The sequence below is a fragment of the Nipponia nippon genome, unplaced genomic scaffold (genome assembly GCF_047370975.1).
Source record: "Nipponia nippon isolate SJK-2023a ecotype South Korea unplaced genomic scaffold, ASM4737097v1 scaffold_28, whole genome shotgun sequence".
Classification (NCBI taxonomy): domain Eukaryota; kingdom Metazoa; phylum Chordata; class Aves; order Pelecaniformes; family Threskiornithidae; genus Nipponia; species Nipponia nippon.
The window spans coordinates 3,531,256-3,662,498 of NW_028262345.1; the positions used below are offsets into that span (position 1 = coordinate 3,531,256).

Sequence of the window (131,243 nt, forward strand, 5' to 3'; positions counted from 1 at the left end):
TGATGGTGCTTGCTCGGCCTCGGTCCCAGCTCAGCCTTGGCCCTGCCTTGGCCTCAGCCTCGAGGTTGTCCGATGTTAAACCTCGTATTTTTTGTCGTTAGTGCTCAACTTGCTTTAGGACTGTACAACAAGAAAACAGCCTTTGTGTCACAGCAGTATCTCTTAGAACATCTGTAGGTTTTATATTGGCAACCATTGTTATTTCATGATATTCAGCCACGTGTTTCTCTCCAAGGTGTTAATAGGTCTTTGGGATGCATGCATAGGGGAGCACTGCAGCAGCCCATAAGCCCATAGTGAATTATGTATGTGGTTTATGGGTATCATTAAAAGGGACTTGCATAGTTGTTTTTTATGAGGGGTGTACGTACGTGTATATATATGTATACATGCGTGCATGCAAGAAAGATACCAACCCTGACTTCGCAGCTCTAAAAGTGGAATTCTAACACATTAATCCACAAGCTTCTTAGTAGTGCTATCTGCATAAAAATAATGAAAAAAGGAAGAAAAGAGAGAGGGAAGTGGATGGGAAGAAGCTCCACCCTTAGCTATCAGTGCCATTCCTGCTATTCTACGAGACAAAGCGGTGGCTTTAAGTTTTAAGATGAAATGTACTTGCTGTTTCTGTGTAAGAGCTAAGAGGTTTTTTGATTTAAATTCATAGATCTTTTCTTTTTGCATTGAAATCTCTATAAGCTGTTGGTGTTAATAGAACCTATATCTATACAAATAAGTAACAAAACTATTCCTAATGTGATTTTTAATTTCTGCCTCTCGCCCAGTTTTGAGCTTTCTGTGCCTGCTTTCCCTATTCCCCCAAAAAGACTTGCTGTAGGTGAAATGAGATGTGCAATTTGGGGTATTTGCATATTTTTCATTTAGAAAATGGACATTTTATCAGGTTTGATGACTGAGGAAAATTGCCTATGTGGAAACGGTAATTAATTTCAGGGTGACTGATTGTAGCTTTCTGCAAGGTTGGAGGTCGTTTCCATCCCTCCTGGTGCATTTGCCATAAGAGGGCAATCTTCCTGCCCTGATGTAGGTAGTGCTGCTGCTTACACACCTGGGAATTTATTGCTATTGGTAGTGAGCTGAGCAGAATGCTTTTTTGGTCTTCAAATGAAGAAAAATAGTGCCTTCCTGTTTTGTGAAGGACTACTAATGTTACACGGCTGACTGGTTTCTTTAGGACTGACCAAACAGTTCAAGAAAAATAGGAGCCTTTTCAAGTACAGTCAGGTGTGCTGAAGCAATAGTCAAGTTATTGGTGGAGAGAAGATGAGTGTGTCAGTTCTGGAAGCTGAGCTATTTTGTATCCCAGAGGAATGAATATGCTGATACTTGGTAGGCCTCCGATGCCTGCAACTGAAAAAAAGGACGTGCCTATTCATTTTCCTTGCTGGAGTCATCTTCGCGTTTCTGTGCGTTGCGTCTAACAGCCTAGATTTATAATTCAATCGGCGTCTATTTGTTTCTTGACAGAAGAGAATGAAATAATAGTAAGGCTGTGTTTTCTTTATAGCCAGGAATAGATAGCTATGGCTTACCATCAGGGTAAACTGTACAGGGTTTTGTGATGTTTCAGATGAATGATGCTACTGCTGTATGGAAGTAAATCGCAGTGTCCTGGAGCGAGTCCCGGGTTATTCTGCTGTTCTCACAGCAGTTCGTTTCTGTAGCGGTGCACTTGAAGAGAAGTACGTCAGGCCAGATTCTTCTTTTTGCCAACACCAGGAGTCATTGTGGCAGAGACGGTGGAAGCGAGCGTATTGAAAATTGGTGCAGATCCAGTGGACGTCAGAACCTGTTTTGAGAGGTTTAGCGTTCAGAATTGGGAAGCCTTACTGGCTTCATGCTATTCTAGGAGGGCGCGTGATGTAAAGTAAGTCACTGACCCTCTCAGAGCTCAGGTTCGGCTGATCAGAGGAAGGGCCATCTTTGAGCACAAGGTTAGTACCTCGTTCTTCAAATGAGGCTGCAGTTAAGTACGAGATCCTTTTTTGCCTTGTTCTAGTACGTGCCGTAGGGGTGAATTTGGCTTGCGAGTTATCTCCGCATAAATGTGAAAATTCTGTAGTTAATTAGGGTACTGGAAACAAGACAAAGTAAATCTAACCGGTTTTCTTATCTTTTCTGCTTTCTATTGCATCTTCCCTCTTTTCTGAACTTTCTGAAGTACAAGGGACAAACAGGTCGAAAATAGGAAGAAAATTAGAAGTACTTGGCCTGGTGCCTGCCTTTACACTGTGTTGATTAGGTTTTAATTGGTAATTCTTGTCTGTAATATAAGATAATTGCAGAGATTTCCAGGAATTGTTTGTAGAATAGGAAGAAACAGACATATCTGAGTTCTGCTGGAGGAGTTTAATTAAAGAGTTTATAAAGTGCAACAGATGGTGCTTTGCTAGTTAGGAAGACAGGCGTGAGGCCTTTTTGTAGACATTCAGCCATGATGGTTAGAGCTTTTGTTCCCTGCTGGCTAGAGATGCTCTGGCATAATCTTCCATTAGGGGACTTGAACAATTCAAGGAGAACGTGCACTCTATGTTTTGGTCCAAACTGTGAAGATGGTTTTTCAGAAAGCGAAGTGGCCATAGAGTGAAATTCCTTGTCTGCGTGGCAGGACTACCCTTCCCAACATGAACTTTGCTTTCATTGGCCTCTGCAGTTGTCCTCAGCTGCCTTCTGAAAGGCTTGCAGAAGTGAGAAGGCATGTCAATAGCCGTACAGGTTTCTTCATAGACACTCCAGTGCCGCGGAAGAAGGAGGATCTGTTTCGTTTTTGGACAGCAGTGCTCCCCAATAACGTCATGTGAGCTAACCTTGGACTAGCTTCTGGACTGGAATTATGTTGGTGTGAAACTTGGAAGATAGAAGAACTTCTTTCTTTCTTAGTGCCAGTAATCAAACCATTTCTAAAGCCCTCATTGGTCTCTGGCTTCTAGGAAGTTATAGGGAAATCAGAACGAAGAGAGAGTATTGTAACTTACAGAGGAAAAAAGATCTTCTCTTTGTAACCTTCACTGGAGCGGGTACTGAACCTTGCAGTTTTCATATTATTTCTAAAAGTACAAGAATGCGTTGAAAAAGAAAAAAGTCTGTTCTGAAGCTGCATGTTCATGAAATGGCTTCAGGATATGATCTACTTGTTTACTATTGCAGTAGAATTATGGGGTTTTTTTGTTCCCCTGCACTGCCGTAGTTTTGATGAAATTTAGCCTTGTTACATCATCAAAGAGTTACCTTGGAAAAGGAAAAATTAGCTAGTGGATAGTGGACATTACAAGAGATAATCCTGTTTTAGGAAGAGTTCGTCTGGGTTTTCAAATTCCAGGAAGAACCTAACATTGCAGAACAAACAGCTGACAAACAGGGAATATTCCACCTAGATGTTGAAGAAAAAGAAGAAATTTGTGACCCTGCAGGGTCCTTTTCATGGGGTCATCTTGCTGGACAGCCAGACAGATCTGCAAGATGATGACAAGTATACTTTCAAGCTTCCTGCCTAGTGGATGCTTGGAAGGTATACATTATCTCATGTTTAAATTAGTTTTCTCACTTTTTAGCATCAGTAGTGCTGCGGGGGGAGTTTCTATGGGATTAGCTCTTTGGCCGTCTTTTCTTCCTGCAGCTCGGTGTTCATTTCACTTCAGGCTGTATCGGAAAGCAATTACCTGGAAGAGATTTGGTTACACTAGGCTTCAACAAAGGCAACGCCAGATGCTCAAGAAACGTTTTAAACCTAAGCTCTGAGCTTTTTTTTTTTTGCTTTTTTTTTTTTTTAAGACCTGTTTACTAGTCCCCATGGCTAATGCTTTGAGTTGGCTGATTTTGTTCTGTACCCTTAGGATCTTCCTGAGAGGTGAGTGGGTAACTTTCTCGTACAGACAGGCTTCTTTTTTGCCATGTTTTGGTTTTGTTTTTTTAATTGGTGCTGATACTGTTACCTTCTGAAAGCTATAAGGTATTAGAGATGGCAGTTGTTTAGCTCATTCTGGTCATAAAGTGATGACTGTGGCTGCCATTCTTTCAAAAGCACAATCTTTTTTAGCAATTCATTCAGGGGAGACGACAGGTGGAGAAGGTGGGGGGATGCATTCACCAAGAGGTTTTAATTTTCTGAAGACAGAAAAAAAAAATGAATGTGTCAGTGTTTTTGGGTAACAGTAATAATAATACCAGGGTGATTATTTGAGTATGGAACAGATGAAAAAAAAACCCTGGAACTCTCCTTCTCACCCTGCACACTTTATTTTTTGTTGCTCGGGCACAGGCACACAGAAAAGCCCTTCGTGAGGAATTTCATGTGAAATCCTTGCAGTTACCATAGTGAAGCTCACTTTTCAAAACAAAGGAATTCATTAGGGTAGTGGCGTATCTAAATCTGATAGGCTTGCAAAATGAAAGTAAGAAACGTAAAAAGGGAAATAGTAACTCACTGTTTGTTGCATTATTTAAGTTCAAGTTTTAGGCATCTTACTTTTTGTCAAGTATTTATCACCTTTCTCTCATAGAATATGATGTCAAGAGACTTCCTAAAGAGGGATGGGTAAAATTGCCTTTACTGTGTAGACTGGTTAACTGAAGGAGAGAAAGAAGAAGTATCTTGGTTGAGATTACACAGCAGTACTGTACCTCCTTCATCCCCTGGATCTTTCCATCATACTCTGCTGTTTGCGCTCTCTTGAAAAGCTAGGTTTTCAACTTACTGGCAAACAAAATGTGACCTTTTCAAAAGATGATAGGGACATGGAAAAGGCTCTCTGCTACCTATAGAGTAGGTAGGTTTAGTTTGATAAAGCATCTGAAATTGGGATTTCCCCTAGAACTTAGTGCTCAGAGTATTTACCTGGAAATCTTAAGGGAACACATTTTAATTCCGGAAGAGAAACCTTTCCTTAATTTTAGCCACCAAAACTTAGGATTGAATGTGATAATGGACAGGGAGATAGCGTTGATGAATGGAAAACTCAAGAAGCTAGGTTTATTTCCAGCTTCGGTACACTCTGTGTGGCTTTGAGAAGTCAGCTAATTCACGTAGGTGTAACAGTAATAATGATAACAAGGAGCTTATTTGACTGTGGAACATGAGATTTTCTGATTCAGCTTCCTTCTTAACAAGACAGGCTTAAAATATTTGTTTCTTTTTTAGTTGCTCCCCTGGTGGGATGCTGTGTCCTATTCATAAACACCGCTACTCTATGAAAGCACAGCATTGTTCTTAAAAATTATTTTATTAGTAGTACTAGTACAATTAACACCAGTGATAAAATTGTGCAGACGTTGCGTTATGGTGTAATAATAACCGGCAGTTTAGCTTGGAGTCTTGAATGTTCGTTCACTGTACCTTAGATTTCTTTCTTTTAGGGGCCTCTTCCCTCTCACCAGATTGCCAGATCCACTGTCTCATAGACTGCAGGAAGGGACATTACTACACAGCTGGCAACTGCTTGGAATGTCCGACAGGTTTCTAGTAAGTCTCCTTCCTTCCCTCCCGCTCGGTACTTATACTCCTACAATAAGAAAGTGAAACATTCAGGGCATCGTATTTACATTGAGAATATTCTGAGAGCTATCTTTTAACACTGATCAGGAGGTGGGGCACAAAGCGTAGTGCCAGTCCCTTATAGATGAATAATCAGCTGACCAGGAAAACTACTATCTTTGACTTAAAATGCCATCCAGGGCTTTCTGCAGCAATTGGGACTCACAGCTCTCCTTGAAGTCAATGGGAGTGATTGTTCTTCAGCACAATAGTCTCGGTCAAATGTGTGACAGTCTCTCTGTTTGTGGGGAATGTACAAAATCAGATTTCCTCTGAAATTGCTTAGAACGGATTTTGCGTGTTATATATTTTGTGTAGTGTGTATTTTGTGTAGTGTGTATTTAGGAGGGGCAGGAATGTTGTTTGTATGTATAGCAGTAGCAAAATCTAGGCTGATTTTCAGCTCAAAAGAAGAATATAAGGTGTCTTTGGCCCCCAGCACAGGGGATCTTCCCCTAGAAAATTCATTCTGTGTCCTGGCTACTTACTGATTGCCATGCTAGTCAGATAACGTGATGTAAGCTGGGTACAGAGTGATAACCTGAGAACAGAGGAGTCTGGATACAAGAACAGTGAGTTGCAGGGGGCTGGTAGTTGCTTTCCAGAGGTGCTGAACCCAGCATACAGACTATCAGCCAGCCTGGGCTGTGTTGCAAGCAAGCCGTCAATGAGCCATTTTCAGTTGGAAGGCTGTCCTAAACTCTGGTGTATTATTGCTAGCATGCTCTGTCTTCCTCAGAAGAAAATTGTTAAGACTGCTTTCTCTGCTCCATATGGCTCACTTTAAACAAAACCAGAAATGGTGGCTGTGGCTTTTTCAGACAGAATCTCAAACCAGATTACGAAAGAAAAGTTTTGTACAGACTGTCTTGAACCCTAAGTTCAGGTTGCCGCATCTCCTATCACAAATTCTGTCCTTGTATGTGCAATCCAAGAGATGTACCTTGAGCTCACATACACGTGTTAGAACCCTCTGAGGTTCTGGAGGGATCTGATTTGAATCCACACTTCTGTGGCTAAAAGAGCATTTGTTTGAGCAGTCAGTGAGGGCGATGTTCCTGTATCTATACAACACCCATACTGGCTGGTAGGGGATGGAATTCCAAAGAAGTGGAAGAACTTAATTTTATAACTTCATTATTTTTGATCTAGTTGCCCTGGGGGTCAAGCAGCTCCAAGGAAATGCCCGCTGGGAACAGCCAATGAACTTACTGCTCAAGCAGACATCACAGCCTGCCAGGTAAGCTGAAGGACAGGGGAAGAGAGCAAGCAGGTGAAGTAGTACTTTTTGCCTCTCCTCCCGTGTATTTCGAATCTGATTTCGGGCTTCTTTCCAGATTTTGCAGTCTGCTTTGAAATTTTTCAGGAAATTCCTGCACTGTATTTGACTCTGATTTGTCTCAGAGAAAGCAGGTTGTCCCTCCAGGTAGACAGTGAGCAGCGCTCCCTCCGTTCATTGTTTATACCACGTGTTGGGAGCTCTCAAGAGTATACAGGCCAGACTTGAAAATGATCCAAGATCCTTTCTTTCTGGCACTTGAGCTGAGAATGTCTGGAAATGCTGTTTTACGTTATTCATGCAAAGAATACGTTTCTGTGGATCTGATGTTTTTGTGATCTCACTACAGGTTTGTCCCAATGGCTATCTCAGCCTTGAGAGTGGAGCTGGGTGCCGTGCGTGTCCAGAAGGCTATTCATGTGATCCGCGTAGTGGTGTGCAAAGGAGCTGCGGTCCTGGTCAGCATTCGCCAGAGGGAGAGTTGGAGTGTCAGGAATGTCCAGAGAGATACGTCTGCCCAGATGGACGGAGCAGACAGGTACAGAATGGGCGTGTTATTCTCCAAGGGCAAATTTTCATTGTTCTGGACAGGCAGGGCCTGAACGTGAATGTATTGTCAAGAGAAAAGGGGCTTCCCTGGTTTAATAGTAGGTATGGACCTTTCTTCACCAAAGAAAAGCATTCAAAACACTTCAGTGGTGTAGTAGATCTAAGACCTTCCACAAATGGCCTGTATTAAGAGAAATAAACATTACTCATCTAAATTCTGAGAATGTTAGTGCTCAGATCATCTGCTACCACTAACACCCTCAGCTGAGGACTCAAAGAAGCTTGGAGTTTGAAGTACCATTTTTCCTTCTCGAAGTTGTCCCTGGAGAATAGAGCTGAATCAGTGCTGGGAAGGGAGGAGAGGGCAGAGAAGGAGGAAGCACAAGATAGGATGCGGTACTGGGCTTTTTCCTGACTCAGGTCTCCCTGGGACACAGCTTTGGACAGTAACGGCCATTAGACTGCTGGTGGTATGAATTTGTGTTTCTTCCCCTTAGCATTGTTCAGCCGGTCAGCAGCCAAATCCAAGCCGCACTCATTGTGTAACCTGTACTCCTGGTTCTTTCTCAACTGAGGACACTCTGCTATGCCAGCCCTGCCCAGCAGGTAAGTACATCTCACGAGCATCTTCTGTAGTCATTGAAACATAGAACTTAAGGAGACTGAAATGATACTTCGGTAAAACTTAGCTGGCAGTATTGGAACAGAGATAGGCTCCTTGTGTCACAGTAAAACTGGAGCTGAAAAAATAATTCCTGAGATAAAGCAGATGCTGTCCAGAAGAGTTCATGAAAAGCAGAAAACGAAAATAAGAGAACACCGAGAACCACAGCTGGTTTTGATTGTCAGTGCACTTGCTGGGTCTATGGGAGAGGTCCAGCTGATGTAGCCTTGGGACATAAACTAGTATGTCTGAATGTGCAAGTGTTGCCGAGCAATGAGGGAAGCTTTTGCTTTCTCTTTCCACACAGAAAGCAGCTCTCTCGTTCTATGATTTTAACTGATCGTCTGTAAAATTGATTCACACACAGTTATAGCTTTCTCCGTTTCAGGGCCTTGGTTCACTGGCCGTCACAAATACCTATTTACAGTGGGTGCTGTATTCCCAGGTGACAACTTGTAGGCGTTAGGAATCCCTCACTGAGATGCTGATGCAGAATTAAGCAACAGGGGAACAGACTAGGAGGGACTATGTTTTTGTTGCAAAACAATTGTCTTTTGAAATTATGACAGGCATAGAATGTCATTTCTCATGATTAATTAGCCAAAAACATCCATCAAAGGAAATGATGGAGTAACTTGGGAAGCCACCTTAACTGGTATTTTGTGAGTTTTTGATACTTGGGAATAATCCCAATACAAAAACCCAAAGCTATGTATTTGCCCAGGCTGGTAGCCTGCCACTCTTCAGTGAGAGTGCAAGTTAAGCTGTTCTAGTACTGAGCGGCTGCTTGACGTAGTTTCCCCATGAAGAAATAGAGAGTTTTTTGCAGCACTAAAATCCTGGCACGTCCCTTAGACATTCCGGAGAATGAGTATAAGCCTAGTAAGGATTTTGTAGCCCAAGGTTAGCTTTCTGCTGTGCTTGTTTCCTGTGATAAAGTGTGGTGCTTTGGTATCCCTCTGAGGCCCTCCGTGTAAATTCTGTTCCATTCTTCAATATAGTACTGGGTAATAGGAAAAGTTTGGTGCTGCAGGTAGCAGCAATATCACCGATAATTCCCTCCGCGTACCCTCAGACTTTAATTCACATTTCCTAGCCCACCTGAACTGTAGCAAAAAGGCCTTATAGGGAGAGCGTGGTGTAGCTGTGATTCTGTAAAAGGACACGTAAGGTCACTACAGGGATGCGGTTTGTGATCTGCAGTCCTACCAAGCTTTTCTCTCTCCTGTAAGCCCTGTAGTGCATGTGAAGATGAACTATTTAATGAACGGCTCTGGGTGCCTCCTGCAGAGTCACTAAACCCAGTAACTTGATTCTTATGTCCGTAATTATAATCCCTCTTATTAAATAATGAAGAGTTCCTGTACTCTGGGTACTTTATGCGTTGTCCAGTAGAAGGAGAAACGGAGTAGTTAAAGAGATTGCATTAGACCAAAGTCTCAATAGTTTAGATCCAGTTATAGTATACGTGTAAGATAAAAGAACAGAGACGTTCTCTTATTTCTAGTACCTGGGGTTAGGTATGAATAGCAAATAATTAATCTCTCGCACGGTCGGTCACACGTGGGAAGCGATGGTGGTTTTGTGGATATGTATTAGACTTACTATTTACCGTCCTCTGTACAGGACCAGGGAACTAATCATGGCTCCATAAAAAAAAAAAATAAAAATCAGGAAACGTTGGCTTCTTTGGACTTAAGGAATTATTTATAAATTGTACTTGCTCAACGTTTGAACAAATAAACAGACATGGGTATGTTAGGGCGTGGATTTTAGAGTGACAGATTTGCTACTGTATTATTATTATTGTTAATAGCACAAAATCAGCCAACGGCTTCAGTCAGGTTCTACCTCCAGTGTACTAACCACAAAACCCAGAGAGAGCAAGTGAAAATCTCCGAGTAGACGATCAACAGGTTAAATATATGCAGAGTATCCCATGCTGAAATTCAGTGCTTCAGTGTTAAAATTAGTCCCTCTTGTGTTTTTTAAAACTGAATAAGTCATCGAGCCCCATTGCAAAGCCCTTAGATGCTAAGGAGTTTGAATACCATCACAAGCAAGAGAGGCCTGAGGATTTCCAGCATTCTTTTCCACAGTTAGTCTTTGACTGACTTTAATTGTATATAATCTGCGTACTTAGTATTGCGTGCATGTGAATGAAGTGTCATTGCTATGCTGATACATAGCAATATATTTCAACATAGCAGTGACACTTCTATGCCACAGTGAAACTCTTTTTTTTTTTTTTTTCCACTCTTCAAATATTCATCTGGAGTTTAGTAAAGCATTTGATAACCAAGTTCTACAAAATCTTACTTGGAAAGAGTAATTAGTTCTAGCTGGATATGAGCATTTCATTGCTAAACATCCAACTGGCAGAAGGATTTTAAGTGAAAGATGGTGTATTGAACTGGGGAGAAGAACGTGGTCCTTAGAGCAGCAGTGAGAACACGTCAGCTGATCTTTAATCCCCATGATCTTTGAGAGAGTGGAATTGGAGTAGAAAGAGAGAACAGTTAACTCTAACGATGCTAACTAATAAAACTAACTTTGATATTTAGCTTGAAATTTCCTTGTATGTTTTGAATTAAAAAATGTCATGACGTATTAACTGTTGGAATTTTCTTTGCCAGCTCAGTTCTACAAAAGGAAGAAACATTTTTAGACAGGAAATTTAGACAGTGAGAATTTATTTTTCAAATCTGAATCAAAATTTCCAAAACATGAAAGATTTGGGCTATCTGTAATGTGCTGCTTTTAAATAAAGTAAGTGACCTGCTGTTTCCTTGCACTGATTATGTCCATGTGTCCCTGCTTATATTGCAGAACTGAGCAATTTATAGTCTTTGTAGCAGCTTTGTTTGTATTCCTGAAATGAACATGTTCTTGGATAAAAGAACAATCAATCATTTAAATGGCAGTCTTCAACAAACAAGAGCTGACTGAAATGCTTTTGAAATTCTAGATCTCAAGGAAAATATTCAAAATTAAGCAAACCCAGAAAAAAATGTAGAATTTCATAATCCTTTCTTTCTTTCTTTTTTTTTTTTTACAACTTGCCATAAATGCTTAAAATTATTTGTAAATTTGAATATTTGAAGTTTGAAAATATTACTGAGTTTCAAAGCTTTCTTTTAATTTTTGGTTGGTTAGCTTTAGTAGAAAGCTTTGCTCCTGGATTTCTGCCCTGTGCTTCTTGAGCTTTGTCTTTTCTCAGTGTAAACACAGGAAAATCCTTTGTCTATCTAATGCAGTGACCTTTGGAAAGTTCAAGTGCTTTAAACATCTTAAAATGTCTTTTCTGGAGCAGGTTCCCTTGCTTCCTTCGGATAGTCCTTGCCCCAAATGCAGAACAATTTAGCTGCTGACATATATTGACTTAGTGAGTAAAAGCGTTGGAACAGACAGACAGACATGAATGGGCGAGGCTTATCCGTCTTTGACTTCACCTGTTACTTGATTTTGCTCATTGCTGTGAAAGACTTGTTGGAAACGCAGCCTACTGTAATGGCCTCCTTTCCATTCCTTTAAGTGGATCTGACATCTCATTGCCATTAGGTATAAAACCCTTTAAATGTGTAAGTAAAGAAAGTGCACTTACCAGCCAGCAATCCTGTGCAGGTTCTAGGCTGTTTTCATCAGTAGCGTACCAGCTTACCAGGGACCAGCCTGGACTTTGCTGCTTTTGAGTGCACAAAGCTTAAACAGGGTCTGGGAAACTGTGTAGTGCTATATTGCCTAACACCTGTTTTATTTTAGGACATTACTACCACCTTAGCTTTGCCTTGAGCTTGTGCTAATAAATTCTTTTTAATTGGACAGTGTATTACCTCAGACTGAGTACCATGATGATACAATTGGTTCTCCTGTTTTTACTTTGGGAGGTGGTTTGTGTCCTGCCAGATCAGAGCACATTCATGTCTGCCTTCAGGGTGCGATGTGCATAAACCCTGATATGATTGTGCTTTCCCATTTGTCCCCCACAGCATGCGCACACATGTCAGCATGCGAGAGACCCATCACTACTCTACTCTTGAGTCTGAGTTGTCCAGAATGTCATTTCTGAACCACATGTTGTTTTCTTCTTCTCTATAGGTCACTTCTCTTCTGATGGCCTTGCAGTCCCTCCATGCCCAGCAGGGAGTTTCAAGCCCAAAGAGGGACTTCACACACGCAGCAGCAACTCCTCATGTTTGCCAGGTCTGTGTCATAAAAGATCTTCATTTTGGACAGTGGAGGTAATAATTCTCACTGTAAATCACACTGTGAAGGACATTCTTATGAGGGGCTGGCAGTTACAGTACTTATTTACTAGGCTGTGGCTCAGGCAGTCCTAGAGCTCTGGATGAAAGGAACACCCATGGAATCTCTTACGAGTCACCAGATTTGTGGTGAAGCATTCAGGAATTATAAAGCTGTTACATCCAGAAGTGCTTACTATCCACTTATTTCATTGGAACTGCCTTTATGGATATGGACACTGGTATTTAGATATCTGTCCTATGCAGAGATTTCAAAGAAGTTGCAATGGAGGGAAAAGGTGATTACTGTACTTTCAGTAGAACGAAAGAAAATCAAGGAGCAATCTGAAATGATGTGCTAAAGTCATCCAACAGGTCAGTTGTGAAGCTGAAGTCAGCAACTGGCCTGTTGTTAAAGCTTGCTCAACTGTGTCAGCTTCGCATGCGAGACACTTTTTTTAGCACTATTAGTCAACTTTGAGGAGATGTGCTATGCTGTAACGTGGACTCGTGTTCAAGCTCTTTTGTGAGTGGAACAGAGGAGCAGCATAATTAAAGTAAGTTGACCATACACTTTCCCTTTGGGAAAAGGGCTCTTTATTTGTATGTGTTTGAATCGATCACAGTAGTCCCCGGCCTATTCTTGCAGCAAGGGGAAATTAAGTTACAGATTAGGCAAAACTTTTTTAATTATAACAGTCAAAAAGCACTGGAATTTATACTTTCGGAAGCTGCAGAGGCCCTGCCCTTAAGAGTTCTTAAAGCGCCAAGTCGATGAAGCAGCATGTAATGTTCTGAAATGCGTGCAAGGAGGTAGGTATAAGGCTTTCACAGATTTCCAGCTCTATTTTTGTGATATTTCCTCCTAAATATTTTTGTTTTGGTTTGGTTTTCTAAATCAGTAGAACTTTGTTTTGCATACAGTAGGAGTGAGTCACACTAATGATTGGGAAACCTGTTGAAAGTGACTAGATTTTGCAGTTTAATAATGGATAAATTAATTTGAAAGGATGGAATAATAGAGCTTTGCTAAAGTCTTCTCTGCTACTAAATCTTTGCTTAGACATGGAAAGGGAGACGTGGCTTTCTGCTACAGTAATCATATGTTGCTGAGGCTAGGTCTACCTGTTTTTGAACATTTCAGAGTACATCAGTGTCTCTCACAATGGTATTAAAAACGCCTCTCGCTCCTTAACAGTGCTGTACAAATGGGAAAATAGAGTCAGAGGGAGATGCAGGGAATGAGCTCGATTCACTAAACTAAACTTTGGCCCAAATCCAGAATGTTTTGTCCAGGGTCAGAAACCACCAGGTGCACTGCTAGGAGCAGAAAATCTAGAGTTCAGTTGCTCTATCTCCCTTTACATCTACAGGGCTCTTCCCCTCAGAGAGGTACCCGTGCTAAGAAAATAATTATCTCCTTCAAACCAAGCCATATATTTTTCTATTTGATAATTTCTTTTCTAGCAAATGACTCAGCTGCTAAAGCATCTTGACTGTTGAATGATTTTTTTTTACTCAATAGCTAAGTCTAGGAGATTGCTGCTTTCCGCCCACTTCTGAAATTAAAACTAGAAGTGCATTTACATGGTGTAGCAAGGAACAAACCTCACATCTCATCAAGACAGCAAAATTCAAGACACAGGGCCAGTGGCACCTGAACAAACACTGTAGAAGCTGCAAAGTAAATTAGAGTTCAAAAACTCTTTTGATTTAATAATGTGAGCTGTTACGCTATGCTTGTACTACTTTATATAATGATGTTGTCAAGTCTCCTAAGGAACACTTGGCAAAGGTAGGACAACGCCTGCTGCAAAATAGGCAGGGGACACATGAATAAACTCTGACAAGCCACAGAATACTTCAAGTATACTACCATGATGGCTCGTACGGTATTAGCCTGTGTCCACCATCTGCACTGCAGCGTGTTAAGTGTGACATACTTACCCCTCAGTGAAACCAAGTTTGTCTGCATCACATTTATTGCACAGCAAGTACGTGGGCTAGCCTGGTCCTGCAGAATAGATAATATGCTGTAAATCACTGACCTGATTGATCTCGTATAAAGTGTCCAGGCAGCCATGCTATTAAGTCTGTTCTGAACTCCAAAGGGAAGCATCCTCTCCAGAAAGTCAGGCAAGAAATGGAAATTTTATGTCCCTACAGCCAAGTGACATGAATTCGGGTTATATAAATTGGCAGTCCCACTGGATTTGCTACGGGTGCAGATCCCCACATCATGAAGCTTTTGTCAGCTTAAGGCAATTTTTAAAGGGTCCCATAGCTCCATGAGGTTGCAGCCCCCCTCAGGTGTGTTGATTCAGTTGCTGCGCTCAGAGCTGTGGAATTTTATAGTCTTGAGAAATTAAAATCTTGTTGTACTGAGGTTTTTCAACCTTGTGTTGATCTGTTCCATGTGGAGTAGATGTAAAGAGGAAATAATGAGATTTTTCTGAGGGCTGGAATGAGCAAGTGGGTGGAAGGCAAAGGGAGAGATGACCTTTAAACGTGCTTTGCACCCTGAGGAATCCTAATCTGGACCTGCACCTTCAATCTGTGGAGGACGAAGCCTAGATTTTAATAAATCCTGATCATTTTGGGGGTGCTGTAAGGCTCTATTCCAGCCTGCAGAGGCACGTACACACTAGTGCCTGCTTGAGCCTTGCCTTTGACGAGCATTTGGAAGGCAGCAGGGGTTCAACCTGGAAGTACTCCAGGGAGCCATCATCATCAGCCAGTATTTTCCCTTCCCCCTGAACTGCTCTCTGTTTCCTTTGTGCTGTTGAAAGGCCTGACTCAGGAGGATAGCAGCTACTCCTGTGCTAAATTTGTGTTTCCTTTTCACTAAGTTAAACATTTGGGGACATTTTGTAATGAGATGCACTTTCTGAACATGGTAACACCAGTAAGGGATCATTGGTTTATTATGTATTGATCTTACTAGTGTTCCTTTAAGTTACAATGCAAACATCTTCTGTTTAACACGCAGGATTTTAGAGATGATCACAGCTCGAACTGGTTGTCGTTCAAGCAGGTATCCACGTGTTTGTACTGAATATATCTCCAGTCTGCAAAACCCCTTCATCTCTCTCTGTATTCAGAATGCAAACATGGGAAGAGCTCAGCTTTCGTGGAAACCCCAGGCTCTCTTACAGCTGAGGCCTAAGCATTGTGATTATTAAATATACCTGCATCAGAGTGTGTTTTCAGGCTGATGGTTTTTGTTTATTTTTTAATGTATCTCATTTCTTGTATTATCGGCTCAGAACACAGTCCAGATGGTTTTACTGCTTCCATCAGCCACTCAACCGCAGTAACATTCAGCTAATCCAATACCACCACCTTCTGGCTTTGCAGTAACTTTATTGTTGTTATGAATGAACCATATTTTCTTGCTGTAGGTGAAAGCAAAGGAATCATATTTTGTAGGACCCTCTGTTTTGTCAGCAGGTCGTGCTCCCTTTGGGACCTTAAATGTTTTCTCTTTCTTTAGGAACTGGATCGTGTTTGAAGTGCCCTGCTGGGTATTTCTGTCCTGCTGGAGCAAGTTATCCAGTCCCATGCCAGCCAGGTACATACAATCCTCTCCAAGGCCAGGATGAAGCCACGGATTGCAGAGCCTGCCTAGCAGGGAGAGCTTGTACTCAGGCTGGCTTAGCCCAGCCTGACGCGGAGTGCTTACCAGGGTAAGCCTTGGTTGTTTTCTGTGCTTCTATTTATGTCCGTGCCTATATTTTGCCTCCATTGTTTTTGCTTTGTGCATAGGGAGGTGCAGGTGACATCCTCTGCTATGTCAATATTTTATTGCGGTTTCTGGTAAATCAGCGTGGGATAGACTGTTCTGATGGAAGGCACTGCTGCCTGCTATTGCCACAGAATAGGTGGTAAAAATAGACAAGAATGAAACTGGGCTACACATCCCATGGTTATGAACAAAGCGACCTGGCTGAATAACCCACTTTTGGTGAAAAACGTGCGACACAACGAGTCCATTTACCGTGTTTCTGCATTGTTGGTTGTCAGTTACCTTGCTGTCAGCCACAGCATCAGTGCTTCAGCTTTTTCCCAGCTGCAGCATTCATCCTAATATTCTGATGGGGCTCAGAGTTTGTCTCCCCCTTGCATCAAAACATTTGTCCCAGCTAGCCTGCTGTGTTTTGTTAGGTACGTGTGCCCAGCGGGGTCATCCAGCCCTCATTTTCCCAGCAACGCCTGTCCTCCAGGAACAGTTGGCAACGACTTCAACCTCTTTGATAAGTCCCAGTGTGAAACATGCCCCGCTGGATTTGTCTGTGTGAGAGGTAGGTGGCTTTATGACAAAGTGAACTGTGTTCTTTGGTACCCATTATCACAGAGCCCACCAGTAAGTACTAGAGCAGGTCAGTCAGGTATCGCAATGATGGTAAATGGGAAAAAGTTGCCCTTTAGTGTTATTGCAGGGACTGCTGTGCCCGCTGGACCAGTTGATTTTAATTTTACTCTGAAATTTTCTCTGTATGCCACCCATGGGTACTGTTTTAACTTCATGACCTGAAAGTGGCCAGTTTTTTACAGTCTTCAAAGTTTTTAGCTTATTGGTGACCTCTTCGCTATAATGTCTATGCCAACTTTGGACAGGGGCACCAGGCAGGATACTTGAGTTGAAGAATAATTGCTGTAGTAGCAAGTTCTGTGACAGAGCCTCTCATCAACAGAGGAAGTAATTATTGTTATCCCATTTTAAATAAAGGAAAGGCGCAAAATGAGGAGAAGACTTAACTCAGGGTCATCCAGCAGAGCTGAAAACAGAATGAGGGAACCGGATTGTGTGAAGCCAGTGTGCTACCGATTAGGCTGCATTGCTTCTCTTGAATTTGTGTTTGTGTTTACAGGAACGGGGGGGAAACAGAAGCCTCCGACTCCATGCCCAGTTGGTCACTATTGCCCACCAGGTACAAAGCACCCAATGCAGCACAAGTGTGCCCCAGGCACCTGGAGCAACAGGACAAGCCTGACCTCAGAAGAGGAGTGCTTTCCGTGCCCTGCAGGCTGGTTTTGTATAGGAGGAACTCGTATCCCTACTGGAATATGCAGCTCAGGGCACTACTGCCCTCAAGGTAGGCAGCTTTTTGCAGAAATGAAGGAGATTTAGTTTATTTCTCTCTTTGGAAATTTTGCGTGCTCTGATAAAGTCACGCGCTGACTTTGAGTGTTATTTTTTGCACCAAAGTATTTCAAGGGAGTTGGATAGCAAACTGTTCACTCTATATAGTCAGTACTTTAAATCTGTACTGTTTGAACTGAGCATGTTGGTGTCACTATTTTCTTTCCCTTAATTTGCAAAGTTAAAATGCACAATCAAGTGTCTGGTACAAGCACAATTCTAAATTTGAAACTTCCTGCGAGGATTCTGCAATATTTGCTAAATGCTGATTTTTTTTTGTTGCTGTTGTTCTCAGAACCGTGAGCAGTAATTTTTTTATGTATCTATAAATATGTATTTACATGTAAATCATGGAAATACTTAATAGCAATGAAGAACAGGGGGCCTTATTGCCTTCTGTCTTCAAGGCTGTGTTAAGAATTAGGATGGTTCTCTCCTTCTTTTTTGGAAAGGTACATGGAGGGGCACACAGTACCCCTGCCCTGCAGGAACTTTCAGTACCAGGCTGGGAAATGGCAGAGTGGAAGATTGCGCTGCCTGCCCTGCAGGAGCTTTCTGCCCCAGTGGGACCTCCAAGCCAGTTCTATGCCCAGTGTAAGTACACTACATGTGCTGTGGTAGTTGTGGGTCTCTGACCCATGCAGGTACAAAAGAAAATATTTCTACGTGGCATTTCAGAACACTTCTGATTTTAAGTAATATCTTTCTGCACCAGAAATGTTCGCAAGTTCCTTTTGCCTTGCATGTTACTGAGTGATCTAGGCAAGTTTTTTCTGAATCAGGCAGTTTCTTGGCTCCAGAAGTGGTAGATTTCCTCTATACAAAAGACTAAGAATGCAGACCAGAGGTGCACTGTCCTTTTCTTGGTCACTTTGCTGCCGTTTGTGACTCCCCCTTCTGTTACATTTTCTCCTGCAGAGGAACCTATCGCATGGAACATGGTGCAAAAGTGGCTGCAGACTGCATCCCTTGTCCTGGAGGGTATTACTGCCCTGAGCTTGGCACTGTTACTCCTCGAACATGTGGTGCTGGCAACTTCTCAGTAAGTAGCAATAATTTTATCCTGGCATCTGTTCAGCATAAGGACTGAGTTTTGGCAGAAAGGGGAGCTTCAAGGGAAGCTTGAGGCTTTGAGTGCCTCAAAGGAGGCACTGGAATGAGCTCATCTCCATGTATGATGAGTCTGAGTATTTGCAGTGATTGTATACGGTGCTTTAAACAATATTGGCCACCTGTGCTGACCCTACAAGTAAGGAGTGAAAGTGCTAGTCCAGAGAAGGCACTGGGAATGTTCCTACGCAATCAGGTTTGGATCTGTTGCAGGCACAATGCTAAAAGTATCTATCACGTGTGCAATACCGCTTTTGCTGTTATTCTCGTTCCAGAGGCTTGCACTAGCAATCTAAGTACATCTGTCATGTGTCTGGCAGTGTGTAGTTGGTAGATGCTTTGGGTGTTTATGATATATTTTACCCTTTTCATTATAAGTATCGTGGGGGAGTGGCAGAGAGCAGACACCTGTATTGAGTTCCTGCTCAAAAGGAAGTATTTGATTGCAATGGAGTTAAACTATCAGTTGGATTTGGAAGGTAAAACAACAAGATGGAGCCACAGAAGGGAACAGTGATGGCACAACTATTCTCACAAGCAGGTGCTAAGGCCTGTTTCTTATTTATGTGCCCCAAAACTGTAATGAATAATTCTAGTGATAACTGCCGCACTGGAAGGGTTACCACTGGAACCCTTTATTAGGATTGGAGAGGAGATAAATGATGAATGGAGATTAGACCTAGATTATTTCTTGTTTGCCCTTTGGAGTTCAGTGTAACAGAGAAGGATGAGGGAATGTGCCTGTGGTTTTCTCTGCTCCTCCTGGCAAAGGGTGTTGGATTGACTGTTCTGAGGACCAGAACCTTTTGCATGGATAATCCACAGGCAGACGGGGCCTGCTTCTTGTTTGTGAAGCACAGGCTTTCTTGCCTGCAGGGTGAATACACTGAATTGCATGCTGTTTGTTGTTCATAGGTTAGGTTACGTGGAATTTTTTAAGGAAAGTCTTTGTGTTTTCAGTAGTATTACTGAGCATAACAGGAAATGTTTTATGAGAGCAGGGTCCTGTCATCAGTTCCCAAGGGCAGTGTCTTTGATCAGTAGCCATGTTTTTGTGGACTGTTTACTGATAGGGTCTGCTGTAGAGTTGGTTGCCTTCATTTCCTTTGTTTTGTGCCTCAACGCAGCTTGCCAAATGTGCAAGGATTCTTTTGTGCTCTAGAAGTAGAACCACGTGCCTTTCATGTTGTAGGACCAAGGTTCAGCCTCCTGCTTGCCATGTCTTGTTGGACATTACTGTGCTAGTGAGCACACCAGCCGGGAGGTGATGCTCCTTGCCATGATTTGCCCAGCGGGTCTCCTGTGCCAAGAAGGACAGGCAGTTGTTCCAGATGCCAGTGCAAATGCCTGCCCAAGAGGATACTATTGTCCCCCGGGAGATAGTGTAAGTGAATCTGCTTTGGTCCTTGGGATTCACTGTTCTCTCATCAAGCTGGCTGTACAGTTACAGTCTGCACTGGGATTAGTCTTGCTATGGGAGCCTTTCCTAAGAATTTTTTTTACTGATTTCGGTACTCTTTTGGTGTTCATAGATCTTAGCAGTATTTGCCCTGCATAAAACTGTTCGTAATATTGGGATAACATTTTCTGAAATGCTGTATACAATACAGAGGATTAGATCCCCATTCCATTATACCATCTTTTCAGCATTCACACCAGATTCCTAGTTTCACTTTTCAGTGTTTGTTCCCAGTTACTGGGAAGAATTTTCATAGCTTCAGCTGCTGTATGTTTGCCTTGTGGGATGCAGCAATCATATTAGTATGTTAAAGACCCATTTTTCTATTTCATTTCAAGGGCTTGCATGCTAAGCCTTGCCCCAATGGGACCTATGGCGAGCAGAGGGGTCTGAGCAGTGCTGATGAATGCTTACCGTGCCCCACAGGGAAGTACTGCTACAGGGATGGGATCGAGCCTCCAGGAATTCCCCACCCTGTAAGTATAGCCCAGGTTCTCCTGACTTCTTTTCCCAAAGGCTGCAACTGTTAATGGAGCAAGCTTAATGCACGTTTTCTGTCTTTACTTTGCCTTCTGCCTGTCAATACAGGCTATGAAAGAGAGTTCAAATGTCAGGAATTGGCGCTGCTCTCTCTAATGAGTTTTGGGATCTTTCATTGCAATTGTCTTGTCTCTGAAAAGAGGGAACTCTTCAAATATTAACAGCTGTTAAAAAAAAGAAGCCTCTATTAGGAGTAAAAAATGCAGCTGGATTCGCTTCAACATGGAAGAATCCATGCTTTTATTTAAGGGCGAGGTGATAACTCTTATCCCAGTTACACCTCGTTTTCTTGCAGTAAAAAAATCCCAGGTTATTCAAATTGTAGATGAAGCTTGGATCTTTCTGTGTTGCATCTTAACAGATTCCTCTTCCCTACTCAGAAAAAGACAACAAAGCCGTGCCTGACTGTGTATTTTGCTTTCCAGACTGGGGATTGCCCACCCGGCTATAACTGCCCTCTGGGGACTGGATTCCCTTTCTCCTTCCCCTGTATGCCAGGCTTCTTCTGGGATAATTCCAGCGTAGAGCGTGAAGACACTTGCAAACCGTGTCCACCTGGGTGCTACTGTGACTCTCCTGCCATGCCAGAGCCCAAAACTTGCCCAGCCGTGAGTCATTCTTTCCTGGTTATCTGATAGAAGAAGCTGGTATGTGGGGGTCTATTTAACAGAAGAGCCTTAAATGCTGTATTAAGCTGGCTTTGTATTGCAGGGCTTTTACTGTGTCAAAGGCAGCACTAAACCTGAACCCTGCCCAGAGGGTACATACAGTAACAAGAAGGGGCTATCTGGACCCTTGGAGTGCAGCCCGTGTGGCCATGGTTTCTACTGTGCTGCTCCAGGACAGACTGGGCCAAGTGGTCCCTGTAAGGCTGGATTCTACTGCCAGGGCAGGGCCCTGACTCCAGTAAGTCATGCAACAAGTTTTTCTCCTTATCTAATTTTGCTGCACTGCGGTGTTTTTTATTAACCCAGTGACTTTAAGAGTCACAAGTTTGTACTGCCAAGTTTATGGCATGAGGACCACTCAGGCCGACCTCAAAGGGAGTGTAACTGTATTATATTTTTTCCTTTCAATGCTAACCCCCCTTAACTAAAAATGTAGCCACGTAAAAAGGCTACAGGTGAAAATTTCAGTGGGTGTGAATCACAGTGGGATTGCCAGTGTAAAAAGGCCATCCATATTTATTCTTTTTGTGTTTGCTACATTTCCCTTAAGTAGATATTGTCTGTTCTTTGTGCAACAGAGTATATCTCTGTTTTTCTTTTCTTTACTGCATTGGGCCCAAATTAGTGTGATGCCTTAAATACTTTAGTCCCGTTTACTCCTTTTTTTGAATGATGCCTTTTCCAATTTCAGTTGCCCACAGATGGTGTGACAGGAGACGTGTGTCCTGCTGGGGCATACTGCCCACCCGGCTCTCCCTTACCTATCCCCTGTCCTCCAGGAACTTACAGCAACGTGAGCGGGTTGAGAAGCCGCCATGAGTGCTTGGACTGCCCACCTGGGTGAGTGTCATCTTCGGAGAATATGGCTCAGTTCTGTCCCCTTGCAAAGGGATTGTACAACCCTCACATTTGTTGCCACAGCAGCCCATCCTTAACTGCAACCCTCTTGCAGAGGAGTCCCCTCTGTTCCCAGGGCTCTAGTGCAAATATGCTACCCACATTCTCCATGGCTACACACCTGTATCAGTAGATTTACAATAAGGAATTTCAATTGTCTGAGTTGTCCCCCAGCTTTTACTATTCACTGGCTTCTGTTGAGACTCATGATGTCTGTAGCGCAGGATGGCTTGACCTAGCAGCTCTTGCTTGAATGTTCTCATTAATACTAATTGGGTAGTTCTTTTTATATTATCAGATAGTATAATTCACCACCCTGTTGCATTTCTTTTAATGATGCCAAAATTACACATCAGATTCTGAAGGAAAAGGTATGGATTGTAGTGGCTTTCACCTCTCCATGAGCGTGCATTGAGTATGTGCAACTTGTTAAGGCTGATAAGGGACAGTTTGACTTTCAGGTGGTCATATCTTCATGCTGGTGTGGCAGATGGTGCATGGAAGATCATCTGGGGCTTAGTGGCACGAAACCTGTAATTTTTGTGCTTTATTGTAAAGGCGGAGGCCAATTGGGATGGGGTCGTAGATCTCCATGGGGTGGAATCCAAAGCTCTGAGAGTATCCAAATTCAAAAAACCGTCCCTCTCTTTTTTACTTTTTCATACTCTGTTTTCCCAGGAGAGGAATGCAGGAAAACAGAGCAAGAGCCTGCTCTGGAATTCATATTAGGTCCAGAAGTTGGAGGGAATGCCATCAAAGTTCCTTTCTTGTTACATATTTTTAGCCCAAAGCTGCAGAGAAGATCTGAAGATCTGGGTGTTTGTGTGATCTTTATTCAGAATTATATGCAGATGCCACTCCCTGATTGTAGAGGGGAGAATTCTTGCCAGGATAAAGCTACTGAATCTGAGAGGTTTTGGTCTTTAAAAAGCATGTGTGAGAAGTGATACATATCCTCTGTAACTCCTTTTCAAGGCCTGTAAGCAAACAGGAACCAGGTCTCTTAAGATTCCAGGTAGACTGCAGGGATTTTTTTGTATTGGGACTGCGCTATCCAGTGACAAAAGGAACTATTGCTACCCATGGTTTTTGTTTTTCCCTACACAGCCTGTATTGTGATGGGATAAATAACCAAGCTCCCTCAGGACCCTGTAAGCCTGGCTACTTCTGTACAGGAGGTGCCAACAATGCTCTTCAGCAAGTGGTGATGGAGGGGCATTATTCCTTAACAGGAGCTTTCAAGCCAGAGCCATGTCCTCTTGGCAGCTTCCAGCCTGTAAGTATGTTAGTATACACTGTGTAAGATACTTGTGGGGTCATCAGAGACCTTGGAAACTGTAAAGTGTGTGAATAGAAATTCATGAGGCATTTGTAAGTGGTTGGCTTAAAAAAATGGGAACTTGGGTTTTCTCCTAAGCTGGGTAATCACCACCTCCTTTGCTTTTACCATGCAACAGAAGAACTCTGTGCAGAACTAAAAAGGTTTGGGTCAGCACATCAGATCCATCAGTCCAGCACTGTTGTCCATAGCTCATCTGGCAGTTTTTCTGAAGTTTTCTTGCATAGTGCAAATTTAGAAGTGGCCTGAAGAGGCTTTAGCCTAGCATGGGTGAATTAACATGTGCACGTACCTTACTGCTGTATTAGATTAGGGCTGTGTCTGCCACTGCTTTAGTGGTGCAAGGTGCTATTCAGATACCACAAATCTGTTGTATTTGGACTGCAGTTCATTTGCTTAAGGGTGTTTATTTTGTAGTAGGGAGTTTCTAGGAGTTGGTAGAACATGCAAAGTTTATTCATTCACGTGGTAAACAGTAATACCCCACATCTGCCAAGTTCTTTCTATGTTCCGTCTTTAGGTCCGTGGTCAGTCTCTTTGTAGGGACTGTCCAGAGGGTACGTTCTGCAATGAGACAGGCCTGGCTGCACCCCAGGATTGTCCCAAAGGGCATTTTTGCTTGGCTGGAAGTTTCTTGCCTCTCCCATGTCCAGCAGTAAGAATCAGATGTGGACTTGTTTTTCAAGTAGTAATTTTCAGCAGGCTTCCAGTCCCTTGGCAGGGGGCATTCACTGGTTCTCTCTCTTGGTGCAGGGAACTTACGCAGATGTAGTGAGGGCAGGTTCCTGCAAGCCCTGCCCGGCAGGCATGTACTGCAGCGTGGCTGGTCTGACTGAGCCAGAAGGAGATTGCCAGCCAGGATATTACTGCATTCAAGGTTCCAGCAGCTCCTCGCCTGTGAGTACCTAATATCTTGCGTTGCTTCAGACCTTTTGGCACTACAAAATCTTTCATGAACCATATTAATTTCCTTGCTTCAGGTGGGGCTTCCATTTGGAGATCTTTGCCCACAAGGACATTATTGCCCTGCTGGCACGGCACACCCAAAAGAGATGCCATGCCCTGCTGGCACCTGGAACGGACAGAGAGGAGCCCAAGATGCCAGTTGGTGTCTGCCTTGTGCCCCTGGGTTTTTCTGCAATATGTCTGGCCAGGATGCTCCTGTAGGACTTTGTGCACAAGGTGAGACAAAGCCAGAACTTCTTTAGCTACTTAAAAATTCAGTTGCGTTTGAATGGGAGACAGGACTCAAATGCTTTCTGCTTTAAGGCTATTACTGCACAGGAAGGACAAAGACTGCAAAGCCACAGGATGGTATCACTGGAGATCTCTGTCCTCGAGGACATTTCTGCCCTGCAGGCTCAGCAGCACCTTTTCCCTGCCCCAGTGGAGAATACAGTAATGCAACAGGTCAGGAACTGGATCTTTGCAAGTTCAATGTGACTTGGGGGAGCTGGAAACACAGATGGTATTTTTGTCTGTATCCAGGAATGTCTTGATAGCTGCTGGCCATTATGAGCATTCAGTGGTTTGGGGGAGCAGGGCAGAGAAAGGGGTTTTGGGGGAATTTTTTTGTTCTTTTTTTTTTCCTGGTGTCACATGGGGAATATATTACACCCCTGCAGCAGCTCATGTATTAGGATTGTAGCAGTGACACTCAGTGCACAGAAAGCTAGTAAGCAGTTAACCACATTTCCTTGCTGTTCTGCCTGCCATCTAATGGTGAGATGTGGAGGTTACTGACACTCTGGGGCTGGTAAAGTAGAGTTGAGAAGCTTGCTGAATCAGACGGTCCTGGGAGAAGGTACATGTTTGAAGGCCTGTTATTGCAGGAGGGCTTAGAGAATAACTTTATTTCGATTTCTGCTTCTTTAAGTGCACAACCAGGCAGAGGGAAGTTGTGAACATGGTATTTTTCTTCCCCTTCATTATATGGTTCCTTTTAGCTCCTGTATTTCCTTCACAGGTCAAGACAAATGCTTTCCTTGTCCTGCTGGGTTTCACTGTTCAAAAGGACTAAGACATCACTGTCCTCCTGGCTTCTATTGCCCTCAGAAAACTGGAATCAGTTTTTATCCTTGTCCCCCTGGGACTTACAACCCCTCCTACGGACTCAGCCAGGCTGAGAGGTGTCGGCAGTGCCCTGCAGGTGAGGAAATGACTGAGTACTGTGGTTGTCCATGTAGGGCAGTGTCTAAGAGGGTGATCTCTCTGCATATCTCTTTTCCTCATCCACTGATGTGTGTTTCACCTCTAGGAAATGCAAACATAAAGATACGCAGTCAAAGGAGGTTCCTTGTCCCACTGGTAGTGTTCCCCAATGAGCCACGGGTTCTTTTGGGGCTCTGCAGAAGAGTTTGGGGTTTCCCAGAGGAGCATGATCTGAATTGGAATGCGGTTTTGTTCAAGTTGCGCTGATGCTGAGAGATAGGTGCTCTCAAAGTCTTCCCCTTTGCCTTCCAATCAGCGCATGCAGCACAGCAGCTCTCCTGTTTTTCTTCCCAGTTTACTGATACTCTTTTTTCCAGGAATGTTCTGTGGAGAATGGGGATTATCCTCTCCAAGTGGTCCCTGCTGGCCAGGATTCTTCTGCACAGCAGGTATTGAATTTAGCGTTCAGAGGGCAAAAAGAGAAGTGAAAAAGTAGGAAGCTGTGGCCTTTAGGAATTGCATTCTCTATGCAGTGTCTCCCTGGCTATTATTGCAGAGAGTGCCAGGATAGTCCTGAGGAATGAAGCTATGTGATAAGGTTATACTCAGTCGCATTAGAAGTTTCTCTACTCAAATACCTGCTTTCTGAGGCTAGTAGAAGGACTTAGGAAAAACTACAAGAAGTAGACTCAAGCAAGTTGTTACCATAGGAATTTGACTGTTGTGTGAGCAAGTTTCCTGGCAGCTTTCAGCTCGTTTTTTTTATAAAATAAAGGTTTGTATTTCTAGGGACAAAGGACTACAGACAAATAGGAAGGTAGTGGCACCTTCATTCAGTCCTTCTGCACAGTATTCAGTAGCACAGAATTTTCTCTGTGCTGCATGCTATGTCCGTGCTGCTGAGGAATAGTGTTTGATAAATTTAATAGAACCATGGGGCCTGAGTCTAGGTAATGTAAGAAGGATCCTGGCGTTTACTTTACTTTTAAGTAAGTTACTATGACCTTTTCTATTAAGAAAAGTCTGAAATGAGAGCTAACTGCAGGAGCTGAAAAACACACAAATACATATTTTATAGAGGCCTAGCTCTCTGTTTTTGACTGTTTGGATTTGGCAGTTCATCCCTTCCTCGAGAAGGAATGTATGGACCCTCAGGTCCTTACCAATTTCTGTGCTCTCTGCAGGGCACTTGTCATGAATGTTTTACCAAGACCAAGTCCAAACTTTAGATACCTTTGGATGCAGTCCAGTTTAAAGGAAATGCTTACAGCTAGCCTTGTGTGCTGTTTGCCACACCAGTGAAAGGGGAGTTTACATTAAAAACAGAAAGTCTTTTTTGTTTCTAACTTTCTATTTGCCAACTAGCACATAAGCCCAGAGACTGCTCTGAAACAGCAGTCAACTCTACTGTGATCAGCATTGAGATCCATGCTTTGCAATGTGGATGACAGGCCTTTGAACTTCATAGATGCTCCCAATATTCTCGTATAGATAAAATAGCTTCTGTACGTACTGGCCCTTTAAACAAACAGATGATTCTGGGTTTAGCATGGGAGACGGGCATTTGGGATCACTAACTTTTAGTCCTGGTTGCAGGCAGTGGGAACTCATGTAAGCTGTTCTCTTCTGGGTATCAGTTTTCTGGGCTATACATTAGAGATGGTGATACATGCCAGAGAAGGATTTTGTGAGCTGTAGGTAAATCTCACATTCTCATAAGGGCTTAGAGATAGTTATGTAATGTGTGGTTATCGACTCCTTCCTCCCTAACATCCCAGCTTTTGGAGCAGTATGTCTGTGGTGAAATAAAGTAAAAAGGCAAGCCATCCAAATGGTTCTGTTCCCCTATGGAACTTACTTAGGGTACTTATTCCATTCCACTATAGATTTTTTGCTTTATTGTCACAAGTAACAATCAGCTGTTCTCTTTTTCCAGCTGTGAAAGTGTTTCTTAAGGCGTGGGGGGCAGACTTGCCCATGAATAGCAACCCATATCATTCAGGATACCTTTGGTCTGTCTTCCTCATGTAGGAGCAAGTGTCCCAAACCCTAACGGAGCCACAAACACGAGCACTGGTGGGCCGTGCCCACCTGGACACTTTTGCCCAGCTGGCACAAGTATCCCACAGCAATGCCCCATGGGCACTTACTCAGACAGGTAAGCTTCTTGGTTCTGCTGATGCTAATTTTTATGTTCCTTTTATTTTTGGTTTCTCCCTTAGTCCTTTAAGTAACAAAGTGCAGCTCAGTAAGGCTTATTAGACACATCTTTGCATTGATCATAAAAGCTTCGTGGTTATTTTCACTTGGCCAGAGGTGTAGGCGTCAGTGGTCTACCTGCCGAACTTGCACGCTTGCCAACAGAAAGCCTGCTTATGTCCCTCACCAGGCTCTACAACTGGCAGGACTCCAGCTGCACAGTGTGTCCATCTGGCTATTACTGCAGCTCTGCTGGCCTCACAGCACCCTCGGGACCCTGCTCAGCCGGGTACTACTGCCTGTCCGGAGCTTCCTCACCATCGCCACCTGGTGAGCTGCACTGGGTGAACGTTGGTGTCTTCAACTGCCTGTGTCCAATAATTAGGGGTTTGGGCAACGGGTAGCTTTAAAAAATGCCACCTTTTTCCCCAGTATTCCTGCCCCTGCCTTCTCTCAGTCATCCAGTATTAATTTCATTTGAGGTATTTGTACCAATGCATACATGCCAAGGGTGAAGAAGCAGTTGGTCCACCAATCTGTGTTATCGAATGAGATACTTGCATTGAACACTGGGAAAATTATGGGTGCCTGCCTGTAATGGACATAGCCTGATTCCCCCTTGTCATTTTATTGTGTCTTGGAAATAATAATTTCCAGGAAAGAGTTCCAAGTCCCCAGTGGACAATTCCATATTCTCCAGGATACCTGGTATATTGTGAAGCGGAGTGTTTAGAAAGCTGATCTGTTAAATAGGATTTGTTGTGGCTTTGCCTGTGAAGCAAGGAGGGAAGAGAGATGGTGACACAGCATTGAATAATTCCAAAGCTGGGATACGGTGGTCATTCTTGTTATTGTTGTTGTGCATCCTCTTGATCTGTCTTCTGGGGTGATAATCCTCATCAGTGGGGTGTTAGCTCCCTTTGGTGGTATTGTCCCTCCCCCAGCAGCAACCTTTATTGGCCATGTCTCTTCTGCTTTCTGTGTCCTAGGTATGTGGGAGAAAGGAGGCCCGTGTCCTGTGAGCCACTTCTGCCCAGAAGGAACCAGCTTTCCCTTACCCTGCCTTGCAGGGACTTACAACAACCTCACCAGACAAGCTGCATGCTTCCCTTGTGCAGCAGGCTACTACTGCCCAGAAAATAGCACCACCTTCAGTGTGAATCCTTGCCCAGCTGGCTTTTACTGCCCCAAAGGTGAGATGGGCCCAGGGGACAGGGCAATCCATTGGCCAGGCTGAAAGTTTCTTCTTCTTAAAGGCAAGAAATGATCTCTGTGAACAAAACATTTAAGTGTCACTCTGGTTCTTCACAGAAAAAAAAAAAAAAAAATTTAAACTATAGATATGGCTGTTGCTTAACCCCCTCACAGGCAAGCTAAACAGCGCCCAGAGACTGTCTTGGCCATGAAGGGCAAGCTGTGCACTATGGAGAACAGCAATGAGATAAACTGGCAAAGATGACATGAAGTGATAGGGCAGGATTAAGAGCCAAGATAGTATGTGTAGTCCATGAAAGATTTTTGCTCTCTTTATTCCAAAGGAACCAGGTTTGCTACTGAGTTTCCCTGTCCCCGGGGCTACTATAACCCTGATCCCATGACACAGAGCTTGGATAGCTGCTTGCCCTGTCCACCTGGGCACTACTGTGGGAAGGAGAACTTGACAGCTCCCTCGGGCAAGTGTGATGCAGGTGAGTCTGGATCCGTTTGGCTGTTGTATTGCACAGCACTTGGGGGCAGTATGTGTGGGAGGCTGATGATTGTATCCTGCAGCTTTTACCACAGCCTTTCCAGTCTGAATTGAGCACTGTCCCCATAAAGCAAAACTACTGAACTTAGGGTTGTAAGATCTCTTACCCTCTTTGCTGATGTGGTATTATATAGAAGCATCATTGCATTTACAATTGCATGGAAAATTATGCCATAGTGGTGTTAAACTTTAGTGATATTAGCCTGCCTCATATTCTGTGTGCTTACGGTTGTGCCATGCAGAGATTACATGCAAGGCCATCCCAGCTGGTGTACTCATGATAATTCCTGGGGCTCTGTCGTTGCTAGAACTTCTCAGTCAGGTTTTTCTCTTCTCAGGTTGGTTTTGCATCTCAGCTGCTTGGACCTCACAGCCTTTTGATCTGGATAACTACACCAATGCCAACTGCCTCTGTCCAGCTACTGCCACTGGAGGGAAGTGCATAGCTGGTTTCTATTGCCCCAAAGGAAGCCCAGAGCCTCTTCCCTGTCCTCCAGGGTTTTACTGCAATGCCTCAGGTTAGTGTCTGTCTTTGAAGAACAGGAGTAATCTGTTTTGAGGGGAGTTAAAATAAAGGCACTGTGTGGACAAGGAAGTGTCTGCTATTTAAGAACTTGTTAGAGGACCCTAAAGCTAAGTTCTGCTTCTGGGTGATAAACCTGACTTTGCCTAGAATTTTCTGTGTGACCTTGAGTGAGTCACTTTGCCTCTGTGGCCATGTTCCCATCTTCAGAGGACCAGTATGAACAACACGTCACTATAGGTTCATAGATCTGGAGGATCAGGGTCTCCTGTCAGACTCGCCTGTATTCTCTGCATCTGCAGAGCCTGCAGATGCTGGAATACTGGCTGCTGCTTCATTTCCTCCTACTCCTTTTCTGTCCTTTCAGTATTCTTTCAGTGTGTTAAATTGGAGCTGGTTTTATCCTGATACTAACGTAGAGCTGCAATGGTGCTTGCAAGATGCCTTTGGTGTCTCCCTGGACTAGCGTAGAACAGGGCTCAGGTGTTACCTTGCAATGTTTGCCCAGAGGGAGGCTGTGAGTGGTTGTTTTTCCTGCTTTTCTCCCTTTGTCTTAGCGCTTTGAGTGCTATTATCCTCTCTGTCTTCCAGGTCTGTCTGTCCCCAGTGGGGAGTGTACTGCTGGGTTTTACTGTAATGGTGGAGCAGCTCTCCCCAAACCCACAGATGGTGTGACTGGGAATATCTGCCCTGTGGGGACTTACTGCAGTAAGTATCCAGCATCAATCAGGACTAAAAACTTCATGTCACATAATACATGAAATACTGAAAATTTCATGTCATATAATATCTGAAACACTGATGGGTGATTTTGAGAGCATGGTGGCCAACTGGCTGGGGTCCGACCACAGTGCCTGAAGTCCCAGATTCTTCCCCTAGCTCTTCCTCTGGCCTGTTCTTTGAAAGTGGTGACATATTTGTCTCAGTGCCTAAACTTGTCTGTCTTTAGAATGTAATTAGCTTCACCTCTGTTCCCCTTGGTATAATGAAGCTAATAATGTCTGTCCTCTTCCATGCAGCACTGTTTGATCTATGAGTGAAAAAATAAGACTTCACTGATAACTGTTTCCATGCTGCTGTGTGCTCATCCAACCCCTGAATGCAGCTATCTCACCCATTCTTTCATTGTTCATTTCTCTCTGTCTTGCTTCTGTTCTCACAGCTGCAGCATCAGCAGTACCCAAGCTCTGCCCAGCTGGCACCTTTTCCAGCCTCCTAGGGAGGAGAACGCTTTCCGAGTGCCAGCCTTGCCCCTCTGGCTTCTATTGCGAGGTACCTGGCCTCAGTGCCCCAACTGGAGAGTGCTGGGAAGGTAAGTCGAGAATAAGCTGCACTGCACTGCAGATTGACAAAGTCTCTGGGGGACGTGCTCAAGGGAGCGTGTGTTTGTGTGTATTGGACAAGACCAAAATAGGTGTGTCTCTGTGAGTCACTGTTTTCGAGTGGTAAAGCCTTTCCCCTGCTGGGAGATCTGACAGGGAGTCAGATACGTGCTGTAGACTGTACAGGCATCCAGAAAATAGGAGTTACATTTTTCACAATATCCAAAGGTTATTCAGCGCATCCCTCATACAAGAGATGCCTGCTTATTATTGACTCTTGAGCCATCCTAGAGATGAAAGTTTAGAGTTGCTGCCTACCTCAGTGGTTTCCTTCTCTTGACTGCAGAAGAACAATTTCTGGCTCTGTGTGAAAAGGCCATTAGAGGTTAAAGCAATTCAGATGGGAAAGCAGAAATGGTAACTTCTGTGTATTCTGAACAATTCAAATATTGGCAAGGGAAAACTGATGTTCAGTGGGAAAACTTTATTGGAAGGGTTTCAGTAACTGAAAGGAAACAGAGAGATCAATGCTGTGTCTTAAGTGTTTTCCTGTGCCACCTGTAAGTTTTGTCCTGTGTTCTGGACTATTGGGTGGTAAATTTCCTTCTAAAGAGTGTAGCAAGTGGAAAGCTTTGATGTGTATTTGTCCCAGCAGGAGCGTGAGTCAGATCAATAGTAATTTAAGGTCAGCAATAGAATTACTTTGAGTAGCCAGTGAGGTACTTTGTATGCTTGGGAGAACCTGTTAGGAGTCTTCTCTTTTGAGCAGCACTTCAAGAGTTAGCATCTCTCAGTGACTAATTTGGCTTTCTTTCCTCTGTCTTCACTGCAGGCTATTACTGTGACAACCAGCAAGGGCCAGTTATTGATTTTACCCTTTACCCCTGCCCTCGAGGTTTTTACTGCCCACTGGGGACGAACAGGAGCACTCAGTACAGCTGCCCTGCAGGAACCTTTGGACCAAGGCAAAAACTGAAAACTATCAAGGAATGTCAAAGATGCCCACCAGGAAAATACTGTGAATTCTCTGGACTTGCTGCCCCAACAGGTATATTGCTGTTCTTCTGAGCATATTCGCTACTGCTAGAGTCGTATCCGTGGCCGATGGCTAGGGCCAGGGACTGGAGTTAGGACTCTAGGGTTCTGATCTCAGCTAAGGTGAACTGTCCCATTTTACTTGTCAAGAACTTCCTGAGAATGAAAAAGATTCCTTTTTCTAAGCAAGAAGTGGGAGAGAGGGACTGCAGAAACTAGAATTCTATGTATGATACCTCATCAAAAAATCCAGTGGGGAGTTTTCCAGTGTCAAACCTGTCTGGCATTCTTTTTAGAATTAGTTTGTTTTTTCAGCCTAGTTCCTGAAGAACTAATCCTTTCATGTAATTGATGCACATGTGATTAGGCTTAGCAAAGAGAGGACAAAATACCCAGCAATGACATCTCTCCATTTTTTTTTTTCAAGATTGTTTTTTCACATTGGCACTGATGATTTTTCATTGCTCCTTGCCCTGTATAGATAAAGGCCCTAATTCAGCAAAGCACTTCAATAAAATTATTGACGTTTCAGTCTTCGCTTTAGGATGTGTTGAATATGTGCCTAAAGAGAAATGTGTGCTCAAGTACTTGCCCAAATATGGAGGCAGTGCTTAGTCTGAGCTAAGTGCTTCCCTATCTAGGAAATGTCAGTCTGGCATCTGCTACCAGTTCTGCACTCCTTACAGTTACAGGCAAGTCCTCTGCTTGATGACCGTTATATCGCTAATTTGTACACTGGCTCTGCACTAATTTGTGTACTAATTTGTACACTGGCTCGTTATATCGCTAATTTGTACACATGCTCTGCACGATGGCATAGCAAATGACTGTATTTCAGTCTGTATTCTGAAATTTGCATTTATGTGCCTATTATTTTAATACGTTTCTGTATCTTGTATATGTTTTTCTGTTTTCTAGGAGACTGTGCTGAGGGATTTTGGTGCAAAAGTGGTGCCCGACTAAGAAACCCCCAAGATGGAGAATCAGGACTTCCTTGTCCTCCTGGTCATTATTGTCCTGAAGGTAGGATGCTTTGCCAAACCATAATTTTTCTTAATTCATAGAAAGCATGAAGTGGTATTTCCTCACTCTGGTGCAATTGATTTTGCCAGGTGCCCCAGTTCCATTAAAGTGCCCTCCCGGCACATGGTCTGGCAGTGAAGGCAGTAGGAGTTTGCAGGAATGCCAGCCTTGCCCTGGGGGATATTATTGCAATAGTTCTGGCCAGAGGGCGCCTTCAGGACACTGCAGTGCTGGGTGAGTAAAAGAGTGAACACATTTATGTACTTTGTGTAAGGAGAGGTGTTCTGCAAGGGGTCTTCTTGACCTTCTTGAAATAAAAGAGAGTATGTTTCTGTATTCACGGCTGCAGGTACTACTGCGTCACTAGGGCCCAGACCCCAACACCCACTGATGGCCTTTCAGGAGCTCCATGTCCAGTCAATCACTTTTGTCCTCTTGGATCCAGGAGTCCAATGCCATGTCCTCCTGGCTCCTACATGCCACACATCCGTGGGGAGAAGTGCCAGGCTTGCCCAGAGGGTGACTACTGTGTCCCTGGTGAGAAGCCACAGCCATGTCCCCCAGGTGAGTTAGGGTCCCATTTAAACACCTGGTTTGCCTTTGATTTTCGAAGACTGCTGATTCTGATCTGCTCTTTCTTTTCCAGGGCATTTCTGTCCCAAGGGCACAGCTCTTCCAACTGCTTGTCTGGCAGGGTCCTATAACCCTTCACAAAGGCAAGCCAGCTGCCTCCCCTGTCCTAAAGGGTAAGAGTGAGACAGTGAGCTTAGCGTTGTATGTATGAGTAAGGGACTGTTGGAAATAATTGTTTGTCCAGTCATCATGGAGCAGTGTGCGGTGGGAAAATTACTTACTTCACTAGTGAAAAGCACTTGTGTCTGAGAAGAAGCAGAGCGACTATTGAGCTCTGTGTAGCAACGCTATATAATTGATTATGGGACTAGGCAAAGTCCTAAACCCAGGTACAACTACACCGAAAGGGAATTTAGGTCAGAAGGCTATTCAGAGCAAGGAAACAATTGGCACCATAAACTTTTTTCGTGTCTGAAGTAATAGATGGTTCCCTTGGCAACAGGCTGACAGAGGCCTTTTGAAGGGGAAGAGGATCTTGTATATCACCTGATGCCGAGTCTGGCTTTTCCTTGGGGGATTCATCTCCAATTACTGACTGGATTTGACCTTGATTAACTTTTACAAGTTGATGAATCACAGCCTGGATGTGTTATGACTCAAGTTAAGAAAATTATGTCTCTGTGGCTTTTGCAATTATGCCATCAATTTGGTTTACAAGGAAACAACTAAAAATATGCGTAAGTAGGTCTCTCTTGTGGTCAATACAGCACAGTGCAGCAGCCACATTAGACTACCTAGTCCCGCCATTAAGTCATTATTCAGGTAGTTCTGGGTAGAATATTGCTAGAAAAAAATGTGGTTTTTTCCATCCTCTTTTTTTAATCTCTCTTTGGACCAGTTTCTTCTGCCCCAAAAATTCCTCTTCCTTTCTGGAGAATGAATGTTCAACTGGTCACTACTGTCCTACTGGTACTGCTTCTGCAACTCAGTTCCCATGTCCTAAGGGGACTTACAACCCACAGAATGGAAGTAGCCTGATGTCTCACTGCACCCCCTGTGACCCAGGTAAACAGCAAATAAGCATGTCTCGGGATGGTGAGAGGAGAATGTATGAAAATGTATGTTGAATGTTCTTGAGCTTCAGTGGTTCAGTGGACGAATTGTGTAAGCATGTAGCTTGTTCTCTGAAGTATCTTTCTTGTTTTTCTCTGCCAGTACTAATGGTATTGCTTTGCTTTCTCAGGGCACTACTGTGCACTTCCGGGACAGTCGCATGTTACAGGACCCTGTTTGGCTGGGTTCTACTGCAGCGGAGGCGTTTCTAGTCCAGCACCTACGGATGGTCTCCTGGGGAACACGTGCCCGAAGGGAACTTACTGTCCTATGGGCTCTGCCTTTCCACGGCCATGTCCTCCTGGTTCTTATAGCAACTCAACTGGGAATACTGGGATCGAGGATTGTCTCCTATGTGATGCAGGTACAATATGAAAAGAAAGGATTAATGAGATTCTAGCCAGGCACCAGCATTTCTAGGGCTCTTGAGAAACTTTGTGGTTCTAGAGCAGGCAATCATGAACAACTCTTTTCTTGGCGAGAGATGTTAAATAGAGCATAGAGAGACTAAATCTGCCACTTTTCCACGTAAGAGGATACTCACAGTGAAGTGCAAGCTTCTGCACTGTGAGCTTCCACCCTTTCTCTAGATGCTTTCATACTTAGAGATGATACAAGGAGTGCTCTTTGTTCGGGCATGTAAGCTCTGTACTCGCAGCTATTCTCAGGGAAAGCATCTCCAGGAGAACAGATGTGGGTGACATCAAACATGATGCTTCAGTGATTTATTTCCTTGTTACGTACTTGCTGTTGTCTGTCTTGTGTGACCAATATCATTATGGTCCTTTTGTGGTCCCTCTTAATTTCAGGGTATTTCTGCAATGGGACTGGACTTGCGTCTCCGACTGGATTATGTGAGGCTGGATTCTACTGTAGCGGAGGAACCATTTCTCCTAAACCGCCCAGGGTAAGCTGTGCTTGTGATGTCAATAGCGTCAAATGTCATATCTGTGGAACTGACGACCATAAGGTCACCTTAGTTCTTTTGCCCCGGATTAAACTCTCTCTTACTACGTTATCTTCTGTATCAGGTACATCTGGTTCATTGATAGTGAAACGGGTTAGAGATGGCAAAATACACCTGGCCTTCTTTCAGCTTTTACATCTAAAAGCTGACCAAAAATAGTTCTGTCTTTGCATATTGATGCTGCAAAGCAGAGTGGAATGCCATATTAGATTAAAATTGCAGAGGTTAGGAGTGCGTGTGTTTGATTAGAATACTGCATCTGTCAGCCCTCCTCCTAGGCAAAATACAGTAAGAATTTTTAAAGATGATAAGTCAGCAAGACACTGGTTTTATGCCACAGCTCTCTGTGAATGAAGAAAGGGTGGTGCCATCTTCCAAATGGCCAGCCCAGCAAGATTTGTTACGGGCAGAATTCTGATCCCTTATTTTGGAAAAGGATAGGTGTGCAGCCTTGAAGGCTGGGGGATGCGTGCAGAATTTCATACTAATGTCTAATTCTCTTAACCATTAGAATCTGACATAAATCTTTTTGCAAGGCTACCCTCTGAGTTTGTAGACTGTCACTGTTGTGTTTTTCTTCAAAGACAACAGTCAGTGGAGGACCATGTCCACCTGGACATTACTGTGCGGTGGGGAGCAGCAGAGCCAAGCCCTGCCCTGCAGGGAGTTATAGCCCATCTTGGAGTATGGCACAGTGTTTGGAGTGCCCAGAAGGCTTTTACTGCACGACTGCTTCCACAAACTACACAGATTGCCCTGCAGGTGGGTCTGATTGCACCTACCCACTTATTCTGAGAAATTTTGTTTAAGGGATAAGCAGATGGCCCTGCAGCTATTTGGAGTGGATTTGTCATTGGACTGGGTTGCACGAGGCATGAATCTCTTCTGCTGGACAGATAAATGACCTTGGTCAAAGCACTTAAGCTCTTTGGGATTCATTTCCCGTCTGAATGTGCAAAATGGTAAACGGAGCAAACAGTTTTGACAGTAGACCTTTATCACACACTTTGAGATCTTCTCAATAAAAAAACCTACATGCTATTAAAACTATTGCTAATCCTCAGCCCCAATCAGCTTCATTTTATGCAGCCAATGTGGTGTAGCTATCGCTAAGTAGTGATAAATTGCAGGATGGACCCCCCATCATAGCTTGGGATCAGTCCTTCTCAGAAAGAGACAAAGAGAGTGCTATGTGTGCAGGCTGGGGATTCTTCCCAGGCTATTACCAGCATGTGTTAAGTCTTATGAAACCTGTCTTTTCTTTCCTAGGTCACTATTGCCCCAGGAATACAGAATTTGCCACGCAGTATCCTTGTCCCCCTGGAACCTACAGCGAAGCTTTAAATATCTGGGATGCTTCCAAGTGCCAGCTGTGTCCTCCTGGAAGGGTCTGTTCCAAGCCAGGCCTAGCAAGACCAGATGGACTGTGTATGCCTGGATGGTTTTGTCCACCTGGATCCACATCAAGCAAACCAGTGTTTCCTGGAAATTACTCCGGTACGAAGGGGAATGATAAAGCATGATGATGATTATTATTGAGGAGGTGGTATTACAGAGTCATCTAAAGGACCCAGGCAGGTTCAGGATGGCTTACTTTCACTTTTTACTTTCCTTAATTCAGTGCTCTAGTTCTGTTCTTCCTGAGCTCTTTAGATAAGATTGAGTGCTTGCAATTCTTATGTTTTAACTCAGTCTGTGTCTTTTCCATTAGCAGGCATGGCAGCTCCAGCTTCTGGTTCTGTTGGGCTGTGCCAAGCAGGAACCTTTTGTCCTGCTGGTTCATTTCTTCCTCTTCCCTGCACTCCAGGTAGGAGAACAGTCTTCCTTCCTGCGCAAGTTTTTTGGTTTGGGCTGGGTTTTTTGTACATTTGTACTCTTTTTCCCTTTTGCCAAGATGAGTAGGCAATCACAGTCTTGTGCTGTGACTGGTTCTGGTGTCTCTTAAATGACACTTCTCTTGCTTCTGCCCACTGCATCAGGTTTGTACTGTGCAACTGCAGAGCTCGCAGCTCCATCAGGTCCCTGTGAGGCTGGCTTCTACTGCACAGGGGGCTCTGCGCTCCCAAACCCCATGGATGGAGCAGTGGGGAACATCTGTCCTCGAGGCCACTTTTGTCCTGCAGGGAGTTCTTCTCCATCTCCATGCCCCCCAGGTAGGTTTGATGGCAGCTGCTGCATTCTATCATTTCTCTTCCCAGTGCCCAGTGAGCTGCTGAGCTCGTCTGAGCCCCTTGTTACTTTGTGCTGAGCATGCCTTTATGTTCCCCAAGGGACAGCTGCTATCAGCACAAAAGCTTAGCCTCTAATCCACTGCTGTTGTATTGGAAACGTCAGTCCTAAATGTGCACTCAGACAGTAATTGCAAAACTGCCTCTGGAACCTCAGTCTGTGGCCTACACGCTGCTGTGCAGGTGTGGGGGGAAGCTCTTTGAGCCCTGCTGAAGGAGGGGTCACATAGCTGAGCACATGTAAGAGCCTCTGCTGCCCTCCCTGAACAGTGACAGCTGTCCTATAACACCACCGTTGATGAGACAAAGGATTAAGTTGAATGAGAAAGACTGTACAATGTTTGTTTCTTTCCTGGATTAAATCTATAGTTACATTAAGCAAGTGATTGCACTGCTCAGTCCAGACCAGAAATAAGTAGGAATTCACCTCAGCCAGCACTCAGGACCAACCTCTTACAGGAAGGCTGTCCTCTACTCTCCTAAGGGAGTGCTGGGGACTGTACTCCCTTTGTATTCTTTCCTAGCCAGCATCCTTTTGGCATGTTCTGCAAGAGGTAGCTGGGGCTAGTGTAGCTAGAAAGTTACTGTGTAAGCAGCTTGTGCTTCTCTCCACAGCCACTTCCAGCAGGGTCTAGGATGATGTGAGAATGTGCTTTTGGTGGCTTTTTATTTTCAGGCTCCTTTTTGGCTCATCGTGGCGGCCAGTCAGCACAGGATTGCCAGGCCTGCTTCCCAGGGTGGTTCTGTTCTCAGCATGGTCAGAGCTCCCCAGAGGGCTTGTGTAAAGAAGGATGGTTTTGCCCGGAGGGCTCTGTGTCAGGTCAGCATTCAGGTAGGAAATCTTTGGGGTCGTTCTTTACCTACAGGAGTTGCAGTGGCAAGATCTTAAAATCTGCCTTTAGTTGCAGTTTCAAGTTACATTTAGAAATGGCTAGCTATTTAGATTAAAAATGTTTTCAAAAAATTTTTCCAAGTAACACAGGTTAAGTAGTGAGTAATTTTGTATAAATATAGTAGGAAAAATAGGGGATCTTGCCAAGGCAAAAAACAAGCTGAAAAAATATCCCAAGAGTTTATTCTGTGTGATATTTTCGCCTTTGTTAGAAAGAGCTAGTGAGAGGGAAGTTACATGCAATTGTCTATTCTCCCTTTCATAAGGGTGATGTAGGGATAAGTGTAACTCATATCCTGACTTTTTAGAAACATACAGGTGGCTCTGTGAAAAGGAAGTTAGTGAGCCATGTGACAGTGCAGAGAGGCTGCAGCCCCTTCAGCTTCCTGAAAGCTGTTTTAAGGGCAACGCGTCTGCATGGCTGTTCAGTTAAAAGCCTAGTTCAGTGATACGTGAAGTTGGTGTTCAGAGTGCAGTGCATGGGCCTCCACCGCTCAAATCTCTCTTTAGCACTGCTTTTAATAAAACCAGGGTTTTTTTTGTTCATTATAAAGCTTTTATCTTATTAAATCTTCTAGTTCTGGGTTTCTGGTGATGCTTCCTCTAATGGCACTATACAGCTGTTGAGGATGTAAGCAGAGCAGTGATGTTAGAAGGATATTTCTTTTTTTGCTCCTAGACTATTTGTGTCCTGTGGGTCACTATTGCCCCACTGGCAGCCCAGAGCCCATACCCTGTCCCTCTGGAAAATATCAGGACCAGGCTGGGAAAAGCCAGTGTGAAACATGCCCAGCAGGAATGTAAGTGAAATGGATTCTCTTCTTCCTCTTGATGTTTTCCTTAGGAATTAGCATATGTATTTCTCTCTGCCTTAGGCTGCTCTGTGTGTTGTATCCTTTGATATACAAGGCTGGTTTTCTTGCTTCTGTTTTCCTATCACCTTTCCCTTTATTTTTTCATTTTCTGTACTGCAACCTGTGTATCGTAGAAGATCCATCCTGGTGGGTCTGTCTGCTGGGATGGAGAAGATGGTCCTGATAGGTTGCATCTCAGCTCTCCATTTGTTTCCTTTCAAGTAATTTGCTTTTCTTTTATTGTGTAGTCTTAGACTGTCACTGTTGTGCAGAAAGTGTTTCTTAGTGCCTGGAAGAACAGAGCATCGGCTGAGGCACTTACGGGGTGTTTTGGTAGGTTCTGTGCCCTAGAAGACCACCCAGGTGATCTCCAAGAGAACTTGCATGGCGTGGTCAAACCAATAGAATGTCCAGCAGGATATTACTGCCTGTCAGGAACAAAAGCTGCCAATCAGTACCCGTGCCCAGAGGGCACCTACAGTAACCAAACTGGACTGGGAAATCCCAGGGAATGCAAGCCTTGTCCTGGAGGCACATTTTGTGCCAGCGCAGGTAGGAATCATGTATGGATTAAATACAATCCTAGGCTGTTTTGTATCTAAGAGAGTCAAAAAGTTCCACCAATGGGTGAAGTGTTCTTCTGTATGCAGTTCATATGACTTGTAAATAGCATTTGTAGTGATCTCTGAGACCCCTTGAGTAGAGATCCTTTGTGATCATTTTAAAGATTTTTACAACCTACCTTTTGTGAGTTTAATTAAAGAGGTAGATTAAGGTGGTTTTGTTTCAGCAAAGATTATGAAACCAAAAGCCAAGCAGCTTGGGTTCTAGGACTCATTTATTCTTGGTTGTCTCTTAGTGGAAAGACAGGTACTGATCAGCTCCTTCTGTAAAGGTGATCTAGAAATCTGTTTAGGCCTTTAGCTCTCTGGTAATCAGTTGTGTAATTAAATATGGAGACTGTAGATCGAGCTTTTAAATAACGGAGCTAGTCACAGGCCAGTAGACTCTGAAGTCATTGTGATGACAAGGCTTGTCTGGTTTGTTTAGTCCAGGAGCTGTGATTTATGTAATGCCACTGGTTTATCTGACTTTATGTTCTTTTTCTTTAGGACTCTCATCCCCAAGCGGTCCTTGTTTGCCTGGGTATTACTGCACTTCAAAGGCACATATACCAAATCCTGTTAATGATGAGGCAGGCAATCTTTGCCCAGCAGGCCATTACTGCCCGCCAGGTAGCAGCAAGCCAGAGCCATGTCCCACTGGCACATTTTTACCTCAGTCTGGGATGGTTTACCTGAATGCCTGTCTGCCCTGCCCTGGGGGGAAGTTCTGCCAAGGAGAAGGCCTGGCCAGTGTTTCTGGTGCGTATTGCATGCATCTAACATCTTTTTTGTCTCCCAGTTTGGATTTTTTTCATGTTTTCTGGTTGCTTGAACCTAATGGCAAAGCTTTTCTTTCTTGCAGGAACATGTTACGCTGGGTATTTCTGTGATCTTGGATCCACACAGCCAGATCATAAGCACTGTCCCCCTGGCTTCTACTGTCCTGAAGGCTCTGAATCCCCAATCCCATGCAGCCCTGGAAGCTTCAACTCTGAGAGTGGAAAACGGCAGTCAGCAGACTGTCAGCTCTGCCCAGCTGGGCACTTCTGCAGTGGTGAGTCTCTGCTGGTGTATTTGGGAACTGGGGGGGTTACACAATGTGAGTGAAGGTAGACACCCAGTACAGCTTTGTTTCTTACAAGTTTGTCCTTAGCAGATACAGGAAGAACAAACTCAGTAAGTGCCACGCGTCATCTTTGGTTAGCGACAGTTTCTGCAGGATGTGCACCAAGTATATGTGCCCCGAATCATTTGTCTTCCAAAACTCCTGTTGGGTTCTTGGTAGCAGACTCAGGTCACCCATAACACTTCTTGCTATTCATTACACCTTATTTCTTCCTTGGCTCAGCCACCTCTTTGAGATGTCTTATATGTCTTCGGCCTCTCAGGGAAACAAAATATCCTGGCAAACAGGCGCTTGGTACTGGCTAGCAGCCAGGGTCTCTGCTCTGAGGCAGCTGCTCCTTCTCAGAGGGTTCTCACCATCTGCATGTACAAGATGTTTATTTGGTTCCACTGACACCGAAATACTTGCGGTCACGCTGACAGTAACAGATTCACCCATCGCCTTCCATGAGACAAAGAGGCTTTTCCTTTCTCAGGTGAGGAAATGAAGCAACAGGGAAGAAATAACTTGACTGAACTAACACGAGTTTATAGCAGAGCTGGAACCAAAACTGACAGCCTCAGAATCACAGTTGAGCATTTTAATGGGAAGGCTATGTTTCCCCCAGGGCATATAATTCAGAACTGACTTTGTGATAAGATGTTCTTTGTCTGAGGCTGAACTTCAGAGAACAGGTACTTTCTGACAGATGTTACAGGTATATGATGAAGGAGATCATGATTTCAGGAGATAAGACTGTCCATTGTCTTTGATCTGGCAAAGGAGAAGGAAAGAGTTTGCTTTCGTTCTTGCAGGGCTGGGCAAAACCACTTCTGAAGGACCATGTTCTGCAGGCTACTACTGCCCACCTGGCCAGACTTCAGTTACTCCTGTTCCCTATCGCTGTCCACGAGGCTTTTACTGCCCCACAGGATCTGCTTTTCCTATACCCTGTGAGAGTGGGACGTATCAGTCACAGGAGAGGAAGGACTTTTGCGACCTCTGCCCGGCAGGATTCTTCTGTGAACAGCTTAACAAAAGTGAGGAGGCTGGAGAGGGCTGTGTATTGTGATAAAAAGGGATTCCATGTCACTAAGGGCTGAGTCTTCCTGTTAGACTTAGTGGAACAAAAAAGGATTTTGAATGCCATAGCTTCCTTTCTTCTGTTAAGGTTCTACTAAGTCACTATTACATGGATTGGACTGGACAGGCAGGTGCATCAGTTTCTGCCAAGAATGGAAGTCAAAACACAGTTCAAAGAATATGACTTGTAGGTGAACAAGTAGGCTGAAGCCAAATCTTTCTCCTGTCTGGGGAAAGAAACTCCATGCCCAGGAAAATACAAGTAACGAAGATATTTCTGTGTGGCAGCTCATGCATGCAACAAAAAAAAACCCAAGAAATATGGCTGCACAGGTGGAATTGAACTCCCTAGATGGGATTACTCTAATAAAACTGTAGACAGCTCCTTTGTAGACATCTGTATCTGAGCTAGTTTTCTGTACTCCCTCCGTAGTCAATGGAGAGAAAGAGGCACTTCTGAGTGCAATTTAGCTTTCTCATTTTAGATGTCTGCCTTAGGATGAGATGAATTGCACTTGAAGTGCAGTTCCTCAGGAAGTGCTTTTTCTCTCCAATTACTGCAACAGGAATCTGAACAACTAAATCAGAAGTACACACGATGAATCCCCTGTCCTGCGTCTGGCTGAACTAATAGGGGAGGAAGGCTGACTATGTTGATAGAGAATGACGCTGCCTGTCACTTCTTGTAATATCTCCTGAGCAAGATGCTGTTCTTTGTATCCTAGGTTCTGGAGCACATACTCCTGAGCTGTGCCCTGCTGGGTACTTCTGTCTGCCAGGTACCAACTTCAGTACAGAGCATCCGTGCCCAAAGGGTACCTTTGGCCCCAGGACCGGTGCCATTAGCGAGTCTGACTGTGAGGCCTGCCCAGCAGGTAAGCAGGGACTTGGCACAAGAAACCCAGGGGGCATACATGGGAATTTTAAGGAAAATTTGACTTCTCCCGTCATGTTATTGACTCCTCCACTGATCTTCTGTTCAGGCCATCACACTGAGATTGCTTTTCTGTTCATTTTAGGCATGTATTGCTCGGCACCAGGTCTATCACAGCCTTCTGGATTCTGCTATTCAGGTTATCATTGTGCCAAGGGAGCCATCAGCCCAGCCCCCTTCAAACACAGGGTGAGTGAGTGCCAGGCAGCAGCACAGTAAACCTAGTGACCTGAGGACAAGGACTGGGCTGTCGCAATCTTGTAGCTTCTGGTGTAACATTTTCCAAGCGTTACTGCTCTTTATGGGGTTGCTCATGCCTTTTACTGCTGCCCTTGAGAGCTCCTCAGATGTAGTGACATGCTGCTCTTAATGTCTGCTGGAATATGTTGCTGCCTACTAATAAATTCTGGCTAGACCTCCATTTCTGTGGATTGCACTGGAGTGTGCTGTGCAATATCGCCTCCAAAAGATGGCATCAGGGATAGGATAGCCATGCCTCAGCAGCCAGTGCCCTTTTTATGCCAGGCATGGTCTTCATGTAGTTTCACTGGCAGCAAACTTGTAGGACTCAGCTCCTATGTGCCCCTTCCAGAACCTGTCTCTGTAGTACATTGTGCTAAATCGCCTTTCAGTAACACTTTTTCTCTCCTCCTCTGTATTTTTCTGATACAGGTGGAATCTTCCAGCCTTGGTCTGCCTGGTAATGACATCTGTCCTGTAGGGCATTTCTGCCCCAGTGGTACAGGGTATCCTGTGCCCTGTCCTCCTGGGTCCTTCTCTACCATCGTGGGCCTGGAGGCAGAGGAACAGTGCCAGCCCTGCCCAGCGGGACGGTATTGCAGTGGGGCAGGATTGTCTGAGCTGGCCCAGACGTCGCTGTGTAACGCAGGGTGCGGTGAGACAGTCACTTGTTAGTGGCAAAATACAGCTGGCAGCATTGCTATAGGTTATAGTAGAGGGACATCCAAACTAAAAGGTACTGGGCCTGAATATCTCTTGTCAAATGCTTTGTGTGCAAATATTTATACTCGACTGATTAAACCACAAAGACTGTTCTTAGCCCCTCGAGTCGGCTATATAGCATCTACTTGGTGATCTCGGTAGATGTTTCAGAGCCATTCCTTTTCCCTTTATGTTTGCCTGACAGTCCGTCCCAGCCTTATACGTGGTTTTTCACTGTTTTCACCATGTTTAGTGTATTACAAATCCCTTATTTAGCCTCATCGTCACAGTTGCTGAGAATTTGACCAGGGCATCCTTTTTCCTACCTGTGTTTTATCTCTTCTCCCACAAGGTGGTGCAATAACCAGTGACAAGGTAGCATTTCCAGCCTGCATAATGCAAGTAGCGAGTGCCGTTAGCAATATTTGTCCATCTCATGAGTATGCCTCATAGCAAGAAGCTACAGAAGCTCGGTTTATTTTATATGTGAAAGAAAATCTCAGAAGCGGTTTCACTGTAGTAATGAGATTTCATGGGGAAAGATTTCTGATAGCAGATGGCTCTTGAATCTAGTGGAGAAAATCACAATGAAATTTGGCTAGAAGTCAAAGCTAAGCTCAGAGTACAAGTGAAGGCTACATTTGGAATGACTAAAAATAATTAGCCACGGAAACAGACTTCATGGGAATAAGAGGGATTTGCCACGTCCCAGATGAATTTTAAGCCTTCCCAAAAATTCCTTTAACCCTAGAAAGATGTTACAGCCTGGCTGTAACAGTATTGATTAAGGTTTTCTGGGCTGGGTGGTAATGGCTACTACATGATTATAAATGACCCTTGACTTCCAAAGTCTGTGAAGTTCTTGCCCTCCAACAGGATACAATGTGTGCTTTGCCCAGGCTGGTTTCCAACACCTCTGCCATATAGCATCCCTCACTTCTTATAGCCTGCTCTTCAGTCTAAATAGGTCTTGCTTCCAGGCAAAAAACCCACAGCTTTGCTGTTCTAGATCAACTCTTCCCTTTTGTTCAATGCTGTTCCTTTTGCACTCTGTCATTTGCCTTAAGGACTAGGAATTGTTTCTTCTTCAGAAACGACATCCTTTGAATCCTTATCTACAGCATGCAATGGGATCATGGCTCTCATTTCCTTGTTGCTTAGCTCTTACCATAATAGTTTTTGTATTTCCTCATCTTTACTTGTTATGAGGGTGTGGGAGGAAAGTAGTAAAGGGAAGAGTCGATATAGAACTAGGTGGCATTAAAGCAGAGGCCTCCAAGAAGACTAGGGATAAAAGGAGGCTAAGCAAAGACAACAGGAACTGAATGCTTGGGCCCTGTGCTATTGAAGTAAAAAACCCCTAGTTTTCAAAGTCTTTTCCTTCAAGAATGAGAACGCTTTCCAGTCAGCTTAGTGCAAATAAGCCTTTTATCAGGATTATCAGGTGGGCACTAAATTACAGACGCAGGGGGGAAGTTCTTAGCAAAACTGAAATAAACTGCATTTTCAAGGGATGTTTCTTAATGTGCTGACCCTTGGTTCTTGATTAGTGCCTCCCTCATCTATTGCCTCTGAACAGGGTTGTGAGCTTATTGTTTCAGGTCTGAATTCTGTCTCTACAGGTATGTTTGCCTGGAAGGAAGCTCTGCTCCCTGCCCTTCTGATGGGATTCATGGATACAGATGTCCCAGTGGCTTCTACTGTCCTGCAGGCACTGGGCTAGAACTGCCCTGTGAGCCTGGCACATTCAGCCCTGTGCCTGGGGCAAGTGCATGCCTCCCTTGCCCAGCTGGCATGGCCTGCAGCAGTGCTGCCACTGTCGAGCCACTCATCTGCCCCAGAGGTGAGCAAGACGTGTGTAGCAAAACCGCTAACACTCAGATGGGAAGAGGTGTGATGGATGCCTGCACAACTCTTTCTGGCTGAGCCATAGCACTGGTTCACTCCAGGGGATGGGGTATTTGCCATTAGTTAGAGCAAGCTCAGCATTTCCACCTCTTTCTCCTTTCTTATTTGAGCAGTGTCTCATTCACCTCTCTCAATGTACAGGTTACTATTGTCCAGCTCGGACTGCTGTCCCCCTGCCATGCCCTGAGGGGACGCTGAATGCCTTGGAGGGGGCAGTGGCCCCCACTGCCTGCAAGCTGTGTCCAGCGGGGAGGTATTGCAGAGGAGATGCTAACTGGGAACCTGATGGTGAGTTTGGTTAATAACAGAGGGCTTGGAGATTCAGGGCCAAAGGATGCGGGGAAGTAGAAAATATATCTTAGTGAACAGAGGCAGTAAAGGCTATTGGAAGGTGCCCTTCTACCTGATTTCTGTGCCTCAGTCATTTCTCTGTTTCATTCTTTTAACTGAGCATTTGTTTTGGATGTCACTTTCATATTACTGCCTTACTTTCCTTGTCTCCCATAGTTTTTTCCACTTTATCTTTCTTTGCTTTTAACCCCTTTACTGCTCTTCTTTCTGTTCTCCTAAATCCTTCCCCTCCTATTAAGCACAGAGTAATTGTCACTGGTTTTTTTTGACACATGAAAAGAAGAGGCAGAACTCTTTCCACAGAAAAGAAAATATGGGGAACAGGTTAGAGAAGTGAGAAGGTAAACAAATGCCAGATGAGGTCAGTGCAAGTAAAGAAAGGAAGTGATAGAGGCCAAAGATTGATGGGGAGGAAGTAAGGCAAACCAAAGGTGAACGGCCCAGGATATCAGCAGTGATAAAACAGGACAAGGATGGGCTTTGGCTTCTCTTGAGTTATCTGCCTACCCCTGAGGGCTTGCAGAGATGCCTCTTCACTGACCACGGTGCCATCGGCTGGCGATTGCCACCATCTCTGTTCTCCCATGGCAGGCCTGTGTTCAGCTGGGTACTACTGTGAAGGAGGAGCCACTGACGCTATTCCGCGTGGGACAGCTGCGTTCCCGCTTAGTGGGCCCTGCCCACTTGGGCACTATTGTCTAGAGGGTACTCATTTCCCTGTTGCCTGCCCAGTTGGGACCCTGAACAATGCCACAGGTGAGCGTGACTTCATCCACAGGTTTCTTCTGTGGTCCACAGTGATGGGGGACTTCGTTGCTGGCAGCCATGGTGAGGGGGTGCCCCTTGGTCACCGAAGGGTATTGGTATGCTCAGCCACGCCTGATGGTGGCAATTTGTTATCAGTTCAAATAAGTGCTGATGATGCTGTGACTGTACTGGGTGTGCTTTCGTTTCTCTCTCTCACTGACCTTGACTTTTGGTTTCCTCCTCAGGTGGTACCTCCCCAGAGAGCTGTGTGCCATGCTATCCTGGGTCTTTCTGTGCTAGCGTTGGTTTGAGTTCTCCAACAGGACCTTGTACTGAGGGATTTTACTGCCCAGCAAACTTCAGCTCCATCAGCCCCACAGCATTCCTCTGCCCTAAGGTACTGCTTAGTGACAGCTGGTCAGTGAAAGAGGTGGGTCTCAGTTCTGGGCAGGAGGTGTTTGCTTTCCACAGTGACAAAGGGTCACACACACCTGATTGAAATGTTGATTACATCCACACGGAATGTTGCCCTAGGCTTTGGTAATTCTGGGATCCACCCTTTACATAGACCCTAAGTTTGCCACGATCTCCATGCAATCCTCTTCATTCTCTGTCATTGCCAGGGTCACTTCTGCCGGTTAGGGGCAATGCACCCCATGCCGTGCCCTGCTGGGGAATACCAGCCAGCCAGGGGCTCTGCCTCCTGCATTCCATGCCAGAGAGGATTCTACTGCCAGGAGCTGGTGGCAGGAGACTCCAAGCACTGCCCACCGCATTCTTACTGTCCTACAGGTACACTGAAACTTGCATACCACCTACGCCAAGGATTCATATGTTGCATGCCTCACCGCGATCCCAGAGTTGTACAGACCTAATGTGTGTTTTCCTGTAGGCCAGGTGATGAGGAGGTGGGAATGAGGAAATGAGGCATAGTCGCTACCTTGCTTTCTGAGAGTCATTTGTTATGCTCTGATACAGGTCTAGAGTCTTGTCAGATCACAACAGTCTTCCTAGTTTTTTTTATTGTCTTTGCGGTCTCCCTTTCAGGCACACGGGTTCCTCTCACGTGTCCTGAAGGGACCTTCACTCCTGCAAATATGACTGGCCTCTGGAATGAGAAGGAATGCCTGCCTTGCTTACCTGGTCACTACTGCAGGTTATGATTCATTTTGATCTGGCATTTTTTCACTTAAGCAGTTTGGTATCCTTGTTTTGTGCTGATAAATTGATGCTAAGTTCCTCCCAGCTTCTCTACCACATCTCTCATTCAAAGAAAAGAAATATAAGCTTAGATACAGCTTTTGGGTACAGAGGTGTTGGATCTGTGAATTTTGGGAGTGTCATCTCAAAGCATGTGACATCTTAAAGCAGTCTGACGTCACTGTCATGATATAAAGAAGCATCTGAAAGAGGTAGTAGGTAGCATTTGTAAAAACACGGAAGTAACCCAGAAATTCCAGCCCAGTGGAAAGGCATCCACGATTTCATCTAAAGCAATTTGCCCGTATTGGAATTTGAACTCAAAAGTGCCTGGCTCACTCTAGTAACCTGCATGTTTTTATAAGTGGAAAAAAATGGGTCTGTTTTCTCTCTCATATCAGTGTAAGAAGTTCTTATTTTTTGTTGCAGCCTTCGCAGAGTTCATTGTATCAGTACTTACTCTGCTTCTGCACCAAATCATTAGCAGTAGGTCATATATAAATTCTTACTGTCCTCTCTGCTCCAGGCATGGACGGCTGGAGGGGAAGTGTGCTGCTGGGTATTTCTGCCTTGCTGGAAGCTCTCAGTCTACTCCACAGGGCCACAGCTTTTCTTGGCGCTTCCTGTCTGGGTGCCGCTGGGGTCAGGTGTGTGCAGGGCTGTGCCCTGCAGGTAAGTGAGAATCTCAGTAGTATTTAAAGTGTAGAACATTGACTTGCTTCTAACCAACTGGAGAGCATCCCTTATCTTGCCTAATATATTGTGATCCTGTCTTTGAAGTTGTCATTGCTCGTTCGTTTCCTCTGTTTTTACATCTTTTGAACAAAGAGGTGTGCCTGACCAAAAAGGCCACCTTGAATTTATGGTGCTAGACTGCTGGTCCAGAAAAGTTTGAAGGCTGTCGGTTTCGTTCTCTATATGCACAGCAGCATCCCAACAGCTATGTAGATGCTCATTCTGCAACAACAGGAGGCTCTTGCTGAGTCATTTTTGCCATTGGAGGGCTTTCATGTTTTACTTTCATCTCTTTCTCATCCATTTCTGTAGGTTTCTACTGCTTGGAGGGATCTGAGGTACCTATTCCATGTCCTGCTAATACTATTAGAGTCGTCCCAGGGGCTGTGAAGAGAGAAGACTGCCTGCCCTGTCCACCGGGTCACTGGTGCAAAGCAGGTTGGAACTCGGGGCTAAACAGTGAGGGGAGGGAATGGGAGTTGCTTTTCAAGAGAATTATATGTATCCCTGAGTCTGGTGAGGCTAGCTTTGATGCCAGATACTGCACCGTGGAACAGTCCTTGCAGTAGGACACCCTGTTTCTAGTGATGAGTGCTAGCATCTGCAGAGAAAAGAGACATTTAACACTGTTCATATAAGGTGCTGTTCCAGCAAGCATTAGAAATGTAGGAGAGCCTGAGATCACAACCAGTCTCCAAATATCCCTGTGTGCCATCTGTCAGAAGAGGGGCTTGGATTGTGGAGGTGGATTGTACACATATGTGCAGTAGTTTAGGAAGGACCCAGGGAAGACACAGAAGAAAAGTGTTCCAATTACCATGAAAAGATGACTGCTTAAGGCCCTGCTTTCTGCTTGTTAGGGGATTCAGAGGCCTATCCATGTCCGTCGGGACACTATTGCTTTGGAGGCAATGGCAGCGACCACAGCAGTGTCCTGGCACCTCGGAAATGCCCTCCGCAAACTTACCGCAAGCACCCAGGAGCTCAGAGCCTGGCAGATTGCCAGCCGTGTCCTCCAGGCTATCACTGTCCTTTATCGGGTAAGTGCCAGGTGAAAGCACCTTCCCAGCTGATTACAAAATTCCCTAAGATGAGATAGGGAAAGGGAGAGGTAATTCATGTTCACAGTGAGCTAAGAGCCTTTCTGTAAAACCCCTCCTGGCCATTCAGCCTCCCTTTCTTCATTCCTTTCTCTTCCTAACAGGTCTGACCAGGTTTGAGGATTATCCGTGCCCCCCTGGATACTGGTGTCCTGGTAAAGGGGACGCTTTCCTTTGTCCAGCTGGCACTTCCAGGATCCAGCCTGGTGCAAAATCATTGGAAGATTGTGATCCCTGCTCACCTGGATACTATTGCCCAGATCCAGCACAGACAGGGCTGCCTAACACCCAAGGAATACCTTGTAAACCTGGCTATGAGTGCTCAGCAGGTGACGTGACCATGCTTTTTTGTTTTCTTTATTTCCAGCCATTTCTGAGTCTATGGCTGAACAGTGCACAGCGGGCACAGCCATAGCATTTAGCAGTGACTGTAGTCCCATTCTTGCAGCAGCCCTCCTAGGAAGTGGTCACTGATGGAGTGGCTTTAGAAGTGGATTTATTACCCTAAAGCCTTTTCCTGGCTTTTGGCCTTTGAATTCCCATCTCCTGTTTCTCTGCCCTCCCTTTCTGTTCTTGTTTAGCTGAGGTTCCCAAAGGAAGTGGTCTGGGCCTAGAAAATGAGCAGGTATCTTTCATCATCCAGGGCTAGGCATTCAGGTGTTAACATTTCGTGCTAAATAGCAAACTGCTTCCCAACAGATCTGTGCCCTTTTGTGAGCAATAGGAAAAGCGCGGTGTTTATGGACAGTCACACTTAATAAAGCCCTCTTGCTCACTGTCTCCCCAACACACGCTCTCCTGTTCTGGGATTGTCATGTAATCAATCACCATTTCGCCTTTTTTCTGCCAGGTTCAGTAAATCCAAAACCTTGCAGGCCTGGTTTATACTGTGGTGCTCACACAGCTGTGCCTTCCGTGTGCCCTGCTGGGTATTACTGTCCTGAAGGATCATCGACGTACAATAGCCCTGAGCAGCTGTGAGTACCTAGCATGTTTGCTGCAGCCAGCTTTAGGTTTCTAAAAACTCTGAATATTGTGAAATGTGCCTGTGATAAAAGCTGAGTTAATGCTTCACCACGGTCTTTGTGCATTGTGCAAAAGCAAAGGTATCTTTGTAATTACAGTTATGGATTTGGTGACCGCTGAGGCTGAAGAGGGTGATTTATGACCTCTGCTAGTTAGCTTGAGCCTGGAACCAAATGAAAATCATTTTTAATTTTGCCCTCAGTTTGCACTGGTTGTTGAATCCAGAAACCAAAACATTTTCAGAGACTTTTCTTCCCTCTTCCTGCCTTGTTTTGCCTTCCAGGTGTGTGTTTCCCTACTACTGTCCCCCAGGCAGTGCCTATCCACTGCCTTGTGAAGGAGGATACATGGCCCTCAGCTTGCCTGGTCCAAGGGATTCATTTGAGAAATTCTGCAGAATCTGCGATGCAGGCACCTATCGCAGTGACTCTCTCGTCACGGCGCCCTGTCAGCCCTGTCCAGCAGGCTTCATCTGCCCACAAGGTAAATGGAGCTGCTGTGGAGGAGTGGGGCAAGAAATAGCAGCTTAAATTGTAACCAGAAACTTTTTAAGTTCTATATGGGCAAAGCTCTCAATCCTCTACAGTTACAAATGCCTGGTGTGGGCTGTCACGTGAGTTTGTGGAACATTCATTGTGGTAGGTTGTTATGAGAGTTAACAGAAACGGGTCAAGAGTGGTTTGGATATTGGTGTCCTGTCTCTCGGGGGATGACCTCTCAGGCCCTTGCGAGCCCTGTTTTCTCTAATTTTGGAGCTTAGCTGAGAGGCCCAGAGCTAATGTATTACCAGAACTAGAAGAGTGAACCTAGAGGTTCGAAGTTTGCTGCATGACAGCCAGCGCTGCTTGCATCCTGCTGGGTTAGGATGCAGAAGGAACAGCTTTACAAGCATTTGAAAGTCTCTGTTGGCTGGGACCCTGTGTTAAGTTCACTGATGTGTTAGCTCCTGCTGGATAGCGTGGAGGAGATCATGCCTACCCACTGTTGCTACTGAATTTGTCCAGTGAAATAGCTGGGACAAAGAAATAAAGATTTATATTTAAATATAAATACATCAAATTGAAAAATATTGAATGTTGATTAACTTTATATATACATATGTGTGTATTTATATATATTTGTTTGTATGTATGTACTTATATATAGGGATGTGTATATGTATAACTGGAATCTGTAAGTGATCTCTGCCTGTCTCCGAGTACTTGCTTGGGTCCTTAAGCAGTGTCTGTGTCTGAGATAGCCCCCCACTTTCTTTAGGCAGTGAGAGTTACCACAAGAAGCCTTGCCCCAGTGGCCATTACTGCCCTCCCCTGGCATCTGCCCCTCTGCCCTGTCCCCCGGGGACCCATGGGAGCCGCAACTTCGCAAAGCACATAGAGGATTGCCAGGCCTGTCCTGCTGGCTCCTTCAATCACCTTCCTGCTCAGGCTGCCTGTTTCCCCTGTGGCAGCTCTTCTTCCTCTCAGCCTGGTGAGTTGCTGTTTGTGAGTGAAACTTTCACCTATGTTAAGGAAAAGACCAAAAAGGAAATCACCTAGAAATGTGATTCCCCCGCACGGTTTCATGATGGACCCAAGCGCTGGGATCCTCATAAATATGTGCGTGCTACGAATGCCAGGCTGCTCTTCCTCTGTCCCACCCGGAAGGAGGATTCAGTTTTCAAAGCTGTGCTAGTGGGGCAGCAGACTCCAGGAGCATCACTGAAACGAGCAGTGTGATTTGGTCAAAGAGTATTCAACACAGGAACTGCTCCTTTTCAGTGAGCACAGTTTTTGCAAACTATATTCCCTACCCTGATTATCACTCTAAATCCAAACTCTTCTTCAAGGTGCTACCAGCTGTACCTGCCATGGGCTGAACCGGGCTTTCCAGCAGTCAGATGCCTCCTGTATCTGCCAGGCAGGTTATGTTTACTATGATGAGAGAGGCAAGAAAGATCCTGACAGCAACAGCGATCAGGACTGCCGACCTCAGGTAAAATTTGGCTTAAAAACAAAGTTGTTGTGCGACATGCGGGAGAGGGAGAGTGATTCAGTGCTTTAGGCACTGTCTCAGGGTGTGTGCATGTGTGCAATCTGGGCTGCTGCAGATACAAGCAAGTCCTTTAGCTGTTTTGTTTGAGACCCTTCACCCTTCCTTGTAGGATAATGGCACTTGTCATCTTTACCAGAATCTTGCGAGGGTAAATTCATAAGGGCTGGAGGCAAAGGATACTTCCATGCTAGGGTAACAGGGAGCAGTGCAGTGCCTCAGACAGATGACAGGTGCAGGAATTTAAGCCTGCATATTGTTACTATGGAGTTCTTCATCAGACCTGCTTGAGGAATTTGAATGGGAAGTGAAATTGTTGTGATCTTTCTTCTGTGCTTTCCAAGCTGTCTTTTAACAGCCCTTGTTGGATTACCTTGACATTGAATGTCAGCAGTATGGGTGGGGGAGGAAGAAAATTTTAGGGATGCTGCATCTCGGTTGAAGTGCTAGAGCTTGTCTGGTGTCACACATTGGATGAATGTTGTTCTTCCAGGTGGATGAGCTCTGTGCTCCTGGAGAGGTCCGTCTAGCATCTACGCGCCAGTGCGTTTTTCCTGAGCGATATGACTGCTCTCCTTCTTGTGGGCCTGCAGGTGGAGAGATTAACGCAGAGCTGGGCATGTAAGTCTCAGCCCAACCTCTCATTAAGAAGCACTTCACAATTAGTTCTGACTGGCTGAGTTACTGATCCCATGAGGTCATTCCAGGATAGGGCTGTGGGAGGTGTTTCTGAGAAACTTTCCGTTGCTGGAGTTCCTTTCTGTGGAGGTACTGGCCCTCAGTCCTCATTCATTGGCCTCATTCCTCTACCTGGAGAACATGCTTGTGTTTTCAACACTACCTAGTGGTTTTGTATGCTTAGGTGGAGACACCAGAATGAACACTGAATGACAAGGTGAGGGTGGACAAAGCTCACGTTTTCTGAGGTAGACCTTTTCCATGTACCTCAAGTTGAGCCCCCCTAAAGTGGATGATCACTGTTAGGTTTAGACCAGAATTGAGGAAATCGATCCTCGTTCCCCGCCCCCCCCCCCCCCGCCTTTAATGCTAAAACATTGAGGCTAGTTCTTGTCATATGATACTACTTTTTTCTCTTTGTGAATGAACTTCTGTACTGCAAAATCTCCTCCTGACATGGATTGCACAGAAATCTAGTGTGTTAAAATTACACTCTGTTGCTTTCAACCATTTTCTTAAAGCAGAACTTTAGGGAGGGATGCATAATGCTCTGTTACAGGACTGAAGTTGATCTCTATTAGACACCAACAGAGGCCTGTAAAGAGAGTGGGGTATCACATTTTGGCCTTTCACATGCACTGAATAGCAGACACAGTATTGGATGAGATGGACCGTGAGTTTGCTCTATGCTGTTTTCCATGGATACAGAGTAGGCCCACTCCTTGTGTAGGTTGTAAGATACCAGGGCTAGCCTGACCATCAGTATGTTGTAGCTATTAGCTCAGGGATCATAAGTAATCAAGACGTTTTGTCCGCTTTATAGATGTCACTGCAAGCAGTATGTCTCTGCTGAGGAGCTCTGTGACCAGCTGTGTTTGCTGAGAGCCCCACGGATCTCCTTGGGATTTGGTATCAATAGAGAGCTGCTTCTGAGGATGAATGAAGGAGAAGTGAGGGTAAGTATGGAGTGGGGGACTGCTTTCTCAGTATACAAGTCTGGAGAGAGCCCTTACAGATTACAGTCAGGTAAAGGGACTCCTGGGGGCTGAGGTTACAGAAGGATATGAAGCTGTAAGTAGAGAGAGAGGAGAGGCTCAGTATGTCTCATTACCCCGAGTACTAATCAAGTATGAGGTTGGGGCATTACTGAGAAATGACATTTCCTGAATGGTGGGGAAAAAGCCTCACTAGAGCAGTCTTGCACAGCTGAAGGTAAGGTTGATCACAAACCAGGGTCTGGGTCCAGAGTTGATTGTATCAGTGATCAGTGTTCCCCTCTGCTTTTTAATAGGAAATGGAAAACGTTCTGGGCCCAGATGAACACGTGCAGAAAAGCCAGCGGGTGCATTTGGTTCTCTTCGGTCCCAGTGGAGTGCTAGGTTTCATTGTCTCCAGCACAGATGTTCTGGATGCATTTCTCATGGGTAAGGCTTGAGAGCCTCTGAGAGTGAACCTAAGTTCCAGCCAGACTAAGCCATTCATTTCCTTTTAAGTTGGCACAGAGGGGAATTTATTGTCAGAGACTCCAAACTATTTACAAAGTAGGGAGAGATCTTGTTCTGTCTGGCAGTAAAGCATGGGGACCTGCACTGGTTGCAGAGTTTGCTCCCTGGGAACAGGTCAAATAAAGATTGTAGGATGATTTTGGCCTTCCAAGGAACTAGAAGGAAACTCTGTTTGGAGGCAAATCTGTTGGCAAGTGTGTGCTGGCTCCTGATTCCGGTTGCTCCTCGTTTATTGTAGCGTGACTGAGAGCAGAATTTGGCCTTGTGAGCTGCAATTGCCCACAGATGCAGAAGAAATTGTTCTTCATTGCCAAGGGTTAGGTGTTTTCACATGCTGATAATTTTGTGGAATTTGTTCTGTTTTGTTCTGTTGCCTGTGGCAGGAGATTTTTCATCAGATCAGTTGCTGCAGAAAGGCCGTCAAGTCCAGAGGGCTTCCTCCAAAGATATCCATGCCTTGCCCCTCATTCCTAACCCAGTAGTATGTTTGGAAGCAGGAGACACAATCCTTTTCCAGCTTAGCATCAATTCCCACGGTGAGTGGTGTTTGGGTCTGTGTGGTCTTTGCAGATATATGTGTCTAGACTCGATTAGAGCAATGACTCCACATTTGGTAGTGCTGCATGTATGAGCACATTCCTTCACCTCCCTGTCTCTCTTGCCTTCAGGGGATTCCAGAACTTCAGTCTAGGCTCTGCCAGTGACTTACATGGTGTTTTTAACTTTTTAACTGGGTTTCTGTAGAATAGAGACACAGTTTTTCCTCTGTTAGAAAGCGTAAGTCTTTCTAATGCATGCCTCAATTGAATGAGTTGACAGTGCATGGACCTATAAAAGAAATGCAGTTGCATAGTTCTTGCCAGACCAATGTCAGTTATCCTAACTGAAGTGGGTCAGAGTGGCTGACACTGTGCTGAACTGTTCCTAGATCGTGCATCCAGCCATTACCCTGTTTATCAGAAGCAGCATCTATATAACAGCAACCCAAGCTGGGATTTTGGACCCTTCCGAAGGCTAGACCACCTCATCCAGGAGACTCACCTCAACATCTCCTGGTAATATCTGGTGTGATTAATAGTGCACGTGTTATGGGCAGGACTTGAGAGTGAGTCTTTCACGGAATCAGTAGGTCCTTGGCAGTGAGCAGTATGTGAAAACACCAAAGTTTGGTGTGTTCACGTCCATGTGTTTAACCATCATCACAGCTGGAGGCTAAAGGAAGCTTGGATCAACTAGTGCTTTTCTTACTTCTCCCTTTTAGGTTTGCCCATGTTTTCCTGGAGTCTGGGACATATGTTTTCAGGGATAGGACCATTCAGGAACACTTCCTGATTGTGACTGTGACTGAAGCAAATGTGGGCTGTGACCCCAGAGATGTGTCCTTTCAGCCCTCTTCTCTGTTCCAGCTGGCCAAACATGGGGTTTTGAAGCAACAGGATCTGAACTTAGCTCCTAACTGGGCTGCTATCACAGGTACAGCTAAAACACTGATACCTACCTTGAACCTTGATGCTTACCCATGACCTTTCTTGTACCTCTTCAGGTGTGTTTAAACAAGCTTTTTTTTTTTTTTTTTTTTTTTTTTTAAATACCAGCAAACCACTGGCTTTGTCAGCTTTAATCCTTTTCTCCTCTGGAGTTTCCCTTCCCAAAGTTCACTGCTCTCTAGCCAAGAACCTGCCTCTGTAGGAGCTGAAGCTGGGGAGAGAGGGAAGGAGCAGTTGTGTTTCTCCCCACACCCTGCTTGAAGAATTCAAGTAATTGAGGGCTTTGTTGCCCTTGGCTTGAGAGCAGAAAGTGCCAGTGCGTTTCCGTGGTAAACTAAACTGAAATTAAATGCATCATTTAAAAGTTCACTAAAGGCTAAACACAAGGGCAGTTAAGGTCTTTCCTCAAAGCCATACCTCTGTGTAAGTGTTGTGCACATACCAGTCCCTTGTCCATCAGTGAGAGGACAGTAAAGCAATAGAAATGAAAGTGTGGCTTGCAAGTGTGATCCTTGGTTCTGTCACCTTTAGCTACCAGTGCTGAAAACATTTTGCCTCCTTGCCTGCATGCACCAGATCAGCAAGGGGAGAAGCAGAAGCCAGTGTAATGAATATAAAAGTTGCTAAATGTTGGGTTTGTGTGGGAGGGAGAGTGTTTAGGAAAGTGTAAAAGGGAGACTGTGCTGTTGATACACACTGCTTCCTGTGTTTCTCACTTCTTGCCATCCCTCTTGGCTTCCCTAGCGGTCCTCTTTGTTCTGGGCTTCCTAATTGTGGTGGTGACAACCCTGGCTATAGTGCTCCAGCCTGCTGTCCCCATCATTAGCCCCCTGAAGAGCTGGAAGCCACGATGGAGGAGCCTGGGCGAGCCACACATCCCACCAGAGTACATCCTCCTCAAAGACAGGTAAACCACCTTTGCATGGTAGGTTATCAGGAGGTCAGACCTTGATAATACAAAAGCACGTCCTGTTGCAATTACTGACACTCTCAGTCCCCGAAGCTGGACTTCTTGCCAGCTTTACAGTACGCTGAGTTTGTAGCTGCACAGGGAGTTTCTTGGTATTACCCAGGAGTTCCCCAGCAGTATTCCAGCTCTCTTCCAGCATAGTGTATAACAGCTCTGTTGTGTCTTCTGCACAGAGAATTATTGCCTGAATTACCTGGCCTAGGCTTCCCCTGCATGTTTTGACTTAAAAATCTAGAAAAGAAACCTACCCTTCTGCTTGGACTAGACTGGTGATACTGCAGTATCTGATTTTACTGAGAAGAATGAGATGCTCTTCACCCTCTTCTGTCATTCTCTCTAGCCTTCAGTTCTATCAGACAGTTGGCCCTCGTGGTTCTGGAGAAGATGCTGGCTTTGGAGAGAAAGGAGCAGCCCATAATGCAGGTGAAGTGCTGTGCCAACCCCAGGTGTTCTCCCGTTGGCCTTTTCCCACTTACTCCCCATTCTGTTGTCTTCTGTTAACTCTCTAGTATGACATTTCGATACCTGCTCACCCAGAAATTTGTGCGCACACGTGACATTACACAGGCAATTTGGCTGCTATGCGCTCGCATGCTTGCGCACATTTACACACACGCATACCACACTTCCATTCTTGGTTCATTTGATCTCTTCAGTTGGGGAGCGTCATTGGAATGGGTTAGTGTTTTTTTCCTTAGGAGTTAGGAGGGTAAGTAGCCAGCCCTGAAAAGCCCTTTAAAACAACAGCGGGTTCAAATGACTAGTGAAGAAAATAAAGATCTTTAAAAATATTTCCTTGGGTTCTCCTGTTGGTCATTGTATTCTCTGAAGGTACATGACTCATGGGCCTTGTTTGCCTTCTGGGAATGACCTCATCCTGGGAATTTCAGGATGTTCCACAGGGTACAGCAAGTCCAGAGCCCAGCAGATGGCACCATCTAGTGATGCTGAGAACAGCTTACAGAGAAGTAGCACCCTGACAGTTTACTGGACAAGTTAGGAGTTGATAGTAACGCTCTGTCATCCTCCCCCTCACTAAGGAACGAGACTTTCTCTTACATCTCTTCCCTCATCCATTTTCCTTCTTCACAGTACACAGAATTCTGTTGCCTCCTATGGACAGGCAGTGCCTTTCTGGGAAATAAATTAGAATAGACTTGTGGCCAATGGTTAAGTGTGTGACTTACCTTGTGTTTCAGAAGAACGTTTTGCACTGAGGGTTCTGGAGGATTTCAGTGTTCGCACCCTGTACGATAAGCTGGAAGATCAGAATTTGCACCTGGCATCTCAGCTGGCAAAGCACAGGATGGATGTGTTGGTGTTTTACAGCGGAATCAGCCAGCAGATTCAAAGACTCACGGTCAGTGTGAAGAAACAATTGAGGGAAGAGAGTCCTGGAAACATGAAATTTGTAAGATAAATGGTTCCCCTGAAGTGGCAGTTTATGGAGGGATAGGTCTTACTCCTTTCAGTACCTTATTTTGGCATAAAATACGTACGCTCATCTCTGTTTTGATATGAGAGGCAGAATGTGGAATGGGTGGATTGTGAGGCTTGCAGAGTGTAATACTGCTGCTTTCTGAAACAGGACATTGTGGAAGCGCTGGACTCTGAAGGCCTGAAAATCTTTGCCAGGCAAAGGATTTGTGGGCATGAACATGCAGACAGCAGCTGGGCAGCAGTGGGTGTTGAACAATGCGATGAACACTGTAGCGACAACTTCCAAGCAGGTGAGAGAACCAGAGCGTAGAGAAGGAGAAAAGCACAGAGTGAAAGGGTAGGATCAGTGGAGCAGTTAAAAAAAGGCATGGCTCGTACACGTGAGATGAGATCTCACAAGATCATGTCTTCCAGCGTTGTTGTAGTTCTGTAAGAGCTGACAGCCTGTCTTCACATGAGTTCAATGAGAACACGGGTCTATCAGCTTAGGAATAGGTAAGCACAGAGTTATTTGGAAATGTTACAGTATGAGACATCTTGGAGCCATCTTGTGGAATTTCCAAAGAAAGGTTCCTGCTCTTGGTTTTGCTCTGGAGATACAGTTCTTCATGCAGTTCTGTTGAAGTCCATTTAAATTGCTTGTTGGGTTCATTATAGGTGCTCTGTGGCAAGAGGCAACAGCATTAATGAAGGCTCTGGAAATGCTGCTTGGGAATGCTCTGTACAAGAACGTAGCTGTGAAGCGAGAGATGGAGCAGAAGGTCCAAGGACAGGATGCAGTGGCAGTTGGACCCTCACTGGACAGCTTGGCCAGTGAAAGTAAATCAGAAGTAGTGGAAGGGCAGGTGAGTTGCAGGTGTCTGTTGTTGGGCCATCTCTCACCTTTCTGCTAGTTTTTCCACTTGCCCGTTGCTTTAACTCTTGGGTCCTTTTTATCCCACAGGATCATGAGCTGCCTCAGCAATGTGAGCTCTTCAGTAGGAAAGATGCTTTTTTCAGCTTCCCTGGACATGAAGAACATGGTAAGGGCAGTGACTTAGTTGTGGGTGCCATGGGTGCTTTTCAGAGATCACAGTAGAAGGCTGATTCAGTGAAGTCTAGATTAAGAGAGGGTATGTATGTTTGCTAACAGAGCAAATGTACAACTACTTTTATGCTATTTCTTACTTTCATGTAAATTTTTTTGCTGAGGTGGACAACTGAAATTTCTCTAATTCGAGAAAGCCACTTATGCCTGCTCTATTCCTGTGTAAGAGGGAAGTCAAGGAACTTTTCGTCCCCACAGACTCTTTACACCTATATATTAAGCAACCACAAGAGATTGGTATCGTTATACTAAATAATGTTAATATGGGGAGGTCAGGAGAATTCTATACCATCAGCTCTGTGATCCTCGCAGCCTCTGGGTAGGCATACTCTGCTCAATACAGTATTTCCTTGTGGCAGCATGTATGTTGCAGTCATCCAGACACAAAGAGCCTCTTCTTCCTTTAGGCTTAAAAGTGTCCCCTTGTTTTCTTCACGTTTAGATCTCCAGTTGGCTTATCTGACTGAGTTGGAGGTGGGGGGCCTGATAGCAGCTTCCCCCCTTGCCAAGACTCTGTGTGAGATCAAGCAAGCTTTGGTTAACCTGCAGCAGCCTTCAGACCTTGTTAATCCAGGTAACAAATCTTAGTCTGTATTGCAGTTTCTGTTTCCCTGTAGTGGATAGGATATAAGATTACAAAATGGAGGGAGAAAATTTGTCTCTCATCCTTGGTGCCTTAGTAAAATGCGCACACAAATGTCTGCTGTTGAGCTGCAGGTCATTAAAAAGAAGTCACTGGAAGGTCAATAAGCAGACCAAAGTGCTTGACTAATTCACATGTGTAGACTTGTTTCCTTCTTTCGCTCAGCAGGTACTTACACAAACAGAGGATTTTTGTTTCTTACAAATTAATTTGTTAGAGCTTTTCTGTTCATCACAAAAGGTTTCTGGGGAAAATGTTGTAATGCAGCCAAGATCTGTGATCTTAGGGAGCAATTTACCAGCAAGAGAATAAGGCAGCTGGTTCTCTTTATGTATACTGGTTGATAGTAGTAAATAAACAAAGAGTTAAAATAAGCAGGATGTCTTCTGAACTGAACATTTTCCTCAAGCTGTTGCTGAATTTTTAGACTGTAATGCTTAGAGTTTGAAATAATTAATGGTGTGGTTTTGGTGTAATTAGGGGTGGATCATTTGCATTATTTTGAAATTCAGATACAGTGAGTTTTGCAAATGCCCGAATATGCTATCAATGTGCACTATGCAGCTTGCCACATACTCTGGAGTCACTGAGTCAGTGTATAGTGCTGGCAGTAGATCCTGTCCTGGATTTTTGCCCATTGGACTAGGCTGTCTTAGTGGTAGCACAGCAGTCCTTTGATGCTGTCCACTGAATTTGCGCTCTGCTTGTTTTGAATTTCTGTAACAGACAGCAAACATCAAACAAGCATGGGGAGCTCAGCCCTCTTCTGAGCTGCTGGGCCACAAAGAGGGATGAAGCTCTGCTGCTGGAAACAGAGAGGAGCTGCATTCCTCAGAGGACTGAAGAGACAGAACTATTTCATCTTCTGCAAAGTAAAATAGCCGCCAGCTCATTTCCTTGAGGAACCTGGCTTTTCCTTGGCAATGGCTAAAGGTGGATTATGGGAGAGTGTGTGTGTCTGTGGACAGAGCTGCAGTACCTCAAGTATCAGAATAGATAAGTATTTAGTTAGAGATGTACTTGGTAAAATATGTAATGAATAATCCACATCCTGTTTTCTTAACCTGGTTGAAATACTTTCATATTTGCCTTGGATTATCAATAATTTGTAGGCTTGAGAAGGAAGCTGAGGTTCCTGACATTGTTTACTAATTCTATAGTTTTCATTGTTAAGTCAGTAAAGCAGAAAACATGTGAGACCATAAGCAGCATAAGAGCCCCTACTTGTCAATGCTTTCTGTATAACCTTTATGATCTCTGATACAAAGGATATTTGTGAGGGTTTTTCAAGTATAGTTTAGAGCCATACTTCTAAGCCTTGCCCAGCATCTCTACATTGCCTGTGCATGTCGGTCTCTTCTCCCTAGTAATGAGTGATAGGACGAGAGGAAACGGTCTCAAGCTGCGCCAGGGGAGGTTTAGGTCGGATATTAGGAAAAACTTCTTCACCGAAAGGGTGATCAAGCATTGGAACAGGCTGCCCAGGAAAGTGGTTGAGTCTCCATCCCTAGAGGTATTTAAAGAACGGATAGATGTGGTGCTCGAGGACATGGTTTAGTGATGGACTTGGCAGTGATAGGTTAACGGTTGGACTCGATGATCTTAAGGGTCTTTTCCAACCTTGACGATTCTATGATTCTATGTTTTCAATATATGCGTGTTGATCTCCGTAAGGTCTGCTGGCAGAGACCTCGAAGGTCTCTAGAGATGTGATTTTTGAGCAAAGAGTATACTTAAACTATTCCTTGTAGCAGTGACTGCAGGGATCACTGTAGCTGCTGGTGTCCAGTTCTCTGGGATCCTGATCTTTAAACTGAAGATACCCTTCCTACCATTCTTATTCTTTTGGCCTCTTTGTATGATGCCAAGAAAGCCTGGCTGTGAAATGGGCTTTTGCTTCTGTGGAACAGAAGCAGAATCAGAACACCTACTCCATCTCTTTCTGCACAATATTCCTTAGCTCCAGGTGAAGGACAGCAACATAAAATTTCTTGACTGTGAGCCAGCACAGTACCTTGGCAACCCCCACAGGTAGGCTGCAGCCAACTGTTTCCAACAGCAAAGCCTATTCTCTTCTCATTGCAATATTTACTGAATTGCTTATGTGTGAACCCACTCCTTCCTGGTTCCTAGACACAAATCTGTGTTTACTCCTTCTGCCTTTGCATAACCATAGTGGGTATTAAGAAGGTGAGATTTCAGTGCCCAGGAGCCAAGGCAGAAGCTCTCAGTTTTGCTTCCACTAACTGGTGTCTCTGGTGGATCCAGAGGAACTGCAAAGTCTTTTGTCCTCATCTACTCATTTTGGTGGTTCCACATTTTCTGAGCTTGCTCCCCAAAAACAAAAGGTTTGTTTTGGTTCCTTTGCAGCTTCACCTTGGGAGAATTTAGGTACTTACTGACACTTTGAAGGGACTTTCAGAAAATGGGAGGATTTTAGGAAGCAAAACATACCTACAGGCAAACACTATGAAACACCTGTAGGTCACTCTCTGGGATTGCCTGTTCCAGAATATAGTAGTGAAAAAACTGTCATTGCTCTCCTCATTGCTTTCTTTTTTAGGTTATCAGCAGATATGTTTATAACAGTACTACATGGAGGTAAGCGTCTTCAGTGATTGCTGTCTCTAATATCCACAGGGAAACATGGTACCCAGACAAGTGATAAAGTTATCTCTGTGATTTGTGGTTCCAGGTTTGTAAAAGGTAGGGTGGAAGGCAGTAGTAAATAAAATTTGTCAAATTTTTCATTGTAACAGTCTTCCAATGAAAACAATTTTTTGTTTTAGATCAAAACAAAGACATGCGTATATGTAATTTTGCTAGAAGTTTTCTTTTTTTCCCCACTGTGGTTTTCTTAACAAGTGTGCTTCGGTTATAAGTAAACATTTTTGAGTTTCAAAATGTTTTGGGTCTTTTTTTCCCCCAGAAACAAAGAATATCAACGAAAAGACCAGAGTTTCACACAGCATTTCTTTTCACGCTCTGTTAATAGTTCCTTGGAAAGAAAAGAACAAATAAAAAGAGGAGTGGTGCAACCATTGTTTTTGTTCTACTTCTGACGTATTTACTGTTGATAGTGGTCTGTCCACTTTTTCTAGTGGTCTATGGAATCTTCTGGAAGTCCAATGCTGTCTGGAGTAGCTGTGAAGTCCCCTCACATTCAGAAGGGTGCCGTTTCCCTGAGACTGCTGATAAGAGTGATTGAGTTGCAGGGTCACTTAATTTGGAATTTGGAGAAGGGTCAGAGGGCTGGGTTTTTTTTCTTCGGTTGCTTTGACTTATGCCTCTCTCAACAGAAAGTGAAAAGGCCCTTTTCAACATTCAGTGTAAAGTTCAGCTTCTCTTGGAGAGCATCAAATGCTGCTGTGGCTGTGAGAAGGAAAGTATGGTTGAGTTCCCTGAAAAGGAACCTCTTTGGTTTATGTCTGTGTGTGGCTCTGAGTTCTGAAATGAGCTGGGTGGTTTCTGCTGATTGTGTGTTCCAGCATGAAACTGTCATCAAGCCTCCCAGTGTGTTAACAAAGCCAGATAATGTTCCTGAATGGTGTTTGTTGCAGTTACAGAGGCTGCCCTTAGCTGTGCCCATTATCTGGTTAATCCTCGCCTCTTACACATACACAGCTAGGTACAGTGCTTTTAAATGCTGTTAGAAGAAAAGGTCTAATGAAAATGTCCATCTGAAGAAAATATCCCATGAGGATTTCATTACAATGCCAGCACAATGGAATGTGCTAACAACCCAGATCTACTGGCAGATTCTTTGCAGGTTTTCACACTCAGTCCTTGATTACAGTCATGTTAACCAAGCCTGTCAAGTTGCCACTGATGAACATAACCATAATGGCTATCCATTGAATTCTCCTAGACCATAGCAAGTGCAGTGTATTAGGAGCCAGCTTATCCCACAGCAAAAGATGTTTGCACCAAGTTGTACAACCTAGTTTTTGCCTTGACTAAAAGCATACGCATCAGTGTAACTTGGCCGACTGACCGCTAGGATAAGAGGCAGATAATTATTTGGAGTTGGTCCTGAATCATAGTACTCAATTAAAATGCACCCAGACTTGGGCTGTTTTTCAGATGCGGATTACCTTTGCATAGCTGAGACCTGTCTTGAGTTTAATTGCTATAGCTCTTAGTAGCTTCCTGCCCTTGAACCCTGACCTAGGCTTCTGTGTGTTGCAGGTGAAATTGAATGGGCAGATGAGAATGGCCAGGTGAAGAATTTGCTCCAGAACCAGGACCACTATGCATCACAGCTCCCGAGTGAGAGTTTTGTGTACTACTCCAAGTCACTTGTACGCGAATTTGCAAACCTCCGCATTGGAGATGCTTTTATTTTCCTTTGTAGCTAAAGAAATACCCACGCACAGGTGAAGGCTGAAAGTTAAAGAGGATTTTCCTTCTGGATTCCCACCCTGAGCCTCTGAGCATCCTTAGCTCCACCCAGAGACAATAGGACCTAATGATGTTGAACACTTACTGAAGACAGAGCTAAGATACCAGAAATTGGACACTGAAATTAAGGCTGCTTTTGAAAATGGTCTAGTGGAAGTCAGGATTGCCTCTGCGTAGGACAGAGATTTCTTCCTGATAGTCCCAGTTATACCTCCAGGAAATGTTCTTTTGAAAATTCCTCATTTTAATACCATGCTTTTATCCCTCACAGGACATGAAAGTTCCCAAAAAGCTGTTTTTACACCTCTGCTGAAAGATCACAGCGTTGTCACTCCAAAGTTCCTGGGTAGGTAGCCTGAAGTAGATGTTTCTATAATCTCGTTCTCAAACATGAGAGGAGAGAATATCATATTAGTTGTACTCCTAGGGGAGGAATAAAAGCCTGAAGTAAAGAAGGACATTTTTAATTTATAGTCAAAATGGGAAACTTTATTTTCAGAACTAAAAAACTAGAACTGGAACTGCTTGTTAATATCCTCCCATTGTGCGTGAAGTACTGGAGTCATAGATGACATGGTGTGTACCACAGAAGTACAAGAATTACATTTGGTCTTCTCTTATCAGTTACTTTTTCTCTTCTCTCTGCAGCTAAATTGGGGAAGTGGGAAGATTCGGAAGTGCCAGCTACCAGAGTGAAATCCTGAAAATACGGCAATCAAGCAATCTTGCTTTTGGAAGTTCCATCCACAGAAGGTGAGCCCCTGACCTGAATGAAATTAATACTTACACTTTCTTTGGGTCCCCAGCACCTATCCATGAGCATATTGTGTTTCTACCACAGGTAACAGGAGTCACTCAGCACAGGGCAACGAGAATAAAACTGTGGCTTCCCTTTCCAAAGGAACTGGGAAACTCTAACGATGGCAAATCAAAGGAGTTGCTTGGTACTGAGTTTTGGAGGCCATCTTTATGCTTGTTGGTTTATTCCTTGATGAAACACTTAATTTGTTGAGTTGTTTCCAGAAGCCTGAAACAGTAAATGCCTCATTTCTGTGAGAAAAGAATAGTCTTGCTGAGCTAGTTCATCAGTAAATCAGTTTGAAGCCAGGTACACGCTTAATAACTTTGCCAAACAAAGCCTTGATCCTTGCAGACACTGGGCTTGTATGGTGAATCACAGAAATTGGCATAAGGACAAGATGCAGCCCCCAGTTGGTTCATCTTTAACTCAGTAGTTTTATTTCTGGAATTGTTGACATATTCAAATAGCAAGTCCTTAGTACTTTTATCTCAACTTTTACCTGACCAGCTTCTATAAATAACTTTATACCTCCTCAGATGGGTCATAGCTCCATGGGATGGACCCTGTCCCACCTTTCGCATACCTGTTGAGTCAGTAATCCTGCTGATTTGCTGTGCTAACTACTTGTATATATGTAGCACAATGAGAAACATATTAAAACTGCATATAAAAATTCAGATAATCTTGCAAAAGCTATAGATGAACCTTTCTTCTTCAAAGTTCCTCTTAAAAAAAAAAAAAAAGGCTGTAAAACCTAATCAGTGAGAACATACCTTTTCTCTGTACAACACCCAGTGGTACATTGATCTCGGATAAAGTCACAAACAATTTTAAAGTTGCAACACTTGGTTTTATGCAGCTCTTTTGTTGCTGAAAGTATTTCAAATTAAACAAAAAGATCTCCAAAATGTTATTTTTTAACAGTGGCCCCCAAGTAAGAAAAGGGCTGTTGGGACTCTCCGGTAAGATTCCCTACACGCTGGTGGTCATACAGTGAAATTCACCTGTGTCTGTTTATGTGAGAACTCTATGACAATCTTGGAAGTATTTAGCTGTTCATATCATGGGAAAGTAGTATCCGTATTTTCTGCAAGGAACCGATAGTCAGGGGAAGATCTCAGTCACCCAGCAATTCAAATTCCTACTCCTGGCTTTGGAAGTAAAAGCAGCAACTAATTTCTATTAAATTCAAGGAGGAAATCTGTAGTTACGGAGACACTATATTCCTCTGCTTCAAATTCATTCAGTATAACACCTGCTCTGCGTGTGTCATTTGTTCTGACATTTTAATGCGTGCTTTGGATCCAGCAGGTAGCATCTCTTTTCTGTGGAATGGCAGAAGTACTATGACATGTAATACTTCGATGATACAGGAACGGTTAGCATAGATCGTGTTACTGACTCACTGCGTTGTTGATTGCAGTTGCAAAAGGTATGAAGCAATGGAGCTGCAAAATGAGATTGTGCTGATAACTAGGGAAGTGCAAAAGTGGTGTCTGCTTTGGATTTGTGGAGATCTAAGATTTGTTGGGACACAGTATTTTTGTAAGGTAGCATCAGAAATAACAGCTACTTCAGTGGGAGGTCTCTGTTTTCTCTTGAACTTACGGAATTCAGTCTTGCAAGAAGTCTGAGAAAATGAAAATCAGATGAAGGGAATAGTTACCCCTGCTAGCTTTTCCTAGGAAAGAAAACAATAACCCTGAAAGAGTAACGGATAGACAAGATGACTTCATAAATGGAGCAGGACAAAATCTTGTCTTACAATAAGTCGGGTATCCAGTTCAATCATTAGAAGAGCTGGAAGAAACTTGAACTGAGGAAGAGGAAACTTGGTTTTCCTTGTTACCTTTTACTGACTGGCAGTATTACACCCTGAAAAAGAGAGACCTGGATAATTCACTTATATCTGCCAAAAGCAACAGGCATTGATTCCCAATCTCCCCCTCACCCATCTGTCAGCCCGTGTAAGTTCTGACAAATCAAAGCCCAAAACGGCAGAAAATACGCACTCTTCTCTATGAGAAATATGCTGCAGCCCATCACTCCTACACCTTTGAGCAACAAAGCAAACAAATATTTTGTAGTTCCAAAACCATACTAAGTGTGCACCTGTGGTATTCTTATTGGGAGAAAAGCTGCTAAAAAGCCTGTTTCTTGGAGCAAATTTGCCAAGCCAAACATAGATAAAGTAACAAATGTGTCATTAAAAAAGCTGTGGTTTCCAGGTGCCCAGCTCTTACTAAATTCTACTGGAGAGCTATTGTGCATAGGTCTGACAGGTTGGCCTTTGTAAATGGTGCCAGGGGAGATACTAGCTGATAACTGGGTTATGGTCAACAAGGAAGTCAACGCGCTGTATAGGTCGAAGGCCTCTTGTAATGCTGGATGTTGAGGCTAGTTGCTTTTTGGCAGGTGTAAGAAACAGTGTTTTCAAAAGAAGCTTGCCTGAAGCACCAGGCTCTTTTAGGATCCACAGACTGAGCTATACTGCAATGTTAGAAGGCAGGAAGGGTGAATTACCACAGTCCTATGTGTAGATCCTGGGCTAACAGCTTTTTGGAAAAGGGCCAGGTAATGGATATGCTAACAAATGATACCAGGGAAGAAATCAGAGGAAAAAGTGGATATTCATGGTTTGGATTTACACTGCTGCAGGAGTTAGGAATTGGAACTGTGAAAAGACATGGTCCTCTCTTACTGCATGCTGCTGTGAAGTTGGATTTACTCCACTTACATGAAATGTCGATATTTTGCTATAGATGAGGTCAGGACCTGTGGGGTTTTTGGTGGCCTTGTCAGTGAAGCCAGAGTTAATTTTTTCTCTTCTAGTGAAAGAAGCGTGGTACACTAAGTAAACAGTCATTGAACTCTCTCCTGGAGAAATAATTTTAAATTTAAGATGTAAATGTTATTTGATCCATAGCAGCCTTACATCAGCAATTGTCCCCTATCAATGATTTACCACCCTAAGGAGTTTTCCTGCAGTGTATTTACCTGTGCTTTGTAGGTCAGCGGTAACTAAGAACGATGAAGACTTTGTAGTGTTATAAAGTCTTTGCTTACCTTGGCTTCTCCATCGTCTCTTAGCAAACTGCAGTTCCAAAACTCTTAGCTAAGCTCAGAAAGGAGGTATTTGCACAGCAGAATTACTCCCCTCTGGTTTTATTCTTTTGTGGGTTTTTGCCGTCCTGCCCCATTCACCTTCTGGACTGGGAGGAAATTTGAGACTGGGTTGTGTAGATCCTGGACTCAAGGAGAAACTCACCTTGTGGAAGAGCTTAATCTCAGCGACAAGCAAGCTGGATCCAGCTGCGATCTGAGCAGGAGGCTGCGCAGCCAAGCGGCTCCTTCCCCTTCGAGTTACTATTCATACTTCATTAGGTGGTGCTGAGGGGGAGCGGGGTGCAGTTCTCGAGCACCCCTGTTGACCTGCCCTGGTGTGTACCCTATAAAGAAAGCTCAGTTACAGCTGGCCAGCTGGGAACTGGGAGGAGATTTGCCTTGGGAACATTCTGTTTGTTCAGGATGTAATGAACTTTCCTCCAAAGTAGCTCATGCCTGGCTATTCTGGACAGAAATAGAGTAATTCAAGCCTAATCTATCACAGGTGACTTGATCCCCCTGGGAATTTAAAGCAAAATTCATTTCAGCCACAATGAAGAGAGGAGACTGGTTCTAGCCAGGGCTGTGCTGCTTCTCCCAGCACAGCAAAGGAGTGGAGAGAGTTAAGACAGAGAAAGCCCTACACATTCCCGGAATGACTGACCTGGGCACCTGAAATGAAATAGCAATACAACACCGTTGTGCTTCTGACCTCACGTGAAGACTTGCATATGTAAATAGGGAGGTGGCTACAAATAGCTGCTTTCTCCGGTTCTGTTGGTAAATGATTTGGGGTAAATCTGTTAATGCTTGTGCTTTGGGAGTCTTTTGAACCTTGGTGGAAAATTGGAGCTGAGGCTGTTTGGACTATTAGCATAGGTTTGTGCTCTCCTTTCTCCACAACTGTTTTTTTAGGTAAATGGAGCCAGCCGACAGCATTACATCAAGTTGCTTCTCCAAATCTTGGAGGAACTCAGGCCTCTGATTCTAGAAAGCACATGGACCTCCTTAGATGAAAGACCTAGTGCAGAGTAGTACTCTAAGTTAGCAGTCTCCCCATCAGCACATCCAATGAGTACTTCTTTGTGTGACAGTATGTTAACTCTCAGAACTAATAAAAAGGCTGGTTTTGAGCCCTTTCAGATCACAGGCACCTTATTTATGTACCAGGAAGAAACTGATCAATTTTCCTGGGATAAAATCCTTGTCTGGACTTCAGGTATTGTCTGTTACAATCCCATAGGAAATTACATGTGAAATATACTTTGTCCTTAAGTCACTCTTTTGGGGTGACTTTATTTTTTGGGGGGAAAAAAAAAAAACCAAACAAAACACTGCATGGGGAAAAAGGTGGCCTTCATGGATAGGAGGTTTGGTTTACTAGGGACAGTGAAGGGTGGTCAAACAAAGTGATGAAATTAGATCCAAGAGAGGTTACTAAATAGCTGCAATTTAGGAACTGGCATCTTGAGACTGGAATAGTCTGAGAGAATGTCCCTGCACTGTCTTTTTTGGGCTCAGTATTCTGTAGTTTAAAGTAATAACCTGACCTTCCTACTAGTGCTTTTTTTGACCAAGGGAGTTTGCAAAAGCTTTTGCTGTCTCCAAGTTGTTTTCTGCAAGGTTTTATTGTGATCTTTGTGATCCGTTGCTGTGTACCTCTTGGCCTAGTTTGCCATTGCTTTGGCTCTTGCCCTTGTTCACATCTGCATAGTCTTGTCCTTACATTTCTTGTCTTGATAATGCAGTACTTACAAATTGAAATTCTCCTCTCACAAACCAGCCTTTTCTTTTTAAGAAAGTAGAAGGCTACAGGGAACTAGTGCTGTAGGCCTCTTTAAAGTTATAAATAGCTGTATATGTATTTTTCTTCCTCTTTCTGTCACATAACTGTAGTGCTTCTGCATGGCTGCTTCTTCCTCCCAGCCCTCCCTGCAGGCAGGTAGCAGAACGGAGCTCAAAATCAGACAGATGCAAAGAACTGCTGCGAGCGGTCTCTGAACTTTAACTCTCCCCCTTCCTCGACTCTATTGCACCACTTTTGCCCCCAGGAGAAGGTAGCTTCTTCAGGCTGTTGGGCTTTCAGCTTTGGGGGAATTCCTACACTTTGTCTTGTGGATCTTATCTACTCTCTTACTCAACATATTCTGGTTTTTATTTGTGCAGAACTTCTGACACACTGCTGAGCTGGTTCACATAGTCCATCCATTCAGCAAACCTTTGTGTTCTTCCCTCTGTCCATCTTTCCCCCTGTCCTTATTGCTACCGTGACTCTGCTAAGTGCATTTCTACACTTTGTTTAGGATTCACAGATCAGGACTGTTCCTGTTTAAGTGCATCCTCTTTGATTTGCAGACCACTCAGGCTGCCAGGGAAGTCACTGAGATTTTGACTTAGTGCCTGGAAAACAGGCCTAGAGACCGAGTGAGATATTTCAGGAATTCTACCAGAAGTAAGTTTACTCACGTGATAAATTACACTGTTCATGGGATTTGCATCAGCAGTGAACCCTTCAGAGAAGTTACAGAAGGATAACCCAATTCTTTCTTTCATTTTCTTCCATCTCCCCGCAGTTCATGTCACTTGTCATGTGTTCGTGTCTCGCTTCTTTGTTCTGTATTTTCCTAATTCAGTTCTGCTTTTCAGATTCTTATTGTAGTTATCTTAGTTTCCGAGTGATTCTTTCTGGCATTCAAAATCTGTGAATTGTTAGCATCAGTGTGGTTATCACTGATGTTCCATATTCTCTCCCTAAGCTCTGATAGTAATGTAGAAGACAGGCGGTTAAGTGTCACAGGCTACCTGAGCCATTTTGCTTCCTTTACTTCCCTGCCTAGTGCACAAAGTCTTCGTGTCTGCCAGCTGTAGCCATGAAGGATTTTTCTATGCTGCTGGAACTCAGCCTGTGTGACAGGGAGGGACCAGAGAGATGTCAGAGCCTGAGGCAGCAGTGGTACATGGAGGTGAGAGGATCTGCTGGTACCAGCAGAGAGGAGAGCGCACAATCTATCTGTGCATGCAGTCTCTCCTCCTTCCCTGCTGGTACCAGCGCATTCTCCTTACTCAGGTTCAGGCTGGTGCCAGCATTTTCCTTTTTTTTTTTTTCTTGTCTTGCACAAAATAATTTGTTTTTCTACATAGTTAAAACAAAGGTCACGGTAGTTCTTACAGCTGAGGGACACCTGTTAGTGGGAGCCTTTTCAAAGGCATGGCTTTGAGCTGTGTCCCCTCTCTGTCCCTGTCTCAGAAAGGCCAGAAGGGGTGGTTACAGGGGAGTCCTTCAGTATGCTGTTGACCAGTGTATTATTGAGACCAGGCTGCCTCACATAATGCAGACTTAACAGGGGGCCAATATATTTAGGAAAAAGAGAAGCTAAGCAAGAGATTCTTGAGGAAAAGAGAGAAGTTTCTTATCTAGGAAATTAATTCTTGTTTCGAAGTGTATTTTCCTTTCAGCCAAAGACTATTCTAGGTGTTCAGATCTTTCCACAAAGATAGATATGGTGTATTTTCTTCCTATTCAATCACTTACGTAGCAGCCTGATCTTGTAAATCATTTGTTCAAGACAGACAAGTATGTACTGTGCTCATGCAAGATTTTCAAAATTCTGCTGTGCAATTTTTTTGCCACCAAACTGCAGACCTGTGGTAGATCTTTACAGTTTTAAGGTATCTTCTTGAGTTCACAGAATAGCATACAGTGATGCTTCATGTGAGGCCAAGCAGAGATTCCAGAGGGAGGTGGCCCTGAAAGCATTAGTGTTACCTTGAAAGAAAATTGGAATCGTTTCTGAGTACATAAAGCAAACTGTTGTACTGGTCTACATAAGGCCGGCAGCAGAGATTATTGCAGCAGGGTAGGAAGCAATGTGTGTGGGTTTCAGCTGCTCCATTGGAAAGCCTGGCCTAGGATGGTGAAGGGCTTACACGGCTTCAGAGCTGGCAAACTGACAGCATAAGAGTTTCTGCCTAAGAGGCTTGTACAGAACAATGTGGTTATTCTTGTAGTTTCTCAGTTGTATAGCCCAAAAAGCTGTCTGTTTTCCAGTTTTACGAGAGCGGTGGATGGAGAAGTATGGAGACTATGTAGGGCTGGAACAGTGGGACAGAAGAGAAGTGCTGAATGACTGAAGAATTCATAGGTTGGAAAAATAAATAATGCAATCACTTCCAATATTTTTATTGTCGAGATAGTTTCAGGTTAGGACATTTCTTGCCTGCCGACAGTAGGTGCCTGATAAAATACCTTCTGCTTTTCCCATTGAGACTGGAATGAGATTAGGCCGAATGGTTATTAATCTAACAGCGGGGTTCCACTACAATGTACAAAAGGGCCAGTTACAGACTCTTTCCTGGGGTGAAATTTGGAGGAGCAGAGGCTTAGCAATCATTGAGTTATGTGTGAAGTTTCAAAGCCATGCTATTTGTATCACAGTTGTTACAAAATTACTATTTTTCTTCGTGCTTAAAAAAGGATCGGTTAAGTTGAACAGACCTCAGGTACCATGACAGCACATGGGTTTGTTGACTTGCAGGGGAGAGATTTCATAGTTGTCAAACCCACTTCATTCGGCAGAGAAATCTGTTACCATTTTTACTGGTTTTTATCTTTTCTGCCTATTTTACATCTAAGTGCATGTTTCTTACCCTGAAGAATATTTATCGCATTCATCTTAGAAGTTTTTGGGAACAGGGAAAAGCTTCTACTTTATGGCTGTAAGTCTTTGCCGGTGCACATACTCTGGTTTTGTGCTTGCAGACAGCTTCAGCAGGGCTGTCTGCCTGCAGGGAGTTAAACACATCCCCCGCAGAACTGGAGGTTGCATTTGCGTATTGCCCATCTCTGCAGCATTTGCACACCTTGCTGCCTTCTTACTGCTGAGCGGGAATGGGCTTTGGTGTACTGCTCCCTCCTTCTAGGAAGTTCTTTGTTCAAACTCGATATAAAAGCCTGTCTTTCTTAATAACCTGGACATTTTAGGAGTGTAAATACCAAAATGTATCTGTTCCAAAGTGTATTTATTTTGCAAAACACCTCACTGAGAAACTTGCCTGCATGGGGGGTGTGTGGGAGTGCGCAGGTGGCCCTGGACGGGCAGGGCAGCCCACCCTAAGGAGCAGCTGTGCAGCCTCTCGTTAGAGGGCATTGGGCACAGCTGTGCGGGGCTGGTGTCCAGCCACCTGCGGTTCCCCTGGACGGACTCGCCTGTGCTGTACGTCTGAGTAGGCAAGGAATATTTGGCCGTGCTGCTGAAGTTGTGCTTTTGGGGCTGTGGTTGCGGTAAGTCCTCAGGCAGCGCTTGGAGGGTTTGGGGGGGACCGGTGGCAGAGCCTCCTGTGGTGAGCTGAGGCTGCACTTCGCCTCAGGGAGGGCTTGGTGAGAGACTGGCTGCGTCTGTGGTTCCTGTTAGCTTGGGGACCTTGTTCCGCTGCCCTACCCATGAATGTAGGGAAAAATGGAGCACGAGTTGGCTTTACCCATGGCTAACGCCAGCCGTGGGCAGCCACCAGCCAGCTGTACCTGTGGTGATCCTGGGGTCAGGATATTTTCCTTGGAAAAGCTGTGACTTTGCCAGGTTCCCCAGTGGCTCCCTGAGGCACAGGTAGCCTCAGGCTCAGCTCCTGGAGGTGGGGTACTTGCTGTTCTTAAACCTTTAGCAGTATGCTTTCAAGCACTTTTTCACAGAGGTCTTGTTATCATTCTTTTTTTCAAGAAATAGAACAATGGTTTCTCTCATTTATTTTAGGTTTTTGCTTGAAATGTTTATGAAACACAGGACAGAACGAATTAGCCTTCTAGTCCTTTCAGAAAGAATCATTGCCCGCTGCAATTCATTTTCCAATTAAAGTGGCATTAGTTGAAAAACACAGTGCTGTTTCAGAGTAGGTTGTTAAATAAAAGACATAGTTCTAGACTGTTTGGGGGTTTTGCTGCTTTGCTGTACGGGTCTGCTAGAAAATTCCTGTTTGTCCTTAAATCCAACATATTGTGTTGCTCTGACTGGGCTGGTGGGCTTTCTGCTTGAAATTCCTAGCAGAACACTTCAAGGGTTTAGCAGCACCAAAACAGCTAAAGTTGATTCCAGTTGAGCTTTGTTTCCTAAATAGTATGCTTTGTAATGTGAGCATTTAAATGATGCCAAATGAGCTTTGAAGATAGCATCTTGCAGGTAAGAAATCGTAGCTCATGTTGCTGTGGTGATTATGGTTAGTCCAGAGAATCTGCTAGGTAGACAAGTGCTGGGGGTAAATACCTTTGTATCTAGCATTTCTGTGTTTATTTGGTTTTCATTTATGGCCTCAAATTTTGCACCTTCAAATTGAAACTCTTCTTTCAGCTTAAAAATAAACTTCACCTCACAATGTGGAGTTGAAGGAAACTCAATTACAATCTGAGTGTCATTATGAATGCAAACTACATTGTGCTTCCTGGTGCTGTTACTTGGAATTAGATGGATTGAGTGATTATGGGGTGTGTAGTGCTGCCAGAAAATATCTGCTCCCAGGGGATCTTTCACACTGGTGGGTCTGGACTAGTTTTTCGGTCGTTGCAAAATAATGTTTGTTCATGAACTGACCTGGTTAAAGCAGGTGTAATAGGGCATGACTTAGGAGAAGATGTTGTTCCTCTCTGAAAATCTCTAGTATCAGAAGAAATTAACACAGACAGCTTAACAATGTCTGAGAGTTTTTGTCAGAGGATGAGGCTGGAACAAATCATTGGGGTTTCTGTAAATCAGGATGCCCTAGGTTGTGTAATGCTGAAGAAATTTCTGAGACTATGTCAAGGCCCAAGAGTGGCACCATAATCGTACTCTGTAAGTGCAATGTTGTCTCTCTCCTTATGGCTTATGTACGTGTTTACATGAATTTCCTACATCACACGTGAATTTGCTACATCACAGGTCTGTAGTAGGACCCTTGAGAATTTGTTACCCTCATGAGTAGCCAGCCCAGAGTTCTTTGTGTGGTGATGCCCCAGCAGTAATCTCTTAAATTACAAGAATAAATGGACTGTGAGTTGGGTGTGTCTTTCTAGCATCGTTGTGATCTTTATTTTCACTAAGTGTTGACGCTGTAGTGAGAACAGCAGTGGCCTGCAAATGTTTGCAGGATAAGATTAATTTCCTTCCTCTTCTAGTGGAGATATGCGTGGGCCAGCAGTGTCATGGTGTCTGCTGAAGAGGTTCCTTGCACTAGTGGTGGTGCCGCCAGAAAAGGTAATAAGAACCATTTTCACTGTATAATTTGGCTACAGTTTTTGTTTCAAAATGTGAACCCTGCCTATGAGTTAATGACAGCGAAGGCACTCTTCACCTCATAGGAATACGAGTCTTCACTGAAATCTCAACATCGCATGTTGAAATCTCAATCAAGTCTTCAGCTCTTGCCTCATATTATATGATTAAAAATGTAATACTGAGAATTCCTAGTTGTTAATCACATTGAGAGGGGATGAGTATCCTACATGAGGTCTACAAAACTGATTAACAAGAAAGGCAATGTGCTCTACATATAATCATCACTGAAAAGTCTATGTACTACACTTAAATATTACATGTGTCTCTTCTGATGCTGCCAAAATCAGTTTTGTATTTGAGCATAAGGGAAAATTCAGACCTGACACACGTAAGAACTTCAGCTCTTACACAGTTATGGTAGAAGGTAGGTAGTATTATTTGTTACCATCTTGAAGCTTGACTAACCCCAAGATAAATTGCTCATAACTCTGACTTACTCAAAATCTGTGTGTTAGGAAGTATAATATAAAATCCCACTGTTTAACTCTAGTATGAAGTCTTGTTATGAATAAAAATTTTTGAGCAACATACTAACAGGGCCAAGAGACAGGCGTCACGACAGAGAAACTAGTACAATTTGCCTGCCTACATAGCTTTTTTTGTACTGCATTGCACAGCAGTTTTTGTCATCCTTAAATTCTCCTTTTCTCCTGTGCTGCAGAGTAGCACTTTGCCTTAAGCCAACTCTTCCTTTTCATCTTGCTTGCCTCTTGACCAGAATGCAGGAATTGTCTAGTAACACAGCAGGTGGAAGGGGAAAGGGGGTTGGGTTTATTGGAGGTGGGTGGGGGGAGATGGTGAGAGCTAGTTTAAACTAGAGAAAACTGTGCAAAGAGGCTGTTGTTAAAAGAAGCAAAAGGAGGCAAAGGAAAGCTGTGAAGTTCGGCGTAATCAGTAGGAACATCTGACCTGTCTAGTCTGGCTAAGGCTGGAGCAAGAAAGCACAGTTTTGTGTTAAAGAAAGGTATCTCAGTTTATGAGCTAAGTAAATTAACTCTTGGCATGCTTGCAACATAGTTGTAGGCAGAAAAGAAACAGCCTGCTTGAAGGTATGTTAACTTACAGTTCAAAATCTGCTTTTCTCCATTGCATATCTTTGAGTTATTGCTACTTACTTGACTGAGGGAGAGCCATGTTTATTCCTGTTGAGGCTGCAGAACTGACTAAAGGAATTGACAAGTAAGAACTGCATGGAGGAATTGCATTTTCTTTTTGTTCTAGTATTTAGCACAGGAGTATTTCTCATGGTCTGTGGCCATGGTTCCTACATGTTTTCTCACCCCTCAAATGATAATAATAATAATGATGGTATGCATGTAGTAGTAAGAAACCTGTGCAAGGATGAAGGCTCCTTGTGATAAAGACCGTGCAAGGCTAAATGAAAAAGCAGTACACAGTCCTGACCAGGAAAGTAAATTATCTTCCTTCCCAGCTATAATATAAAGAGCCTGCCAGCTCAGTTCTTTGGGTTCTGGATTACAGTGTGTGTTCTGCCCAGATTTGGAATTTAACTGAATGTCTATAATGTTCTTGATTTGGGAGGTACTAGCATGTGAAGATGCCATGCCGTGCTATGGTGAATATCTTCAACCTGCTCACAAATGGGATACAAAGCAGATTAAAGGGAATAAATGATGCAGCAGTAAGTGTAGAATTGATGTGTGATACTGCCACTTAAAAAGCCATTATGAGATCGGAGGGAGAATGCCTGTGCGTGTATTTGAGTTGCTTCAGTTTGCAGCTGGATTGTACCACCTTCTTTGCACTTTTCTTTGTGAGTAGTCTTAACATTGATGGGTATAGCAACTTTGTCTGAATTTATTGGGATAAATGAGGCCTGTGCTCGAGGACAGTTCCACATTCACTTGCATCAGATACCATAACCTCAAGCCTTTTAGTTAGATGTCAGCAGAGGATGGTTATACTGGACCGGGAGGTCCTACCTGCTGGTTCCCTGCACATGCTGTTATGCAATGACCTGTTTTGTCTTATGCAGTCATTCCCAGACTTACTCGTTCTAACACACATTATGCATGCCAGTGAGTGAATGTGGGATTCATTCTTTCCATGCCTATGGCCTCTTTGCCCATTTTGCCTTAATGTTTTTGAGATCTGTTGTAACACTGGAAAGTCTCTTAGACAGTGCAGCTGTCCTTAGGCATTCATGGGCTTTGCCCTTCTGTTAATCTTCTGATTTCTTAATTTGTCCTTTCAGTTGCTTTGCAGACCTTTGATTTGGACTTCCTGCTCGGGCATGGATACAGTAAAACAGATTGCAACGTACATTTTGTCCTCTCAAGTAAAATGTTGGTGTGGTGGAGTCACAGGCAGCCAAACTATAGAGCTGTTAGGTTGCATACTACTCTTAGCCTCTGAAGAGGGCTTTGAACTAAAGCAACGTTTGAAATGCAAAGGAGCATTTGCTGACAGCTCTTCTTAAAAGCAAAACTGACCCTACAGGTATGAGAGCAGACTATTTCAGAATTATTTGCTGGTTTTGAGGCTTTTGCTTCAGACCATCCGCTGCTTTTTTTTTTTTTTTTTTTTTTTTTTTGCTGTTACTGATTTTCTAGGTGGCTTTTTTGTTCCCCCTAAAATGATTATATGTGCAGGAAATGTGATGCCGCCGTTCCTCCCCGCTCACTTTTGCACAGAGGGGACATGGAGACATACATTTGCTAGTTTTCCAGATATTACTATGACAGACTATGCTCTTCTCTCAGGAGCATATGTTGATGCTAAAATGGATGCATCACATCCATCTTCCAAGTTTTCCTCTCAAAACTTCTTTTTTTTCTTTTCCTCTGCTGTTGAGTTTTTTCCAGCTTGCATTACTTTGTTTCCTCCTGATTTCTTTATTTGGCACTTCTTCAAGCCAAGGACATCCATGTGTCAAAGTTCTCTCTGATACTGGGGAGGATGCATGTGTCAGACAAAGACTGAATGGTTTGTGATATGGCAAAAGAAGAATGTTCCTAGAAAAGTAATGGAGAAGCCGGATTAGCTTCCAGTGTTACAGTTGTTACACTATCACTTGGCCTTGAAATCCTGGAAAATTCCTCTTCTGTAGCTCTGTGGTTTTGTCAGTTTCTCTTGCTGTGTTGGGAGATTCTGTGTATACAATTTCATGAGTATGTTTTTGTTTTGCATTAGCAGCAAAATGATATGTTGACTCTGAATGTAGTCAGAGGTGCTGAGGTACTCCAGGTAACAAAGGGAGGCCAGAAACAAAACTGCAGTCCGGCTGGCAGTGGTTAGAGATAGTACTCTCCTGTTCTTCCAGAGTGATGTGCTTATGAGGTGGTAACTACCAGGAGTTAGAGCACAACAAGAGAAATTTCTTTTTGTAAGAATTTGTTGTAGATTTGGTCTTTGACCGGTGGGAGGAAACAGACTGTTTACTGTTTAGATGGTTTTGCAGAGCAAGCGCTACATTTCTCAGTGCTTTAAGTCTTGTATATTCTATGAGTGAACAACCTGGCCAGTTATCTTTCCTACAAGTTGTTTCAAGAAAATCTATTTTGTTTGTGGAGTTAGACAAACATAGCTATATTCTTTCCTGGTTCTATGCAGTACCTGTCCCCACATTGTGCAAAAACTGCCCCCCTTTTTCTTTCCTCTTCCTGTCTGTATTTGAACATGTTGTTTTGGCTGAGTACTGCAAATCCTTAGATGGTGGAAAGCGGGTTATGTTGCTCGCCCGTATATTTTCCTCATATTTTTCCCGCCTGTTAAGCAGAAGTCAAAACAAAACAGTCCTGATGACTGACAAATGACAAGGTGTTGAGATTAGTCAGCTTGTCACCTCACATACTTGTTGTTGTGTTACAGGGTTGTATTACCAAGTGATAAGCAGCACATATATCTGGAATTTGGACTCACCCATTGTTTACATACTTAATTTTTGTCGCTCTTCCTTTGTAATTCCTCTTCTTCATGTCTATATGTGAAAAGCACTGATATCCAGTATAATTGATGCTCCATGTAATGCCCAGCCAGGTATTAAGGAGAGGAGTTTTGAGGAGGGAGGCTCACAAAATGCAAACTAGCTTCTAGCACATAAGGGTGTGGACTTTTGGGATCAGGCAGGCCTTGGGTTGGAAAACACTCTTCTCTTTCCCCTCCCTCAGTTCTTCTCTCAGTTTCTTTCTCATTGGTAATCCCTCTTGCCGTTTACTACAATAGTTCTCTTTCTCTTCCTGTTTCTTCTCTAAGGCTCACCTAGACTTGTATTTAAATGTGAAATATCAGCATACGTTATTTATTGTTTGCTTTAAAATTGGTAAAGACTTTGTCTAAACAAGATGTGGTACCTACTGGTTCCTACTGGTAAAATGACCATATGAAAGACCTGAACTTTAACTGTACCTATCTAATGCATACTAAGGTCTATTTTGCCATAGAGATTGTGGCCTTTGGAAATTGAGTATTGAATTTGGTATCTCAAAGTGTTCAAATCGACTGGTTGTGCCATGGTTTTCAAAATGTGTTTATCAAAACTGAACAGGTATTTGAAGTGTGTTAGTCTGTTAATGGGGGCAAAAAAAAAAGCAGGTGTGCACTTCTTTCCTCTTTGACCTGGCAGAGGTTAGGTCCTTTCCTGTTCCGCTCAGTTTCTCTTAGTCTTTATAAGAAAATGAGATGGAGAACTGTTTTCTGGAAAAAGTTTTATTATCAAATTATTCCTATACAGCGTTTTTACCCTTGGTGAGGTAATACAGATCTGCATATGCACTCATTTGGAATTCAGTTCCACCAAAAAAAGAAAATCGGGAAACAACACCTTTAGTGCAAATTAATGCCTTAGATTATACGGATTTTCTGTCTTTTTTATTTCTTTTCTTTATGCATGTTTTCCTCTCAGAGTGCTCTTCTAAGTTCATGTTTGAATGAGGGAAAATTGTGCTTGTTACAAAAATAGGTAGCATTTAAATTTCTAGACAAGTGTCAGCTTTACAGTACAGTGGGAGGTAATTTATCAACCTCTAAAGTCCTTATTTCTTCGTGAAATTCATGAAATTTTTTCACCCCTTCATGGGGTGAACTCATGCTTGATATTGCACAGACAGGACATTAAAGCAGCAGAGGCTGTGTCAGGTGAGGAAGAAGCTCTCCACAAGGAGGAAGATGACCAGTGATAAGGACTGTTTCAATAATACATGTTCTTGTCCCACCAGCCTGCAGCAGGAGAAGGGAGGGGGGAAAAAAAAAGCGGTCATTTTTTCCTCATAAAGGAAAAGTAATCATTGGGAACAAATGGTGCATTTTTAAGCAGTCCACCTGTCAGCAGCAGATAAGGTAGGTGTATGAGTGAAAGGGTAGGAAAGGTCATCTTATATTAAAATACGAAACTAGATAAATCTACTTACTTCCTGGGTATCTCCTGATAAACAGCTTGCGGACTTCATCGTAGACCCATATCAAGATGGCAAATGGTACAGCCACAAACCAATACTGAAACCTGGGAGTGGGAGAAGAGGTTCTCATTCAGAAGCATCTAACCACTCAGCTGAATTTCTGAGGTCTCTGTCTGTGCTATTTGATGTCACTAAAAGAGAATCTGGTCGTTTTGGCTTCTCTTTTTTTTTTTTTTTTTTTTTTTCTTAATTTAAGCACTCAAACGGTTAGAAATAAGATGATGTGCATGTAAGCCTCCCAGTCTTAAGTAGTTACTGAATTAATTTATTCCAGATACTATTCAGAAGGCAGTGTTGCCTGGTCGTATTACAGTCTCTGAAGCTGGCTGAAAAATGCAACGTTTCTGACAGTGATATATAAAATTAAGTAAAATGCTATCTAATCTCACCAAAATAATGGGGATCCTGGAAAAAAAACATTAAAATGTTTGTTCTACACAAGTAGGTTTCTGGATCCTCAGTAGTAAATCTAGTAGAAAAAGTAGTGCTTTTTTTTGTGGAAGCTTTTTGGTCAAGAAATTGTCCACCTTGTTCTCATAATGAATGTTCTTAAATATTTATCCATGAATTGTGCTGCATGGGCATCCTGCTCCCATTTATCTGTTTCTGGCAGAATGGTAAGTCAATGTCTGTTTATACGTGGAGGGCAAGGGAAGTACGCTAGCATCAAAACTCACCTCAGCGGTGTGAAGTTCAGGGCTGTAACATGTCCAAGACCGTAGGTAAGAATCAGAGCAATTCCTATCTGGGAAAATATACCCACCCAGATGACTTTGTTCCTACAAGAAAAGAAAACCGAAGAGGAAGAACGTGCCTCTGTCCATGCATAAAAACCTGATGCTGCAGCATAAGGCAAAGCCTGTGCCACTTTCAGAGCTGCGGTTGTGCTCTGGTAGGTGGCTTGAATGATCTGCATCAGATGATGAGCGCTGCAGACGCAGTAGCGTGAGACAAGTGGTAGACTCTGTAGTGCTGTCTTACATTGCATACACCTGTGTCTTTCCTGGTAGCATTCGTGACCTACCTAGATTAAAGCAAGCTTTAGGCAGACATGCAGTGTGCATTAGTCATGTCTTCTAGTTGCACTGTGAATGTGCACATTGTGACTCAAATGTGAATGTAAGAAGGAAATGTACATAGGTGTAGGCTCTGTACCTGCAGATAAAGAAAGGAAAACAATTTGCTTTCCTAATACTCTGACTAATTGCCAGCTTTTACACGTGGCCTACGTCCCAACAGGTATTTTTAACTTCCTGGCTTCCATGGGATTGAAGGGTGCAGAGTGTTTTGCAGAGGGCAGCCAGCACTATCTTAGGGAGTTTGACCAGCTGGTATCTCCTCTTCTCAAAGGCTAATGTTATCTCGGAGAAGTCCAAATGTGCTATCTATTGATAACTATATAACAGAACTTCAGAAAATAATCTGGAGAGAAAGCTCCCTTTTTTCGTAGTAAACATTTCCATGAATGGAGAGTTAGTTTTAAGCTGATGCATTTTCAGAGTAACTGGTACAATGTCTTTCTTAAATAAAACTCCTATCATGAAGTAGGAAAGGGGGTGGGGGGAGGTGTAATAAAAGGTTTGTCTGAGATTTGCAATTGCTTGAAGCCAGATTTAGTCTTTGTTCGAAGACTGAATGTGAGTGGGCTAAATCACTAAGCTAACCTTCCTCTAAAATGAGCAGTAGGCTAACTTAGGCTCTCGTGTCAGGTAAAGCATCTGCAAAACTTACCTGAAAAGACCCTGCTGGAAAATGGAATTTCTTCGTGTCTTCCTGATGATCAAATCAGCAACTTGCTGAATTGTGATGCTGACAAAAAAGGCAGTATAGCCAGTCCACTGTAGGTACGTCCTCTGGTATTTAGTCTGCAAAGCGAAGGAAAACTCAAATAGTGTTATATCAGGCATTCGTATCTTGTGCAAGTGACTGCAAACCTTGATAGTGGGATTTCAGTTACTAACGTGTCGATGCAGAGGTATTCCAGATTTAGATACCTAACAATCAGATTTTGGCCAGTTGTCCTAGTCCGCTAGTTACTGTGGATGAGTCATGAGGCTGAAGCACGAGCTTGGTGTAAGGAGGTATTTATATTGATTTATTAATGGCTTCTGTGTCTTGTGATTTCTGCAGAATGAGTGAGGGGGAGTGAAGAGTGAAAGGGGGAGGGAGAGTCTGCAAAGTACTTCACAGTAGTGCTGTTCAGAAGCAGGGCTGAGAGATTATGATGGGTCTAAACATAAAGTCCAGAGAAGGTGGTACATCTCCAAAGGCTTTGAATCAGAAGGCAGCAAATTGTAGAAGAATGAATGAAAGAATGGAGTCTGAATGAAAGAGCTAGGTGGCAGGAAGCTCTAAAGAGTCTATCTTGAGGGACCATTAGATGAAAACCAATTATTTTTCCATTTAAATCTCTCTCTCTTTCCCTAATCCTTTATTTTGGAGGAGAGTATAGAATTTTTAAGAAACTGTGAGAGACAGTGCAAGAACGTTTCAGTGCTTCTTTACCCATTCCTGTCCATATGAATCCTCAAAGTCATTAATGGCATTGTTTTCCCAGTTGACTCGCACGCCAAGCAGCGTGGAAGGGAGGAAACCTTGTTCAGCATACACAGTAAAATAGGTTACAAAGGCTCCCACCGACTGCATGATACCTGCAAAATCAAAGAGGTAGGAATGAGGAAGAAGCAAAACTTAGGAGCACAGGAGAATGTGCTGGTTATTAGTGTTGATCTCTCTCCTATGGCATGCAACTTGCCATGAGCCTAAAGGTAGTTTTAGAGCTCTTACTGCTCTAAGGTTCTTGACCTCTGTAGATAAAAACCTGTTGTATTGTTGAATAATGAGCAGCAGAAGGGAGTTAGTAAGTTTGCCTAGGAAGGCAGAGGAAGGAGTTGAGTTTCGGCTCCACTTTTTCTTAGAAATTAATCAACCTTGATTCTGTGTTGGTTTGCTGATACAAGATAGTGTTACAGAGAACAGGCCAACCTACCAATCTGCAGATAGGAGTATACAGCGAGCTGCTCATTCACCAGCCTGTCTTTCCTTTTGTTACGAGGTCTCCTGTTCATAATATCGCTTTCAGCTTTTTCGTAGGCTAATGCAACAGAGGGGATCTACAACAGAAATAAACCATCAGAGTCTTGGTGGCAACATTTGTCTGCTGCTCAGATGCTTACTAGAAAAGTTTCAGCTCTCAGGTGGTTCTGTTGACGTACCCTGCCTTTTCAGTATACACAGAGCAAATGAAAGAAGGATCCGTGTAGCGTTCTCTTGACATGTATAAAGGATTTGAGGAAGTCTGAAACTGTTTCATAGGTCTGACGATCGTGTGACAATACAAAGGGCTAGAGGATACTGAAAACATTTAAGGGTCTTTCAGATCCCTTGGACTGGGCTCTGATGAAATGTCTGGCTTTCGTCCCCTGTAGTAACTGCAGCAATCTGTATGATCTCTTGATTGAAACACACTGTTATTTTGCACACTGCTGAGTTTTGCTTGTCAGTGTGGATCAGAAGTCTTTTCTTTCCGCTCCCCCTCTGCAGGTGTTTTTTTTCTACTCTTCTTTCTCTGTACCTGGCTGCTTTTAATCTAGCCCTCTTTCACTAGCTTGTTTTTCAGCTGCAGGGTAAGGCGACGAAATCTTTCAGTGTTCTGCATATCCCTTTGCACCCAGCCCCTCTCACTTGTCATGATATTTCAGCAGAAAATAACTTAAAAGACCCCAACTTACAATGTCTGTGCCCAGGTCAATGAATAGGATGGTGATAGTGCCAATGGGCATTGGAATGCTGGCAATAATGTAGATGAGAAAGGGACAGAGCTCAGCAATATTCTTAGTCAGGGTGTAGGCAATTGTTTTCTTTAGGTTGTCAAAGATCAGGCGGCCTGGAGGAAAAAGAAATGCTTTTGTAAAAGATAATTGTCAACAGTGTTTTCCAGAAAAGTTCAGTATTTACCTAAATGAAGTCAAAACATTTACTGCTTATGTCTACTTTCCTCATATGTTTCCTCATGCATTTTGTTTGTTTGTTTTTTAAACTACTAACCTACCTTCCCTTAGAGCCTTCTCAAAATTCAAGTGAAAATAAAAAATCTCTTTCAATGAGAAAGATTGAGGAAGAAGTCCCGTTCCACAATATGCTGTAGTTTAAATGGAAACCACAAGCTCTTTACTGTGAAAGAAGAGTGGAATGTGTGTTGCTGTCACAGGTTGAGGATGGTGATGTGTGAGCAAGTAATAGAGGGAAAATGTAGAGAAAACAATTTGTATCTTTGTGAGGCCCAGAACTGCATAGGAATAAGATGGGGAGTGCTTTTGTCTGGAGCTTGAACAAGCAGCAATAGCAGACCGATGCTATGTGTGAGAGAGGGGGATGATTTCCTTATTGTCTGTTTGTCGTGTGACTATAAATGGAATTAATTCCCAGTTTTTCCAGATATCAAAATCACATTCCCAAATCCGGAAAGAAAAAAGGGGGTTGAGCGCAGGAGGAAAGGATCAGGAGGACCCGCCAGTGCTGTGTGGCTGTCAGCGGCTTTCAGCCAAGAAAGTGGATAGCAACATTGGTTTTACCTTCCTCCACTCCTGTGACTATAGAAGCAAAGTTATCATCCAGCAGTACCATATCAGCTGCATTTTTAGCTGCGTCAGAACCAGCAATACCCATAGCAATTCCAATATCTGCTTTTTTAAGAGCAGGAGAGTCATTGACTCCATCTCCAGTCACAGCAACAACTGCTCCCTGAAACACACAAAAGGATCCAGATGTGGGGTTTTTGAGGAGATGGTGCTATCTGCCCCTAAGGACAGTCTGCTGTCAGCACACTCCCTGTCTTTAAATCTCTAGAAGAAAGATGCTGATATGAAGTTCTGAATCCTCTTCGTACCCACATGAAGCATAGCCAGTGATCAGAAAGACGCTAGGTAGGATTAATAAAGCAACCTCAGACTTTTGTGTGATAGATGTCTGTATCCGAGTTTGTCGTCTAGACTCCCTTCATAGTAGAGAGAAACGGGAAATTCAGGGATATGATTTACTACATCCTAAAGAGTAGACATCTAAATTAGATGCATTTAAAATGCAATTAATCTGATCAGTTCTTTCTGTGGAATATAAGGGGGCTTAAAAATTTAGACATTTCTCTATATAGATATGGTCTATCCCTGTCTGAATAGACCCAGGCTCATCTCTGGCATCTGCGGGAGATTCAGTTGACACAACATGTTCTGTCCCTGTCTGGTTTTTGTGAAGGGCTTATCGAATCTGTTTTCATCTTAATTGTAAATTATGTAACTGTTCAGTCAAAGACCGTTCTTATCCTATCCGAACAACTTCTGCTCATTGCTAGTCTATGCTAGAATTTTGCTGGTAATCCAAAAGATGGAAAAACTCTGATTATTCAACTCTGCTTCTTTGTTATCTTCCAGTGAAACCATCTACTGCAGCTAAAGATCCTGTTCTAGTTGATGCAAAAGTTCAGGGCTTGATAGCAATACAGAGTGTTTCGAGTGGGGAAAAAGCCTGACAAACTGATTAATACAATTACTGAATGTCCTTTCCCTGTGAGGATTTAGCACAGTGTCACTACCTATAAATAATGCCATGTATAGAAGGGCTTATAAGCTCTAAGTGCTAAACATAGCATGTAGACTGGCTGGCTTGAGTTGAGGGGGGCAGGGTGTTCCTTTTTGTCCTTTAAAGAGCCAAATCTACCAGGAGTGCGGGTGCCTAAGCAGTGCAGAACACATTTACCCCCTGTCTGCCAAAGGCCCTTCAAAAATAAAATAAAAAAGAGATTAAATTGAAAGATTTTAGCCTTTTTTTTTTTTTTTTTTTTTTTTTTTTGTACTCTCCTGAAAGCAGTTCAGGCTTAAACCGAAAGAGCCGATAATGCTGATTGCAAAGCTTAGCTCTGGAGTAATTACAAAAATAAAATAATGTTGTGTTGCATCTCCTCTCTGTAAAGTTCAGGCACAGCAGTAGTGTGGTTTTCAATTTGCAGCAACTACTTGGAAGGTGTCGTGTCTGAGGGGAGAATCTTTTGATGACAATTTGCGTCTTTTTCAGAGCTCTATACATGTCATTTCTTTCCCTTCTGCCTCTTGTGCTGGCTGCGCTCCATGCTCCCTTACATAATTTTGCCTGTGGATGAGACAAACTCTCTTTAAATCCTGCTTTCTGTGGGTTGTTTTACAGTCTTTGAAAGTAACATAGATAAGGCTTGGTCCTATGTAAACCATGCTATGACGTTTTGCGGCATTCATACCTTATTTCGCTTCTAAACATTCCTGTGGCCAGGAGCTGCATAAGTCTAAATGGCCGCAAGAGATAAGATGTTGCTTTTATCTGGGTTTCAATAATTCCTGAGGGAAGGCTCCTTCCCGAACAGTGTACAGTCTCTGCCCGGGAGGCTTTATGTGCAGCGCAGCAGCAGCTTCTCAGAATTCTACGCAAAAGACAGACCCTCGGCACAGCTCCACGCCAGTCAAACTTAGGAAAAGCTCATTTTGTCAACAGGAGTTCCGAGTCTGTAACAGGAATTTGAGTAGCTTGGATTCTGTCCAGACAGTGTTTGTGGCAATCTGTTAGATAACGTTCTTGCACAGTGAAAAGAGTATAAACAGAGCTTAGAGAGCATTGGAAATTGGCTTCCACCCTCTCACCTCGGGGATGATACCTGTGGAAAGCTACTGCCCCACGAATGCCCTATAGCCATACCTGTGTATGACCTTGTACACCGCTCACTCACCTGCCTTTGGCAGCCTTCAACTATAATCAGTTTCTGTTGGGGCGATGTCCGAGCAAAGACTATCTCTGAGTGGTTACACAAGATTTCATCCAGCTGCTGCAAGCTCATATCCTTCAGCTCCATCCCATTAACTACTGCTGCTGTAGCTTCTCTGTAAGAGCCATGGGAAAGCTGGGTAAATTTTCAAATCAAAAGGCTTAGATAAAAATAGTGCACTCATAGAATGCGTGAGGCTTGATAGTAAGGAAAGGAGCAAATTGAGTTAATTTCAGAAGCATTAGTTGTTAATCAGCAGGTGTTGAATGAAAGCCACTGTAGAAATCCAGAGTGAATTACACTTACCTAGATACAGAGGGGAGTAATTGAAGCTTCCTCCTGAGCAGACATAACAGCAGAAAATGCATTTTAAAGAGAGCTCTGAGTGGGAGGGTGGGACAGTGGAGGAGGAAGACATCTTTTCTGTAAAGAGCTTTTCTCTTTCTCTTATGATGTTATTTTTTCACATTTAATGGGTGAAAGAGGAATTTGGACTGATGGTCCTTAGGTCATGTGATTCTGAATTTTGCTTTTCATATGTGTGCATTTTGTCAAATGGGCAGTGACAGCAAAGTCCAACATGATCTGCAAAGTGTAATTTGCTAGTCTTTTTTCAAGGGCCAGTGAAGATGTGAGCGGCCGACCTAGACGCATAGTTATTTAGGTAGAGATGACACGTTGGATGGACACAGTGGTTGGGAATGTGTCAAGAAACAGAGAAGCAAAAAGCAGCCGTAATGTAGAATTAGGCTATAAAAGCATTATGGAGGGAGAAGGCATAGCTTTCAGTAAATGAACCCATAGGTCTTCCCTAGACTCTGTTTCTTACCGTCTGTTGACTTGCTCAACAGGAACGTTGAGGCGCTTAGCAATATCTTCCACAGTCTCGCTGGTGGCTGAAATGATGCCTACGCTCTTGGCAATGGCCTTAGCCGTGATTGGATGGTCACCAGTGACCATGATAACCTGAGAAAGGGACAAGCACTCAGCGTGAGTGACAAATGTATATGTAATGCCTGGAGTGAGATAAGGTGAAGTATCAATTGTTGTAGACCGGGAAGCAGTTTAGAATCTGAACTTGGAAAGCTGTGCTATGTACACAGCAATAACAGATTATGACTATTACCGCATTAGCTCTATATTGACATCTGATTTCTACGTCTTGTTATTGGCGCTATTTTATCAGGGCTGTAAAGGAGGAACTTGTCACAGGCAGCAAGGTTAAAATAATGTAGAATAAAGAAGCCTTTATGTAAGAATTTATATTAGGTATACTCAAAGGCGAGAGTTCATTAAATGTTGCATCTTAAAATGGATCCTTGTGACTGAGGTGTCCTGACAGATAAAACACAGTTTTTTCTTGTTTTTCTTGAAGAAAAGTTGCCAGATTTGTCTTCAGACTACAGAAAATTTCATCAGGGCTGGGACTTGGGATTCATCTCATCTGACATCAGTAATTCCAAATACTGATTTTCCTTTCTTTAGCTAGATTGCCTCTCTGCCTAGAGCTGAAAGTTTACTTGTGGGTCCCGTGGGGGTGAAATGAGGAGAATTACTCCTTCAGGTTCAATTTGAACAGTTTTGAGATGTGTGATTCCTATGCATAGAAGTTCGTAACAGGTGTCCTAATGCCTTCTCAAGAATTGTTTCTGTTACTTTACACTGTGTACAAGCAAGTAATTCTAGCTGGCATGGCTTCTATATTCTAGAAACGGATCTGATGAGACAGTACCTGAGCTTTTCCAAATTTGTATTTCCAGTTTTGGGGTTCTGTGCACTTCCTATAGTCTGATTCCCACATAAATTAAACTGTTGTGCCTCTCAGGTCCTTCAAGTAGTTTCTTGGAGTTAAAATTGTAGAATGGTATTAACAAACATTTAGATTTGCGGTAGTCGTTGCTAGAAAGATACTTAACGGCAAGGTGGTGGAAGATCTTAAAAGCTATATTATCATGAGTCTTTCTGTAGAGTCACTGTATTTTTCATTGTGAAATCCCTACCTTGATCCCAGCACTGCGGCATTTTGAGACAGCATCTGGCACTGTGGAACGAGGTGGGTCAATCATAGATAAGAGCCCAACAAAGCACAGGTTGGACGTTGGGAAGTTCATGGAATCTGTGTCAAATGGGTAGGTGTCTGGAAACTCATTTTCAGGCAGGTACAAATGACAGAAACCTGAAAAGAAACTTAAGTTGATGTAATGTAGGAAATAGTGGGAGAAAGAGGAGAGCTTGCTATATAGCATCAGGCTTTGCTCTTGTGCACAGAACTTCAGTGCATTTAACTATTAGCTTTTCATGGAGGATTTTTTTAACCTGCTGTTGTAACCTTCACATCAAAGTTCATATAGAGTTAGCGTTTCACGTGGCAAAGCTAGCAATGCTGCCAGCAGGGCAGAGCGTTTTCCTTTGTGGATGACTTACAGGTTTTTTTAGCTGCGCAGTGTGGCAGATCAACATCAGTATAGAGCAGTAAGGGCATCCCTGCCACGGAGAGATTACAGCACATTTAACACTCTGCTTAGGAGGCTGTACACTTTCCTTTTTTCCCTCCACTGCAAGAGGAATGAAGTCGAGACACACTAGATTGTACCAAGATTTAAAACCGCGGTTCTCTGATAGTCCCTCTGGTTGGACTCACCCAGCACTCTCTCTCCCATGCCCCCCAGCTCCATGTATGCTGTTTGGAAAGCTTCTGCCTTTTCACTGTCCAGTGGTTCTTCTTTGCCGTTGATCATGATGGTGCTACATCTCTCTAAAATCCTCTCTGGGGCACCTTTCATCACCAGCAGAAAGCGTTTGTCGTTGGGATCGTCAGTCTCGTGAATGGAAAGCTGTGTGCCACAAATATTAAATGATTTGAAAGGGCATATGTGATCCTCATTTGTTTCTAGTTTTGATCACTTTGCATGGAAGTAATGTTTCTTCTTTTCCATGAGGATATCACACATTCCATCAAATGGAATGAACTACATTTAGGTCAGGTTTCCTCTGTCACTGAATTACCCCATTAAGACTTTGAGGTCACAAATAGTTGCGTTAGACCCAGTGTTAGAAACAGTTTAAGTTGGAAACAGTCTGGCATAATTTCCACAAATGAAACACACCTGGAATTTGTTGGTTGAGTTGAAAGGAATTTCAGCCACTTTCTTGTTCCGTGCTCTAATACTCATGACGTCACCCAAAATGACTTCTGCAAATTTTAGCAGAGCTGTTTCAGAGGCATCACCTACCACAACTCTCTGTATGCACAAAAGAAGAAACAGTTTATAGCACTTATACTTCTGTACTTCCATCAGGAGAGCTTGCGTGCTTCTATAGCGTGTTATATGCTTAAGCAGCAATGAATCTGCATTGCTACATCCAGTCCTGGATGTATTGCAGTAAAATTATTACAGTAAAAATTTGGGACATCTATTTTGCACTTGCTGCTAGAACTAAGCTGCAGCAAAGAGATGAAGTTAGCGCTTGATTCTGCAAAAGCATGAGATTTGTGATCACTTTCAGGTTTGTGTGGAAGCTTTGTAATGCAGTTCTAGGGTAGCAGCAGGCACGTATGGGTGAGCTAAATGATGCACAGAATCAAGAGGCTTTGAGGAAGGCACTGATGGAGTAAATAGTAGAAATCAGGGATTTGTTCTGGCAGTCTAGTCACCAGAATTTGCTGCCTTCAGCAGTCACGTGCAAAGACATTAATTAAGGCATGTTTACCTTTTCTATCTTGCTGTATTAAATTAATAGTGTAGTAATTACTAGTGTAGAAATTCTTGCTACCTGAATTGTTTTTTTTTTCCTTACAGGGACAGTTGCTCTTGGCTCTGGTTTTTTTTTCCCCATCTTGAACTTTTTGCCAATGTATAGCAGTAATGCTACTATAAATAGTAACTTAGAAGATTGCTATGGTAAAATAAAGGAGATTACTAAAGCCAACCAGAGCAACTTACATGTATTGTTCTTTCAGAGGAAGAGAAATAAGCCGATATAAAGTAGGCAGTACCTTCATTATTGGGAGATTCTCCTGTCCTGGTCTGAATTCTGCCCGGTTGCAGAGAGTTACAATTTTTGATAATGCTGTCCATGACGGAGAACTTTGATCAAAAGGCTGGGCTGAGAGGAAGCAAAATAAATGATCCATCCTTTAGCATATTATGCGTGGAAGCAGAAGCTTAAGTTTGAAACAACAGGACTGAATTATTTGCAGAAGAAAATTGCTCTTTTGAGAGGTTCTGTTATAGAAAAACAATTTGACACAAACTGTTACATCCATCAGTTAGCAGTTCTGGCAACGTTGCTTAGATGATATTTCTCTCTTTATGTCCCTACTAAGTTAACTGTCGGCAAAAGAATCTGGATTAGAACCTCCTCCAGAATTACTTTCTGTGAGTGGAGTTCAAATTTTTTTTTTTTTTTCCACATCTTTACATGGCAAAGAAGGGACTTTCCTGTTGCACGCAACACTTGTATGTGAAAGGAAAACATGTCCCTCTCAGCTATCAAAAGATATTCCCATTGACATCAGTTTGACAGCCAGGAGGTGTGAAACACCACAGGTTTGATCCAAGTAGTTGCCCCTTCCCAGGTCCCCCATTGCCATATTTACTTGTTTGATCTTCACTGGTGTCAGCTGAGTAGATCTGATTATCAAACCAGAGGTGAGCAACAGTCATTCTGTTTTGTGTGAGGGTCCCTGTCTTGTCGGAACAGATGATGGAGGTAGAACCGAGTGTTTCTACAGCTTCCAAGTTCTTCACCAAGCAGTTCTTCTTCGCCATCCGCTTGGCTGTCAGAGACAGACTCACCTGGCAGAAGTAAAGGAGTTCGGCTCACTGTTACAGAACGATGCAATGAGGTTACATACTTCTGCTAGGTTTTTGTGTTTATTTTTTTTAGGAAGAGAACATTTTAAAAAAATTATCTTTTGGTTGACTGCAGTGCATTTTTTTCTTTTTTAATAGCATTATTAAGGTCAGAGGTTTGGCTCTAACTAGCAGAAGTACATTTGCTGCTGAGAGGAACCTGCTTTCCTGCTGATAGAAATAAGAACGTCATGTCAGTTAAGATGCTGGTTTAGATGGAAGAACCTGCAATGGGGGGGAGCTCCTAATCACCAACTTAATGAATCCTGAAATGATTCTCTTCATTGTTGCTGTCCTGCTGGTTGTTCGTTGTTGGTGTACTTTAGGGCTAACAGTGCTTAGCAGGTGTGCTGCTTCTCAGCCGGGGATTTTAGTGATGCTTTACATGTGTTAGTAAGTGGAATTTTCACGCAACTTTAGAGTACAATGTCTTCATTTCCAAATAGCAACAGGTTGCGGGGAAATGAGTCGCATCGTTCTACTGGTTAGCAATTGAGGGAGAACAGTACTTGGAAGAACCTTGTTTCAAACTGGATTGTTGTGCTGAAGCTTTTAAGGTTAATGGCTTAGCTATGCCAGAATTCCCAAACGAAATGTTTGTCCTTTCAGTTTCATGGAAAAAACCACCCCTATTTCAAACTCAGCTCAACCCAGTCGCTTAATAGATAATCTGTTCTTCACTGGTTAGTGTTGCACTGTAATGAACTTACGAGTGATGAATTGTGGTAATGATGGAAGAACTACAGTGGCAACCAGTGATTTCAAACATAGACTCACCGTTACTGTGGCTAGCAGTCCCTCTGGCACATTTGCCACAATGATGCCAATAAGAAAGATGAGGGAGTCCAGAATCTTGTATCGCATAGAAACAGATATAATGAAGAAGAGAACACCGATGGAAATGGCCACTCCTGCCACCAGGTAGACAAAATGCTCTATCTCGATAGCAATGGGTGTTTTCTCATTTCCTACTCCCGATGCGAGAGAGGCAATCCGCCCAATGACAGTGCGATCCCCAGTGTTGATTACAATGCCAGTAGCAGTGCCTGCAAAGAAATAAAAGACTGTCAGCTCCAGGAGAGACTAGTCCTGTCTTCTGTAGCCAGTACTGATTGACGAAGACCCTTCTCAGCCTTAACGTGACTGAGACTTCACCCCAGAATTACATTCTTCCCCTTAGAAATCTTATAGCTCTGTCGGTGAAGAGAAAGACAGACATAAGCTAATTTTCATTAATCAGTCTTTTTTGATTGTATTGCAGTAGGAATGTAGTGTTATCCTGGGCACTGTACAGTCTCATAGTAGATAGTCTGTTAGGTATGATATGCATACCTTTTAGCCCTGAGAATAGGAACAACACCTTTATGCGTGCACAGTCCTTACACAGAAGCATCCACAAGTACTTAGAGGTACCTGCAACTTGACATTCCTAAAGATAGCGATGGAGAGACCACGAGGAAACCGCAACTAATTGATCATTGCACCCATAACCAGGCTAGGTGTTAAAACAAACGTCTCGCTGCTTGATACTAAATATGACCACCCCAGTGCCTAAGGCTTTATTCTGGTGTGCTTGGGACAATAGTTTCTTGTGAGCAACTAAACCCTTCTGGAATTCCTTGAAGCAGAATTGTTTAAAATGAGTTAGCAGTATTATGTAGCACCCTGTACAGGTGCCATTTCTGGAGGCCCTTCTCTCTGTCTGTACACACCTTCCACACAGGTGGTGGAGTAGAACGCAATGTTCCTGGTCTCCAAGGGGTTCTCATGGGTGAAGTCACAGGAACGAGACTGTGGTTCTGATTCCCCTGTGAGTGAAGAATTGTCCACCTTTAATGAAACGGAGACATGCCCATATTAAAGTTAGTAATATGCAGTTATGTCTAGCCCAGAAGGTAAGGCAGCAGCACATTTAATAATTGGTGACAGGGACATAATCTCTTGGTGCCTTTTCTCTGAGAGATTTGCCCTTATCACTGAGAGAATCTATTTCTGTGGGAATTCGGTTCAGTCAATGTTGCATGTCTGTCGGTCAGTGCAATTTTCAGCAGCAGCCTGAAAGAAAACATGGTTTGAAGATCTGCCTCCAGGTCTGTGGAAACTCTTAACACTGTATTGGTATTTCTTCCCCCATCCTGGCAAAGAGCATTGCTAGAACATGGTGTGGACCTAATGGCTTCTTTTAATGTTCAGGCAGTGGAGATGTTAGTCCTAGATGAGCTGAGCATCACAGTATAGCTTCTGCGCTTTATGATTTGATTAGGTTATGTCTAATTAAAGCTCTAATAACTCATATTGGGTGCGCAGAAATTCTTTACATGTAATAAAAGTGTCTAAACCATGTTTTTCCTTTTTTCCCATGCTCTGCAAAGTACTGTTTACCTTACAACCCTGAGTAAAGATGAGACGAATGTCCGCTGGGATCCTATCTCCGCCCTTTATTTCCACAATGTCTCCAACCACGAGCTGGTCTGCTGGCAGTTCCTTCTTTTCTGCATCTCTGATGACGAGAGCATGCTGAAGGATGGAAGTGTTGACAAAAATTAGCATCGCACCATCTTCTAAACCTCCTACCAAGAGGTAAATTCAAGTTGGGCTTATTGTGCTTTTGCCATTTTGAAGTGCATTATTGGAATGAACTTGCATCTCAAATGAAATGCCTTGGTTATTCTCACCTGTGGAATCATTTTGCTGAAGCTGGCCATGATGTTTGTGCTTTTAGCTTCTTGATAGTAAGCGAAGATACCGGTGAGGATGACAACCAGTGCCAGGACTACTCCAAGGTAGAGCTAGTCAATAAAAGACATGATCTGGTTAATTTAAGACAAGTATTCAGTAATTCCTCTGCTAGAATAAATCATAGTTCTATACTGTTTCAGGAGACTCTTAAAATGAGGTATTGGTCAGGTCAAAAGACAGTTTAAGAAAAGAACTTTCAAGTTTTGCCCTGGTAATGATCAAGTAAAGCTTTTTGAGTATGAAAAGGGCTTTTAATAGCAAGTTTCCCATCTCTCTAAAAGCTTTCTTTAAACTCAACCTGACACAAACCCGAACAAATTGTATTCCTAGCACAGTGTAACTCATAAGGGAATTGGAGTCAAAGACTCCGGACTACTTTGTGGACTTTAATATTGCTCTTATGAGTACTCGAGTATTACGATTATGGGTAGTGGTTATAAAACCTTTGGATAGGCACTCTTAAACAGAAGTGGTATGTCAGGTATTTGAGCTTTTATCAGAAACGTTTGGTAGCAGAGGGAGAGTCCTGAAAGAATAAAAGGCCTCCTTGTAGTTACTGAATAACTGTGAAGTAGTATTTAAATTACTTAGATTGTCCGTGGGTCACATACTCACTTTGTGGTTATTCAAATACTTACATTGTCAAAAGGTGATTCAGCTCCCTGAGCAAGCTGAATGCCAAATGAAATCCAGGAGAAGACAGCTCCAATCCATAAGAGGATGGAAAACCCTCCCACCATCTGCTTGAGTAACTTAACAATTTCAGGGGTGGCTTTGGGAGGAGTGAGTGAGTTGGGACCATCCCGAGCCAAAATCTCTGCTGCTCTTGCACTAGAGAGACCCTGCAAAAGTAAATGACATGTTTACAACGAAGTCACAGAAAACAGATTTTTGTCTCAACTCAGAACAAAATTCGCATGCTGTTTTTTCCTTAGATGTTGTTTGTGTCGCAGATCAGCTGCAGTAACCTGCATCTTTGATTTCCAAACTTTCTGATTTCAGGTGGGCTACTACTAGTTATCTGCTATGAAGAAACAGATTATTTTTTTACTGGCGCACTGAATCTGGGGCTGTGTCCATTAGGAGTTTCAATTCTGTCGGTTATCTGTCAAGTATACCTGTACTAAGTGTTTGGAAAGCTGGGGAGAAACAGACATCAGTTCTTTTGCTGCTGTTTCTGCATTTCCACCAAGATATTTGTAGTTCATGGTTTCCTTGAAATTCTTGTCTGTACTCTGGCCATGTTGCAGTGCTTTGATGTTTGAATGTTAGGTGTCAAAGGGACTCAGGTGTATAGTTTCTCAAATCTAGTGTTTCCTTCAAGCTAAAATAATTTCCAGTGCACTCTCTTGCTATAGATTGTCACAGACACTGCCAGTGAAAAATGACTTGTAGCGAAACTGAAATATGAGATAAAAGCTTCCGAAAAGCTGAGGTCCTGGTGCAAACTTTGAGGTCACGTTTTGTGCAGGGATTCTGATTTCAAAACTGTAGATCAGACTTCTTCAGACTTGAGAGAAGCTCCAGTCTAAATCCACGTCAGTGCTGGATGTTGACTTGCTGGTTTAGGCTTTACTGGGAGTTAGAGCATCATGCTTGTGCATGCAGGCATCCACACATACATCTATGTATGAGTCTGTTGATTTGAATGTTTTCCTACTGCTTCTAGGAAGCTTTGGGTAAGTCAGAGGCAAAGTAAGGCAACTGATTCAGGCAGTTTCTTAATCATGCCCTGTGAACTTACTTTATCGATGCTCGTACCATACTTTTCCTCCAGTTCTGAAGCGCTGAGTTTGTGGTCATCCTGGATGCCAAAAGAAAGAGAAAATAATAGTGAGCGGAAATTTTTATTTCAGGATCTGGAGAATGTTCAAACAGCCTGGATCTGGGACCATGGATCCAGTTGCTAGTATGACATCCCACTTTCATGAATAGACAATGTGCAATTTGCATATTGATAAGCAAAGTATCTTCCCCTGGAAGATGGTATTTTCTTTTGATTTTGAGAGTACTTTTGTAAATAGCTCCCTCCTCCAGCAAATCTGTCACAAGAACAGAATGGTCTTTTCGTGTTAATACTGCTTGCCACAAATGTCTGTGCTTCTTTTAGATAAATAGTTCCTCTTTACATGCTACAGGACTCAAGCATTCAGTACCATAGGCAACATGTTGATAGAAGAAAGGGTGTAGTGTCAGAATATGTGTGACAACAATCTTGGCACTTGATTGACAAGGTAGAATATGTGAAATTATTCACCACAGTCTTGTAGAAAGAAGCAGCAGGTTCTAACCACAGTTAAAAAGGGTGTGGGAGAGGGAAATCTCAAAGCTCTTCTCCCTTCCCTGCAGTGACACCTCTGTGGTATCATTGACCTAATTATATCTTGTGCCAAACTGAGATTTAGAAGCCAAGAATTTGAGAGATCTCACAATTGTTTTCACAGAATGATTCATTGGTACTTGGATGAGTCAATTAACTTGTCTGTGCTTTGGTTTCTCTTTAGAAACGTGAGAGTAATGTTACATCCCCTGGTGGCAAAGATAAGATACATAGAGAATTTTTTAGCTGGTACTGGGCAGAGCTTGGAAACAGGATGGGTAAACTGATGGCCCATTTTGGGGTTTCCTTACCTTTGAAATACTATCTAGCCCATAAATAGCCTCTCCTTTGAGTTGCTCTCAAAGCAATTCAGAAAAGAGGTCAGTATAATTACCTTCATTTTTCGGATTGGGAAACTGAAACGTATAGAGAGGAAGCAACTTTCCCAAGATCAGCCAGCAGGTCAGTAGCAAGCCAGAAGTAAAATACAGGTTTCTTAAGCTTAGTGCACTGTCCTTGAAGTACAGTGCAGTTAGTTTGGGGAACAAAACCTGTGCTTAAAGCTGAGGCATGCTTTTAGATCTACTAGAAGTCTCTGGAGCGAAATGTTGTGCTTCTCCCTTTCCCTCTGTTTTGTGGCTGACTGTGCCAGTGGCAGTTCAGAGGAAATACTGATTGCAGTTATTCCATCTGGGGAATAACTCCTCTTTGAGGAGATAATGTTCTGTACCATCGGTGGCTTAATTAAGCAAGAATCATTCTTTCATTATAGGTATTAATCCTGCACAACTTTTTTCTGGCACACATCGGGAGCGTGAGGAAGCAAATCCTTCCCTGTGTTAGGATTTTCAGTGCAGCAGGTCTTCTGTTAAAATGATAGTGCATCGGCATTTCGCTCCCCTTCACCGGACTTCATTCAGACAGTGGGTAGAGGCTGTCCTGCCAGGTGTAATGGGAGCTTAGCAACACTCACCAGGTCCAGTTCTTTCTTAAGGTCTTCTTCCTTTTTTTTCTTGTTGCCTTTCAAGTCTTTGTACTTCTCCCCTTCATCTGCAATATCTGTTTTTTCTAGATCTTTTGTCCCATAGATCTCAACCGAGTAAACATCAGACTTTTTCTGTAACAGAATAACGTTTTGGCATTATTGTGAACATCTGCTGGGACTTGAAGGAAGCAGTAAAAAATACCACAAACAAGTCAAACTCTGAGAAATCTATTTTTTTTAGACAAGCTACAGATTGCTACTGTCTCTTTTTCCTGGCAACTTAGAGTGCTAGTTCCTGTCTTATCCTGAGATTTCTCCAGTCTGTGTTACGGTAGTCATGGGCAGGTCTTTAGCAGATGTAAATTACAGTGATTCCTTTAGAGGTGTGCAACACTTTTAGTAGTTTATGGTCTAACACAAAGTGTAGGAATACTGCCCAGGATCTTAGCATTGCTAGTGAAAACCAGTAAGTCATTTATCAGCTCCAAGAAGAGATTGATGTAAAAGCAAAAGATTTTTGAAGGGAAAGGGGAGGGAAAAAATACTCATTGAGAACATGCCTGTTCCTGGAGCTTTTTAGATACATGACTTCAAGATTTACTTCTCTTTTTTTAATTGAAATTAACATTTACATTCAATCGCGTAGAGAGAAATGCAGGTAAACACCATGCTGGTAGCCAAGGAGAAGCAAGTCTTTCTTTTCCCATAGAGCTCAGAACTGACAGGGAGTTAGCAAACTCTTCACTCGTTTTTGCCCATCTAGTATCAGAAACCGTTAACCTAGGGGGAAGCTGCTAAACCTCTGACAATGTTTTGCTTTTATTGATAACTTGGGAGTTGTGCTGTTTCCTAACTTCGAGTTAATACTGTATTCTGAAGGGCAAACTTCCTGTGTTGCTAATGTACCAGCTTCTGTAATCATAACGTTCCAGATCCTAATTACCTTGTAAACTACATGCCATGCCTTGGAAGAACTATTGGTTGACCCCATTTCAGAGGCTTCCTTACAGATTAACCATCAGAGCTTCAGGAGAGTCATATTGCATCTTATCTGATGGTGTGCTTTACTAGTGGGACAGATGAGCTGGTAGGCTGCTGCTGCTGTTGTTGTCTGTCTAATGAGTACATACACACTCTGCAGGGCATTTGTCAATGTTCGGACTCCTGCAGAGGTAATATTTCAGATGAGTTGAGAGTAGACATCTTAATTACATACAGACTAAAGCAGAGAGCTCAAGTAATGGAAACAACAAGAAAAAAAAAAGAAGATTGGGACATCTTATTACTTAATACTATGCTGAACTCAAAAGTGGCATCTTATCCTCAGATGCCCTTTAATTAGAGGAACATTGAAGTCTTGACGTTGTATCTTGAGGAAGGGAAAAGCTAAGAGCTGGTGAGTAGTTTGGGGAGTTAAATGTCTGAAATCCTTTTCCTAAAGCACTTCAATTTGCTTGATGATACATATCCCAGATAAAGGACATGTCTGTTACAAGAAGTTCTATTTTTTCTACCTTGCTGAAGATTCACAATCTGGTTTATATATTGGGATTTTTCCTTCACCTTCCTCCTTCTCCTCCTCCTCCTCCTCTCTTTAACTATCCCACCCAAAAATCTGTTCAGCTTTTCAAATCCCCATACAGTAGAGAGACCAGGAGAGACAGAAAACAGCTATCTATTGTGAGACCTTAGCAGATGGAGTAGAATAATAAAGAAAATTAATGAGATTAGTACAATCTATTTATCACTTCTATGCATGATCTATATTTAACCTTTAACCTGCAAATTTTCATAAAATCTCAAATTTTGTCATTTGCCAAAGGGATCATGTTTATGAAACTGTTGATTATGAAACTAGCCAGTCCTAGAGTTCTTCCCTATCCAATCTGGTCTCTTTACTTTTCAGGATTAGAGGTGCATATCCATTTACAGTGAAAATTTTAGTCGTTACACTGGATGCCCAACAGTGTCTAGTGTTAGTTCCATTTTTCACTTAGCTTGTATTTATAATATCCATATGTATATTAAAACTTAAATTAATGCTTTTTCTTAAGAAACACACATGGAGTAGCAGCAATTCCATGAACAGTGTACTCACCTTTACCATCTTGGTGAGTTTATTCCTTTCCTGATGGAGTGAAACAGCCAAGCTGAAGTCTCTGGATGAAAAGCAAAAGCCCAAGTGGAGAATGAAGTGGCTCCAGAGCAGTTTTGGCTGTTGGAGTGCAAAAGCTCACAAAGGTTGTAGTTCCCTCTCAGCTGGCAAGCAGACGTTAGCTGGAATCCTGCGTGCACTTTGGCATCCTTCAGGCAGGACGACTTCGTTGTCCAAAGCCTGTGGAGAAAGAGCACTGTTTGCTAGTGCTTTATAAATCAGCATCTTATGCCGCCACTCCACCCCTCCCCTTCCAGGTCCAGCCCATCTTCTGTTTCACCTGTAGTAGGTGGAAAAATACCACAGTAATGAACATGTGGGTTTCAGGTCAGATAGTTTCCAATTATTCCTTTGTAGTGTTTGCTCACAACTAGGGAACAGGTGTATTATTCATCTTGCTAGAAGCAAAGAGTTTCCTTCTGAGACTTTCCAGCACTGGACTCCCCTTAGGATTTCCAGCTGTCCTGGCAGCATACGGTGGGGTAAAGGAAGTCTGTGCACATTTCGTCTTGCTTGTTCACATGATGTTCTGTTTGCCTGCCTAGGGTCCCTAAAAGTCAGATGCCTGCCCTGTTTAGGGACTAATAGGGATTTAGTGGAGTGGTGCTCCTTCAAGCCTCTTAGCTTGGACTTCACTTTTAGTTCTTGCATTGCATTTGTTGTGGTTTTAACCTTCATGCTTAGCTGAAAAAAGCACTTCCTAGTGCGTTTTCAGCAAGAGCGCTTACCTTAACAGCTTATTTAAATTGTTTGTCTTGCCAATTACCAGCTTCCATACAGGATTGATGATGAGATTTATGACACTTTTGATACCTGGCATATCTCGTTGCTTAGAAGTTAACTTCTTCGCCTCTGAAATTTAACTGAGAAAAACTAAGTCAAATTCAGTGAAAGATTTTCTGTAATTTAACATTATTTGGGGGAAGACTGTCTTTCATCTGTCTGACAGAACTGGTCTCACTGAACAACGTAGTATTTCAGCAGTTGGTCTTTTACATTATATAATTCATGAGCTTCAGATTGCATCATCTGAGATGCTGTGAGGTACCACAGTCGCTAGCAGATGACTCAAATTGTAGTGAGAGATATAACATGTTCATGGAGATAACTAATGTTGACTGTTTCAAGCCACATGTATAAGCTGTTAGTGTAGGGAAGACAACGAAGAAACATCCTTTACTACTTCAACAGGAACATGAATGAATTTGTGTTCAAATCATGGACAGGTTTCCAGTGATTCGAGTATCATACCTCCTTAAACATTGCTTATATTAAAAAGTGAAGCTGTTTCCACTTCTCAGTTTACGTCTATTGGTCTTTTTCCATGGCATTCTTTAATCTTAGATTGTTACGCAAGGTACAGAAGTGTATCTGGAAAGGTTTCATGTTCAGTTTCTGGTGTTTGTCATATTGAGAACTGTATTGTGTCCTGGGGCTTGAATATAAAACCTTTTCATATGTATATAAGTATTGGAGATCTCACAATATGTGCCATATGCAAGAACAGCTGCGTCATGTCTTGCCCATTACTGAGATTGTCCTCTCTATTGCTGGAAAAGATACTAGAGCAAGAAGATCAAGAGGTACAGTGAGCATATTTGACATCAAACTAGACTACTGAGGCTGGAAGTGGGGGGGATATGTGAAAGGAAACATGGACTTGGAAACAAGGAAATGCCTTCCAGGAATCCATTTGTGTTGTCGTTCTGATCTGTTGGTAATGACAGTGGGCTGGGAAACGTGAAAACAGGGCTAGCGTATTTTATCTTGTTCATTTACAATTTTTAACTAGGAACTGGGATTTCTAATCCAGTGGGGAGGAATAGCTGGTAGATGAAAAACAAGAATATATATCATTATATACTGCTATTCACAGATTTGTAAAAATGACTGCTCTGTACTTTTCAGTAATGGTTTGTGATTTAGAGTGTTATCTGGGTCATTTGGGCAGTTTTTGCATTTGTCTTCTATGAATCATGAATACTTCTGCCTGGGGACAAATGTTAGAAATGCAAATTAGAAAAGCGTTTGGCAACAAAGTACCCCATACACCCTGGTCTACATGCAGTATTTACACTGACGCATCTGTCTTCTTAAGGGTGTGTTTTGTAGCAAATTAATTAAACTGGGAAAGCCCTGTAGACAGTACCATAGCTTAACAATATTTACAAAGTATTGAGCTGGGTTTGCTGCTGACAAACTATCTGTATTGTGCCTGCGAAGTTCAAAGTGCAAAATCGATGGTTAAGAAGTTCTGTGGCAGAAATGTCATTAATTTTGTCTACTGAAGGGATTGTTTTCCTGTGAGTTACAACGTAAAGATGAGAAGCACTGTAAAAAGACAAATTTCTTGTTCCCTGTGAACCAACATACCATGGTTGGACAGCGTAATATCCCGTTGCTGGGAGGAATGATCCTTGTTAACAGTAGTCATTTGCCACTGATCTTGTGTTTTGTCATTTGGCCCTGCTGAAAAGGTACCAGAAATAGAGCCTGCGTGAAAACCCGGGCTGCAGTTCTGGACAAGTGCTTGTACACAACCGAATCCTTCCAGTGAAGCACTTGTGCCTTGGTTTGGCAAGATGTGGCATGTATAGAGAGGAATATACTTGGGTCTGTGCCAGAGAGCTGTGATCATCACGTGTGTTTCAAGTGCGCCTCAACATTCATAGCTGAGCCCTGTTTAGAAGGTAAAATGAATGAGTATTGTTCTGATTTCTAAATATCAGTCTAGAAAAATAACGTGTCCCTTCTGAATTATGATGTCTCTCGTACTTCTTCACCAGAATTGAGACATATTTTGGTCCTATTCTAAGTTGCTATGTCTGTATGCAAGTCCTGTAAAAAGACAGCCAGGAGAATGCTTTGCTGTTACTTAACACACAGAGACCACATTTCTCAGCTTGTGGTGCGTGAAGACTGCAGGTTGCTGATGCCTGCACTCAGATTCTCAAATTCCTTCAGGTTGTGAAGCAAAGGTGTAAATGTTTGTAAGGGCTTTTGGAGTAAGGAGAACGTAATGTATTTGCTTGCGATTCGCCTGTTGAACTTTGCTGTGTTATTTATATGCCTCCTTTCTTGTATGAAGTGGGGCCTGCATTAGCAAAAATTGCAGCATGCGGCTTTAGAAGTACCTGAAGAGGCAGGAGTGGGTGGTAGATCTATACTTAAATTTGCTTTTACAAGGTGTGGTGCAGGCTTGCTGCCTTTCCTCAGGCAGAGCCAGCAGAGGGAGCACAGCAGCCCCTGCGCTTAGTGCTTTCCGTGTTCATTCATTGCTTTCACGCCAGCGAAAATAAGATTTCAGAGAGCAGAATGTGTGTCTGTCTTGGTGTCCTAGCACAGGCCTATCTCCGGTGATAAAGAAGTGGTTTGTTTTTCTTCCTTTGAGGCCAAGTGTAAAACAAAACCTGAACTTCAGGTGATAGCTTTGTGGTGCTGAAATCATCTTTCAAAGGTGGGATAGAACTGCAGATGAGCATAGGCACCTACTGGCAGGTATGTGCATGAGCTGTATGATTTCCTTGGGCTTTGAGTAGCCTTTAAAACACGGCTTCGCAGCCACATATCTCCAGTAGCAGGCAACCTGTTAGTGAAGGCAAGTAGGAGGGGCTGAGAATGTATTCTGGGTCCATCCCTTAGCAAAGATGGGAAGTTTTGAGGATCCCTTGTTTCCTTACTCAGTGGAGAGGAGAAACTCCCCTCTCAGCAGAAGAGGGAAAAGCTACTGCTAAATCTTAAATTTTTTTCCTTCTTAATTTAACCCAAAGATGTTAAACCATAATTCACAGGCCACAAGTGATGAACCCAGCAATTGTATAGAGCTCTCCAGAGCCAAATTAAGACAAAAGCTTAGGCAGTATTTTGACACTGGTAATTTAGGCATTGGTCGTAAACCACTCCTTGTCTGAGTGCCTACAGCATTCACCTTCCCCTGATTGGGGAATTGCACATTCTGTTTTACGTAGTACTGTACAGAGTTCACGGAAAGCTGTATTTCTGTGCTTTTTCCTAATTTTTCTTTCTTGTTAACCAAAGATGAGTAGAAAATTATGAGGAGCAATAGGCTTAGTTCCTAGCTTTTAAGAAAGCATTTTAAATGCTGAACTATAGTGTGCCTCACTATAAGTACCATGCTGACTTGATATCCCTAGGGACTTGGCACAGTCACCGCAGCTGTAGTCTGCTTCAGTGAAAGTTTTATCTCGATTTTACAAAAGGATTTGGCCTAGCATAACCCTTTTGAAGCTAATATACTGCTGAGGTGAGTTTTATATATCCACAAAGAGATAACACGGATTAAATGTATCATATCACATATATGTTGTAATATATCATCTGTTTCTTCACATCATCTGAAGAACAGCTAGTTATGCGTGGGGGAAGTGACTGGTCTTTTCATCTCTAGGCCTTGTTTACAGAGTTTCTACTTAGATTTCTACAACAATAGAGTCATTTGTATTCTGTCACTTTCTGATGTGGAGAAATGCTCATTCAAAACATTTTCACATGGGTCATCAAGAGGCCATGATTGTCTCTAATATATCTAAAGTTCAAAACAATAAGAAGTAAAACTTGCACATTTCGGGGGGGGGGGGGGATATTACTTAGAAGCAATCTTTTTTGACATTTTCTGTCTCTGAGGAAGAAAACAGAAGCCACAAACGAGACATTATCTAGGACTTTCTTATCCTTCTTGGTATTTTATGTTCCTGCTTCCTAGTGCTATTAATATGAACCATTACTGAATTCATATTGAACGCGGTATAAAAACAGTAAAGGAAAATTGATCTTCTTCCTCTTTGCAACTTCCTGGGGCTGTACAAAGGTACAGTCAGGACTGGAAGTTTGTGTGGAAACACAGTATAACTTTTTTCTTTAAATGTGGTGAGATTTCCAACATTTCATTTGCAATCATAAATGATTTATAGGAATTTGTAAATTCTAGTCTTTCTTTCAAACAGCTGCTGTCTTGATGCTTTCATCATTCTCAGGCAAAACAATACATTTTTCCTTTTAAAATGTTATCTGATGTGCTGGTTAATATGCCAAACCAGTGCATCTAGAACTTGCAGAGCCAACTTGTAGTTTGCAGCCTGAATCTACTCCTCTGGAACAACATACCCAACCTCATTCCTGACAGACATCACAGCCTGTCAAGCGTCAGAGGCAAGCGAACTGTTCAGGATGAAGACAGGATGAAAAAGGGACAGTTAAAGAGGGATGTGAGTATGGGCCTATGTGTAGCTAAAGCTGGACACATGGGAAGAGAAAATGAATAGTCATGCAGAGGTACATTTACCCCAAAGCATCTATGCAAATGTGGGCAAGGAAGCTTTGGGGTGGACTTGCTTGTAAAATACATGGTATGTGTGCTATATGTTTGTAAGTAATGCTGTCTAGAAACAGCAGTCTGTGGTCAGCAAAGGTTTCCATACACAGCCTCTGGAAGGGTGTTGTCTGCTATTTGTCAAAAGCAACTTTGAATGGGCAAGAATTACTTCCTAATTTCATGTGGAAACAAAGTAAGCATTATTTGGCAAAGGTGCTCTTTTGCTTAGAAAATTTTGGTCCTGTGGCTTTCGGGGTTTTGTATGATGAAAACCAGGTCATTGCATTAATGTGACTGCACAAGTAATTGACAACTGATACAGCGGGACTAGATGTTGACTACCAAGATAATTCTCATTGGAAGATGGCTGAGGTGCGACAGCCAGATGTTTACTGTCTGGATGACCTCTATTGGAAAGTGATTAAAAATGAGTCAGTTGGTCGAATGTGGGTCGTTCAAACAGATGATCCTTTTTTTACCCTGTGATGTCCTTGCATTGCTGCCATGTCACCCGGGAGTTCTGCTAACTGAAAATGACAGTTTGTGAGCACAGAAGCGGTGAGTGTTTCAGCTGAGAATGCCAAGATGCTGGGTCACAGCTTGCAACAGCTGCTAGCAGAGCAAGTCAGGATCTTTAGTCACAGCTTGCAAAGCCAAAGGCTGGGACTGACAAAGTGATGGCTCATGGCTTACAAGAGCTGACAGCCAGCGACCATTGCTCTGATACTGATTGACCTCTGTGTTTGGTATTCCCATCTGTAGCAATGCTAGCAGATTTGCAGGCAGGAAGCAAAGGTTAAATGGCCAATAGTTGAAAAGGATATTGAAAACTGGGCTTCCGTGGCTAAGTGGAAGAAAAGAGTAAGCCATGTTTAAAAATGACTGGTTTTAAACTATTTTTTCATCTTCTCTTTGCACTTTTGCATTCCCAGAAAAGTGGGTGGATTGTATAGAGCTACTACCAGAACAGACAAGGTGGTAGGCATCTGTTGAAGCATTTAATAGAGAATGCTGCATCCCCCCTTCTTTCTTTCTTTTTTTTTTTTTTTTTTATTTACATGCAATATGATTGCACTCTATTGGCCGCTTCAAAAAGTATGGAGGGAGGGAGAGCATTCTCTGTTTGATTCCTCGTACCTTTTGAGATATTTCAGAGAATCTGTATTTCATTTTTCATTTGTATTTCTTTCCAAAACTCTGTCCTCTAGCAACAATGGTCACATTTGTGTCCTTGAGTAAAATTCAGAGAAGGCTTCTGGGGTGAGAGAAAATGGTCTTGAAATAGTTCAAGGTGTTACACAACTGGGATGTTTGAGCTGTGATATGAAGTTGCAAACAGCATTTTACCTGTGGAATTTGAAAATCACATGGGTTTGCATGCAACCCAGAGCAGTGTGAAATCTTACCCGTGCAGACATTGCACTCAGCCTTGTACAGAAAATACTTAGGGTCAAGAAAAACTTGTTTCGTATTTGTCAAAGCCACGTGAAGGGGCTTGGCCGAGTCTCCATGCCCTCACCGCCAGTGCCTCTGCTTTGGTCCCACACCATCCTTGTACTTGTAAGTCAGTGTCTCACCTCAGAGTCACACAGGCAGTCTGAGATGTTGCAGGTGGGAGATGAGCAATTTGAAAGGTAAAATGCAGAACTAGAGAAAGTGCCGGTGCCATGATGTAGGGCCTTTGCACTATGAGCATAAGAAAGTCACAGTGCCAATTCTCACCAGTTTTCTAAAAACCCAGCTGTTGTGGTTGCACACTGCTAATGTGAGTTACTTGTGCTTCTGCCATGATACAGAAAACCACAATGAAAAACCTCCCCTGCCAGTTAGCTCTATCCAGAGAAAGGTTTACATGCCGTAGGTCCATACGCATCGAGTGGTGGCCTTGAAGGGAGCAATGGCCATAAAGAGAGGAAGGAGCCTTTGCATTCTCTTCAGAGCTTTCCACGAAGCCGGCACGATCGAGGCGCTCTGCCTGCACCATTGCCGTCTCCTCCCTGTACACCATTGTTGAGCGTGTCCCTGTATGTAGGCAGAGTTTCACCTTGCGCTTTCAGTAGGAAAATCCAGCCTTACCTTTCACCTACTTTCCTCTTGGGAGAATGCCCTTGACTTTGATTTACACTGTATATTGTTTGACTGCGGCTGAGAACCAGTCCAACTGCTCATTCGATGCAAATTAGAATAAAGTCAGTTAAGTAAGAAATACAGAAAGTTATAGGATTGGGGCTTGGCTAGCAATGAATTCACTAGTTTTCACAGTCTGTTTGACTTTGGAAATGGCTCAGGGATAGCATGATTCGTGTTCTGAAAGGCTATTCTGTCCACAAAGACTGCAAAGTTTTGTTAGATGCAAGAGGTACTTCAGTGGTTTGTAGTCTTGTTTTAGTGAAGTGTTTGTATTTAACAGTTCCGAAATGTTATCTTAAATAGAAAATGGTAGCCCAGTTTAGATTTTTCCCTGTAGCTCTTCTTCCTTTATAAGTCATGTCTGTGGTATCTGTTTTTACTGTGCTCAGCTTGAGGAAGGTCACAGAGCTGGGCCTTTTTAGTACCATACTTAAAGGCATTTGTAAAATGCCCCTATTTAGTGAGTAGTAACACTGATGTGTTAGGGTTGGGTTTTTTTCATCAGTAGATCTAATAATAATTGGTAAAGGAGGTCAGGAGCATCATCTCCACTTTACAGATGGAGAAACTGAGTCACAGAGAGGCAGCAACTTGTACAAGATCAACCAGTAAATCTGGGGTCCTAGCTGAGTATCATGTCAACTTGGTACGGTGTCACAGCCCCCAGCTAAGTGTTTTTGCCTGTTCTGTTTTCTGACTGCCGCCTCAAGCACTGATGGAATCGGGTGGGCTCTCAGCATTATTGTGTGAAGTGTGTGGAGAGGACCACTGTCTGCTGGGGGTCAGTCTGTTCTAGGGCTTTTACAGCTGGTGGTCCCCACAACCTGAGTGCTTCTGTAGTAAAATCAATAGCAGCAGTAAGGTCTTGGTGAAAGGATGAGACCTGAGTTTTCTGCTTGCTTGATTCGTGTGTGTCCCTTCCCCGTATAATTTGCTTGATAGCTGCAAAACATAGTAAGATTTCCTATTACAAAACTACCTAGGATGGGATACAGCTTGTCTAATTTAACTCTGAGGCTACACAAGTCACTCGGGTTGTCTTTATAGCCAAAAGGAAGAAAGAAGCACCTCCAGCCAGCAGTTTGTCTCATTCTTGTTAGGTGTATATGAGATGATAATTACCCTGTAGAGGCATGCTGTTCTCTGCTTCAATAAAGGAGCAGCCTGGAAGAATGCTTCAGATGAAATACTTAGCTTTTAGGGGAGATGAATCCTGTCCTTAGGAACAAATGCATATAGATGAGTGATGTGGTTTAAATATTAAAACAAGCACTTCCAAAGCTTGCACTGTTTGGATTTGGCTTTTGTGTACAGACGTGTCTGAACTAGTCACAGATGTGAGCATGCATAGTCCTTGGGCTTCCTTTTAATAGATTTTGCTATAGGAGTTGAGATTGTCAGTCACACTGATTTGCCATGGAGAAATATTTGCTGTTAATGCTGATTTTTACCAAAACAGGATCTTGCAAGTCCCATCAAGTTTTGCTTCAAGAGTCAATTATTTTGAATGCATCTGGGGGGAGATGATTTGTGAAAAAGCTAACTATAAATGAAAGGCTCCCTATGTCACCAAATCCATGTTCAGTATACAGTTTTATGATGAGTAAGTACGTGGTGGCTGAGGTCTATTGTAAGTTACATGCAGGTAAGCACAACGTTAATGTAAGCACAATGTTAATATAAGCAAGCAAATGAGCCAAAATAGCCGGGCAATAGCCTGCGCTTTTGACAAGAGGGAAAACAAATTGAGTCCTTTTGGTAGTGGATCTGACCCAAGTGGTTCCCAGAACACAGGAGCTTGTTCCTCTCCTAGGATAAATGCCATGTGCTCCGTGTCTTTCTCTGGAAGTGGAAGAGAGGAATCAAAAGTAAATGCAGTTACAGGAGATGCTCTAAATTTAATAGGGCAAAAGACTGTGAAGTGCACCATACGCTCATGCTTTTGATAACCTTGTGAAAAGACGGACAAAGCAGGGGATAACTGGGACATCCTGTCAAATGAGCTTTATTACTTCTTCCTTGCCGCTACGTAGCCTGTCTGCAGAGCTGTCCTTGCAGCACAAGGATCAGGGGCGCGCAGTGTAGAACCTGAGCTTTGTGCTTTGGAAGTCAAGTTTGATGTATTGTGACACTCCTATTCCAGGCACTTTCCAGGACAGTGTGAAGGAGATGGGCTGGACTGCTGGCAAATGAGTTAGCTCCAGAGCTGGAAGCAGCGTAATCACATCAGCACTGTGCTGGTGTTAATAAGCTCTGCTGCATCATGGCGGTAATTGGTATTTGCATAGCACTTTGCAAATATGAAAGCATTGCTTAAATGCAAATGATAAATTGGTTGGCTTCCAGCCTGCCTGTATAGCTTGCCCTCTCAGCTAATTACGCAGTTAAGCACTTGATATGAATGTAAAATAAAGGATTGAATTAAATATCTTTCTTACAGTTTGTTTCTGACTAGACGAGCTTATTCCTCTTCAAATGTGTGGATGGGTTGTGAAACCATTTGAGCTTAGAGAACTGTTAGTAATGGAATGTGCAGCATTTTGGGATCTTGATTCCATGAGGTGCCCTAAAAGCCATGGAAACAGCCGTGCTCTGGTTTACTTAATGTGAGCCGTTGCGTGATGAGATTTGCAGTGCTTAGTGCCATAATGCTAACTTTACTTGAGAAGTTTTCATCCTTCGTGGTGTCGATGTGAATTTAAATTTGGGAATGTGCGTAGCTTAGTTACTGGCTTGGGGTTTTACTGGATGCTAGCCATGTGCTTTTTAGTAATAGTAAACTCCATCTTTGTCTTCTCGTGTAATTGTTTTAAATTGTAGTGCAATTTGGGCAGGCAGCACTGTATATACAGATAATGCATTTGGGATGACTAGAAAAGTTCCAAAACGTGTATTGTTCCTGTCTCCTATGGAAACTGTAATCATGGCAAATTAAAGTACATGAGTTAGTATTTTCTTCCTTGGCAGTGAAGTCGGATACTTTGGTATTTCACATGCATATAATAATACTTTCTTTTTAGCTATTTCAGAACCCTGAAAATTTACACTGCTTGGCAAAATGAGGCTTTGTATTCATAGCACGTGGGAGTGCAGGCTACTGCATCATTTGGAAATAGATTACTCTTTAACATAATGTATTTTAAGATTAATAATTTCGGGATTTTCTAAGTATCCATTCAAGAGACCAGCTCCTTGGAACAATGTCTATTTTTATCAGGTTATTGCACAAAATCAGCATTGCATTCAAATATTACTGTCTTACAGTATCATCCTAAAGTATATTATTCAGGTGCTGAAGTGATACTACAAAATGAGTATCATTTTATCACAAAGTGAAGGCATGTGAAACCAAACATCAGAAAGGAAGAATTATATGCTATGCTAGTAGGAAACAACGGCTAAAATACAACAGTTGAGGCAGTTTTGCAAAGGCCACCAAAGTTCAGAAAGGGAAAATCAGTCTTAATAAATTACCAGTCCTGTGGAAATTGTCTTGTACTCTGAAAAGTAGCTCTATGTTTTTCCTCTCACCAGAATGATTAATGGACTGATTCTGCCAAAGGTAGCATGTTTAAGCAAAAAGTAAGCACTAAAAATGAAAGCTTAGTATTTTTGCAGCTGCCCATCATGAAACTGAGTTCTCTAAGGAAGAGGCAAAAATTAGAATACTTGCAAAGGAAGCTGGACGAATGAAATAAAGCAGTTTAATTTTGATCCATCAGAGGAAACTGGAAGCACATCAGAAAGATATATTATGCCCAGATAAGGACCTTGCTTATGCCCTCTCCCCCAAAATCATCTCAGCTACCTTAGTCACTTGACTGTGGAATTAAAATTAGGAGCCTAGCCGCTGCAGGTTTTTCCTCTAAGCAGAGGTGTGACCTACTGGATTCAGTCTCCTGCTCTGAATTGCCCCGTAAGGTTTTGTCTTCCTCCGTGGGCTCTATGAAACCTAGTGTAGCAACAGCATAAGTTTATCTCTCATGGTGGCTTGAAGGTGCTGTTGGTCAGTACCCATTTCTTCTGACAAAAACACTGTCTGCCCTCAGACATATCCCTGTTTGTTATCAGCTGCCTCACATGCTTTCGTGATAACTTGCTGTATGATTGTGGCCGTTGCAAAAAAGCTTTAATCTAGTATAACATCTAGTTTGTCAGCAGGAAATACTTTGTCCTACCCAATATTTAGATGTACTGTTTGCCAGTTAAAAATTCTGAAGGCCAGTTCCCCCTTGGCATATGTTGGAGCAGCACTGCTAAAATGTTCAGTGTATGAGAGAGGAAAGCCAGGAGCGCGTCCAGAGTTTCTAGGTGAATCAACCCAATTCCTATTCGCTTTGTTGTAGGCAGTACTTTTAAGTCACACAGATGCTTTTCAGCACTCCAGCCTCCTGCAGGACATGTCAGTGGTGGCCTTTTGATTTACACAAACCCTACTACCCAGGAAGAACAAGTTGTAAATCAGTGCTTGAGAAGTATGAAAGGAATTAATCCGTTTCCTGTTGAAGCAGGTGGCACATAAAGGTCTATCATGTACACTGTTCTGGATCAACATATGATTTATATATGCTTGTCTTCATGGAGATGAGTCAAAGGCTAAAAAGTTTCAGTCCAGTGAGGAACTGAGGACCTATTTTAAGTTGCTATACATTCTTGATTTCTCCCGAGAGGGAGATAGCAGGAACTGAGCATCTTAGCTGATATCACTGATATCGTAAGTGATTATCAGGAGAGTAAAAATAACAAGCCTAGATTGCAGCAAGCCAACCAAATGATGGCTAAACATCGCCCAGTTGCTGGGGGTAGATAGACTCCGCTTCCCCTGCGGCGGGCACTGTTCCCATCCCTTTGGTGTTCTCTGTGCTGCACTTCCTGATGTCATTTCTCTCCTTGTATTTCTAGCCTATTAAACACTCTTTAGCTGGAGGTTTTGCTTTGTAAAGTGCTCCCTTCATGCAATGCAATATATACTTGTCTACCAGTAGTTGTCTACAATCTGAAGGTAGGTTCTGGATCTTTGAAACCGCCCGTCGTGTGATTTGATTGTGAAAACTGTGGAAGTACTGCCTGTGTAAAACACGTTGCTTGCAATTGTATATCTGCCTTGGACATGTAAGCGCTGTGACCATACAAAGTCTACTAAGTGGACAGAGATCCTTTTGCAGTCGGGGTAAACATGAAATCCATTTTTCCTGGATTTTTCCTTTAGCAAAAAAAAAAATGGCTGTAATACTAGCATATTGGGCAGGAGAGCGAGCCTTCACTTTTGGATGTCACATCATCGGTTGCGATTAATTCCTTTGGTTTTGTTAGAATGTGGGGTGTCGTTGCATTAGAAATCATGTTTATGGAGATAATCCATTTATCAGGCCAAAAGCACATTCTTCTCTAGACAACAAATTAGTTCTTCTCTTACCAAGACAGATAATAAGGGATATCCTAACCCAGAGGAACAGGGAAGGGCATGGCATGAAGCTGACAAGATCAGAAACAAAAGTAGGAGATGAAAAATACATTTATTGAAGAATGGCTGCAAAATACAAGTGATCTACTGCAGCAACTCATTCATCAAGGGAATTTGGCCTTGCCTCACTCTAATCTAAATTGAATCTAATTTAGATTCCAAGCAAGGGATGGGAATCCTTTCCTGAACCAAAACAAGCCTTGCCACCTCCTACCTTTTCATTACTCATTCCTTAATTTGTTTGGGTTTCTTATGTAGGACGCTCAGGAAGAATAGCTTAAAGCTGTGTGTGCCTGTGCTAAATCTGATGTTATAATCACTGCTTTGCTGTACATTGGGTTGATTTTTGATGCAGTTACAGCGCCCAGAGCTGGTAATGTGCCTCTGCCTGGGGCCCCCAGCAACTTAGCTGTGAACGTCTTTGTCGTCTTTCCTGAGCGCTGAATTGCTTGCACTGCTGCTTGACTTGGTCTGGGGGAGTCCGCTACAGCCTTGGGCTCAAGCGGTTTCCCTGTTTCTTCATTCTAAAAATCAGCTCTGCTCATGCCTACATACATTGATCAAAACCATCCCAGAAGAAGGGACTGGAAGACAGTTTTCTTCATTTTTTGAGATACCATGCTTGCTGACCTAGTTTCTGTTCTTGCATTATAAGCCGATAAACAGCAAAACTTGGCCTCCTAGTCTGTGCCTGTCTGGGAAGACTAAATGGCATAATTCCTTCCCTGAGGCTTGTCAGGACTCTCAGCACCTGAACTGAGGTTCAGACTGTGCTCAAGGCCATGGCAGCAAACAGTCTTTATTCAATACTCTATTGCTGATTCCCTCTTAAAATGCGCGCTGTATTTTTTCTGAAACTATTTCCTGAGGAGTCAGAGGAGATGAGAGTTGGGCATTGGTTCCAGTAGAGATTTCTGTAACATGGGGCATGTCAGGACGCTGCCTTGGAGCGTGTCCCAAACCATCACGCTACCTCATAATTTTCGAACTCCCTGGCTGATTCTCTAACATGTGCTCCTCAGTGTCTCGCCTCCCTCGCTCCCGGAAACCCATCCCAGTTCTGAGGTGTTTGCTTCCCTATGGATACTCTGCTGCCTCACAGAAATCTCCTGTGATCCTCTGGGTACGTGCTCTGGTCACTGTCTCAGTGCCATAAATCTTGTCGTACCTACATATATAGTTATCGTACAGCTAATTTGTCTCGTGCTGATTCTGAACAACATGCCTAGATCTGAACAAAACGGTGGGTTGAGCAGGTTGTTATGCCCCAAGGGTAAAGAGGTTAGTTGCAAGTTCAGGACATGGCAAAACCTGCCTGCAAGCAGTGAGAGAGAGCACTGCTTTGCGGTATGGGAAAATTGAGTGGCTAAACAGGGATGGTAAGAGTGGCTTGGAAGAACTTTGGAGGGAAGGAGAATCAAATGATGGAGTTGGGGGGGTATCAGGATGCCTCTTGAGAATTTGCTGGAAGAAAAAGCAAATTATTGATTTCCCTGCAGAATTGAAGGTATGAAAAGGGTTAAGCATTTACACTGAACCAGAGCGTATGTAGTGTATATATCTGAAGTCCTAACTGACAGCAAGTTTTCTGCCATCTCTATCTTAATGCTCATCAGGACTGCACACCCTATTTTAGTATTGTTTGCCAGTTTGTACTTGCCGGCCTCCTTATGGAAAGTATTCTAAGCCACGTGAGATAGGTGGGTGATAAAATGCTTAGTAGCAACCAGCTGGTAATGGGAGTAAGGATTGTGGGAATGCTGCTTCCTTCCCACTTCCGAGAACTGCACCAAAACACAAGAACCTCTATCACATGTGAACTGCACTCTAGACTGCTTCAGGCAAGGGCTGGGAAGCTTTGCTCTGGTTGCAGTAGGAAATTCCAGTCGAAACCAGGACTGGATTGGCCTCATTAGAGCAGGACACAGGCGGCAAAACATCTGCTTTCCCAAGATTCCTTTCTTGTTGCTGAGGTGAGTATTGGGGTCTGCTCTTTAATGTATCCAGCCACTTTTTGTGATCCAATAATTGTGCCATCTTCTCCTACAACCTGCTTTAGTGATGCCTTGTAAATCTTCTGATTTTTCTCTCTGAAGTTTTCTCTCCGCTGCTGCTCAGCACTTTGAGGCAGTTTAACACGTACATATGTGATGATACTACCGTTTTATTACGTTTTGAGCTGAAAAGAATTTGCAGTTTGGTGTTCAGGGAGACTTTTTGGGACTGTAGAGACACCCCATGAAATAGTAGTTGGTAGAATCAAAACTGACTGATGTTTTTCAAATTCTTAATAATTACATTGCAGGGGGGGAGTGAGCAAAAAATTCTATTTTTTTTTATGTGTTTTTTAAAATAATTTTAAAACAGCTGGAAATAAGAAGTTAGCAACTGGCAGTCTTAACGTGCAGCTGATGAGCTTTTCTGCCTGCTCTGATAAATGGCAGGTAGTACTTCCCATTGCTAAGCCCGAGTTCTGCTCGAGTAGACTGGGCCAGAGAAGGTTGCTGTCTGAGAGCTGTTTGTGTGGGCTCTTCGAAGTGTAAGCTCTTGTATTTTCTGTGATAGTGTTTCCACGTGACTAGGAGATGCTGCCACTCTTAGCGTAAGTAGATCCCTTTGGTGACAATGCCAATACTCAGATCAAAACTAGAACAAGTCAAGGGGATAGCTCCTTCTTGCAGCGGGGCGTTTGTCTGTGTTGTATTTTCCAAGTGTAATCGGAAGACTTAAACCTTCCAACCCAGCGTTTTGGCTTTGAGACTTAAAATAACACACAGGAAAATCTATATGTTGCTGGAAATCTTCTGGACTGCATTAGACCTTCCTTATCAATCTAAGCCTGCGTTTGGAATTGTGCCGTGGATTCCCAGACTTGGGTTCAGTGTTGCTCTGTTTCATGCTTGTTTTGAGCGTGAGGCATGGAATGCCTATCAAGCTGGCTGATGACTATTTTCATTGGAAAACGGTAAATTTGCGGAACATGGAGTCAGTTTATAGAGAAGTGTAGCTGTTTGCGTATTTAATAATTTGCAAATGACTTAATGCCCCAAGAAAGAAAAAAATACGGGAAGAGGAGAAAAAAAACATGAAACATTTCATTCTGAGATATCGCCAAGAGGAAAGTTGATTTTATTACTGGATTTCAGTCAGTCAAGGACTCTCTGAAGTTAAAATGGAAAAATGTGGTGTAGTCTATATTTACTAGCCTAGCGTTCATTTTGCTCTCCCCCATCCTTCTGCAGTAATCAGTTGTCTCCCTCTTCTGTACCTGCCTTTTGTGGTGTTTGCTCCTTCTTGTACAGAAGAACTGTGAGGGAAGAGGACCTCGTGCTGTGCTGCTGCAGTGTCCGCCCTGCAGCTGCTTGTGGAATTATCTGGGTTAAGAGGATGCTACTGTCACCAGCAGACAAAGGCTTCCAGTACTTGAAAGTACGGTGTTCCAAGAGGGTGATACAAGATGGGGAAGAGACTGTAAAGCTTTGCCTAGAAAGGGAAATGAGGCAAGAAGGTTTTGCTGAGAAGCAAGATGCATAAGGGAAGGAGAAAGACTGATATTGCTAAACAAGCCCACGTGTGATCATGGGACAACAATGAAGGTATGGGGGTCAGTGGTGGGGCGGAGGCTCCGTGAGCTGCTCCTTAAAACAGGAAACAGGAAATTTAGGGCCCTCACCTCAACCCCAGATTTAATCTGTGGCCTTGAGCAAATCGCTTCACCCTGATCTACCTCTGTTTCCACTCTTCCTCATGGGAGGGAGGATTTGACACCTCATGGGTTCAGATGTTAAAAGACTTCATTAGTTTATGGACGAATACATATGCAGTACCCACTGAAATCAGAAGTAGGTGCAGAATTGACCCTACTTGTCTATATTGTCTTTCAAATTCTACATTTACGGACCCCACAGTAGCTGGGAAAAGAAAGTCATACTTAATAGGCTGTTACAGTTTAGGAGCACTCTAGCATATTAGAGAAAGCGCATTTCTTTCTAAATTGAAAGGAGCTTCCAGCTTTTGTTGAGGATGTGTGAAATTTTATTTCTGCCTCAGAAAAAGCTTCATGCTTGTGCCTTCAGTACATCACACTGATGTACTTTATTTCTTCGCTTCTTAGAAAAACAACCAGTCTTGTTACTTATTTGTGCGTTGTTGCTCTTAGATGCTGGGAAAGGGTGGGTAATATCTGTGAGAAAAAGACTATTTATAGAACAAGCAGCTCCTTTGTTTAGGGAGTGTCATTCCCTGTATGGTTTACATCAGGATGGGTGTAGGAGGAGGAAAGACTATTGTCAAAGCATGGGGAGTTGCCCTCTGTAGCGAGCAATCCAAACCCCGCTGAGCACCTTGCGCCATGGCTGTCCGGGAGCACGGAGCAGCTGGGCAGGGAGAACAGTTATATGCAGGAGATGAGAACGTAATCCTTGCCAGGCAAATGGAGTCCGTGTAAGTGCAGCTGACCGAGAAGGTCTGTCAGGGCTCTGTTTTGTAGTGCACAGCTTGGTTTTTAATGTAATGAAATTTCTGGCATAAAGCTTATGTATTTTATAGAAAAAAGTTAATTTTGTCTCTCCCCCAAAGGCTTTGTTCAAAGACACTTTTGACACAAAGCGGACACTCCATCATCATTTGCTCACCGCGCATGAGGGTTCAGAGTGATCTCTGCTTCCCTCAGCCTCCTAGCTATCGTTCCGCTAATCCTGTACAGTATAGCCCATAGACAGTCTTGATAATATAAAATGTCTTGGGATTTTAGAATGAAAACTGTACTTCCAAAAACGTTTTTAATCAAGGATTGTTTACATTGCGTGACGAAAGTAGTAACTAGCTGCTGCAGAGGTACTGTGAGCATCCTGAGTGCGTGAGTGATCAGAATTTAATAACTCCTGTGCTGTTAGGGGCTGGTGGCCATGTGTAGTGCCATTGGAATGGAAACGATCGTGCTACTGCTTAGTGGGTCACGTAAGCAGCCTTTCACCTCATTCTTACTGGGCAATTGTGACCATGTGGATGGCTTCCAAAATAACCATTTTTATATAGAGGGATATATATGTGTCTCTTTATGTGGAATATATGTGCATAGTGTTCTTTTGTATAGTGTTCTCTCTCTGATAGGATCAGCATGACTCCTTGTCAAAAATCAGTTGTCATTACTGGATAATTGTACCTGGACAAGGACCCCGTGATGCTGAATCTATACAAATATGAAAGAAAAAGAGATTATAGCCCAAGTGGTTTCCTGTTTTGATTATTCAAATGTATGCATAAGAATAGCAGTAAGGAAAATGTTATGTAAGTTGCAGACAAAACAATTCTCTTCAGAACAGCAAGCTTCTCTCTCAAGTATGAGTGATAACAAATACCTTTTTTTTTTTTTTATTTAATTTAATAGCGGTACTCATAATAACGGCCTTCTGGAAGCACTGTGCCGACACTCTGTATTTCTGCATCTGTGAGAGTGATCAGGGAGTGTACATCAACAGTGTCCCTTGTTCCTGAGTTGGGCGGCCCCATCTCGAGCGCTGGAAGGAAACTGTTTCTGTTTCCAAAGTAAGTACTACCCAAAACGTTGGGTTTGGTTTTGTTTCGTACTAAGGGTGGGCAGGTAATAATGGCATCTGACCATTAGGACCCAGAACACTCTTGAACTTGATTCATCCTCCGTACATTGCTGGCAGTTGGCACTAATGTTTAGTCCTTGCCAAAACACAGACTTGAGCTGATGACCTAGTTTGAGCTGACCTTGAAATAAGCAACCTATGTGACCTTCAAGCAATTACATGACTCGGGTAGCTGGCAATCCTGTCAGCTGCCTGCGGAGCTAAGGGTGCTTTTGTTATGCTCTGTTCAAGGGCTGCTGGTGGAACTGAATTATTCCCTGTGCCTTTCAGCTCATCCGATCTCACAGGCATTTTTTTGATTTCTCATTATTTTATTTATCTTAAAGAACTAGCTGATACCTGGCAGAAACACACTGAGATCTGTACCTGATACCAATAGTTAACGGATTCAGTCTTCTCAGAGCATTGGCGTTTTTAATTATAGCCAAAGCCAGTGTTTTATATAGTCTGTAGTTTCTTGTAAAAAGTAGTGACTCACTGTAATTGGTTACTGCATGCAATGCAGTCTTATTTTTGTGTAATGTCCTCTCTGCTATTTTTGTGTAGTGTCCTCCTCTGTAAACCACCTGATCTTTAGAGGCACCATGGAGCGAAGAGTAAGTGCTCATCAGCTGGGCAGTGAGAGGGGACAAGAGCAGATAAGGCTTGCAGATAATGGTACATGAGTTGGCAAGGCACAGGCAAAGCAGAATGACAGAGAAAGTCAGGGTTCCTGCGGGAGGGGCAGGAGTCGGGCAGGGCAAAGAGGTGAAGCAGGAGGCGTGAGGGAGAGGAAGAAGGCAAGGCAAGCACGTGGAGTGGAGCAGAGTTGGTACTGTATTCCAGGATTTAGTCTGGAGAGGAATTTCTGCATCCCTCTTGCTTTTATCATGTCACAGAAATCTAATTCTGAAGCCCGTATTGAGACTGTGCATCACTTAAGTCCTTTATGGCCAAAGGCTTTTAGAATTTGACAGGCACCAATGGAAGAGCTATTCTGTTGCAGGGATTTCATGGGTTTGCTAAATCAAGAGCTTCAGATCTTTGGGGTGAAAGGGGAGTATTTGCATTTGTACGCCAAGTGTTAAGTATTGCAGCTGATTCAGCTGTCGTGTGTGACTTTAATATAGGTTCGCACCCCTGTTTTTTCTAAGAGAATTGATGTACTTCTGTAGAGTTTCACAGTAACTGGGGAAAAGGTGTAAGTGAGGCAGACACATCATCTATTTGTAGATAAATTAAAGAGAGTTTTCGCAGAGAAATCACTTTAATCGGTCACCAGCTGGGACACTGAAGAACTCGCGGTCATTACATCATGGGACAGAAAGGCTACACTGAGTTCTTAGTCCAGCGTTTGTGAAGTGTCTTGTCTGTGATGGGGACTCTCTGAGGTGAATCATTAACAGTTATAACGTCAGATGACAAGTGGATGCAGCTAGAAAGATGAGGAGAATACAGAAACGGTGACACAGTTTCTCTAGCTCTAAGACCTGTATTGCCTGAAAAATGTCTCGGAGTAGAGGAGCTTGGCTTTCCCTCCAGCGACACAGAGGGGACAGCGCTATCTGCCGGATCTGCAGGAGCAGTGCCGTGGTTTTCCGGGATTGCACAGCACCAGGCATATTTTACCTCCTGCCCATGAGACGCACTTACGTACACACACATGCACACACATCGTGTTCTCTCTCTCACTCTCTCCCCCCCACACACACACCTTCCCCCCCCCCGCCCCTCTCTTGGGATTTCTCCATGTAATCTCTCCTTTCCTGTACAGTATTTGGCCTCTGGATGGAAACCTACGATTACTCTAAATTTGTTTGGTTTTTTTTCTGGTTGTTTGTTTGTTTAAAGTTAATAAAACACCTACTAAAAGTAAGCAAACTGTAGCAGAATACCTAGCCAGGAGAAGGTGCCTGCTTAGACGGTGAAGTGCTAGCAAGGAATTCCCTTTGAGAAAAAGGTGGGTTTGAAGGAGAAAGTGACATTTTACAGATTCAAAGCGCTGTGTAACTTCTGGTGTTTTACACAGCACCTTTGAATTTGTCCCGGGAGATGTTTCTCACTGTCAGAGGACAAAAGACCTGTCAATTCTGTCATATTGAAGCTGGAAAAACTCCTTCTCCTTTCTCTTGTGTGATGTCTAATGTATTACATATGTGCTTGTTGTTTTAGATGAAAGATGATGACAATTGTGCTACTAGGAGGAGAAAGCTGGAAACCCACAGATGGAAGGTGTGGAACATAGCCAAAGACCAAAAAAGTTTCTCTTTCACTATGGGAGACTTGATTCTGCAAAATAATAAGTGTATCCAACCAAACATTTCCTTGTCTCTTGGAATGCTTCGTATTTCCTGGGCTCCTGTGAAAACCAACCACATTTGAGAAGTAGCCCAGAGCATTCTTCTAGGGAACTTGGAAACGAACTTAAAGCCGTATGCCCATGTTTATTGACAGCTGGGAGGACATTCAGCCTTGTTCACCGTTTAAGGAAAAAAGCAGCAGCTAGCACTTCAGTCCAGCCAAGGTAAGACAGTTACAATTGCTGAACAAGCTTTTTCTTTACAAAAATGCAGTCATTGCATGGTGCTAAAATAATTGATGCCTTGGTGTATTTTACTAGCGGTGAGCATTCAGAAATTAAATGAGTAAATGTGAATGAATATGTGTGGCGATCTGACACGCTAATGGATTTTCATCCACTGCTGAAGTGAATGAGCTGAGGAGAGGCCTAAAAGCATATCTGTGAAAGTGCCGCTTCATTAGGCTCCAGATTGGTAAAACAGCACTTCAGTTACAGCAGACAAAGGCTGGCCTATGTGCATATGCACTCCTTAATTTTATTGGCATTGAGTCCAGGAAAACAGTACCCCAAAAGTACCTGGACCAACACCAGGGCTTAGCATTTCCAGGATGTATACAATAACACATCTTTAAATATGGCCTGTATTAAAGGTCTGAAAAAATGTGTTTGTTTAGTTGCTGACCACAAGGTGTTAGCAATGTGCAGGAATGTAGCTCAGTGCGTTTCTTGGACACAGAGGGGAGAATTTTCAACCCAGCCTTCAGAGCGCACCTGCTGCTCAAAGGGATCCAAGTGCCCAGACCCTGCCAGTCCTCTGTGCATGCGCAGGCTTGGCCTTATGCAAGACTGTTCTGCATTTGAGGAAGTATTTCTCTGTCAGGGAGCACCGCTATGAAAAGCATTAAAGGCTCACAGCCAGCTCAGGCAGTCTGCTTGCCAGGGCAGTTCTTGTTCACAGAGGGGAGGACTCTCTAATATCCAGTCCTTCTCATTCTTAGTGCTGAAAGGAAAACAACTCTCAGAGCCCAGGATAAATAGCAGCATGTTGAACAGCCTGTGTTTTCTCTGGGAGATAAGGATGGCAAAGGGGACTGTGCCTTGTGGGTCCTCAGTGAAAGCAGAAAGGGAGAGCAACCGGCATTAAAGGGTCAGAATATTGCTCATCCAGAACAGAGGCCTTGGAAATCAGTTGGCCTCTTCAGCAGGCATGAAGCAAGCTAAGCCAAGCTCAGGTAGCAGCAGTAAATCAAGAACATGTACAATCTGTATATAGGGGAAAGAGGTTCTGCAGCATGTATGTGACAGCAAACAGAGTGGTTGTTCAGCATGGAGCATGGCTTTCAGGAATCAGAGGGCTACGTGCGTGGGGAAATAGATCTGGCATAAAATGATACAGCACAAATGCAGGCAGGCATTTGTGTAGAGAGAGCATGTAAGATAGTAGTCACTCTGGGTACCTGCATCTTAAGAGCATTAAATGGGGACCTACCTTCTTGAATATGGGGGGTGAGAAGGGCATGCAACTGGGGCTGGGTGCCCCTGAATGCTGCGGACCTAGTCCCCCGCGTTGGGAACTGTGCATCAGCTGGAAGCGTAGGTCTACAGGTGGAAAGATGTATGAAGAGTATAGCTGGAGTTGTCTGTAGTGTATATGACGGGGAGCCAGATGTTGGCAGGTACATGGAGAATGCATTTTAAAACTTGGGTGTGAAAAAGAGAAAACTGAATGAGCTTTTATAACCCTCCAGGCATGCTGTAAAGGCAACTAGAAAAGTCTTCCCTTGCTATAGATTTCTGTAGAATGGTTTTTAAAGTGCGTGGGAAGGATGCCTACACCTATTAAATTCAACATTTTTACATTGGTATACATCATCCTCTGTGACTTTGCTGCAAACCATTACTGGTTTCATACAGGCTAGAGGCTGCTCCGTAGGAGCAGCAATGAGCAGGTGTGAAGGGTGCTCTCTTCCTTTTCATGCTCCTTCTTCCAGCACTTGTGCATCAGGGGATTGCACGGCTGTTGTTTGGTTGTTGCACAGCTCTGGTGGCCTTGAGGCTGGGATGGTTGTTGATCCCAGTGGTGGGTATGTGTTGGCTCCTGACAGTCAGTGGCTGTGCACGGAACAAGCTTTGCTGATGTTTAGCTGCACAATAAGGAGGACATTTGCACTGAAGCGAGCTGATGTGATTGCAGATGGCAGAGGAAGCTGCCGAGATGGCTGCCACAGGGAGGCCAGGCACCCAGGTTTGGTGTTCCCGCTCCCAGAGCCTGGCTCAGAGACCGTAACGGGAGGGATTAGGGGGGTAGGGTGCTGACATTTTTCTCTCCTCATCTTGTTGTGCCTGTGCGAAAGCGCCAGCCTTCTTTCTTTTTTTCCTTTTTTTTTTCCCCCCATGAAGCATTAACTGGGCGGGTTGCTATGGCAACCCCCGCATGATAAGTTGGGCTGCTTCTTGCAGCATTCAAGATTTCTCTCTCTCAACATTCAGATCCCTTCACCATTTCCCCTGGAGTGCCAAAATGGCCGAGAGCTTTGTGGTGCCAAGCATCCTGCGCCCCAAGCCTGTTCACTGGAGGCATCAGGGCTGTGTTAGGGCAAGAAGGGGCAGCTGTGCATCCTTGCATGGGATGGGGTTTGAAGGATGTGTGCTCTCCATCTCTTTCACAGCACACCAGGGGTGAAAATTGAAACAGGCTTAGAATGTGGCATCCCGTTTATTTGCAAGTTTTCCTGAAGAGGGCTGGGCAGTGGTTTTTGCCTGTTCAAAACAGGCACATGGAGACGTTGGAGGGGTTCCCAGCTAAGCCCAGAATATAGCAAGAATGAAAGTATCTTATCCTTTCATTCTAAAATCATGCGGTATCCCTGAATAAGTCCAGAGAAGTTTTTCTGTGTGTGTGTTTGTTCTTAAAAAAACAACACAGGTTCTGGCAGTTTAGTAAACTGGACTGACTGCAAGTATTTAGGTCAAATCACCTTTGGTTTTGTCTGTAGTATGAAGCATGCTCTAAGTGAAGATTAAACTTCTGCAGAGCTGGGGAGAGAGTGTGATCTCCATTTGCTTCCCTGGCCTGTGGCTTTTTGTGTTATAATCCCCCCAAATCCAAGCCCAGTTTCACGAGAGATTTTACTCACTTCTGGGCCCAATTCCCCTTCTTCAAATAGCAGCTAGGACACCAGTCTAGCGTGAAGTGCTTGAGGTCTGCGCGCGAGCGATTCTGAGGGGACAACTCATTACTTCTTTAGGGTGGGTGTTTGTCACTGTAATTTAAACTGGTTGGCAGGTGAGTTCTGGAGTGTCTGGGGTTAGAGGAGAAAAAGGCTTCAGTCTCTACCTGGGGGAGCACCAAGGCACCTGACGGCAGGGCTGTGCTAAGAAAGGAGGAGAAGGGGCGAAGGGCCAGTCAGTGTCTGCTGGCCGAATCAGCCTTGTACAGCTGCTGCTTCCTCTGAATCCTCTCAGACCCTCTCCTTCCTCTCTGGCAGGATTCTCCGTAATAGATGTAATTAGATCACAAACAGCACAGCTCTGCTGATCCATGTTCTGTGTTTTCTGGCAGAGCACCTGGCTTCCTGAGAACAGATGTGATTTCCACTGTACTTCATGAAACAGGTGGTTGTCAAACGAGATATCCAGCGATATTGTCCAGTAGTTCCTGTGCCTATAAAAAACCCCACCATCAGCACTCATCTGCAATGCACAGGCTGGATTGTTCCAGAAGAGTCAGGAGGAGCAAATCCTGTGGCTTAGCCTGCCCTTCCCTCTGCCGAGTTGTTGTGAATATAGCAAAGGGCAATGGGAGAGAAGCAAATGGCTTAACGTCCTTCCATCGTCTCTGGGTATCGTGGCTGCCGTTTTGTCTTCCTGTGGAGAAAAGTCAGATTTTATAATTGGGATATTCATGATGGATGGCTTCTAAGGGGGGAATTGGAAGTGTGTGGCTGGCATCTGCAGGCCACTGACTCCCAAGGTATTGGTCTCCGTAGCCACACCTGGCTCCTGGAGATACATTAAATAGGTGTTTTCTTTCATTAGTTTGCTGGTGGGCGTGCACAGTAACCCAAAGAAGCCTAGGGACAGATGGGGCAGCGAGTGAAACCTGACGGCCAGCATGTAGGGACTGTCGTGGCTTCAGTCAGTCCCTGCCGTAATACTTCAGAGCTGCAAAGGTTTCGGGGGTCACAGCCAGACGTAGGTTGGAACAGGGCAGAGTAACCTGTCCAGTCAGTAAAATGAAGCGGAACAAGGAATTAGGAAGTTGTCCTTAGCTAGGAATTGTACCTGGAGTTGTCACAGTAGGCTATAAAGGGTGACGTGGAGGCAGTTGCTCTGTACGTGGTTATTGGCAGATGATGAATGCAGCTTGCTGATACAAACATGATTAGATGATGTCTAGGAAAAGTGTTGGCTGTTTTTGTTCTGTGCCTGCTTGGCTTAAGCAGCGCAGGGACCAGACTGCACGTGTGTGCCCTTCGCACCGAGCTCCCGGTGCCAGGCAGCGCCCAGGGCAGCGTTGTGCCCAGCCGAGGGTCCGTGTACAGCTGAAGGGCTCCCGGCTGATGCTTTCCGATGGCTGCAGATTGCCCTGTTCGGGTGGGTCTCGCCGTCTGCGCACTGAGTTTTGGCACTGCGAGTTGCTCACGTGTCGTTCTCTGATGGGGTCGGGCAGGTTTAATTCAATAGATTGTGCTGTTTATTGAGCTGACATCAGAGCAGATGCTTTAAAAATAGGGAGCAGATTTTACAAGCACTTCATTTTTTCCCTCTCTGTCCACTGTGACCTTCAAAGTTGGAGGAGCCCTTCAGGGCACGGTGGCCCCGGTCCAAGAAGAGAAAGCCCAGCCTGCTGCTGGCATTAAACTCCTGGGAATCAGACTGGAACATGAGGAGAGAGGATTTCCCAGTATTTCCAACTGTGACCTTCACTGCTGTGCAAACGTTGGTATTAAAGTCCCTAGAGGCCTTTCCGTGACCCCGAGCGGACAGCGCTCCCCCCTCGGCTCTGTTTTGGGCGAAGGAGGCTGGCAGCCCCGCTCCCGCTCCTCCGGCCGCGCTGCCGGCTCCCTGCAGCCGGGAAGGAGGATGCCCGGGCGCTGACCCCTCCGAAGGGGCCGGCAGCCCGGTGAGCTGCTGGCACGCCGGGCACAGCCGAGCCCCGGGCTCCTTCTCCGCCCCACGCCGGGGCCGGGGCCGGGGCCGGGGGAGGGAGGGAGGGAGGGAGGCGGCCGCGCATGCCCGCCGCGGCCGTGCCCCCCGCCCGGGCTCGGCCGGGCTCCGCGCAGACGTTGCGGCCGCGGCAGGCGGGGGAGCTGCGCCCCCGCGCAGCGATGCGCGCTGCCCCCGGCCGGGCCGGAGAACAAAGGGCCGCCGGCTGCCGCCTCCCCGCCCCGGGCTGAGCCGCGCCGCTGCCCGCAGCCACCTGCTGCTCCGCTCCGCTCTGCTCCGCGCCCCGCCGGCGCCCGCCACCTCCCTGCGCCGAGCGGCGGGGGGGGGGCGGCCGCGCCCGCCCCGAGCCGCGGCGGGGAGCGGAGCTGTCCGGGGCCGCGGCCCTGTCCGTGGTGCTGCCGCCGGCCCAGCCCTTCCGCGGATCCCGTGCCCGGGGAGCCGGCACCCTCGGCTCCGAGCCGGCACCTCGGTCCGGAGCCGGCACCTCGGCTCCGAGCCGGCCCGCGGCTGCCGCCCACCCTCGGCTCCCTTCTCGCCGGCAGATCCCAACCAACAGGCGCGGCGCAGCCGGCAGCCCGAGGCATCCTGTTGCGCTGGGTTCCCAGCGAGGAGGGGAGAAGCGGCATCTTCTGAAAGAGCCTCTGCCCAGGTTGAGACTCGCTCCTGGCTCGGAACAATGGCTGCGCTGCCAAGGCTGGTTTGTGCGTCTTCGGTCGTGTTGGTGGTCTGGGGTAGGTGCTTCCATTCCGTGTTGTCTTCAGCCGGGTTCTCCACCAAATCTGGTGCTTGCCTCTTGTAGGATGCTTCTTTATAGCATCGCTTTCCCTAGCAAGGCTTCCTTAACGCTGTCATGAAAACCAGCCTTTGAAGAGGCTTTTTTGTTTACAAGAGGAGAAAGAAGCAATATTCATGCAGAGTTAGTATGAATGTGATGGAGTTAATATGAGCAGAAAAAGACATTACTGCTAAGTAGACTTAGGGCACAAAGTGTGTGCTTTAATGTGCATGCAAGTTCTTTACCGTTTCCTGTTCGCTGCTGTTTTGAAATTTGCAATGTAATTTAATGTTTAGTTGCCTCAGGGAGGATGTGCAAACCGTTAAGCAGTGCGTGTTAGTGCTAGTTTTCCGTGCAGTCTATATAAACCGGAGTAAATCGTTTTATTGCAATTACAGTTTTTCTTCTGCAACCAAGAAAAGGTTGGTTAGTTTTGCCCATACAGCTACATTGGATGTGCACGTATACCTACAGCTCTGTGTGTGGGTGCATATCTGTGTGTACGTATCTAATTTAACCAGAGTAAAGCATGATCCAGTAGCTTCTTCCTTATTTCTCCCTGAAAGCTGGTGCTACCCATGGAGCTGGTAGTACGGGAGCACTGGAATCTGGCTATTTCCAGGATAGGTCCTGGGATAATACAGTGCTCGAGAGAGAGTGGGTTAATGGTATCTCGGAGGCTGGGGAGGAGGGAGCAGCCAGCAAAGTCAGCATCTTCACAGAGCTGAACTCTAGGCTTTGGAGACAGGTTTGGACAGACAGAACCCGGTATTGTGTAGCCCAGGGGACAAATGTCAGCAGGGATTTAGTCTGAGATGTCGTGCTGAAGCATTCCTTTTCTTATCAAATACGTAGCTTCACAGACAATGATTTTTGTCTTGTTTGGGCGAGCAGTATTTTATAGTTGCCAGTGTTAGCACAGATCTGGTTGGAAGCATTTTGAACAGGAATGCATGTAAAATCAATAGCTCCTCCCGCTGCCAAATTTACTCGAGCCCAAGCCCCTTGGTTCCCAGTACTGCTTATGAAACCTAGAAACAGGAAGGGTAGTGAATCCTCCCAGTTTGTTTTGAACACATTGCCAGATTAAAACGTCCAGGCCTTTTAACTTAGCACAAAGAGCGAGCTGTTCCTCCACGCTTGCATTCTGGGCTTTCTCTCATACCAGACTGTAATTGCTACTGTAACAGGAGCGTGCTCAGCGTGCATGGGAGAGAATGAACAATGCCTCTAAAGTGGCATTAATTACTATGGGAAAAATTGAAGTCGTGGCAAAGCAGATGCTGGAGAGGTGAATCTGCATGAAGTGATGACCCTCTGTTAATTATTATGAATTATTTATATCTCACAGAAGGAAGCTTGGTAAAATTTGACATTATCTGTTGTCAGAGGGTGCTAGTAATGAATCAAACGGTTTTCCATTGGGGATGATGTGATCATAAATGCCGAGATGTGGGTAACTGATGTCTCTCTAATTCTGTCTTACGCTTCTCTGTCTCGCTTCTTCTCTGCTGCTGCTTCTCCCTAGCTGGTTTTTGTTCTGCAGTATGTGTTGAAGTTCCATCAGAGACAGAGGCTGTCCAAGGAACGCACATGAAGCTACTCTGCATCTCCTGCATGAAGAGGGAGGAGGTCACAGCCAACACGGTGGTGGAATGGTTCTACAGGCCCTCGGAGGGTGGAAAAGATGAACCCGTATGTATGTTTGGTAGCTGAGCCCTTGTTTTCATATGTCTTGCTGTGAAACACAGTTCAGTGAACTCATGTGGGAGAAGCCAAAAGGTATTTATGAGAGCGTAAGTTTGTCCTGCGGCAGGATCCCCAAGGAAGACTGTATAAGGGAAGGAGAGAGACCCAAATATGGACAAAAGCTTTCTGCCACATTCTTATTCAAAGTCTATAGAAATGCCCAGCAGGCTGCTTTCATATCACAGAGAAGAGACGAGCTTGGAGTTCAGC

At 43.7% G+C, this 131,243-nt stretch overlaps 3 protein-coding genes and 1 long non-coding RNA gene across 6 annotated transcripts in view; 3 read left to right on the plus strand and 1 right to left on the minus strand.

Moving 5' to 3' along the window:
* Positions 1–3,395: 3,395 nt before the first annotated feature.
* Positions 3,396–62,417, plus strand: LOC148054988 (uncharacterized). Its single transcript, XM_087763235.1, has 52 exons — positions 3,396–3,490; positions 3,855–3,868; positions 6,704–6,791; positions 7,180–7,368; positions 16,452–16,588; positions 17,159–17,383; positions 17,883–18,024; positions 18,349–18,472; positions 23,964–24,098; positions 24,197–24,340; positions 24,424–24,625; positions 24,713–24,853; positions 25,410–25,592; positions 25,972–26,043; positions 27,626–27,752; positions 27,984–28,123; positions 28,783–28,986; positions 29,332–29,481; positions 29,879–30,058; positions 41,183–41,434; positions 41,538–41,729; positions 43,589–43,738; positions 43,883–43,986; positions 44,470–44,687; positions 46,362–46,582; positions 46,789–46,935; positions 47,590–47,754; positions 47,991–48,142; positions 48,369–48,537; positions 48,793–48,901; positions 49,472–49,617; positions 49,993–50,118; positions 50,541–50,720; positions 50,885–51,109; positions 51,631–51,757; positions 52,090–52,289; positions 53,064–53,276; positions 53,635–53,780; positions 54,331–54,458; positions 55,339–55,471; positions 55,807–55,939; positions 56,404–56,556; positions 56,949–57,075; positions 57,282–57,493; positions 58,252–58,414; positions 58,818–58,900; positions 59,677–59,837; positions 60,066–60,207; positions 60,575–60,762; positions 60,861–60,939; positions 61,447–61,578; positions 62,374–62,417. Exons 1-52 carry the CDS (start codon positions 3,396–3,398, stop codon positions 62,415–62,417), a joined length of 7,812 nt encoding a protein of 2,603 aa, XP_087619361.1.
* On the plus strand, positions 33,882–35,322 carry LOC148054989 (uncharacterized). The gene is made up of 4 exons (XR_015706055.1): positions 33,882–34,007; positions 34,090–34,189; positions 34,915–35,081; positions 35,260–35,322. It is a non-coding gene; the product is annotated as an uncharacterized LOC148054989 (long non-coding RNA).
* Positions 62,418–81,913: 19,496 nt separating the features above from the next.
* ATP12A (ATPase H+/K+ transporting non-gastric alpha2 subunit) lies at positions 81,914–102,695 on the minus strand. Its single transcript, XM_009469543.2, has 23 exons — positions 102,459–102,695; positions 100,349–100,492; positions 98,800–98,859; positions 97,694–97,897; positions 96,992–97,105; positions 96,699–96,833; positions 96,029–96,146; positions 95,094–95,362; positions 94,061–94,259; positions 93,458–93,567; positions 92,568–92,702; positions 92,102–92,294; positions 91,461–91,636; positions 90,290–90,426; positions 89,425–89,575; positions 87,248–87,416; positions 86,405–86,559; positions 85,663–85,786; positions 85,179–85,324; positions 84,405–84,538; positions 83,351–83,452; positions 82,626–82,717; positions 81,914–82,434 (listed from the first exon to the last, which is right to left on the minus strand). Exons 1-23 carry the CDS (start codon positions 102,465–102,467, stop codon positions 82,406–82,408), a joined length of 3,105 nt encoding a protein of 1,034 aa, XP_009467818.1. The 5' UTR covers positions 102,468–102,695; the 3' UTR covers positions 81,914–82,405.
* Positions 102,696–120,844: 18,149 nt separating this feature from the next.
* Positions 120,845–131,243, plus strand: part of SCN3B (sodium voltage-gated channel beta subunit 3) — a 16,766-nt gene continuing 6,367 nt past the window's right edge. The window contains exons 1-3 of one of the 3 annotated variants that reach the window (XM_087763400.1): positions 120,845–120,988; positions 123,211–123,562; positions 130,813–130,979. In XM_087763400.1, coding sequence (XP_087619526.1) covers positions 130,878–130,979 — 102 coding nt within the window. In that variant the 5' untranslated portion in view covers positions 120,845–120,988; positions 123,211–123,562; positions 130,813–130,877. Of the gene's footprint in view, positions 120,989–123,103; positions 123,563–128,843; positions 129,241–130,812; positions 130,980–131,243 lie in introns of those variants that run through there. The other 2 variants (XM_087763401.1, XM_009469542.2) reach the window with 2 other exon arrangements.

What these genes read in the sequence shown, in the direction of transcription:
- LOC148054988 (XM_087763235.1), top strand. Translation starts at nt 3,396, where the DNA reads ATGTTGAAGAAAAAGAAGAAATTTGTGACCCTGCAGGGTCCTTTTCAT. An exon ending in AGGATTCTTCTGCACAGCAG is followed by an intron (nt 26,044 to 27,625) that starts GTATTGAATTTA and finishes TTCCTCATGTAG; the next exon opens with GAGCAAGTGTCCCAAACCCT. An exon ending in TGGCTTTTACTGCCCCAAAG is followed by an intron (nt 28,987 to 29,331) that starts GTGAGATGGGCC and finishes TTTATTCCAAAG; the next exon opens with GAACCAGGTTTGCTACTGAG.
- ATP12A (XM_009469543.2), bottom strand. An exon ending in TCAGCAAAATGATTCCACAG is followed by an intron (nt 96,834 to 96,991) that starts GTGAGAATAACC and finishes TCCATCCTTCAG; the next exon opens with CATGCTCTCGTCATCAGAGA. An exon ending in GTTGAGCAAGTCAACAGACG is followed by an intron (nt 89,576 to 90,289) that starts GTAAGAAACAGA and finishes TGGCTCTTACAG; the next exon opens with AGAAGCTACAGCAGCAGTAG.